Raw genomic sequence first — 144179 nt, forward strand, 5'->3', positions numbered from 1 at the left:
CTTGTAAGCTCACATTTATTACAATAAATGACATACCTGGAATGTTACCACTCTCATTATTACGTCAGATAGGTAATGCGCCTAGTAAGTTCGTCATATCCATGATTTCCTCTTCAAAGTAACATACCATACTTATTATTTAACACAAAATGACATTAAAAATTTAAGTTATTCACTAGCAGCTAGTTCAGAAAATGTATGGACTTCAAATGACACTACGAACCGTCTCGATCTGCATATGGATTCAAATCCAGGTCTTGCAGGCTAAGCAAAGATTTCGTGATGGACGGAAATCGTCATTCCTGACTAGACATACAGAGAGTGATATACCTCGATTTTAGACAGTATCAGTTAGCAAATATCAACTTTAAATTACATAACGTAAGCTTACGAAATGTGGTGCTACAGAAGAATGTTGAAGATTAGATGGGTAGATCACATAACTAATGAGGAGGTATTGAATAGAATTGGGGAGAAGAGGAGTTTGTGGCACAACTTGACTAGAAGAAGGGATCGGTTGGTAGGATATGTTCTAAGGCATCAAGGGATCACCAATTTAGTACTGGAGGGCAGCTTGGAGGGTAAAGATCGTAGAGAGAACCAAGAGATGAGTACACTAAGCAGATTCAGAAGGATGTAGGCTGCAGTAGGTACTGGGAGATGAAGAAGCTTGCACAGGATAGAGTAGCATGGAGAGCGGCATCAAACCACTCTCAGAAATGAAGACCACAACAACAACAACAACAACAACAACAACAACAACGTAAACATTTTTAACGGACGCGAATTCCTACCCAGCATCTATTGTCCCTGTTAACGAACTACGAGAGATGTTAAATATTGCTTCTTCGCAAGTAACTCACTTGAAACAACGTAATTGTTATCGAAGCACAATCAACTGTGACTTATCGGATTTTCTCGGCAGTAGCTACATGTTTTAACTGAAATGACGAGACGAAACATTAATTTCTTCCTTCCCAGAACTCCAACCCGGCACCTATCGATGTTATATTCTAGATAAAACGAACGTTAAATATGGGTTTGTTACACCTACAGCGACATGTGTGCGTGTTTGAACTAGAAATAATATGACGAAGAGTTTAGTGCTGACTGGGAATCGAACCCCACTCATATCGTTGTTGACTACACACAAAGCGACGTCAGCTACCGAATTTTTCTCCTCCAGCAGTTCGAAATAACATCCTTGAACTTACACTGATCTCGCAAATTGTTGTGTATCTCACTGGGAGTCAAAACGTCAGATATCGTTAGTGTTGAGAATGAATGAAAATACATTAAAAATCAAAATTATTGTCCACCAGCAGATAGATGTTCTCATGCTAGAGCTTGATAATACATAATGAAAACTTTAGTGCCGGGCCAGGATTCGAACCCATTCACGTGCAATATGTGGAGATCTTGAGGACTCTGCAGTTTTGAGTAAACAAAAAATTGTAGTCAAGCTGTCTTGTCACGAAAGGATCAAATTCCGCATTATGGGCGGTCTGAGTTGCATTCCCAGTTCAGAACCAATTTTATCGAAATACAGAAGCTCAAATAAAAGATGGAATAAGTGTCCTGTGACCCTACATAGCGTTTGTTTCGTCACTAGAAATAAACAACTAGTATAAGAAAGGTTACTAGTGATTGGGTTTCTACATGTCGCCACTTCTGACTTTATTGTGGTTCAACCTAACGTCTTGGTTCAAATGGCTCTGAGCACTATGGGACTTAACATCTGTGGTCATCAGTCCCCCAGAACTTAGAACTACTTAAACCTAATTAACCTAAGGACATCACACACATCCATGCCCGAGGCAGGATTCGAACCTGCGACCGTAGCGGTCACGCGGTTCCAGACTGAAGCACCTAGAACCGCACGGCCACACCGGCAGCCACCTAACGTCTACTTGGTAGAGAAGGTGTGTCATGTTTGATGTGAATTTCAGACCACAATGCCATTATATCTTCTTCACTTGGCGTAGCCAGAAGAGAATAGAATCTGTCTCTCCCTATCAAAAACCATCAGCAGGAACCCAGACCATAAGTATATGAACCTATCATCAATCCAAAAGGCCGCCAAATCGCCTTCTCTGTGACTCATTTTTCTATCGCAACGCCATTACGCCACACTGGATGAGAATTCTGACACACAGGCTCCCTGTAGCGGTTTGCAGCATGCTCAGTACATTCATTTACTTGGTTGACCGAATCGCCTTGAAATAGCTTCCTCGGCTACAAAGTGTATACATTCGATTATATTTTGTAATCACCGAAATAAAATCACGTAACTGCCACAGAACTGCCAACAGTTAGGATGCAGAAATTTAAATAGGAAGTTTTCCTTTCCACTTGAGCTACTCTATTGCGTTATCTGTTTGTGCAAACGTCGTGCAGTACAAAAGAAAAGCTGTAACTGTCTGTCTCTCAGAAGTCTAGATCCAGCCATATGGATTATCTCGTAGCACTGTGGAATGATGAAAGTCTGGAGCAATTGTTGTTAACTTCTGGAGCTACCGTACGTACGTGTCAGCTAGTAGCGTAGCGGTAAGCGTCGCGAGTTTGAATACATTCACTGCTACATTTTTTTTTAAAACGCAATTCTGCTGTCTGCTGAAGTTATCAATCTAATGGACCTTTGAACATAATTCCCTTCACTTCTTAACATAAAATAGTCGTATGTGGACTAAGGGCTGTCCGCAGCTCGTGGTCGTGCGGTAGCGTTCTCGCTTCCCGCCCCCCGGGTTCCCGGGTTCGATTCCAGGCGGGGTCAGGGATTTTCTCTGACTCGTGATGACAGGGTGTTGTGTGATGTCCCTAGGTTAGTTAGGTTTAAGTAGTTTTAAGTTCTAGGGGACTGATGACCATAGATGTTAAGTCCCATAGTGCTCAGAGCCATTTGAACCATTTTTGAAAAAGGGCTAACTTCTGCGACAGTTTGTTCTTTTCGGGTTTAATAGATGGCCAGGCAGCAAATGCACCTCAAAACTATTGTATTATGTATGGGGAGAGAGCATCGTGACAAAATACGTCAGAAAAGTATTTTTTACATTAGCTGTCGTGTGGTAGTGGCATCGTATTATTCTTTAAACCTTGTTGGACGGCTTTAACTCAGAACAAGTTTTCTACACGCATGTAATCAATAAACTGCATGTGCATTGTCAGATTGTTATAGATAACGTCAGAGAATTCGCATATATCGTTGATGATTAATTTCACTCTAATGTTTACTATTTTTTACAATACTAAAAGAAACCTTACGAAAATTGTGCAATGTATTATAAGAAACGAAATAAAACGACCCACGATAACCTTACGACGAAAGTCTGTTTTAACAAAACTGAGTATCTGTAGACAAGCCTCTGTCGGCACGAATTAGTAAAATACTACTCACTTTGATTTCGATTGGGTCTGTGTTTAATTGGTATGCTGTGTCATACTCAAGAGGTATGCAAATTTGGCATTTCATAAATAAAGTTATGTATTCCTAGAAACCTAAAATTTGCTTGTCAGCAGCGGAAAGAGGCGTTACCTGTTGTGCAGCATTGTAAGTTTTTCACCATTGCACTATGAGCCGAAAGTATTTTCTTGCGATTTCCTAATCGATGTTTGATCTGACTGCTTTTAGATCTTTCACAGTACGGATAAAAGCATTTCAGTCAGCGTGACTTGAACCGCAAACCAAAACAAACACTTTTTACAGGTCAGCACGTTATCACAGAGCTAGCCAAGAATTATATATCTTGGCTTCCTCTTACGAGGCCAATACTAGAAGTACTCGTAAACCGCTATTTAAAGGACAAGATTAGTTGCGATTTTCACGTGCAACCACTTTCCTGGGCTGAAAACCGTAAATTTACAATCTTTTCTTACAACTAAAGCGATAATAACTCAGACTATTCATTGGAAATCACGGGAAAAATCAAGTGAACTTTGAGGCTTAATTCGGTATACACCAGTAAGTAACTCGTCGATCACAGAGATGCCAAACATCCCTGGCCTTGTTGGCAAATCTCAGTTACAGTACAAGCAGGAAGAAGACGAACCTATGTGTTCCAAAGCGGGTTGGGAAGTGACCAAAGCTGGCGTCTCAAAGATGTGGCTGCTACGGCCTGCAATACGTAATGCGTCTGCTTCGCATTTCTGTAACAACGTTTAGGAACTGGAGCGTAGTTTTTAATAATACTTAGAACTGACTGCAAACTAAACACCATAAATCAGTAACTCTCATAGTTGTTTTTATATTTCTTTCGTAAGTGTACTCAAAACTAAGAACCTAATTCACGGACGTTTTCGTTTCTCACCGATAATCGATCAAATTAACAAATAAAAATAAAAAAGTGCTTGTGTGTGTGTGTGTGTGTGTGTGTGTGTGTGTGTGTGTGTGTGCTTGTGTGTGTGTGTGTGTGTGTGTGTGCTTGTGTGTGTGTGTGTGTGTGTGTGAGAGAGAGAGAGAGAGAGAGAGAGAGGGAGAGAGAGAAGTGAGAAAGAGAGAAGAGAGAGGAGAGAAGAGAGGGAGATGAAAATAAAAAAGAGTGAGAGAGAGAGAGTAAAAAATTCTTGTAAGGCAATTCAATCATATTATGTAAAGAAATCTTTCATTAAAGTACATGTTCCACATCATAATGAAATCTCGTATTCATGATCAATGGAACAAGTATTAACCTAATCTAATCTAATCATATCATATTGCTGAATAGCCATGAAAAGTCATGAATTACTGAAATTTTCGCCAATACCAGTAACCAAATCTAAACTTGAAAATAAAAGACGACAGTTTTTGTAATAAACTGGGACTCCTAACAAGACCATTTTGTCCCTGTTAACTAACCACGAAAGATGTCTGATACACCTCCATACATAAGTCGCAAAGTGTGCATGCATTTAAAGATGAAGCACATGATGTGAAGTTCTGTGACGGAGATACGAACCCAACATGTAATCGCATTGTTAACTAAGTCAAATCAAATGATATGTATCGTTTTTTCTAACCAGCTGCTAGGTGTTTGAATCTCAAATAAGGATACAAATTTTTGAGCCTGAACGACAATCGCACCGCACACCTACCGTCCTTCTTTATCATCAACGAATATGGCTTAAGTGTCAATTGCTTACTCACCAACAGTAAGATGTGTGCGTGTTTGACCAGAAATAGCGACACCTATTGCGATTGTTGGCAACACATGAACAGGCATTAAAAATGCACGTTAATTTTCACTAGCACGCCGGTGTGCGCTTGATAGGGCTTAAAATGAAATTATCAATATTTTTGTACTGGATCAGGATGCGGACCCACATACATACTATTGGAGGAGACTTAGAGCAGATTGCAGTCTTGGGAAAAGGAACCAAATGATTGAACTATACTGTCCAGGAGATTCAGATCTTCAAAAATGAAAATGTCGTGTGGCTAGGGCCTCCCGTCGGGTAGACCGTTCGCCTGGTGCAGGTCTTTCGATTTGACGGCACTTCGGCGACCTACTCGTCGATGGAGATGAAATGATTATGATTAGCACAACACAACACCCAGTCCCTGAGCGGAGAAAATCTCCGACCCAGCCGGGAATCGAACCCGGGCCCTTAGGATTGACAGTCTGTCACGCTGACCGCTCAGCTACCGGGGCGGACGAGGAGATACGAATTCGAATCACAGTCCAGCACCAAATTTTTCAACGTCTTTTGTTCAATCAAGTACAAGTAAAATAAGAGCCCTGTTCCATTAAATGGCTATCGGTTAATCAAATAAACTAAAATTTTCTGATGTAAGTATGTTTACTGGCGACAGCATTTCTGTTTACCATGGTTTACGCCTATGTCATTTCCCAACGTAAACTGGCTCTGCCCAGTTGGTAATGAAGGCATGTGGTGTTTCATGCGCGTTCTGGATTATAACGTGTTTCTCTTGAGGTTTCCAGAGGTAAAGTAAATCTTTTTGTGCCTCTTAAAAGTAAATGCCTGAGCCCACGTATTCCTCCTGTGATAGATCGTTACACCAGACGATTGTGGCCACATTTCCCAGTCCCAGGAGTGTGCTGTAGCGGATGATGTGCTTACCTTACAAAATTAGTCATGGTGGAAAAAAATGCGAGTGGTTAAGTAGAAGCAAGCTTCTGACGTGCAGATTATGCTATTCTCATGTCAGCAGGATGTAAAGACTCTTCTAGGCATCACAGCCTCGATGTGAAGCCATTTTGAAATTTTCACTGATTCAGCAAATTTCTGAGCACAACTGTGGAGTGTGAAGTTACCAAATAATTCGATTATTACCGTCATTATTACTATCATTTTCTTCATACCGCTGCTGGAACCCATGTACTCGAAGATCATTTAATGCCTTTTGGTCATTATAGAAGTAGTTGCCCAAGAACAGGTTATTTCCCTGAATCCTTTTCATGTTAATATCAAACATCGGCAATTACTGGTAGAGTACATAAAAACTAAAGTAATTGATGAAGACGTTACTTGATAACAAAAACGCGCTGCCTTTCTTCATTTACTTGCGTCTAGAAATGGCTGACGAATACTGCCAAACCAAAAGCCAAGGCATCTTACTGCCTTCCGATATACGTCTCTGTCAGTTCAGCCATATGTTTTGGTCGACGTGACCTGTTTCAAGGTGTGTTTGACTGAGAATGTTTTAGAAAATCAACTATTCTCCTTTGCAATAAACAGAAAGATTTTCATTCTAAGCTATCCAGGTTCAAAATTTTCACAATATTAGTTCAGATCTAATTATAGCTTCTGTAATGCTGGAAAGTATTTCTCAGTTGAAGAATCCACATTCGACTCTTTGACCTTACACTTAGTCGATGACCATAAATTCTAGCTCAGAGTGAGACCAGTTTAAGCAACCTAATAGAGCGAAGACTGTTTGCCAGTGCTCTTTATCACGGTATAACTGTATATGTGTATGTGTTGGACCACTTATGACGGGATAATTATATATTTTTATTTTTATAATTATATTTTATGATTTTGGTTGGGGGTGTCTTTAAATATTGTGGGCTAGCATGAGACTATTAATTAATTAATATATACCGCGGTAACATTCGTACGGATATCGGCTACCTCAAAGTACGTACGATATGATATGTTTTAATCACAACGAGCGACTCTTCTAATAAATAGTTTGCGTGAACGCTGCTATTTAGAAAAGAAAGTATGCGTATTCTTACGCAAACTGTAATTATTAATATTGGTCTCAGGGACTACTGGTTATTAATTCACCAAATGTCACAAAGATTAACTAAGATATTGCGGAGCTTATTGAATGCAATGATTTTCTTGTTCATTATTTGCAAGGCAAAACTTGAGAGAATCTCTTCTGCCATTAGGCGGCCAAAATGAAACATACTGAACTCACGTGGTGTGAATTTTGGTAATTGAAATCCATCACTACTCTCTTTAACTTTGAAATTAATGAAAGGTCATAATTGCGAAGCCTCTCGCATTTACATTTAATAACATGAATCGTCAGCGTAATGGCCAAGAAAATGCTGCTAGGGAAGAAGAGCTCCCCACACTACGAAGTTCTGTAAAAACTTGGTCAATGAGAATTAATCGTTGGGCCTATGAGAGGTGATGACTAACGCAATAACACACACTTTCTAATAACAATTTCTATTATATATTTCAAAAATACAGATAAATCTTACGTTAATTATCTGACAACACTACAATGGCGGCCTAACGCCAGACGAAACGTAACAGGAGATAGAGTTTTCAATAAAGGCACAGTCTCTGTTCATGTTCATTTTCATTACACAGATAAAAAAATGTTCTTTTTTTATATCTCATCGCTGTTAGTAATTTTTGGTGGTACTATTTAACTTTTTTAATCTATCTTATACATCGCAAGCACGTGCGCTGTCTTGAAATAATTTATAATTCACACGTGACACAAGCAAAAATCAATTATTCCTTTTCTCCAAATGTCCATTTATGTGACGTACCGTCATATCTTTCTCACCGGAAAATACGCAGTTCATTCATTGGGCCCCATAAGTACAGTGTAACAGTAATTTCTGTGTGTTTGCAGTGATTACGGATTGTAGAATTTGGTGGTGCTCTCTCTTCCACTCCCGTATACAATATGCCTGACCTAAACGGGCCCTTTATCATTACAGGCCCTGGGCAGTGCAACATCATACTGACAACAGTAATGTGCTTATACTGACAACCTCACTGTTCTTTTTACATAATTTTCTAATCATTTAAATAAAACGACATGACCTTCCAGTGGAAGACATCTCACCCCCTTTTCCTTCTGTGAAATTTATCAGCAAGCTTTCTGCCTTCCAACCAGCGAAATGCGGCAGAGTACAGCAGGTAAACGATTCACAAACCTCGATTTAGTGCCGTTAGACGATTTCTTTAAACATTGTCGTAGCTGAAGGAATTTAGTTGCTTCTTAAATCGTCTTATGCAGCAACGTTCAGAGTTTGTGTCAGGTTGATCTTTTCGTCTGATAGCACTGCATAAGTATTTTGTCTAAGAGGTATCACAAGTAGTGTTCCTGTAGCTGTGGGAATCATTGGTTGAAAACGAGTTTAACACCAATGGGTACAGTACTGCTAAATATTCAAAATGATTATCAACCTAAGTCTTAGTTCATCCACAAACTGAGGCGTATTTATAATATTGAAGCTAGACTGTGTATCATTGTCTTCCTTGAGTGGCCATTGGGAGGTGGTCACACACACGTATACAATACTATAAATACTTCGAATTCTATAGTTAACGTTGCTCTCATGAACTAATTTTGTTTTTTTTTTTAATTCTTATGGGTCTTCAGCGTGCAATATGCGTTGTAGATACAGTCTTAGACAAAATAATTGACCGCCGAGTCGTTCACGTAAGGTGGAAAATACAGTCATGCTCTCCTCAGAATTCTATGTCCGTCAATATGCTCTATCTGGCAACATTGTAGTCTGTGGCCCTTCCTGGAAGAAGTTTTGACTGCAGTCTGAGTACATCATTGCTGACTACGACCGTAATCTCGAGATAATACGGGAAACTAGCTAATACGACATGTGGCAACCGAAAGCAAACGTCGCCAAAATTTTTATCGCCACTTTCCTCTAATGCTGAAGCTATGAGTGTAATTCAAGCGAATTTACAATATATTTCGCTTTCTGTCACATTGGTAATAACAGTTGGATTCAACAATATTTTAGCGCGAGATTTCTTGGCCGACCGTCTGCCTCTGAACACCACATGCATCTGAGTTCTCTAGGACCTGTTTGCTGCCTACCGACTGGGGCGGAGGAACTTCGGCTGCCTCGCCTTCTGCGGACGATGTCTGTTCCGCTCCTCACTCTCGATGGTGTAAAATGCTTTAATGATGTTGGGTGGTGACCCATAAAATCTCTCTACTAACTGTGTTTCACACTCTATAGCGGCAGAGGCACAAAACTGTTTTTATTTGATGAGTATTTTAGTACACTAGTATGCAATACATCAACTGTAGGTTCTTCTATTAACTGGATAGGTAAGTCAACTCAAAGATCGAAGGAAGCAATGGCATAGCACCTCCAACAGGACTGTGCCTATTAAAAACACTGTGGTGTTCAAACCAGTCTTCTGACTGATGACTGCTTTACTTTACTATGGGTTCCAAAGTTAATGATCTTCGAGTTATTAACATTTTTGTGTTTTCATGCTGTACCTTTGATATCAGTAAACATAAGTAATTGGCTGAGCACTGTCACCATTCGAGTTGTCAAGGTGGTAGATGACAGTTACAAACTTGGTCATGGCTGTGCTTCAGTCGAATACCTCTATGTGCCTTTTTGTGTATTTCGAGATATACTTTTATACAATTGGTACACATCCAAATATCTGATAGAGCTGTATTTAGCAACATGAGTCAGATATGTTTACCGAAACATATATTGGACAACACGTCAGTGCAGCGAGATTACATTTGTGTGTTGCGCATGGTGCAAGAAATATTTGTGTTTTGCTTGCTTCTGTGATAGGTTTCACTCCACAGAATGCGAGCAAGCTCACGAATAGACTGTCAATAATTTTAATTACGCAATAATACACTTAAAAGTTGTATTTTTGCATTATGTATCCCGATGAAAATAACTGTAAATAGATTACATGACTACTTGCTTATTACTCCCGCTTCTCGATGCTTTCCTAAAAAATAAAAATAAAAATAAAAAGAGAGATAGAGAGACAGAGAGAGAAAACAGAAAAGCATTTCAAACATCAGCTCGATGACGCCATGTTCATCTCGTGATGTAAAGCAAGTATAGTTGGTAGGTAATATCTTGTTGTACTATCCATATGTATGGCTACAGGATTCTTTCTTTTCTCTCTACAAATAACCAGAACAGAATTCAGTAACAAAGTGGTAAGAACACCTATGCAGTGCGCCAATTAAACACTAAGTCTTTCTTGGTTATTTTGTTTATCGTTAACAATTATCTTTAATGCAGTAAACATCGTTGATGATCGATTTGTTATTACTACCATTGTTATTGTTATTCGTCATCTCACAACAAGTTTTCTATCACTCATTGCTGTCGATGCATATAACAAATGGATCAGGATGAATGGAATGTGGGATGTTCGTCACGGAGAATATACACATTTATCTCGGCGTCATGTATTCAGAGTAATTTGAAAATCTCAGTAAAAGAGGACGACTATGGGATTCCAGTGATGCAGGCAATAATAGCCAACTATTTCTGTCGACGTAACACCCTGACAACAGACAAATTGGTGTCTCAGTGTATTTTGATTATAATTCGTTAGCATTCTTTCGACCTCCTTCTAATACCTCGTGGGAGCATGCATAATATTTTGCTTTTTGAACACCGAGCAATAACACAAAAAGATAGCAGATGGAAGGATACAAAGAAACAATCAGACTCATGGATGTGGATCTAGTTCATCATTAGAAGACCGAACAAGAGGGAAAGCAATGAATACGCTGGTTAGTATACATTATTTGTATAGATCTGAAGATGGAAAAGTGCAGATCTGCACAGTGCCTGCATCTGCACTTTGGTTTCTGTCTTAATGGGCATAATTTTTAGTTTCCTCCTTCTGAATTTTCAAATGAATTGATTATTACGTGGCACAGAATAGTTAGATAACTGTGTTTCTTACAGCTTCCATTCGTACTAACATTTTTCTACATCATCGTGCAATTCATGAAATTCTACTTGTATGATCACAAGACTGCACATAGATGCAATCGATTTCGAGGTGCAAAGTGTTTGTTATCTTACTTTTCGTGACAGGTGGACAAAGTTGATTTCCAAAGACTTTTTATTCTACTGAAATAATCTTTTGTCACAAATCATTAACGTAAGTGTTTCGTTCATATATATTTGGTGGGAAAGTGTACTCGTGATGGAAGATTATACACCTGAATGTTTGACACAAGTGGTAAGAGAAAACGTTGCATATTAACCAAATCCCGCACCTCCTCTCCGTATCATCCTATGACACCAGCAGTGGATTCTCCTTGCATACTGCTACAGAGCTATTACTAGTGCAGCTAAGAATTGGCAACATCTTCACAAACATTTGGCAACACTGTGACAGTGCAATCACTTCTGTGTATGGTACTGAATTGACTAGCTAAATTCACTTGATATCCCCTTTCCATTTGAATGGCTCATGCTATATAATCCTCATGTAAACTAAGACACTCAGACAGAAAATTCAAATTTATGACTTAAGAAATGCTATTCTTCACGTAAGTGACAACTTTTATTATCTTTCACGATGTGTTATGAGGCTGACCGACCAATACCAAGATGAGAGTGGCATGCTGGCAGCAGTGTGTCCGTATCCCAATGGTACCGCTTGTGTCTCGTGTCGCAGTAATTCAATGATTCATCAGTTCTAACCGTGGTAGGGGCCAGCATGTGTGAGCTTTTTTTCTGATTTATTTTATGGAGCTGCGAATTTACAGAAAAAATTCTGTAACGAAGTCGGAAGAAAACCTTTACACATTAAGTCCTCTTGGTAACTCGAGTCAGTAAGTTGCGTTAATGGTTATAGATCTCGGCTTTCTGACAGCCAAGCCGCTTCACAAAACAAGCGTTTCTGAAGAAATTCGAATCGACCGACAACAGTACGAATTTCAATATTGTTCTTCACTTAAGTCTCTTATGCTAGGGTGATAACCATAAAGGAAACGAACCTTTTGATTACTATAGGGCTTCTATGCTAAATTTCCACAGTAGCAATTAGGAACTCTCTGCAGACATTTGCTAAGAGCGGTTCTAGCAAATTACTTTTTCTCTGGGTAACTTCAAATATGGACAATTTTGTCACCTTAATGCCAATTAAATATTTTAAATATCACTTTGAACAGCATTCACTTCTCTATTAATTAATGTATTGACCTAAAAAAGCAATTTGCCTGAGTAGCTATAGAGCATGTTCTGAAAGGTATTGACACAATGTTTTGCATCCATTTACCATAGGGAATCAGAGAAATAAACACATTACATTGAATTTACTCTCTGTGCCTTAACTAACACATATGAATCCATAACAAAAATAAATTATTTGAAGAATCTCCTGTGAAAGGAAAAAGAATAGGATGTGACACTTTAATTATAGAGCACCGAATCAGAAATAATGAAATTAATTCTGTGCCACATTGATGTATTGCATACTAGTGTAATAAAATACTCATCAAATAAAACCAGTTTTGTGCCTCCGTTGCTATAGAGTGTGAAACACAATTAGTAGAAAGATTTTATGGGTCACTACTCAACAACATTAAAGCATTTTACACCGTCGAGAGTGAGGAGTCTGCAGAAAGGAAGGCAGCACAGTGCCTCAGCCCCTGCCGGCAGGCAGAAACCAGGTCCCAGAGAACTCAGACGTATACGGTGTTCAGAGGCAGATGGTCGACCAAGAAATCTCAAACGAAAATATTGTTGAATCCAACTGTTATTACCAATCTGACAGAAAGCGAAATATATTGTAAATTCGCTTTAATTACACTCATAGCTTCAGCAGCGGCAGGAAAGGGTCAATAAAAATTTTGGAGAGGTGTGCTTTCGGCTGGCACATGTCGTATTAGCTAGTTTCCCGTTTTACCTCGAGACTACGGTCGTAGTCAACAATGATGTACTGAGACTGCAATCAAAACTTCCTCCAGGAAGTGCCGCAGTCTACAATGTTGCCAGAGTGAGCATATTGCCGGACATAGAATTCTGAGGAGAGCATATGCGAACGACTCGACAGTCAATTTTTTTGTCTAAGACTGTATCTACAACACATACTGCACGCTGAAGACCCATAAGAATTTAAAAAAACAAAATTAGTTTATGAGAGCAACGTTAACTATAGCGTTCGAAGTTTTCAAAAAATGGTTCAAATCGCTCTGAGCACTATGGGACTTAACATCTGAGGTCATCGGTCCCATAGAACTTAGACCTCCTTAAACCTAACTAACCAATTACGACACACACATCCATTCCGAGGCAGGATTCGAACCTGCGACCGTAGCGGTCGCGCGGTTCCAGACTGAAGCGCCTAGAACCGCTCGGCCACACTGGCCAGCTTCGAAGTATTCATAGTATTGTATACGTGTGTGTGAACACCTCCCAATGCCCACTCAAGGAGGACAAGAATACACAGTCTAGCTTCAATATTATAAATACGCCTCAGTTTGTGGATGAACTCAGACTCAGGTTGATGATCATTTTGAATATTTAGCAGTACTGTACCCATTGGTGTTAAACTCGTTTTCAATCAATGAGTCCCACAGCTACAGGAACACTACTTGTGATACCTCTTAGACAAAATACTTATGCAGTGGTGTCAGATGAAAAGATCAACCCGACACAAACTGTGGGAAGTTTGTTTTACAACCTTCATACCTGGTTAAAGGGTTTTTCCTATTTGAAATATCTGTGAACATTGTCGTATAAGACGATTTAAGAAGCAACTAAATTCCTTCAGCTACGACAATGTTTAAAGAAATCGTCTAACGGCACTAAATCGAAGTCTGTGAATCGTTTACCTGCTGTATTCTGTCGCATTTCGCTGGTTGGAAGGCAGAAAGCTTACTGATAAATTTCACAGAAGGAAAAGGGGGTGAGATGTCTTCCACTGGATGGTCATGTCGTTTTATTTAAATGATTAGAAAATCATGTGAAAAGAACAGTGAGGTTGTCGGTACAAGCACCTTACTGTTGTCAGTATGATGTTTCACTGCCCAGGGCCTGTAATGATAAAGGGCCCGTTTAGATCAGGCATACTGTGTACGGGAGTGGAAGAGAGAGCACCACCAAATTCTACAATCCGTAATCACTGCAAACACACAGAAATTACTGTTACACTGTACTTATGGGGCCCAATGAGTGAATTGCATATTTTCCGGTGAGAAAGATATGACGGTACGTCACATAAATAGACATTTGGAGAAAAGGAAAAGATGGTTTTTGCTTGTGTCACGTGTGAATTATAAATTATTTCAAGACTGCGCACGTGTGTGCGATGTATAAGAAAGATTAAAAAAGTTAAATAATACCACCAAAAATTACTAACAGCGATGTGATATAAAAAAGAACATTTTTTTATGTGTGTAATAAAAATGAACATGAACAGAGAGACTGTGGCTTTATTGAAAACTCTCTCTCCCGTTACGTTTCGTCTGGCGTTAGGCCACCATTGTATTGCTGTCTGATAATTAACGTAAGATTTATCTGTATACTTGAACAATATAATAGAAATTGTTATTAGAAAGTGTGTATTATTGCGTTAGTTGTCACCTCTCATAGGCCGAACCATTAATTCTAATTAACCCACTTTTTGCAAAACTTCGTAGTGCGGGGAGCTCTTCTTCCCTAGCAGCGTTTGGTCGGCCATTACGCTGACGATTCATGTTATTAAATATAAATCTGAGAGACTTCCCAGTTTTGATCTTTCATTAATTTCAAAGTTAAAGAGAGTAGTGATGGATTTCATTTACCAAAATTCACAGCACTGAATGAGTTCAGTATGTTTCATTTTGGCCGCCTAATGGTAGATGAGATTCTCTCAAGTTTTGCCTTGCAGATAATGAACAAGAAATATTGAAAATCATTCCATTCAATAAGCTCCGCAATATCTTAGTTAATCTTTTTGACATTTGGTACATAAATAACCAGTAGCCCCTGACACCCATATTAATAATTACAGTTTGCGGAAGAATATGCATATTTTCTTTTCTAAATAGCAGCTCTCACGCAAACTATTTATTAAAAGGCGGTGAGTCGCTCGTTGTGTTTAAAACATATTATATCGTACGTACTTTGAGGCAGCCAATGTCCGTACGAGTGTTATCGGGTTATAAGTTAATTAAAAGTCTCATGCTAGTCCACAATATTTAAAGACATCCCCGACCAAAATCTTAAATTATAATTGTAAAAATAGAAATATATAATTATCTCGTGACAAGTGGTCCACACATACATATATACAGTTATATCGTGTCGTAACTGCCGTCTCCTTCACATCTGCTGTGCAGCAGGCTCCGTAAATTTAAGTATTAACTGTGTTTTTCTTACTTGTCACTTCTTTTTCTGTGTGTTTTTGCTTTTAGGAAGCTTTAATTTTCGAGTACTAGTAATAGTGTTCCATAGATTTCGTGTTTGTTTTGAATACAGCCCAGAGACAGGTAGTGCTTATATTCATTGTTTCCAACAAGAAGTGTCTAGTAATCACAGTTTAGTCAGCTATCAGCCGCCTTTAGTGAATTAGCAGTCTAGTTAAAAGTTGATTAACTCTTTACAGTAAATTGTTGATTTCTTAGGACGGATAGGATGTGTGACTGCTGTGTACTCACGCAGGACGTGCTGGCCACTGTTCGCGAACAGCTGAACACGATGATGGCCCCTGTCAGCCGTCTTCAGGCTGCTGCCTCGGAGTATAGCGGCAGTGGGGAGTCTGGTGCGTCGCATGGTACACCCCAGGTGTTACATGCTTCACTCACGATCCCTGCTGTCGAGACATCTTCGCGGGTACAGGGCGTGGTTGGGCCACCCTCTCCCCAAGGGGAGTGGCGGGTTAAACGGCGTTCGCGTCGCACGAGGCGGAGTGTCAATGTGGAGGCTTGCCGGGCGGCATCGCCCGCTCTGCCTGTGAGTGGACATGCGGCCGTTCTTTCAGCAAGGTCCGAGCAGGCACACGTGGGTAGGGGTTTATTAGTAGTTGGGAGCTCGAATGATGGCGGGTGGTGGAGCCCCTTGGGGAAATAGCGGAAAGGTCGCGGAAGAAGGCCACTGTTCACTCTGTCTGCTTGCCAGGGGGTCTCATCCGAGATGTGGAGGAGGCCCTGCCGGCGGCGATAGAGAGCACTGGGTGCACCCAACTGCAAATTGTTGCTCATGTCGGCACCAATGACTCCTACCATCTGGGTTCAGAGGTCATCATCAGTTCATACAGGTTGTTGGCAGAGTTGGTGAAGGCGGAAAGCCTCGTTCGCGGAGTGGAATCTGAGCTAACTATTTGTAGTATCGTTCTCAGAACCGATCGCGGTCCTCTGGTTTGGAGCCGAGTCGGAGGCTTAAACCAGACACAAACGATTCTGCGGAGATCTGGGGTGCAAATTTCTCCACCTCCGCTATCGGGTGGAGAAATGTAGGGTCCCCATGAATGGATTAGGCGTGCACTACACGAAGGAAGCGGCTACAAGGGTAGCGGAGTACGTGTGGAGTGCACATATGGGTTTTTTAGGTTACAGAATTCCCTCCCTAGGCACGACAAGATGCCTCCTGAGACGCGACAAGGTAGTAGTAGGTAAAACGCAACAGCGAATAACAATATTAATAGCCTATAGAAAGGTCCCAGAACTGCTCTCATTAATAAACGGTCACAATGCCCACATAGTACTAGGGACGGAAAGTTGGCTGAAACCAGATGTAAATAGTAATGAAATTCTAAACTCAGATTGGAATGTACACCGCAGAGACAAGCTGAACAGTGAAGGGGGAGGCGTGTTTATAGCGATAAGAAGTGCATTAGTATCGAAGGAAATTGACGGAGATCCGAAATGTGAAATAATTTGGGTGATGGTCACGGTTAAAGCAGGCTCAGACATGGTAATTGGATGTCTCTATAGGCCCCCTGGCTCAGCAGCTGTTGTGGCTGAGCACCTGAAGGATAGTTTGGAAAATATTTCGAATAGATTTCCCCACCATGTTATAGTTCTGGGTGGAGATTTTAATTTGCCGGATATAGACTGGGAGACTCAAACGTTCATAACGGGTGGCAGGGACAAAGAACCCAGTGAAATTTTTTTAAGTGCTTTATCTGAAAACTACCTTGAGCAGTTAAACAGAGAACCGACTCGTGGCGATAACATACTAGACCTTCTGGTGACAAACACACCCGAAATATTTGAAACAGTTAACGCAGAACAGGGAATCAGCGATCATAAAGCGGTTACTGCATCGATGATTTCAGCCGTAAATAGAAATATTAAAAAAGGTAGGAAGATTTTTCTGTTTAGCAAAAGTGACAAAAACCAGATTACGGAGTACCTGACGGCTCAACACAAAAGTTTTGTCTCAAGTACAGATAGTGTTCAGGATCAGTGGACAAAGTTCAAAACCATCGTACAATATGCGTTAGATGAGTATGTGCCAAGCAAGATCGTAAGAGATGGAAAAGATGGTACAACAACCGAGTTAGAAAACTGCAAAGGGAACTTCACAACAAACATAAACATAGCCAAAGCCTTGCAGACAAACAAAAATTACGCGAAGCGAAATGTAGTGTGAGGAGGGCTATGCGAGAGGCGTTCAATGAATTCGAAAGTAAAGTTCTATGTACTGACATGGCAGAAAATCCTAAGAAATTTTGGAGATTCAAACGTTCATAACGGGTGGCAGGGACAAAGAATCCAGTGAAACTTTTTTAAGTGCTTTATCTGAAAACTACCTTGAGTAGTTAAACAGAGAACCGATTCGTGGCGATAACATATTAGACCTTCTGGTGACAAACAGACCCGAACTATTTGAAACAGTTAACGCAGATAAAGAGCACTGGCAAACGGTCTTCGCTACATAAGGTTACTTAAACTAGTGTCACTCTGAGATAGAATTTATGGTCATCGACTTAGTGTAAGGTCAAAGAGTCGGATGTGGACTGTTCAACTGAGAAATACTTTCCTGCATTACAGAAGCTATAATTAGATCTGAACAAATATTGTGAAAATTTTGAACCTGGATAGCTTAGAATGAAAATCTTTCCGTTTATTGCAAAGGAGAACAATTGATTTTCTAAAACATCCTCTGTCGTACACACCTTGAAACAGGTCACGTCGACCAAAACATATGGCAGAACTGACAGAGACGCATATCGGAAGGCAGTAAGATGCCTTGGCTTTTGGTTTGGCAGTATTCGTCAGCCATTTCTAGACGCAAGTAAATGAAGAAAGGCAGCGCGTTTTTGTTATCAAGTAACGTCTTCATCAATTACTTTAGTTTTAATGTAATATACCAGTAATTGCTGATGTTTGATATTAACGTGAAAAGGATTCCGTAGATAGGGAAAGAGCCTGTTCTTCGGCAACTACTTCTATAATGACCAAAAGGCATTAAATGATCTTCGAGTACATGGGTTCCAGCAGCGGTATGAAGAAAATGATAGTAATAATAACGGTAATAATCGAATTATTTGGTAACTTTACACTCCACAGTGGATTTTCTCCAGCTAAGAAATTTGCTGAATTAGTGAAAATTTTAAAATGGCTTCACATCGAGGCTGTGATGCCTAGAAGAGTCTTTGCATCTTGATGACATGAGACTAGCATAATCTCCGCGTCAGAAGCTTGCTTCTACTTAACCATTTAGCAGACTCGCGTTTTTTCCACCATGACTAATTTTGTAAGGTAAGCACATCATCCGCTACAGCACACTCCTGGGACTGGGAAATGTGGCCACAATCGTCTGGTGGAACGATCTGTCACAGGTGGAATACATGGGGTCAGGAATTTACTTTTAAGAGGCACAAACAGATTTATTTTACCTCTGGTAACCTCAAGTGAAAGACGTTATAATCCAGAACGCGCATGAAACACCACATGCCTTCATTACTAACTGGGCAGAGCCAGTTTACGTTGGGAAATGACATAGGGGAAATCATGGTAAACAGAAATACTGTCGCCAGTAAACTTACTTACATCAGAAAATTTTAGTTTATTTGATTAACCGATAGCCATTTAATGGAACAGGGCTCTTATTTTACTTGTACTTGATTGAACAAAAGACGTTGAAAAATTTGGTGCTGGACTGTGATTCGAATTTGTATCTCCTCGTCCGCCCCGGTAGCTGAGCGGTCAGCGTGACAGACTGTCAATCCTAAGGGCCCGGGTTCGATTCCCGGCTGGGTCGGAGATTTTCTCCGCTCAGGGACTGGGTGTTGTGTTGTGCTAATCATAATCATTTCATCCCCATCGACGAGTAGGTCGCCGAAGTGCCGTCAAATCGAAAGACCTGCACCAGGCGAACGGTCTACCCGACGGGAGGCCCTAGCCACACGACATTTTCATTTTTGAAGATCTGAATCTCCTGGACAGTATAGTTCAATCATTTGGTTCCTTTTCCCAAGACTGCAATCTGCTCTAAGTCTCCTCCAATAGTATGTATGTGGGTCCGCATCCTGATCCAGTACAAAAATATTGATAATTTCATTTTAAGCCCTATCAAGCGCACACCGGCGTGCTAGTGAAAATTAACGTGCATTTTTAATGCCTGTTCATGTGTTGCCAACAATCGCAATAGGTGTCGCTATTTCTGGTCAAACACGCACACATCTTACTGTTGGTGAGTAAGCAATTGACACTTAAGCCATATTCGTTGATGATAAAGAAGGACGGTAGGTGTGCGGTGCGATTGTCGTTCAGGCACAAAAATTTGCATCCTTATTTTAGATTCAAACACCTAGCAGCTGGTTAGAAAAACCGATACATAGCATTTGATTTGACTTAGTTAACAATGCGATTACATGTAGGGTTCGTATCTCCGTCACAGAACTTCACATCATGTGCTTCATCTTTAAATGCATGCACACTTTGCGACTTATGTATGGAGATGAATCAGACATCTTTCGTGGTTAGTTAACAGGGACGAAATGGTCTTGTTAGGAGTCCCAGTTTATTACAAAAACTGTCGTCTTTTATTTTCAAGTTTAGATTTGGTTACTGATATTGGCGAAAATTTCGGTAATTCAGCAGTCTTCGTGGCTACTCAGCAATATGATTAGATTAGATTAAAACCTGTGCAATAAACATGAATACGACATTTCGTAATGATGTGGAACGTGTCATTTTAATGAAAGATTTCTTTACATACCATGATTCAATTTCTTTACAACAATTTTTTATACTCTCTCTCTCTCAATCTTTTTATTTCTCTCTCTCTCCCCCCTCTCTCTCTCTCTCTCTCACACACACACACACACATTCTTTTTTATTTTATTTGTTAATTTGATCGATGTCCGTGAATTAGTTGCTTAGTTTTGGGTACACTTGCAAAAGAAATATAAAAACAACTATGATAGTTACTGATTTATGATGATTAGTTTGCAGTCAGTTCTGAATATTATTAGTAACTACGCTCCAGTCCCTAAACCTAGTTACAGAAATGCGAATCAGACGCATTACGTATTCCAGACCGTAGTAACCGCGTCTTTGAGACGTCGGCTATGGGCACTTCCCAGCCCGCTATAGGATCATATTGGTTCCTCTTCTGTAAATGAGATTTCGCAACAAGCCAACGTATGTTCGGCAAGTCGATGATCGACGAGTTACTTCCTGGTGTGCACGGAATTAAGCCTCAAAGTTCAGTTGATTTTTCATGTGATTTCCATTGAATAATCTGAGTTATTATCGCTTGAGGTGTAAAAAAAAATTGTAAATTTACGGTTTTCAACCCAGAAAAGTAGTTGCACGTGGAAATTGCAACTAATCTCGTCCTTTAAATAGCAGTTGACGACTTCTATCCACTATTGGCCTCGTAAGAGGAAGCCAAGAAACGTAACTCTTCGCTAGCTCTGTCATAATGTGCTGAAATGTAAAAACAGTCAGGTCAAACATCGATAAGGAAACCGCAAGAAAATACTTTCGGCTCATAGTGCAATGGTTAAACCTTACAATGCTGCACAACAAGTAACGCCTCTTTCCGCTGCTGACAAGCAAATTTTGGATTTCCAGGAATACATAACTTCATTTATGAAATCCCACATTTGCATACCTCTTGAGCATACCAATTAAACACAGACCCAATCGAAATCTAAGTGAGTAGTATTTTACTAATTCGTGCCGACAGAGACTTGTCTACAGATACTCAGTTTTGTTAAAACAGACTTTCGTCGTAAGGTTATCGTGGGTCGTTTTATTTTATTTCTTATAATACAGTGCACAATTTTCGTAAGGTTTCTTTTAGTGTTATAAAAAATAGTAAACATGAGAGAGAAATTAATCATCAACGATATATGCGAATTATCTGATGTTATCTATAACAGTCTGACAATGCACATGCAGTTTATTGATTACATGCATGTAGAAAACTTGTTCTGAGTTAAAGCTGTCAAACATGGTTTGAAGAAGAATAAAATGCCACTATCACACGACAGCTAATGTTGAAAATACTTTTCTGACGTATTTTGTCACGATGCTCTCTCCCCATACATAATACAATAGTTTTGAGGTGCATTTGCTGCCTGGCCATCTATTAAATCCGAAAAGAAGAAACTGTCGCAGAAGTTAGTCCTTTTTCCACATGCGACTATTTTGGGTTGAGAAGTGAAGGGAATTATGTTCAAAGGTCCATTAGATTGATAACTTCAGCAGACAGCAGAATAGCGTTTTAAAAAAATGTGGCAGTTAATATACTCGAACTCGCGACGCTTACCGTTACGCTTCTAGCTGACACGTAACTACAGCAGCTCCAGAAGTCTAACAACAATTCCTACAGAACTTCTGCATTCCACAGTGATGTTAGATAATGCATATGGCTGGATCTAGACTTCTGAGAGGCAGACAGTTACAGCTTTTTTTATTTATTTATTTATTTTTTTGCACTGCACAAAGTTCTCTAGAAACAGATTGCACAATAGAGTAGCTCAAGTGGAAATAAATACTTCCTATTTAAATTTCTGCATCCTAACTGTTGGCAGTTCTGTGGCAGTTACGTGATTTTATTTCGGTGATTACAAAATAGAATCGAATGTATACACTTTGTAGCCGAGGAAGCTATTTCAAGGCGATTCGGTCAACCAAGTAAATGAATGTACTGAGCATGCTGCAAACCGCTACAGGGAGCCTGTGTGTCAGAATTCTCATCCAGTGTGGCGTAATGGCGTTGCGATAAAAAAATGAGTCACAGAGAAGGCGATTTGGCGGCCTGTTGGATTGATGATAGGTTCATATACTTATGGTCTGGGTTCCTGCTGATGGTTTTTGATAGGGAGAGACAGATTCTATTCTCTTCTGGCTACGCCAAGTGAAGAAGATATAATGGCATTGTGGTCTGAAATTCACATCAAACATGACACACCTTCTCCACCAAGTAGACGTTAGGTGGCTGCCGGTGTGGCCGTGCGGTTCTAGGTGCTTCAGTCTGGAACCGCATGACCGCTACGGTCGCAGGTTCGAATCCTGCCTCGGGCATGGATGTGTGTGATGTCCTTAGGTTAATTAGGTTTAAGTAGTTCTAAGTTCTGGGGGACTGATGTTAAGTCCCATAGTGCTCAGAGCCATTTGAACCAAGACATTAGGTTGAACCACAATAAAGTCAGAAGTGGCGACATGTAGAAACCCAATCACTAGTAACCTTTCTTATACTAGTTGTTTATTTCTAGTGACGAAACAAACGCTATGTAGGGTCACAGGACACTTATTCTATCTTTTATTTGAGCTTCTGTATTCCGATAAAATTGGTTCTGAACTGGGAATGCAACTCAGACCGCCCTTAACGCGGAATTTGATCCCTTCGTGACAATACAGCTTGACTACAATTTGTTGTTTGCTCAAAACTGCAGAGTCCTCAAGGTCTCCACATATTGCACGTGAATGGGTTCGAATCCTGGCCCGGCACTAAAGTTTTCATTATGTATTATCAAGCTCTAGCATGAGGACATCTATCTGCTGGTGGACAATAATTTTGATTTTTAATGTATTTTCATTCGTTCTCAACACTAACGATATCTGACGTTTTGACTCCCAGTGAGACACAGAACTATTTGCGAGATCACTGTACGTTCAAAGATGTTATTTCGAACTGCTGGAGGAGAAAATTCGGTAGCTGACGTCTCTTTGTGTGTAGTCAACAACGATATGAGTGGGGTTCGATTCCCAGTCAGCACTAAACTCTTCGTCATATTATTTCTAGTTCAAACATGCTCACATGTCGCTGTAGGTGTAACAAACCCATATTTAACATTCGTTTTAGCTAGAATATAACATCGATAGGTGACGGGTTGGAGTCCTGGGAAGGAAGAAATTAATGTTTCGTCTCGTCATTTCAGTTAAAACATGTAGCTACTGCCGAGAAAATCCGATGTCACAGTTAATTGTGCTTCGATAACAATCCGATTAAGTTCTGGGTTCGAATCCCTGTCCAACACAAAGCTTTACAAAGTGAGTTACTTGCGAAGAAGCAATATTTAACATCTCTCGTAATTCGTTAACAGGGACAATAGATGCTGGGTAGGAATTCGCGTCAGTTAAAAATGTTTACGTTATGTAATTTAAAGTTGATATTTGCTAACTGATACTGTCTAAAATCGAGGGATATCACTCTCTGTATGCCTAGTCAGGAATACTCTCTGATAAATGTGTTGCAAATAGCCAATACTAAAGACATAATAAATTAAAATGACGTACCTGATGCCGATTTGTAAGATAAAAATTCTTTACATACATTGTAGTGCATGCAGTGTGTGGAAAATTTTTCATAATGACGTTATGAGGGTGCGACCCTCAGGAGTTGCAGATCAAAAGAGATTCGTTTAATAGATGTTAACCATTTTCATAACTCTGGGCTAGTGCAGAAGGAAGAAGGGGATGAATGTATGTGGGTTACCTGTGCGCGATTTTCAACTTTTGAGGCAGTATTGAAAGACAATGATTGTATTGGTTGGGATGTATGCCGAGTTTGTCTTGAAAGGACAATTTGCGTGTTATAGTTAATATTTGATGGCAGTAGTGAGAAGCACTAAGCGCTGAACCAATGTGGATTGTTAGTGTAAAATACACTGGTAGTATGATGCAACAAGCTGCTGTGTAATAACATGCCACCTCAGGTAAAGGTACGTGAGATCAAGAAACTGAAGACGCAAAACTTGTTTCACTATTTTGTATCTACTGTTCACAGGTGACGCAACTGTCATCTGGTGGAAGCCCACCTTTGTGATGTAAAAAGAGTTCTACAGCAATACGAGTACCACCCTTGGATGCAATGGTTTGGCGAGGAACACTATAACGTGAAAAATTGAGGTATATTGAACTCACAAATACAGATGGAAATATTTTGCAGTTGTAATGAATATCATGATAAAGCCTTATGCATTTTTATAGTATCAACGTTCTGCACATGTACCCTCTTGTGTTTCAGAAAACTGGTATGAGATGCCGATTGAAGAGAAAGCTTTTACTCAAAGACAATAAACAAAAGAAAGCATCAGAGAGAGAGGAGGAGAGGGAGAGATAGAGAGAGAGGAAGGCCCAACATGATAAACAGGTAGTATGTAAATGAAAAGTACTACCTCAGTGCTTAGCTGTATGGCGCGCCAGTAATTTATATATCTTGAATGCACAAAATACGTGAACGAAATTCCGTTTAGCATCCGTGGATACCTCAGAAAGCACCCCTAATTTCTCATCTTTCTTCCAGTGAACCTCATCGGTAAGAGTTATAATAGTTTACTTAATATAGAGCCAGTGTTATATTTTGCTCGTTAAATGTTTGCTTTCGTTTTTTAAGAGGTCCAGAAGGTTAAGGCTAGATGTTTCAATTTTAAAGGCCATGAATTCCAGTCACGTTTTGTAAGTAGGCTGTTTATGTTTTTTTATTGGCAACGTTACGTAGCGCTCTATATGAAAATCACTGGCTGTGCTGTGTGCAGTCTGTGGCTAGTTTGCATTGTTGTCTGCCATTGTAGTGTTGGGCAGCGGCAGCTGAATGTGAACAGCGCGTAGCGTTGCGCAGTTAGAGGTGAGCCGCCAGCAGTGGTGGATGTGAGGAGAGAGATGGCGGAGTTTTGTAATTTGTCATGAACTGCTATATATATTATGACTATTAAGGTAAATACATTGTTTGTTCTCTATTAATATCTTTCATTTGCTAACTATCCCTATCAGTAGTTAGTGCCTTCCGTAGTTTGAATCTTTTATTTAGCTGGCAGTAGTGGCGCTCGCTGTATTGCAGTAGTTCGAGTAATGAAGATTTTTGTGAGGTAAGTGATTTGTGAAAGGTATAGTTTAATGTTACTCAGGGCCATTCTTTTGCAGGGATCTTTGATAGTCAGATTGCGTTGCGCTAAATGATATTGTGTGTCAGTTTAAGCACAGTCTTGTGTAATTTGTTCTAAGGGGACGTTTCAGTTTGTAAAGTAAAGGACACTTCATTTTACTTATTTTTGAATATGAGGCCAAAGGGCCGTATTTGATAGTCGCATTAAACAAGATAATTGTATGTAATGGATTTACGTAAATTTTATTTGTCAAATGTTCTCAAGTACTGCTGCTTCAGGATTTTACAAGTAATATGAGGCACACGACCTGCACGCAAACATGAGGCTGATGTTCTGAACAGAGAAACACACACACACGGGGGTTGTGTGTGAGCGCGCACTCGAGACAAGTAAAAAAAGTGATGCGACGTTGACAGACTGACATACCATCGAGGCTGCACCCAGCAGAGCGACTTATGTCCAGTAAACACAGCCGTCCTCACCTCAGCTGCCTGGAGAGAGCTACGTATCAGTCGGCTCATACCTGCTGCTACTTGAGGTAGCAGCTCACACCATTGTGACTGGTTCCTTGCCACGAGTGGCAGCTCACTCCACTCGACTTGAGACCCCATTGCACCAAAGATGCTTTTGGCTTGCTTGGCCCATTTACGACAGCCTCGTGCCAACCATCTGTCAGACAACGAGGTTATGCTTCAGAGGTCGTCCATCCTATGGCTGTGGTTATAACTGAGTGAATGATTTGCTGTTGCTATATGATGGCTGTGAATGGAGTAATTAATTGTAGATGGATTTGAGTATCTGTGGATCGTGACAACAAGCCACCCATGTGTGTGAGGGCATCAATGCACTGCCTTCATTCGTGAGTATTCTCAGAACGTTCAGACTCTGTGTAATATTGTGCGCCTGGTGTTCTTCATCTTATTATATGTATCCTGAAATAAATTTACCGGTGCACCTGTACATAAAAACGAATGTGAGGAGGCTTCTAGACAAGTGGACTGTGTATTTTCTTGTAGTTTACTTTGGAACCGGCTTTACCCTTATAGTGCAAGGCATCATATTCATCAGACGATGAGTACGTGAAACGAAAAGCAAAAATAATACCCATGTCCCAGTTAAAATGTCCATGACGAACTTGTGCGACAGGTGAAGCTCACCACAATTTGTCCGCAGCTCATGGTGCGGTGCTTAGCGTTGCTGCCTCTGGATCACGGGTCCCGGATTCGATTCCCTGCCAGTTGGGGATTTTCTCTGTCTGGGGATGGGTGTTTGTGTTGTCCTCATCATTCCATCGTCACCATCATCATTCGTGACAACGGCTTGCATTGATTGTTTAGAAATTGGACTGTGTAAAAATTGGGACTTTGTAAGGGCGCTGATGACCACGCAGCTGAGCGCCCCACAAACCAAACATCAAAATCATCAGCTCTATCTCATCAGCATCTATTTTCTTCACAAAGCGAGGGTGATGTTACACAGCAGTTTATCCCTAAACTCTTACGAAGTCATATGCACATCTTCATGGTCAATGAATTCGACCCTTTAATGCTCTCTAATAATTGCAGATGATATTTAGTATTGCCGATGACTGCACAGCTAATTTAACTCATCTCTTACATTCCTTTTATAGCAGTTAAGGCAGTCATTTTCTGCAGTAATGGCGACTTTTTTGTAGGTGGCTCGGAATAAGGGAGATTATGTAAAGGATCAAGCAGAGTAATAAATCTGTTCAGTGCTGAAAACTACCCTTGAAAGCAGGTAAAGAGTGCAGAATTCGCTCGGTCCCAACTCCCCTCAACGGGCGACTGCGTAAAAGACAGTCTTGCTCGAGGCACTGGGAGGATTCCTTTCTGGAAAGATTGAAACCTAAGCCAGCTCCAGCTTTCAGAGAAGGTAGACAGGCAGTACAGCAGTCTGTCTCAGCAGACGTGCTAAGCAGGAATGTTAGTTTAAAACACGTGTAACCAATTTTCTTACTGGAGAGCACGTTCTTTCTTGTGTGTACCTACGTGTAAGTCTTTCAGTTCGTCAGCTTCAGAATCCTGTCATGGACTGGGAGAAGTTTTCTGTCTTCCTCCCCACACCTTGGCATTATTGATTAATGATAACAAAATCCGCAGGAGTACGAGTTTGTTTACTTATGTACAAAACCATTACTGAACGGAACTTGTAGCGTCCGCTGCAATTTGCCAGCGATTTTCCTACACTTGTACAAACAGGCAAGTTACAGGTGGTTAAAATGGATCACACTTATTGCTAGCAGAACGAAGAATAAATACTTGTTGACAGGCGACTGGGAAGAAAACACTTGCTGCCAGATAACACTTGCATCCATATGAATGTATCCATTGTAGTTCCGAGTGCAGAGGTCAATCCAGACTCAACTGCTACCACCGCTGCCTATTGCATTCATGCTGTATGATAGTGGTAAGAGCGAGCTTTCAATAAAATCACCAGGTTGATTGTAGTTAACTTCCGTGAGGGCCTAACAGCACAATTTTAACATTCTCAGCCATACAGTTGCTTGTGTCACGAACTTTAATAATTCTGTTGATGTTCGTTCTTATTTTTCGGGTTTCTTGCTTTTAACCACATCCCACTCTTGCAGTATCCAGGACTTATTCTCGTGATTATACATTTACTGTGCTCACTCACCTGACACAAAGATAGATTTCAAGAATACAATCCTTCGTTCTTTCGTTGTAAGTTCACTTGCTTATCTCAGTGAAACATATGGTGATGCTTCATGATAATAAACTTTGAGTCTTACAGTGACTGCTCTGTCCTTTACGGATAGAAATTCCCCTCTCAGAAATATATGCATGTGTAGTGCGGTATGCGGGATTAGCGGAGCGGTCTAAGGCGCTGCAGTCATGGACTGTCCAGCTGGTCCCGGCGGAGGTTCGAGTCCTCCCTCGGGCATGGGTGTGTGTGTTTGTCCTTAGGATAATTTAGGTTAAGTAGTGTGTAAGCTTAGGGACTGATGACCTTAGCAGTTAAGTCTCATAAGATTTCACACACGTTTGAACATTTTTTTTGTGGTGCTGTACCTATAGAAGCACAAAAGTATTCTTGATTAAGTGAAATTTATTTCTATTTGAAAAAGATATAGTATGAAATATGTTATCTGGCTTTAAAATGTAAAATCATAAACATGATACCATTTGAAATGTGGCGGAATAGAGTGAAAAACGACTATCTTTCTCAGATTAATATTCGTGGTTTTACTGACATCCTTCACTTGCCACTTTCCTCTTCATCTTTCCTCCTCATTGTAAATTTATTGGTGCAAATAATTGTCTATTTTACACCAATAATGAGTTTATTTTATTGTTTGTTAACGATAATCTGTCTGTTGTATTGTTAACAATTTAACAAGTGGAAAAGTGGGTGAGTGTTGTATAAACCTCAGGACACGAAGTTAAGTTTTCATATATTTCTGGGGTACTATCTAATGCACAATCCAGTAATATTATTTTATCCGTTTTTTTCAGAAAATAAGGATATTTATTTAGTGTAATTTTATTCATTTGCTCTGAGGGGCAATGGTTAGTTGGTGGGAGTATATATTTCGTTTATCACTCAAAAGTATTTAATAATGTAACCCAATAATACAAAGGAAATCTCTGTCATGTACACATATAACGATAAAGCTGTCATCAACCTGAAAAATGGTCCGAACTCCACAGTAAATTTCTAGCCATGATCAGTTTCTTTCTGAGACCTCTCAACTCATTTATCGAGTCTGTTCTGAGCGGCCCTGCAGTTTAACAGGGAATACGAGTCATAATTCGACTTCGCATTACTAACATTAACAACACTAACATTAACCATAACACAGTAATTCTACTGAGGTTGGGTGAAAATGCGACTAATGATCGACTATTCACATTTTAGATGTTCTCTAGAAAGGGGCCTTACATTAAGCTATTTCCACCTTTTCTTACTTAACTGAATTTGCTTTGGACTTAATAATTTCTGCACACAGTGTTTCAGATGAAAACACATTCTTTTTTTTTTCGTTGGCTTTTCAGGATTACTTCGTTATACTTGTCCGGCGTCTCATTGCAGTTGGAAACCTCTACACATCTATGTACATATTGTCTACATTTAGCAGTTGCATAGCATTTGTTGCAGCAGTCGACGTAGATATTTGCTTGATGCCCTCACACTCACATATTCCTGTTAAGCGATTAGGACTGCTGTGGCAGTGGTGCTGCGTTACATTAGCTGGAAGTGATGGTAAAATTATCGTAACTGCGTCTCGACACCTCTCTCAGCTTATTCTTCTCACCTTGCCAGGCACCGACGGAAGGTCGTATTGGTAGTTGGTTATCCTTGTTCGTAGTATGGCTCAAATAGCTCTGAGCACTATGGGACTTAACACCTGAGGTCATCAGTCCCCTAGAACTTACAACTACTTAAACCTAACTAAACTAAGGACATCACGCATAACCATGCCCGAGGCAGGTTTCGAACCTTCGACCGTAGCGATTCCAGCCTGAAGCGCCTAGAACCGCTCGGCCACACCGACCGGCTATTCGTAGTAGATAGTCAAATGAGTTACTACAAAGAGCGGAAAACTGTCACAACACGACCCACCATTTGAAATGACGAATCTTTCCTAAAAGTACACTCCTGGAACTTGAAATAAGAACACCGTGAATTCATTGTCCCAGGAAGGGGAAACTTTATTGACACATTCCTGGGGTCAGATACATCACATGATCACACTGACAGAACCACAGGCACATAGATACAGGCAACAGAGCATGCACAATGTCGGCACTAGTGCAGTGTATATCCACCTTTCGCAGCAATGCAGGCTGCTATTCTCCCATGGAGACGATCGTAGAGATGCTGGATGTAGTCCTGTGGAACGGCTTGCCATGCCATTTCCACCTGGCGCCTCAGTTGGAACAGCGTTCGTGCTGGACGTGCAGACCGCGTGAGACGACGCTTCATCCAGTCCCAAACATGCTCAATGGGGGACAGATCCGGAGATCTTGCTGGCCAGGGTAGTTGACTTACACCTTCTAGAGCACGTTGGGTGGCACGGGATACATGCGGACGTGCATTGTCCTGTTGGAACAGCAAGTTCCCTTGCCGGTCTATGAATGGTAGAACGATGGGTTCGATGACGGTTTGGATGTACCGTGCACTATTCAGTGTCCCCTCGACGACCACCAGTGGTGTACGGCCAGTGTAGGAGATCGCTCCCCACACCATGATGCCGGGTGTTGGCCCTGTGTGCCTCGGTCGTATGCAGTCCTGATTGTGGCGCTCACCTGCACGGCGCCAAACACGCATACGACCATCATTGGCACCAAGGCAGAAGCGACTCTCATCGCTGAAGACGACACGTCTCCATTCGTCCCTCCATTCACGCCTGTCGCGACACCACTGGAGGCGGGCTGCACGATGTTGGGGCGTGAGCGGAAGACGGCCTAACGGTGTGCGGGACCGTAGCCCAGCTTCATGGAGACGGTTGCGAATGGTCCTCGCCGATACCCCAGGAGCAACAGTGTCCCTAATTTGCTGGGAAGTGGCGGTGCGGTCCCCTACGGCACTGCGTAGGATCCTACGGTCTTGGCGTGCATCCGTGCGTCGCTGCGGTCCGGTCCCAGGTCGACGGGCACGTGCACCTTCCGCCGACCACTGGCGACAACATCGATGTACTGTGGAGACCTCACGCCCCACGTGTTGAGCAATTCGGCGGTACGTCCACCCGGCCTCCCGCATGCCCACTATACGCCCTCGCTCAAAGTCCGTCAACTGCACATACGGTTCACGTCCGCGCTGTCGCGGCATGCTACCAGTGTTAAAGACTGCGATGGAGCTCCGTATGCCACGGCAAACTGGCTGACACTGACGGCGGCGGTGCACAAATGCTCCGCAGCTAGCGCCATTCGACGGCCAACACCGCGGTTCCTGGTGTGTCCGCTGTGCCGTGCGTGTGATCATTGCTTGTACAGCCCTCTCGCAGTGTCCGGAGCAAGTATGGTGGGTCTGACACACCGGTGTCAATGTGTTCTTTTTTCCATTTCCAGGAGTGTATATTTGTTACATCTCTCAGTTTCTGGCGGTTGCTATTGCTATTGGTTGCTATTGGTCGGCCAACACACAGACGGTTAATCCTGGTTGTGGAATGAGGCTGGAATTGTCGCCCGATGACGTCTTATACTGCTCGACTGGAGGCAGATCTGGTGATCGAGCAGGCCAAAGCAACATGTCGACATTTTGTAGAGCACTTTGGGTTACAACAGCGGTATGTGGCAGAGCGTTATCGTGTCGGATAACAAAGGGCGGAATGCTGTTCATGACTGGCATACAGTACTGCAGCCAAGGTTCATGGGATGGCCATAAGAGTGTTCGTGCTCTCATACGAAATCGCACCCCAGACCGCAATATCGCAGAAGGAACATCCAGCTTTTCGTAGCCCTACTACACTGTCTCATTCTTAGTGGTTGTAGAGCTAATACATGTCTCTTGACTAACATCAACTCACCTCCTTCAATCTCAAAGGTAACTATCGCTCTCGAAATTTTCAGTATTTAAAACAAACCTGATTTGCATTCTCATAGTGGCGCTACTAGGTTGTTTCAGATTTTTTCCGTCAGTGTATGCGGAATAAAAGTACCTATTGCTCATGTGACCCGTCTCAGTGACAAATCTTCCATTTTCATGACGGAGAGATTCAGCGAAAGATATAGGAAGTTAATACACTAGAAAATATGTTTGTGGTATTACAAAAACGGACAGAGAAAAATGGTGACTGTTCGCTGTACTGAGAGAATTAGTTTTTGAGCGTGTGGAAACATTTAAACATATTACGTGAATGCGGGATTGAGTACACGAGCGTGCGACGTCGCTTCGAATCGATGCTATAATCTGAAAAGTTGCAACATATATTTAACTTATTCAAAGTTTTATTTCAGTGGTCATTTAACCATTTCTGTCGTCGTTCCTATAAAATTTTGTGCTCCGTTGCCTCTCTATGTTGGTCATAGGGTACGCTAACAACAATGCTGTGTCACCTAAACCGTCGAGGACCATTGCCTAGCAATTACTTCGTATTCTCTCGAGTATTATAAGTGCCTATCCGATTTCGATGTTTGATTTATTGATTGAAAGAAGCTTCAGCTTTGATTCAAATGTTGTAGAGTGAATTTTGTGTTTCGAGAACAACTGTCGAAACATTTTAAAGTTCTTGGGGAGCTTTAGAAGCTTTGAGCGAAGCGAACACCCAGCTTCAGAGCCGAGGAGCATTGTACCTGCAAGAGGTATGAGCTATTCGCTTATCTGTCAATTATTTATTCACCCTTCGGAATCAACTGTAGTTAGAATATCGTAGAAGCTTTTAATTGTCTGTGTACTTAGTGGAGAAATACTAGCAGGTTAAAGCTTGTGGTAGAGGGTGATGTGATTACAGAACCTGATGTTACTAACAGTATATCACGTGAAACACCATTTTGGTTCAACTTTTCATGGAGATTCAAATACTAAGTGCTTGCTTTTTCAGACAGATTTCTATACTTTCTATTTGGTGTAGTTCATGCACTTTCATTTTGTATTCTCAAACTATTTTCTTAGTTCCTCAATGGCATTAGTAAGCGCATTGGCCTTTTCCTTCAGTTTGCTTTGACCGATGACATCCCTTGTGACGTCATGACTTTATGTTGAATTGGATGTAAGCGGACAGTTATTAAAAGTTAGCCTATGATTGTGTTACTTACCAGTGTAATCTGTGATGTCTGTAAACCATGCTGTTATTCCAAATAGGTCGCGACATACGAGGGTTTGGTTTGGGTGAAACGTGAGTCCACAGATTAAACTGCCGTGGAGAAACCAGTAACGATTATATTTTTATTCTGTTTTTTGACAAATACTTATCTGTTTCTTTCAGCATATCGCACGATTTCCTACGGTAAGGGTGGGCAGGACCTTCAGAGCATAAGATAAATTTTTCTGAGTGAAACGATTAGTGATATTGATTATCATTTGATTCTTATAGTTAATTAGGTATCTTTTTAATGTGGGAAGTTCGTCGAGAGTGAGATTAGCCCTAACGAAATTGCATTGCTGGTGGTAATGTTACTGATAATTTTTAATTTACAAATATTCGACTGTTTTTTGAATGTGACTCTTTGAGACGCTGCGCATATAAAATCCACTGTTCCTAAGACGCTCAATTAGTTTTTACAGATCGCTCACTCTCGCGGTGCATAATTTTTTTTTTTTTGTGGTTCGTAGTACTTGTTTCACTGAATTGGATCGAGGTTTTGGTATTTATTGGTCAATTATTTGTTATCGGTTTTTGAGCTGTTTATTTCCGTTTGTAGCGTGATTCCAGTTTTTTGTACTTCTTTTCTTTCGGTTTATTCTAAAGGAATTTGTGTATATAATTTTTCGATTAAGTTGATGTTATGTGGGTGTTGTTTTGTATCTCTGTCCCCGGTTTAGGAATAGAGTTCACACGAATGTCCCCGGTTTAGGAATAGAGTTCACACGAAATATGATAACAACTGTCCATGTGTATGTCTTTTTCTTTTGTTCGCTTTATTCTGGAGAAATTCATGTGTGTTATCCTTGAATAATGAGATTCGTGTGTGTGTGTATTTGTGTTTGTTTGTTTGTTTGTTTGTTTGTTTGTATATACTGCGATACCATTTGTGTATTTTTTTTTATATTTTTAGGTTTATCATGGAAAAGTTCCTATGCGATTTTTTTCGGTTATGTCGTTTTGTGGAGCTGTGTGTGATATCGCTCTCTTCCTTTGAGCTACAGGTCAAGCGAAGAATTCGATTCCAGTTCTGCCATTTTCGCAGATTTTTCTTTTTTTGTTAGAGACATTTGTAGGGGATCTGTTATTGCTGTCTGTTAAAAGCTATTTAGGTACAGCGTACGCTGCGATTACGCTTGTTTTTTTTTTTGTTTTCCATTGCGTCATTCCGGAAGAACGTGTGTATGTGCTATTTTCCAGTTATGTTGTTTTGTGGAGGTGTCTAGTACCACTGTCTTCATTTCATCTGTGTTGGTCAAGCGAATTATTCGCCTCCAATTTTGTGTTTACTATTTATTTTCGTTCGGTTTATTGTAGAGAAGTTCTCAAATATTCTTCGGTTTAGTAACCCTTTTAATATGTCCCCATCCACAACTCTCCCATTCCTGCGAGTGTCCCGATAATTTCATACCATTTGGTGTTCAAATAGTTCCCATGATTTTTTGTTTGTTAAGAAGTGCGTTATACAATACACAACGGTATATTTTAACAGAAACGATCGATTTCGGTCTAGGACCAGACCATCATCGTGTCCAAAAACCGTCTCAGCTATCCGTCTGAGTAAATAAAATTGCAGTTTGAAATGTACATTGATCCATCATTGATACTAGCTGTACATTCATAACATTACGTGCATTTAACCTCGACAACGTTTATTCCAAATTTTCCATATACATAAGTAATATCAATGATGGAGGTTCTTTACAGCTGCTAACTGCTGTTCCAATTAAACAAACGCATAGGAGAGATGGTTTTTGGACCGACTATTTTCTGGTTCTAGACCGAAATCGATCGTCTGTAATGAAATATGCCGTTACAGCTGTGTGCTGCATATGGCAGTTCTTAACATTCATTGAAGCTGTACAGCACCACCTACACCAAATGTTTTAAATTTGTTTTTGATTGTAATGGTCTATATTGCTGTCACCGTCTTGAAGAATGTCATCGGGCTCTTATTAAATGTTGTCTGTGGTTGTCGTAGTATCTCGTGTAAACTATCCACTTTACTCCAAATATGAGTCGTGGGTCAGAGCAGACGGATAGAATTGTAGCATCCTCTATTCCTTTCAGCTGCTGAGATTCACAACGACAACGATGTTAGCGATCTTTCTCGCTTGTCGATTACACATACACAGTGTCTGTAGTCATAACAGGGTCATGCTGCTGGAAATTTCTTCCGTCTGTGAAAACGAACACATTTTGGAAACTGATGCCAACTGTTTTGTGTCATACTGAGCTGACCTTCCACCGTAACAAAGGAGTATTGGTTAAAGAAATTGAATTAAGAGCTTGGAGTATTTTTAACTGGTAAATTTTTTGTGAATTTATTCACCCGTTTTCATTCTTTAGACACTGCTGTGTATGTTACAATAGCAAGGCATGATTATTTCGTCTGACATATATTTAAATTACTAAAAATGTTACTGCAGTGCTTGTTTACCTATTGATATCGACGTTCCTATAAAATAATGTGCTCTGTATTTGCTGGGATTGCTATTAGTGGAATCGCTATTTAATGTTAATCACAGGGTATGCTAACAACAATGCCATGTCTCCTAAACCGTCGAGGACCGTTGCCTAGCAATTACTTCCGTATTCTCCCGAGTACTAGAAGTGCCTGTACGAATTCTTTCAGTGAGTTATTCAGTAAAAGAAGCTTCAGCTTTGATTCAAGTCTTGTAGCGGCGAAGTTTGTGTTTCAAGAACAACTAAGGAAACTTTTTAAAGTTCTTGCGGAGCATCAGAAGCTTTGAAGTAAGCTAACGCCCAGCTTCAGAGGCGAGGTGCATTGTACCCGCAAGAGGTATGAGCCATTCCCTTAAATATAACCTTTTTATTTACTATACAAAGCCATCTGCAGTTAGAATATCGTACAAGCATTTAAATAACTGCGAATTTAGTGGAGAAGCACTGGCAAGTTGAAGTTTTACGACGGACCGTGTTAATATTTCGGAACACGTAATTAGTACAGTGTAACATGTGATGATCACTTTGTCTTAATTTTTCATACAGGTTCATAATTTAGGTGCCTGACTTGTAGAGACTAACCACTTTACTGAGTTTCTGACGAAGTTCACTTACGTTTGTTATACCTTCACAGATTAATCTGTTAGTTTCACATTGAAAAGTGTCACCAACCTCCTTGCTTCTCAGTTGTACATACATGTTGGCTGTGATCATTGTACAGTCGTGCCGCTGGAACTTTCTTCCGTCTTTGAAGAAGAAGACGCTAAGGAAACTGTTGGCAGCTGTGTAGAGTAACATTTGTTGGAGCTGGCTCTGTAACAAAAGAGTTTTCGTCTCCTGTTGCTTCAGGAAATTGAATTAATATCTTGGAATGCAGTTAGCTGTTAAATCCATTGGGAATTAATTAGCTATTCAGGGTTTTCATTAGATACTGCTGGATGCCTCCCAGTCGCAAAATAAAATTATTTTGTGGTACATGCAATGATTTATTTAAAATTTACCCATTCCTATCGACGTTGCTAAACAGTATAGAGCTCTGCAGCTACTGGCGTTGCTGTTTAATGTTGTTCACAGGATATCTAACACCGGTGCTATGTTAGCTAGACCGGAGAGAACCGTTGCCTAGCAGTTACTTGCGTATTCGCCAGAGCACTTGAAATAACGATAAGAATTCGTAATGTGAGTTATTGAATTAAAAAGGCTCCAGTTTTGATTCATATATTGTATTGTTACACTTTGTGTTTCGAGTTCAAATAACGAAACATTTTAAAGTTGTTGAGGACTACTAGAAGCTTTGAACGAAGCGAACGTCCAGCTTACGAAGCGAGGTGGAATGTATCCGGGAGAGGTATGAACTACTGACTTAAGTGTCTTCTGTTTACTTACCGTATAGAATCAGATGCAGTTTCAATATCGTATAAGGTTATAAATGAGTGGATGTCCAGCGGCGAAGTACTGGAACACTGAAACGTTACGACGTAGTGTGATGTAATTTCACGGTATGTAAAATGAGAAAAAAGTTACATTCGCGTTCCAGTACATTGTTTCAATACGTCATGCAGCTACAAAGGTTACGAGAGAACATGACTTATAGGGACAGACCTCTTTGCTGAGGTTTTCACAATTTTAGTTGCTGAAATCGTCAATTCTTTCATTTATTATTTAATTTCACAACGAGAGCGGCGTCACATATCGGTCACCAAATCTGTTATATTCTATCTTCTTTGAAGAAGAAGGCAATACGCAAACAAGTTCCAGCTGCGTGCAGTCATAATGAGTTGACGTGGCACCGTATCAAAAGTATTTTCTTTCTATTACTCTTAGAAACTAAATTAATGTTTTGAACATCGTTAAATGTTAATTCCGTTGGGAGTTTATAAAGTGTACTGGCGTTTTCTTAATTCAAATGTCGCTGGTTAAATTTTAGTCGTAAATATGGTTGTTACGTCGTACGTGTTGTTGAATAGTTCACATAGCGCTGAAGAGTGATTCTAGGTTTAGTGTTGAACTTAGGTTGTTGATGACTCTGCCAAATAGAAGGCGCAGCCCGGTGAGAATACACTGACTCAGACAACGGGTATTTGAAAAAATAGTAATCTCCTCAGAAACTGCGGAGGGATTTGGGATTTAAAGCACCACACTGTCGCGTAGATTATTTACCAGTAACTTCATATCACCAACAAGATGTTCCCTTAAGTACTCACTAATTAAATTACCAATCCTGCCTCACGGTGCCATATTGAACGAACGGACGGTAGTAACCAAATCGTGGCCTAATGTCTGTCCAAATGCGAAGTTTAAATAACTATACTTGGTGTGTATCTGAAAATAGTGTAACGATGCACTGTCTTGCTAAGAGTACTGTCTGTCTGTCTGTCTAATAGCGATAGCCTTAAATAACTGCTATCGAAACAAAATTATTCATTGCAGAATAAATGTACCTCGTAATGAACACACCTTTGGCTATCATCGAATAACTAGCGTTATTTTAATTCATCTTTTCGGAATTAGTAAAATGGGATTAAAATAATGAATTCCTCACCAGTCATAAAATGGATAGTATTTTTCAAGCAAATCAATGATATTTAATCGACCTGAATGTTACAAATACTTTGTAACACTGACAGCTCTTATTATTACAGAAGTTAAATTGAAAGACATGACACCATGGTCTCAAGTTTTTCCTTGTGATACAATTGTGAGACATCAAAATAAGATTTACTCTTGGACACGGTATGGTCGTATCTAACGTGCTGTCCGTTATCGTTGCAGCAATGTTCCGAAGCATCATGGCGTTTTTCACCCGGTGTATGGGAGGGGAGAAAGACGAAGGTCTGCGACTGGGCAAGACCTTGGTCGCTGCTCGAGGTAGCTTTGAGGTGAGCCACGGCAGGTTGCATTACTGATATCATAATAAGCAAAGCACTAAAGTTTTAGAGATACTTCATTGTCGATAGGGTGGTCAAAAGGTGTTACAGACTCTCACGATTTATTGTAAATGAATATGCGGTTCGCTATAAACATCCCATGTGACAATTCATTATGAATAATACATCTAAGACAGGTACATCCATTAGACTATTGACTATGACGATTGTGTTTTGGTTTCCGTGCAAGAAAGCAGTACGTCTATGGGAAGAATTCAATGTTCTAAAACAGTAAAAATTCAACAAAGAATTAAAGCGTAAAAAAAGTCTAAAAACCTTACTTACAAACGCACACACACGCAAGCACGCACGACTACACACACACACACACACACACACACACACACACACACACACACACACACACAGAATTAAAAAAATATATATATATTTAATACCGTTTCGATACCTGATAATAAAAGTGATTGCGTTTCACTAGTTTAGCAGAATGATCTAAAGTAGCAACTAAGAAACTTATTACGTCAGAACGAGCCTCTGAAGGCCCAACGGTACTGAACGACCGTACGTCACACTCACCAGATAGGCTTCACTGGCTGCAGATATCGATGGATCATTGTCCGTTTTCGTGACCGTATCTAAAATACAGCCGCAGATGAACGTTACTGGCGAATGGATGGATTTCTTCATCACTGGAGGGAAACGGAATTTGCTGATTACTCAGAAACACACCAAAGCCTTCAACCTCGTCTCCAGAGATACACATTTTTTTTTAAATTTACCATATCTCGACTTCAAGTAAAATAAATGGTTGGTCTCCTCTTAAATCCACTTCTGCCTTGTGATCAAAAGATAACGTGCACAGAAAATGTGGCGTATAAGAATATTTACGCCACATCCATTACAGATTTAACTGTCTTCTCACCAGACTATGAAGACATTAGTTAGAAATGAGACAGTAGTTAGAAATGTAGCCTATTCAGATAGGAGTCAGGGTAACTTCAGTGTTTGAAAGTGATATATATATGAGGTCGGACTTGTTCTGATGATTGGGCAGTCACGCCTATTCCAACAGTCGTATGTCTTTCTCACCTGCAGGATAATGGCACGTTGTCTCGATGGGTTGGTTGCTCACAGGCCTCCTTGGCTGCATGATATGCTTGCTCTTTTCCCCACATCCCACAGGCTCCTGCTTCTCTCCTCCATGTTACTAGCGTATTATATCCCCACTTCTGGCATTAAATAAGACGAAGTTGATAGTCTAGCCGAAAGCCGATTAAATGATTGCAATAACTCTACCGACGATCATTAAAATCAACACTGACAAACCGGGAAGTTGTGTCTGGCATTAGTCGAGAATGCCTGGATTATGATGCTGATACGGAGGTGCTTGAGAATGGAAAAGACCCTAATAAATTGTAGATAATTATGCTGAAATTTCTTGTAAGAGCAAAGCTTCACATAGTATGCGTCCAAGACAAGTGACTGGCTGAAGACAACATTGCAAACCATTTGGTTACTCTACGAGTTACCTGCTAACTGGGATTAATACCTGATCACCAGAGGAAATGTATTCCTGAATTTCAGACTTCGAAGCCTAACGTTGTTTTCGGAGGAGTCAGAGAATAGAGAAATTGGAACTATCAATAAAAATTGTCTCAGTCCCACTTAATTCCTTTCCAGAGAAAGTACACGCCAGAACAGAGAATAAAAAGGTCAATGGCGATCCTGTGCCTTGAATAATTTCTCTGTAGCCCTCTGTCGTTCCAGCTTAACAGTTCGACCATAACATAATGGCAGCTATCACAGCTAAACAATGTATACTCACTATCGCTATCTACAGGCCCATACATTCTTAATACGTGCTATACTTCGTAAAACCTGTACATATTAAGAAGTATCGCTATATCTGAATTATAAAATTTTTCTTTATGATGAAACTAATATGTTCTTTTCCAACAGGAGCGTCAGTTTACACTTGACGTGTTGTTTCTCGAGCTGCTGCAGAAACGGCTGCAGGAAGAAGTAATCCGTGCTGCTCCGGTGAGTGTAAATTAGATCTGTATATGGAATAACAGCGTTTGGTTTCAAAGTGTATTTTTCGTTTCCTGTTCACATGATCACTCACTCACGAACGTGATACTAGTTAATGCTCTGCTTCCGGGTATTTTGCCGAGTTGTTGTGTGTATTTTGTGCACAATTCTTCAATGATCGTCCCAGGCGTCTTCCTCGGCTGCAGCGAGTTTTGCTGTTACGTGCACTCACTGCCTGTACGCCAACCAGTCCGGAAACGCCACACGACATGAAGAAGGCGGCTCCATCAGTCGTTGTGCACAAAATAGGGATAAAACACAGCAAAATTCCCGGAAGTATATCATTAATCAATCGAGCCTAGGAAACCTTAAATATCACGTTTCCCCGCACTTTCTTTGCTGTTTTTTCGCCTTGATGTTCGTTTCTTCCCTACCTGCGTTTCTCCAGCCTTGTGGTTTTAGGCTGGAGATTTTAGTGTGTTTCAGAGTGGGTGGCCCGTCCTTTTTTATTCTTGCGATCAGCCAGCCCACGCCATCTGCTGTATTTTTTAATACTTTCTACGGCATTTGTTTCATTTAGTGCACCTTTTCTCCCTTTAACTTGCTTCTTCCGTTTTCTCTTTGAGTTATGTTCCCAGTTACTTTTACGACTTTTTTACTTTCCCAGATTCTTTTGCAGAATTGTTTTAATCTTGAGACCCTTTTGAGTAAGGAAATGGGGACTGATGACCTTATAGTTTAGCCTCTTTACAGTCCAAACCAATCAAAAAACCAATAACTGAAGGTTGCGTAATTCGCGATAAATATAAAACTTTGTTACATTCGGACATATTAGTAAATAGCATAAACTGTGTAATTATTACACACATTTTATGGAGTTACTACAGAAACGGCTGCAGGCAGGAAGGGATATCCGTGTTGCTCTGGTGAGTGCAAATTAGTTGAGTATAGGGTAAAATACAGGGAGCGAAAGGCTATTTACAATTTGTACAGAAACCAGATTTCAGTTATAAGAGTCGAGGGATATGAAAGGGAAGCAGTGGTTGGGAAGGGAGTGAGACAGGGTTGTAGTCTCTCCCCGATGTTATTCAATCTGTATATTGAGCAAGCAGTAAAGGAAACAAAAGAAAAATTCGGAGTAGGTATTAAAATCGATGGAGAAGAAATAAAAACTTTGAGGTTCGCTGATGACATTGTAATTCTGTCAGAGACAGCAAAGGACTTGGAAGAGCAGTTGAATGGAATGGACAGTGACTTGAAAGGAGGGTATAAGATGAACATCAACAAAAGCAAAACGAGGATAGTGGAATGTAGTCGAATTAAGTCGGGTGATGCTGCGGGAATTAGATTAGGAAATGAGACACTTAAAGTAGTAAAGGAATTTTGCTATTTGGGGAGCAAAATAACTGATGATGGTCGAAGTAGAGAGGATATAAAATGCAGACTGGCAATGGCAAGGAAAGCGTTTCTGAAGAAGAGAAATTTGTTAACATCGAGTATAGATTTAAGTGTCAGGAAGTCGTTTCTGAAAGTATTTGTATGGAGTGTAGCCATGTATGGAAGTGAAACATGGACGATAAATAGTTTGGACAAGAAGAGAATAGAAGCTTTTGAAATGTGGTGCTACAGAAGAATGCTGAAGATTAGATGGGTAGATCACATAACTAATGAGGACGTATTGAGTAGGATTGGGGAGAAGAGAAGTTTGTGGCACAACTTGACTAGAAGAAGGGATCGGTTGGTAGGACATGCATGTATCAAGGAACCACCAATTTAGTATTCCAGGGCAGCGTGGAGGGTAAAAATCGTAGAGGGAGACCAAGAGATGAATACACTAAGCAGATACAGAAGGATGTAAGGTGCAGTAGCTACTGGGAGATGAAGAAGCTTTCACAGGATAGAGTAGCATGGAGAGATGCATCAAACCAGTCTCAGGACTGAAGACCACAACAACAACAACAAGGGAATAATGGCATTAGGTTTCAACTTGTACTATTCGTTTTATGTTCAGATCAATACTCTCTTATGAAGGTCTTTAGCTTAGGATGTTTTGCCGAGTTGTTAGGATTTGTGCAAAATGCTTCGATGACAGTGACTGGAGTGCAGCGAGCTTTTGCCGTTATGTGCACTCGATCCCTGGACTCCATCTAGTCAGGGAATATAATACGACCTGCAGGACACGGCTCGGTCGGTCGTTGAAATATTCTGCATACAACAGGAACAACAACTCGGCATAACTCCCAGAAGTACTTCAATAACCAATGGCGCAAACAAAAAACTCTTACATCATGGGACATTAGTATTTGTTTAGCATTATTAGTTGGTCAGACATGGACTGAGTAGTGATAATGCTTGAATATTAAAATCGATCATTGTATAAATATTATCAATAAATGTAACCAGCAAAATTATTGATACATGTAACAGTTCGTAACAAGCTGCCATGTTAGAATCTAGCACATGTTCTGTATTACTCCACATGTTGGATATCAGAAACGTAATAAATTATTTTCCAAGAGGAGTGTCAGTTTACGCTTGACGCGTTTTTTGAGGAGCTACTGCAGAGACGTCTGCAGTGAGAAGAGGAAAGCCAGACTGCTACGGTGAGTAAAACTTCGATCTGCAGATTTTAGTTTCTAATTGTATTTCTGGTTTCATGGCCACTTCGTAACTCCCTAACGGCAACCTGCGTTTGCGTTATTTTTCCGACTCAACAACTGCACATTTTTAATATCACCGAAATGCTGTCAGCTTAGGTACAGAGACAAGCCTACAAAATGCAAAATACTATGGTCGAACCGTAAATTCTGTTGTACTGAGCTGTGGGTGGTTATCACGATGCTTGCAATACTATGCTCCTATAACGATTAAATTGTGAGCGGATACACAGCATTTTTCGACAGCCTATTATTTCGCCCTACTATTGCTAGGTTCTACGTAATCTTAAGAATGAATGGTACAATATACTGTATTTCCCTACACTTTCATAGTATCGAGGGAGTTACAGAAAACATACTTATCTCCTCCCGTCCATGAGAGAGTTATCAAGTTTTCAGTATAGTTTCATGTTGCTCAACGTATGCTGGTCTTTTGGTTGTGTTCTATTATACTGCACCATGGTTTACTTTTCTGTCACATAATTATCCATGACACCCTCGGAATTTCAATTCAACAATTTTGGGAACTTGTTTTAAGAAACTCTACGTTTCTGGCATAAGTGCATATACCAACAGTCTCAGTTGCCTTGGTTGCTTTATGCATAGAACGTAGTTCAGTCTAATCGTCAATATAAAGGTAGAAATATTCTCATACTTGTGACAGCCACCTGCCATCATGATACAATTATCACAAGAAACTGTACTCAGGGAACAGGATAGAGGCAAACACTCATTGCTGGTAGTTCTCACATTTAAATTCTTATTTATAATACTTAGCAATTTTGAGTTGATGAGACAGAGACATCCCTTCACTATGCCCATATCTGGGAGGCAAAACAATTTATAAAATTATTGTCATTGCACTATTTTACTAAGCTTGTGCCAATAGTTATAAACTAGTAACTCCATTTCGTAACTATTTAACAGTCTCAACTAAGAGAAGAGTCACCCCAGTGGGCTTTCTGCCAACTCACGGAGGCTCAACCCTCCACACCATGCAGCTCTTCATATCTACCAAATGTCATGCTGCCTGTTGGGGGCGCCGCTGTCAACTAGGCGCCTGGAGAATTGTCACTCCAGTGGCCTACCCACCAACTCACAGAAGCTCAACACTCCATACAATTCAGCTCTTCATAACCACCAAATCTTATGCTGCCTGTTAGGGGCACAGCCGACAACTCGGCGAAGAATCACCCCAGTGGCCCCCCACCATGTCACGGAGGCTCAACACTCCACACCTTGCAGCTATTCATATACACCAAATCTTATGCTGCCTGTTGGGGGGCACCGCCGTCAACTCAGAGAAGAGCCACCCCAGTGGCCTCCCCACCAACTCGAGGAGGCTCAACACTCCACACCATGCAGCTCTTCATACCCAGCACATCTTAAGCTGCCTGTTGGGAGTGCTGCCGTCAACTTGGAGAAAAGTCACCCCAGTTACGTTCCTGCCAACTCATAGAAGCTCAAAACTCCACACCATGGAACTCTTCATAGCCACCAAATCTTAAGCTACTTGTGGGGGTCGCCGCCATCAACTCGGAGAAGTTTCAGCCCAGTAGCCTCACTGCCACTTCATGGAGGCTCAACAGAGCACACTTTGCAGCTCTTCATAGCCACCAGATCTTATGCTGCCTGTTGGGGACGCCGCAGTCAAATAGAGAAGTCACCCCAAGGGCCTCACTGCCAAATCACGGAGGCTCAACATGCCACACCATGCAGCTCTTCATAGCCACCAAATCTTAAGGTGCCTGTTGGGAGTGCCACCATCAACTTGGAGAAGAGTCACCCCAGTTACCTCCCTGCCATCTCACGGAGGCTCAACACTCCACACCCTTCTACTAACACTTCATAGCCACCAAATCTTATGTTGCCTGTTGTGGGCGCTACTGTCAACTCAGCGCTTGGCGAACAGTCACTCCAGTGGCCTCCCCACCAACCCACCGAGCCTCAATACTCCACACCATTCAGCTCTTCATAGCAACCAAATCTTATGCTGCCCGTTGGGGGCGAAGCTGTAACTCGTAGAAGAGTCACCCCAGTGGCCTCCCCACCAAATCACGGGGGCTCAACACTCCACACAACGCAGCCCTTCATATCTACCAAATCTTATGCTGCCTGTTGGGGGCGCCGCCATCAACTCAGAGAAGAGTAACCCCAGTGGCCTCCCCACCAACTCACGGAGGCTCAACAATCCACGTCATGCAGATCTTCATAGTGACCAAATCTGATGCTGCCTGTCGGGATGCCACCGTCAACTCGGAGAAGAGTCACCCCAGTGACTTCACCCTACCAACTCACGGATGGTCAACAGTCCACACTATTCAGCTCTTCATATGCATCAAATCTTAAGCTGCCTGTTGTGGGCGCCACCGTCAACTTGAAGAAGAGTCACGCCAGTGGCCTGCCTGCCAATTCACCATGGCTCAACACTCCACACCATGCAGCTCTTCATAGTGACCAAATCTGATGCTGCCTGTTGGGGCGCCGCCGTCAATTCAGAGAAGAGCCACCCCAGTGGCCTCCTCGACAACTCACGGAGGCTCAACATTCCACACCATGCAGCTCTACATATGCACCAATTCTGATGCTGCCTGTTGAGGCGCTGCCTTAAATTCAGAGAAGTGTCTCCCCATGGCCTCCCTGCCAACTCACAGAGGCTCAACACTCCACTCCATACAACTCATCATAGCCACCAACTCTTATGCTGCATGTTGGGGATGCTGCCGTCAGCTCGGCGCCTGGGAAATAGTCACTCCAGTTGAATCTCGCACCCTGCCAACCTATAGAAGCCAAACACTCCACACCATGCAACTCTTTATAGCCACCAGACCTTATGCTGCATGTTGGGGGCGCCGCTGTCAAATAGAGAAGTCACTCCAGTGGCCTACCTGCCAACTCACAGAGGCTCAATACACCACACTATACAGCTCTTCATATCCAGCAAACCTTATGCTGCCTGATGGGGGCACAGCTGTCAAATCAGAGAAAAGTTACCCCAGTGGCCTCCCCGCACAACATTCCATACCTTTCTACTAACTCTTCATAGCCACCAAATCTTATGTTGCCTGTTGTGGGCGCCACTGTCAACTTAGCGCCTGGAAAATAATCATTCCAGTGGCCTCACCACCAACCCACGGAGGCTCAACACTCCACACCATTCAGCTCTTCATAGCCACCAAATCTTATGCTGCCGCTTGGGGGGCGATGCTGTCAACTCGTAGAAGAGTCACCCCAGTGGCCTCCCTACCAACTCTTGGAGGATCAACACTGCTCACCATGCAGCTCTTCATATCCACTAAATCTTATGCTGCCTGTGTGGGGCACCGCTGTCAACTCAGAGATGTCACCCCAGTGGCGTCCCCGCTAACTCATAAAGGCTCAACACTCCTCGCCATTCCACTAATTCTTCATAGCCACCAAATCTTATGCTGCATGTTGGGGACGCTGCTGTCAAATAGAGGAGTCACTCCAGTGGCTTTCCTGCCAACTCACGGAGGTTTAACACTCCACACCATGCAGCTCTTCATATCCACCAAATCTAATGCTGCCTGTTGGGGCACTGTCTTCAACCCAGTGGCCTCCCCGCCATCTCACCGAGACCTAACACTGCACACCATGCAACTCTTCATACCCACCAAATCTTATGCTGAATGTTGGGGGTGCTGCCATCAGCTCGGCGCCTGGGAAAGAGTCACTCCAGTTGAATCTCGTACCCGCCACCCATAGAGACTCAACACTCCACACGATGCAGCTCTTCTTATCTACCAAATCTTGTGCTGCCTGTTGGGGCTGCCACCATCAACTCGAAGAGTCATCCCAGTGGCCTCCCCACCAACTCATGAAGGCTGAACGTTCCACACCATGCACCTCTTCATATCCAGCATATCTTATGCTGCCTGTTGGGGGCGCCGCCATCAACTCAGAGAAGAGTCACCCCAGTGGCCTGCCCGCCATCTCACGGAGGCTCAACACTCCACACCATGCAACTCTTCATAGCCACCAAATCTTATGATGCCTTTTTTGGGGGTGCCAACGACAACTCGGAGAAGGGTCATCCCAGTGGCCACCCTGTGAACTCATGGAGACTCAATAATCCACACCATGCAGCTCTTCATAGCCACCAAATCTTATGCTGCCTGTTGGGGGGGCCGACGTCAACTCGGAGAAGAGTCACCCCATTGGCCTCCTTGCCAACTCTTGGAGGATCTACACTGCACACCATGCAGCTCTTCATATCCACTAAATCTTATTGCTGCCTGTTTGGGGCACCGCTGTCAACTCAGAGATGTCACCCCAGCAGTCTTCCCGCTAACTCATGGAGGCTCAACACTCCACAGCATTCCACTAACTCTTCATAGCCACCAAATCCTATACTACCTGTTGGGGGCGACGCCGTCAACTTGGAGAAGATTCACCCCAGTGGCCAGCCCGCCAACTCACCATGGCTCAACATGACACACTATGCAGCTCTTCATAGTGACCATATCTGATGCTGCCTGTTGATGCGCCGCCGTCAACTCAGAGTAGAGTCACCCCAGTGGCCTCCTAGACAACACACGGAGGCTCAACATTCCACACCATGCAGCTCTACATAGCCACCAGACCTTATGCTGCATGTTGGGGGCGCCACTGTCAAATAGAGAAGTCACTCCAGTGGCCTCCCAGCCAACACACGGAGGCTCAACACTCCACACCATGCAGCTCTTCATATCCTGCAAACCATATGCTGCCTACTGGGGGCGCCGCTGTCAAATCACAGAAAAGTCACCGCAGTGGCCTCCCTGCCAACTCACAGAGGGACAACATTCCATACCTTTCTACTAACTCTTCATAGCCACCAAATCTTATGTTGCCTGTTGTGGGCGCCACTGTCAACTTAGCGCCTGGAGAATAGTCATTCCAGTGGCCTCTCCACCAACCCACGGAGGCTCAACACTCCACACCATTCAGCTCTTCATAGCCACCAAATCTTATGCTGCCAGTTGGAGGTGAAGCTGTCAACTCTTAGAAGAGTCTCCCCAGTGGCCTCCCTACCAACTCTTGGAGGATCAACACTGCACACCATGCAGCTCTTCATATCCACTAAATCTTATACTGCCCATTTCGGGCACCGCTGTCAACTCAGAGATGTCACCCCAGCGGCCTCCCCGCTAACTCATGGAGGCTCACCACAACATGCCATTCCACTAACTCTTCATAGCCACCAAATCTGATCCTGCATGTTGGGGTGCCGCCGTCAACTTGGAGAAGAGTCACACCAGTGGCCTCCCCGCCAACTCACCATGGCTCAAGACTCCACACCATGCAGCTCTTCATATCCACCATATCTTATACTGCCTGTTGAGGACACTGCCGTCAGCTCAGAGAAGATTCATGCCAGTGGCTTCCCCGCCAACTCACGGAGGATCAACACTCCACACCATGCAGTTCTTCATAGTGACCAAATCTAATGCTGCCTGTTGGGGCGCCACCGGCAACTCAGAGAAGAGTCACCCCAGTGGCCTCCCGCCAACTCACAGAGGCTCTACATTCCACACCATGCAGCTCTTCATATCCACAAAATCCGATGCTGCCTGTTGGGGCGCTGCCTTTAACTCGGAGAAGAGTCACCCGAGTGCCCTCCCTGCCAACTCGCGGATGCTGTACAGTCAACACTATGCAGCTCTTCATAGCCACCGTATCTTATACTGCCTGTTGGGGGCGCCACCGTCAAATAGAGAAGAGTAACCCCAGTGGCCTCTACGCCAACTCACGGAGACTCAACACTCCACACCATGCAACTATTCATAGCCATGAAATCTTAAGCTGCCTGTTGGTGGCGCCACTGTCAACTCGGAGAAGAGTCACCCTAGTGGCCTCCCCACTAACTCACCATTGCTCAACACTTCACGCCATCCAGCTCATCATAGCCCCTAAATCTTATGCTGCCTGTTGGAGGAGCCAATTCAACTAGGAGAAAAGTCACCCCAGTGGTCCCCCTACCAACTCATGGGGGCTCAACAGTCCTCGAAATGCAGTTCTTCATAGCCACCGAATTTTATGCTGCCTGTTGGGGGCGCCGCCGTCAACTCAGAGAAGTGTCACCCCAGTGGCCTGCCACTAACTCACAGAGGCTCAACATTCCACACCATCCAGCTCTTCATATCCACCAAATCTGATGCTGCCTGTTGGGGCACTGCCTTTAATTCGGAGAAGAGTCATCCCAGTGCCCTCCCTGCCAACTCATGTATGCTCAACAGTCCACACTATGCAGCTCTTCACAGCCACAAAATCTCATACTACCTGTTGGGGGCGCCACCATCAAATAGTCACCCCAGTGGCCCCTTCGCCAACTCATGGAGACTCAACACTCCACACCATGCAACTATTCATAGCCATGAAATCTTAAGCAGCCTGTTGGGGGCGCCACTGTCAACTCGGAGAAGAGTCATCACAGTGACCTCCCCACTAACTCACCATGGCTCAACACTCCACACCATCCAGCTCATCATAGCCTGTAAATCTTATGCTTGCTGTTGGACGAGCCAATTCAACTAGGAGAAGAGCCACCCCAGTGGTCCCCCTACCAACTCACGGAGGCTCAACACACCACACCATGCAGCTCTTCATATTCAGCAAATCTTATGCAGCCTGTTGGGGGCGCCGCTATCAACTCGGAGAAGAGTCACCCCAGTGGCTTCCCCGCCATTTCACCATGGCTCAACACTCCATACCATGCAGCTCTTCATATCCACCAAATCTTATGCTGCCTGTTGGGGGCGCTGCCGTCAACTCAGGGAAGATTCACCCCAGTGGCATCCTCGCCAACTCACGGAGGCTCAACACTCCACACTATGCAGCTCGTCATAGCCACCAAATCTTATGCTGCCTGCTGGGGGCGCCGCCGTAAACCCATGAAGATTCACCCCAGTGGCCTCCCCGCCACTCACGGAGGCTCAACACTCCACACTATGCAGCTCTTCATAGCCACCAAATCTTATGCTGCCTGCTGGGGGCGCCGTCGTCGATTCGGCGCGTGGATAAGGCCGTCTGGCTGGTAAACTATTCGACCACGATACCGTGGCCAATACCACCTGAAAGCAAAGTTGCCGATTCAATAAAACTTCAGCTTAATATGATAATATAGTCTCGTTATTTATATTAGTTCTAGTGAGGTGGCATTATGGTAACACACAGGCCTCACATTTGGATTGACAGTGGTAAAAGTCAATAATTCGGCCATCAACAACCATGGTTTCTGTGGTTTCTTTAAGTAGATTAAGAAAACCGCAAGGATGTTTCCCTCATTATTCGACTCGTATGATTTTCTTCACAATACGAGCTCCGTTTGTTATTACCTCTACGTCGATGGACGTTAGGTCGGAATAATTCCTATATCTTTTCTTTATTGAGTAAGAGATTCATTTGAGCAATATATTTTTTTTAAAAAGCTATTGTAGTATTGGTGCACGAATTCAAGCATTTAGATCCCACAGAACTTGCCTTTCAAAATTTACTACGTAAGTTCATCACCAAATTCATTCAAACTAATAACACTTAAAAGAGTAATGCGACTAAAATATCTCTGCATCTAGGAATAACAAGTCAGTGCCTGTCGCCCCGATGATTACTTATTAACTCAGTGCGCCACATGTAATATAAACATAAACTATGCAGAAACTACAGCATAATAAACATTTGACGTCGTCAGTATACATTCTTATCGGCACTCGGTTAGTTTGTTTTCATTAATGACCCCATACTCGTTCCTGGAAAACTATATAGGTGAGAAATAGAAGGTACGTTGACACACTAAGCAACTGGTCATAGAAGTAGTATTTGCAACTAGGAAACGTTAAGTTAAAGCAATCTTAGTGTTATCTAACTGATGCTGCATTGCATCGTACTCCATCGTGCGAACAATAATTGGTTAACAAAGTGATGCAACTACAAACAAGTAAACGAAGCATTTGTGCTACGAACACATGGCTCAGCCGTAAGACCTATACACAGTTCACAGAGCGTGCATGACCATTACCGCTTGTAGCGCGTACGTCGTTTCTTATTATGTACACTTTCCCCTGTGATTTCTAATACTTTACCTTTTACTTCCAGCACTGTAGCAGCGTCAGAGAAGAAACGTATGTAGCAGGAGACTCACTTTTACTTTTTCTTTCCATTTCCCCGAAAGTAATGAGTTGGTGCACGTCTCACAGAAAATTGCAAATATCAAATGAGGTGGGGAAATGAATATGCGATCTATCTGCGCAAGCTCAGTGAATAAGTGGATCAATGTTAATCACAAGGGAGTTGCACGTTCGATATATTAACATTGACCCACGTACCTTTTCCCATATTCTTATTAAAAAAATTTGATCAAAATACTTCATTCCTTGATCCAAAAGAAAAAGAGAAAAGAAACAAAAAGGTTAATCTGCACAGTTCCCCCCAAGGCTTAATTAAAACACATTGATTCACTTACTGAGTGTGCTCATACAGATAGATTGCGTAGCAATAGGAAGCACAGGAATATTTCACTACATTTTCTAGTGTATCATGAGTTGTGACGCTGTCCTTGGTTTGAAGATACTAGCACAGATTCAATAGCTACGACTCAAATAAGGAGCAAATAAATCTATAATCCACTTTTACGGCAATGTTCCGCCCTTTCTTTCGAAAGTATTACTTCGAAACACGTGTCTGCCTGCTGGTCTCTCATTGGCTGTGTAACGTGAACAGCTGACACGCCAACTTTTGCTCTCATAGTACATCATGGCAAGCACTGGCAACATTCCTGCTTGAAACACGGAAGTACGGCACGGGCCCTATTCTAAACTTTTCCTGAAACATCAGTCGACGTATATAACTCAACTGAAAAACTAGCCACCAGTACAAAGAGCTGAATGTCATACCAGTTGTAACATTATGTGATTGCCTTATCATTTTAAATCATTCACTAATCGAGCAGTCGCTCGGCAACAGCTACAGTTAGCAAATAATGTTGCGAGAATGTAAAAGGTGAAAGTCCTGTGACGTAACGCGTTTATTGTCGAAGCGCCGTCAGAGATGCAATGAGTTACTGACTTTGAAAACCGCGGATAGAAGAAGAACACTTTTACACATTCTTTTGATGTACGAGATATTCTCGATGAACAGTTACTCAGTTACTCATTTTTTCTCTTGTCTCTTGAAACTTATGTTGGACGCACATGTTTTGCCGCCGTATTATTATTGTTAAAAATAATATTATTTTAGTGTAAAGTAAAAGTGCAATAAAAAAGTGCAATACTGCACAGCAGTAGATTTATTGTGCGACGTGTATGTGAAAACGTCAAAGGAATTATTTTCATTACGAGAAGTGCCAGTCAAAACGGCATCCATGTTAAATCCTTCATTACAGTGTAAGTTCATCTATTAATTGCCATAAATTCAGATTTAAATGGAACTGGTGTATGGACTATTTTTAGTATATAATCTATGTCTCACTCCTTCAAGAAGTTATTTAATTTTCTTTATGTTTCTGCCAAATAGAGAGTTCACAGTCAGGAATTCTTTCGTCGACATCGGTCGGAAGTTGCATGCGGCGAAATATTGTCTCCGCGCCATATTGTACTGGTAAACGCATGATAAACTACGGTCACTTGGGAAATTCATGTTGAGCTATCCGAAAATAATTATATTTTGAATAGGCGTTTACTCTCCTCTGCAAATGCAACTTCCGACTTATCAAACGATCCAACAAGAAACAGCCGCATACGGTCGGCGTTCGCAAATATATTTCCACCGCTGATTATAGCTATATGTTACGTCTAAGGCAGTCATCAGCAACGTAAGTTCAAATTTCGTTAGCCGTAGCCAAGCTTCCTTAATTTCAGTCGACATTAATCAATATGCGACGATCTTTAGTAGTTGCAGTAAAAATTGGCTTTGAATTCAGTAGATTGCATTTAGTAGATTGGTAATTTCTTCAAGTATTGTTTAAATTCCATTGTTGTGTATTGCATATCACTTGTTTTTAAATGTCCGATGCCTGTTCACGGAGCTTACCAGCCCTAGTTTTCATTTATTTTGACCAGTGTGCAGCCATACTTTCTTTACGGTCCATAATAGTCTCTCGTTCTCGTGACGTGCAACTCCGGACATTTCAATCTTGTGACGTAGCAGTGGCAACCGACTCGCAACGATAAATTACATCTCTGTCGACAGCTGACGGTCGTAGCTCAAACGAACTTCACTGACTTACTGTTTGTAAATAGGTGAGCTATGGCAGACGATAAAATGGCATCACTAGATTCAAATGAACAGAATGAAACGAGTGAAGTGTCGCGTCGCTTACGATCCCGCAGGATAATTAGTAGGGCTGAGACACCAATCGAAGAAATTGTAGAAAGTGAAGTGGGAAATTTTATGGACTTTGGTGCCTCACACCATAATATTACCGGTACTGAACTAGACAATGCCAGCATAGTTTCTGCCACTAGTACTCGTAGCCATATACCGGTTACAAGAGAGGCAGGTGAAAGCAATTCAAGACTAGTGACAGACGATGTATTCAAACAGCTACTGAGTCAAATAAGTCAAATGATGCAGGACGGAAATCGCCAATTGAAAGAGCAAAATATCCAAATGGTGAATTCCATTAAAAATGATTTTAAAGAGGAAAATCGTCAAATGAAAGAGGAAAATAGACAAATGTCAGCTTCGCTTGAAGATAAACTTTCTACAGTAAGCGAAGAAATAAAAAGTGTTAGAGAAAACATAGCCAAAGAAGTAGCAAAGCAAGTTAAGGATGCTGTTTCTCAAATGCGAAGTGGAATAATTTTCGAACTGAATGACACTTTAGCTACCATGCAAAGCGAGACAGCTGACATCCGAAACGCAACCAAGAATCTTGACTCCACTGTAACCACGGTTAATCACAGGTTAGACAAAGTAACTACGCAGGTAGAAAAACTAACCGAGGGAATGTCAAATTTGACTTGGAAACTGAAACGAAAGTAAAGGAGAGGCTAGATAGTCATGAGAGAGAATTTAGAGAAAAGTATGAGAACTGGATTGCTGGAAAGGACAAATTTGTCGAAAATAAAATTAACAAAGTCGTAGCAGAGACTATGAAAGCAACCACTCTTGGTATCTTGTCAGCTCCTGGAAGCTTCGGAGATACCGTAATGTCTGAACTCGGTAGCATTAGGCGTACCCTTCAGCAAGAATGACCAAATTGGAAGCAAGAGGTAACAGAACAACTAAATAACCTGAAGGCACAAGTGAGTTGTAGTTCCCGAATGCAGAGATTTAATTATCCTAACTCTATAGCCTCAGAGGAAGAAGATGAATTATTTCTACAATTCCGAATACCTGTTGTATCTAATGAACAAACTTCACCACCATATATTCCAGTTAGTCACCAAAACCGAGAATCTGACTCAGTAGTACAAATGATGAAGGAAAAAAGGACGATAAAGCATCAAGTTTTTCAAACCTTTAACCCGGAAAAACGAAATATCCACCCAATTGTTTTTCTTCGTGGATTCTCTGGCATTTTTCCAAATTCGTAGACTGATAGACAGCGTACCCCATTTATTACCGGATATATAGGTGGCTATTCGGCAATATGGGGAACCGAAATGGTTGAGAAGTGTCGAACGTATGAGGAGTTTGAGCAGTTTCCTCAGCAAATTTTGGAGCGAAGGTGTTCAGAAGCTTTTTCGTAAAGAAGTCTATAATGCAGAACAATTTGACCCCGAGAATAGTAGCCTGAGAAAGTACTTCGAAAAATATCTTGGCAAAATCAGGTACTGGGACACCCCTATTAATAGTAAAGATGTAATTATGATTTTCAAGTCTAAATTACCCATATGGATTCCTGAAAAGCTGTTAGCCATATCAGATGATGATCCAGATACCTTTCTGTCGATATTAGATTCCCTAGACCTGATCTATGAGGACATGAGAGCTAACAAACCGCGGAATACTCCGCACAATTCTTGGCCACAACATTACGAGAGTAACGGCTATGAAAAGCCAGATAACGGTTACAAAAATAGTAACGGAAATAAAGGCAATGGGTATCCGTACAAAAGGAATAGACATAATCAACACAACCGATTCAATCCCGTGTATAACATGACTGGTAACCAGTACGGCAATCAACTGTACAAGCAGAAGTTTGGAAATGGTTTGCAGTCAAAAAGGTTGGCAACAGCAGAGCGGATCGCAATGGAATGCACCGTACTCGCGCGGCCAACACTCAGATTACGGGCAGCAACAAACAGCTGGTAACGCCCACTCATACCAAAACAACTCCGCGCCTAGTAAAAATCAAGCGCAGGGAATGTACAGAAACACACAGTTTAACGGCAAGCCACAGTGTGAAGGTGGATTTCACCGTAACAATTCCGGAAATTATAATAGCAATGAAAATCATCAGACCTCGCGAAGGCAGTACAATCCCCCTGTATTTTTCGCAAACGCGGAAGACAGTAACACGTATTGGACACCAGAACAAACGCAACAACATTTTGACACAAGGTTTGTGCATAACAGTAATTTTGTTCGTCAATGTTCTCATAATATCAGATTGGTCGAACTTTCTAACCATGAAAGCCAATCAAAACCACACAAACAAGAAAACTAAGTTCAGCATCTGAAAGCTCCCTAAGTGATGCTGTGAGACAGAATGGGGGCGACCACTTCGACGGAGAGACTAACCATGACGTACTTGTACTGAGATACAATGACGGGATTGACATGAGACAAGAATTATTACAAGAGAAAGAGACGACTGACGGTGATGAACCGATAGATGACCAAGTGCAAGCTATGACAAAACATCCTATAGCCGGAATTTTGACGACTGTAATCCTAGATACAGGTGCTTATTAATGCTACGTCCTAACGTTTCTATAAGCAAATTAGTACATTAATTAAAATTCCAACATTACCCGTCCAAGGATGTTCAATAACAGGAGCCATCGGCTCCCAGACACAAAAGGTCAGTATACAAGCTTGGATACCACTGGAGATTCCATCAATACCCAAGAAATGTATTTTCCTCGTTGTCAAGAATATGGCAGTGTCATGTCTCTTGGAAATGGATTTTCTACGACGATATAGAGCCCGAATAGATCTTTATATAGACATTTTAACACTGTTAGTACAGCAGACAAAAGTTGCACTGGAGTTAGTGAAAGAAAGAGTAAAGAACTTTGGCACTTGTAATAGCATTAGATTACAAAGGATACGCGGAAAACCTCCTTGTCGTAATCATTTCAATTTGTTTTATGGTAACTGTGATACATTTAATAATACAATACAGTCAGTGACGTACCCTCTAAGCAGGAAATAACCAATAAGACTGCAGAATCAACAGAGTTATCCGAACCTTAGCGACAGGAATTATTCAATTTGTTGTCACACTATATCAACGTGTTTTCAAAACGACCCGGTATTATAAAAGACTATGAATATACTATGGAAGTGGTGCCGCACCAAACTTTCTGTCGCACGACATATCCCATACCGTATGCAAGGAGGGAGGCAGTTCGTAATGAAATTAAGAAAATGCTGAACTGGAAAGTCATAGAGTATTCTAATTCACCATATAGTAGCCCTTGTTGACGATTTTGAAACAGGATAACACCGTACGACTCGTACTTGAGGCACGAAACATAAATAAAATTGTTGTACCACCACGAACGAGACCTGAAGCGGTTGAAGAACACCTGCAGAGATTTTATGGAATTAAATATTTGAGTAGCATAGATTTGAAAATGTCATTTTGGCAAGCGAGACTAAATCCTAACTCACGAAAGTATATGGCATTTATGTTCACCGGCAGATCCTATCAATTTCAGGCCATGCCTTTTGGATTGAATGTTAGTTCTGGAGTATTCATCTCTGCCCTGGATCATGTTCTTGGTCCAGATCTTATTGATGAAGTCACTCTCTACGTTGATGATCTTTTAATTGCCACTAAAACCTGGGAAGGTCACGTTGAACTAATACAGAAAGTGTTTCAGCGATTCCTGGTATACGGAGGCACTGCCAACTTGCAAAAGTCACACTTTGGCCGAGCCGAAATCAAATTCTTAGGACACGTCATTTCATCTGACGGTATCCGTCATGATCCGGCTAAGCTAATTGCAATTAAAAATTTTCCTATCCCATCTTCAAAACGACAACTTAAAAGTTATCTTCGACTCGCTTCATTCTTCAGAAGATTTTTTACCAAAGCAAGTAATGAACAACCCTGATTTATTGAAATTGTTAAAGAAAAATACTCAGCGGAATTGGACTGACGACTGTCAAAAGGCATTCCTCGATATCAAAGAAGCTTTGTTAAATAGCAACATTCTTTATCATCCAGATATGGAAAAGAAATTTTGTGTGTCATCTGACGCAAGTTTTCAGGGGTTAGACACATGTCACTTCCAGATCCATGAAGCCAATGGAAAACCAGACATCAGAGTAATTTGTTTTGCTAGTACGGTTCTTACAGAAACTGAACGATCCTATTCTGTTGCTGAATTTGAAGCTCTTGCAGTAGTTTGGGCTTTCAAGAGATTCAACTACTACATCAATGGCAAGAAAATCAAAGTCTATTCTGATCATCAGGCTCTTAGTTTTCTTCTGACGTGTAAACTCCTACATCCTCACGTAACGAGGTGGTGTTCTTTTCTTACGGGAATATGACTTAGAAATAATATATATAAAAGGCAAAGATAACATTATTGCGGATGCTCTATCTCGCATGCCTGAAGACTCTTCGGACTGTGCTGAACATTTGGAACAAATGTCAAATTACAGAATTCTTTTGATGAAGGATCCAATACATCGGAAATATGTTCTTGATCTTTGTAACCAGATTGTCCAATTGCAGGGAACTGATCCAAAATGGAGAGGTGTGAAACAGATCCTCGAAACTAATCCTATCCATCGCATGTGCAAACATCACAAATTGCATAATCAAGTTCTTTTCCACCGGACATAATTGTCATAAGAAAATTGGCTAGTATGCATTCCGCAGGAATACGTAGAACACTTACTCTGGTATAAACATATTTCGTGGGGACACTTTGGTCCAGAAAATTGTAAGCGTAAAATAGCAAAGTACTGCTACATCTCTAACCTTCATAGCAGAATTCACAAACTCTTGAAACACTGTATCATTTGTCAAAAGGCAAAACCTTTTAATCTTTCGAATATACTGCCTTTGAATCTTATTATCACAGAGAAACCTAGACAAATCCTAGGCACAGATTTGGCAGGACCCCTCCCACGAGGTCGTGGAGGACTAAGGTACCTTGTAGCTGTCATTGATCTATTTACCAAACATTTGAGATTGTACGCTATGAGATCTGCAAACACTCTTCCTTGCTAGTCATCAAATTAGGCAAATCCTTATCTCCAAGTTTAGACCGCAGTCGAACCCGACTGAGTGGGTGTTCAAGGAGTTTAATCGTTTTATTCGTACGTATATACCAAACCGGCAGACTCGAGGAAATTGTGAATAATCTACCACACCTCTCTACTGGTTTCACTCCGAGTGAGTTGATGTCTTCTGACCAAGAGGAAAATGAATGGGTCAATTCAATTCCTAAGTGTAACAACACAAGCGCTAGTTTAGACGCCAGAATAACATAAGCTCTAACAACGTTGATCACCCAAGCCAATTTACGCAAGAAGGCGTATGACAAACATCTTAATAAGGTGTTAACTTATAAAGTAGGCGAAAAGGTCTTGCCAAAAACACACTTTAAACCATCGTTGCTCTTACGCAAAAATCGAAAATGGCAAAGTCTTTTTGAGGGAACTTACGAGATCCTTCGTATACCGCACACAGGTTGTTATCTGATTTCTGATCCCGCAAATGGAAAATTAAAAGGGTTATACCATCACTCTGATCTTAAAAAGTATCATGCTACAGAATAAGTCAAAAGGAAAGCTTTATAATGGCAGGAGAAGGTTAGCCGCTAGTGACTAAGTGGCAAATGATCTGACTTCGTTAAAAAATGCTTAGAATAAATTACACGACAGTGAGTCTATCTTGCTATAGAGCAGAGAATTTAAAATATGTTATCTTGAGCCATAATTTAAGTAAAGGCAAGCTGATAAAAAAAATTTTTGTTTAACAAAGAAAGTGATCAACTCCAAGAACTCTAGTTTTAAGATTTAGTTTTAAGGAGATAATATTTAAGAGAGAAAAATGAAATATAAAGCGAAGGATGTGCCTAACAAGCCGGCTTCTGCGATATGAAATGGTAAAGAAGTGAAAGTAAAACGCAGTATGTAAATTTTTTTTTTAAGTTCAAGGAGCAATGATGTCGCTTGACAATTATTGGTTCATGATCCCACTAAAAAGGAAAACAAGTATCTAGTTTCTAAGTCAGCTATGTCTAGATTAGGTTCTAGTGTACATAGAAATCTGGAAAAGGTTCATCTCTGCATTAAAATAACGTAATGTTTACGAAGCATGTGAGTTACTTGTAAGCACCAACATGACCACGAAAGCGCTGTCCTTCAGCTAGATAAAATAAATAGCATTAATTGTAATTGAAATTCGCAGGTCAGATTCATTCAAAGCCATAAGTGAAATAAATACCAAGTATAAGAGCGTAAGTGACAAGGACAAAGCGATGATGACTTAAGGTCATATATAGAGGTCAATGCAGTGTAGCGCAAGCAGGCGTCAAAGCGAGAATAAAATGACAATGAAACCGCCGACAAAACAAAGCAGCTAGTTCTTAATTGCAGCGCGTACGCAGACGTACGGCGCAAAGGAAAATTAATTTCTAAGTCATAAGGAACAAGGAGTTGCTTGCTAGATTTCTTCTTCTATGTACTATTATATCTATGCCTTTCTTCTGAATTTGTGTTAATATCCTAACCCGCCTACACCCGTCCTGTAGACTTGACGTCACAGATTGAGAAATGCGGTTGACGTGGAAGGCTTGTTTGGCATACGATTTTCAAAAGCAAACGCGTGAATGAAATCGGGAAAGCTAGTTTTGAAATGTCTTTATTTTTCCTTTTAAAGTCAATCCGAGACACAAACCGAGATCGCGATAAGGAATTTGAATATTTTCTTGAATGATGTTCTGTTCTCATGTGAGAGGGCGATCAAATGTGACTGATTGATCCTCACATCTAGTAAAAAGGAAATTTTTGTTGAAATGACAGTGATAACTTTAATGAATCTAATGAATAGAAAGAACTATTCAAATGAAATAAAAAAATAATAATTGCTAACAGATCGGAGAAACTAATGTATGGTTTCTGTGAACTAAAAGCATAATTAGTCTTAGAGAAAGATGATGAACAATGTAAAGCGAAATGTTAAGATAGTTACCAACAAAGCAACAGAAATTGAAATGGAATAATCGAAGCTCTCAATTAGCAAGCTTCAAAGTGAGACAAACTATTTGATTATAAACTGTAAAAAATTTGTGTACATAGTAGTATATAAGTGAAGGCTTAAAATGCTGTGGAAGTCTGCCACAGACACGAAGCAATGCGTCGTTGTTATAAGTAAGTGATAATTTCATTCACGATGAAGATAAAAAGTGTTAAACGTGCAGATAGGCTGACGGACAGTGATAGTCCGGTTGTGTAACCGAAGGTGGTGATGTCATTAAGTGCAATGCATCGGAAACCAAGTGTCAGCTGCTTTGTAAAGTGCAAGCGCTAACCTACCTTAAAATCTTCAAAATCGGCTGGAAAATTGGAGGCAGGGATGGTTTCAATGGAGTCTCTGCCCCTGGTAGTCCTCGTCCCTCCGCACCAGTTCAGCAAACCACAAAATACCACAACACCATCGACGCAACGTGTTCACTGAACTATGCGCGGAAAAGCTGAAATACCGCGTGGATGCTAGTGAGCGCCTCGAGTTGCGATTCAGCTCTAACAATCAACCTGTGCCAACGTCCCTCGATTCAACAAACGCGTTAAATTTAAAGTGATGTACCAACACAGACTCCCGCTGCAATTCGATAAAACGGACGTTCCATGAAAGCCGCTCCCAAAATAAAAGACTCTTATATCAGTTCACAGCATATCACAAACTATGCTGATGTTATATCCCGTGAATGAAATGGGAACAGCCAAACCACACACGAATAGTGGCAAAGTCAAATTCCTATGAATCCCAAGTCCTAAAATTAGATTTAAGCTTAGTTCTTAGACTAATGAGTGAGTATTTATATTTGTTGTTGCATGTAACGTGTGTACCTAACGTGCGAGCACGACTCGCCGACCAATGCTGATGAAAAGTTTTCTACTCGGAGAAAGCAAAGTAGCGATCCAACTTCTCAAGGGATAAGCTTCACCTGGAGAAGAATCAAATTTTAACCTACCTTTCAAATACACAAATAATGAAAGCGTAAAAATCATGACAACTAGTGAGCAATGGAAAATCGACACGTATGAGAAATTCCATGTGTGAGAGTTATGTGTGTATAAAAAGATGAATGTCTATGTGTTTTCTTTCAGGAGCAAAGAGACTATGAGCTCTAGACAATAACTTGAGGCGACAAAGATGGTCGTTATGAACTCTGTAAAAAAATTAAAAAAATTAAATTAAATTAAAAAAAGGCTGTAAATGAGAATAAAGTATAATCTCCATTGTAAACTTTGTAGATTTACTGTCTTAGTTTTTAAATTTTTTTGTGTATCTTTACCTTAAGAATTGTCTTTGTCTATAAATGAGAGATCACCATATTTGTGTAATCCTAATAATCAAATGACAGGAATACTGCGTTTGATCAATGTACATCTGTAAAGTACTCAATCCCATAATGTTAACGGCGACATGTGAATCTTGGTAATCTCCTTGATTTCCAAGATTCTCATGGAAGGCAATGTAACATTATGTGATTGCCTTATCATTTTAAATCATTCACTAATCGAGCAGTCGCTCGGCACCATCTACAGTTAGCAAATAATGTTGCGAGAATGTAAAAGGTGAACGTCCTGTGACGTAACGTGTGTATTGTCGAAGCGCCGTCAGAGATGCAGTGAGTTACTGGCTTTGAAAATCGCGGCGCGAAAAACGGACAGAAGAAGAACACTTTTACACATTCTTTTGATGTACGAGATATTCTCGATGAACAGTTACTCAGTTACTCATTTTTTCTCTTGTCTCTTGAAACTTGTGTTGGACGCACATGTTTTGCCGCCGTATTATTATTGTTAAAAATAATATTATTTTAGTGTAAAGTAAAAGTGCAATAAAAAAGTGCAATACTGCACAGCAGTAGATTTATTGTGCGACGTGTATGTGAAAACGTCAAAGGAATTATTTTCATTACGAGAAGAGAAGCGCCAGTCAAAACGGCATCCATGTTAAATACTTCATTGCAGTGTAAGTTCATCTATTAATTGCCATAAATTCAGATTTAAATGGAACTGGTGTATGGACTATTTTTTAGTATAGAATCTATGTCTCACTCCTTCAAGAAGTTATTTAATTTTCTTTATGTTTCTGCCAAATAGAGAGTTCACCGTCAGGAATTCTTTCGTCGACATCGGTCGGAAGTTGCATGCGGCGAAATATTGTCTCCGCGCCATATTGTACTGGTAAACGCATGATAAACTACGGTCCCTTGGGAAATTCATGTTGAGCTATCCGAAAATAATTATATTTTGAATAGGCGTTTACTCTCCTCTGCAATGCAACTTCCGACTTATCAGACGATCCAACAAGAAACACCCGCCCGCGGTCGGCGTTCGCAAATATATTTCCACCGCTGATTATAGCTCTATGTTACAGCACAAAAGTAAACATATTGTTATAATTAGCGACTACGAACGGGAACATTTATAAGTGTATGTTTATGTATACACATTAAGTAAACATATCGTTATACAATACCGAAAGCCAAAACTTGATGCCAATACATACGGCCAAAAGTTACTGAAATGCGTCTACGTTGACCTATGCGTTATATATATAAAGCATTTTTTATTTATTATGACAACCACAGATTTAATAGCAGGCCTCTTTCGTATTTCAAGATTACTACCACAAGATAGACCATTATGGTCGCAAACGAAAGTAAGAAAGATGCGAAATATTTCAGTCACTTATTGAAATGAAACTAATGAGACAACCGTGAGAATTAGGGAGTTCTAGGCGGGGCAAACTAAAAATACTACAATAAGACTAACATCACTCCAAGAGAGTCACATAATCGAGAAATAGCCCTCACGAATTCCTCCAGAATAAACCCAACCAAAAAGAATAAGAAACAAAGAATAAGAAACACACACATGGTCGTACCCAGCGGGGGGCAGAGGGGGGGGGCAGCTGTCCCCCCCCAGAAGATATTTGCAGTTTTTCATTAGTTTACTGTTTTATTTAATAAGAAATGCTGCATGTTTTCTCGGATTGTACAAGTGCATTATTGTATTTAAAATGTTTATTAAAGCAGTTTTTCACTTGTTTACTGTTTTATTTAATAATAAGTGCTGTATGTTGTCTCGAGTCCTTGTTTCCTGAGACTAGTATGACCTGCCCCCCCCCCCCCCCCCAGTTCAGATCCTGGGTACGCCCTTGAACACACAACTGGAATAGAATGTATTTCTAGACATATGTAGCTCAAACGAAGACAGTGATACCACCTCCCTCCCCCTCTCCCACCCCACACCAAAGAAGGAAATCCCTCAGGATCAGTACTGGAAATTTCACCTGACATACATACATAGCTGAAACGAAGACAGTGATGCAGACAATGCCCCACCAACAAAGCTAATGAGGATAACGAAATTCACTATATCTATACAGCGCCAATGAAGACATCGGTTCCATAACTCCCCTCCCCCCCTCCCCTAACCCTACTCTCCTCAAATAAAACTAAGCAAACACAAATCTAAGAACCTCAAAAAAGAAGTGTGTGAAATTTTATTGGACTTAACTGCTGAGGTCATCAGTCCCTAAGCTTACACACTACTTAACCTAAGTTATCCTAAGGACAAACACACACACCCATGCCCGAGGGAGGACTCGAACCGCCGCCGGGACCAACCGCACAGTAAGAACCTCATTACAAAGAAATATCCTTTCCATAAACAAACTACGATCTCACACTAAACAAGAAAAAAATCATAAAAACGTTCTTACCAGTCATAGTCCAGTACTTATCTGCATTCACTTGGTATTAGTATGTTTGCTTCTGAACGTCCTGTATCGTATTTTGATATTCCTGACACGTTATAACCATTATTTAAGTAATGAAAAATGTTACGCTGTGGGTTAAACCACTTAAACCCTTATCCGTGAAGATGGTCGATGACTGAAACCAGTCGGGATATATGGGTTTAAAACATAAGCAGCTGATGGTCAAAGATTTTTATACGCTACTTAATGGCCGTTGATTGTCACTTTCCAAAAATGTTTCATCAGAGTGTCCCCAAAACACACACACAAACACAGACCATACTGCAAACATCAAATTATTTAAACACAACTCCAATGAAAAGCTCCACACAAACACACATTTTTCACTCTAGAATACCAAACTGTAAGCTAAAAGCAACAGTTCAAAAAACATAAACAATTAGAGAAGCAGTAACTACTAAAGACTTATTCTCATTGAACTGCACGTTTACTATGAACCGAATGACAAACCTAAACGTCCACCACAAAGACTCAGCAACGACCTACAACACGTCTCTTACAAAAGTAATCCATTTCGAATGTGCCGCGGTGTTCCTAGTTTCGTACCTAACATCTCCATCGACAAACGTGCCAAATTCAAAATACAACTAAATATTTGTGGGAAGCATGGTAAAAAAACATCAGCCGGCCGGGATGGCCGAGCGGTTCTAGGCGCTACAGTCTGGAACCGCTCGACCGCTACGGTCGCAGGTTCGAATCCTGCCTCAAGCATGGATGTGTGTGTTGTCTTTAGGTTAGTTTTTTAAAATAGTTCTAAGTTCTAGAGGACTGATGACCTAAGAAGTTAAGTCCCATAGTGCTCAGAGCCATTTGAACCAAAAAAGATCACAAACCGTTGCTCTCGCAACAATTGAAGCCCTGCCCTTCGTTTTCTGCCTAGCCTTACCCTCGGAACTCGTGCCACATACGGAAAGAAACAGCCAGACATTTGGGGGCGCATGGTTTGATTCCACCAGTCCGCATTGATCAATGACTTCTTCTTTGAAGTAAACAGCATATACAGTTTACACAAGTCACTAAGGCCAAACCGCTCACATCCTTAACGTCACACAGAACGTCACTGGTCAAAGCAATGGACAAAACGCCGGATCGAAAACATGGCTTCACCAACACAGCTCAATTTAAAACAGGAAAATCAATTAGAGGGGAGTTGTACGCCCTAATCTGGACTTGAAAATGGCGAATTACTTTATTCTATCGCTCTTCGCCGTCTTATCAGCTGTCCAACACAGGTAAGTCTGGTACACCCTTATAGATCACTTGCAGTTATTAATATCACGTGTTTTACACTTACGTTAAAATAGCCAATTATTATTTAGAATTAAATTTCTACAGACTTACGCATTTCGTAATCATCGAAGTATCACCTTTCCTTAATGTTCATTAAATAAACTGAGAAGAATAAATTTCGACAGGAAGATGCATTTACAAGTAATTCCAAGTACACATATGTTGTTAATCATTGCTTACTCTCGTTACTAAGATAATAACAATAAGATCAAAGACAATGTTTAAGCTCTGACCGATTGGGAGTGTAAGCCATAGTCTAATATCACAGTCACGACACTCATTGCTGTAAAAGGTGTTGCCGTTTGACAGATGGAGCGAGCGCTCCAAGCGGCAGGTAAGGTGAACGTCAGACGCGTCGTAAGCATAATGTTTGTTTGCATCCATTTACTACGTAAGTTTGTTTGCATCCATTTACTACGTAATTTCCGAATTATTTGAGTTATTTTCTTGCCTCCAAGGGTTTGTGTAGTATCAGAAGGCGTATATGTTTCTAAAAATGATTCTAAAATAAGCGCAAGTACGGACAAAAATCATGAATAGAGTGGCAAGCTACAACACATTCGTGAAGAAACACTTGTGACATTGGACAGAATTGCAGCTTACCTCGTTGATATCAAAAGAATATAAGCACACAGATTCACATGTAAGAAGCACAGACATGTACCTCTACATGCAAAAACGATCGACAGCTCGTTTATCGTTCTGTAGGCCTACTGCGTTTGTCATTGTCGCCTGTTGCCACAAGTACGACCTTCATCTTTATATTATTCTAAGTGGGACAAGCAACTACCAAATAGTGGGAGAAATATGCTGAAAACATTATAATGAGCTGATTACACTACATTTCACGAAAAACCAGATATTTGAATAGTTTTCAAACAATCTGTCAGTGAACAAGGCGCTGACAAAATAATGTCATCACACGAAAGAAGCAAGGAAAATTAAGTGACAAACAACAGAACTGAACGAAATACATACCAAAGAAATCAGCAGCCCAAATGAGCCAACTTCTTCAGTTTCTTATTTACTTTCTTGTTGTTAGAAACTAAGTCTTGATTCCAATATTTGAGCCGGTAAACGAGTCTCACTTTAACAAATATCTTGATTAACAGCAGCTTAGTTTCTTCACAACATCCAGGAGGAAAACTTGGAACAGCCATCAACAAGTTCACATATAATCCACCACAGTTTTTCTTGTGAGAATGTTCATCAAAAACTGAAGCCATCTGATTTTCACAATCCCTCAAAAATAAACAAATATTTTGACTGCAAATAGCCAAGCTTCCAAAATTGTCTTCATAACTTTTGAAATGGCGATAAAATTTGTTATTTGCATCTAAGTCCTGGCTGTTGTCTACAAGTAGATTCCTGCATTTGACACAATTATGTAAAGAAAAACGTTTCTTCAAGATGTAACCAAACACATATCTCATACTGTTTTGTTCTCAAAGGTCTGCTGGAGCTTCCACATTTGGTAGCTTTGTTGCAGAACTTGTATCACTACTGCATAACAACTGTGAGACCTTTAATGTTTGAGCAGATTTCATGTCCAGTATTGCCTGACCCCAGTCAGTTTGCTTAGTGTACAGTTGGTAAATGCAGCACAAAACTGCCTTGGAGATGGGTTGCTGCAAAAACCACCTCTCTGCCTTATAGCTGAAAAAAAGTTTTCCAACGTGTCTTGCTTAATTTTACGTGAGAATAAGTACAATTTTGTTCCAGTCAGTACTTCGGCAGCAAGCATTTCCAAAGCACATATATTGCTTAGAAGCCCCTTTACACATTTTATCCTCAGGGAGTAATCTTTTCCATCACAGCCTACAAATTTCCAAGAGTGAATCCATGGCTTCATCACATGTAGAACATCCAGATGCTCTGAATCACTCCTAATACAGTTCCTTAGATGCACAGACCCTTTCACACTGTATGTATTAAAGATATCAAAAATGTCATTAACTTTCTGACTAAAGTCTGAAGTGCCAATTGCAGATAATGGCATACTACCACAAAATACAAGTGTGTTAATACCAGCTGCCACTGTGTGGCTTAACACACGATCTGCAGTACCCACTTTCATTTTTGAAAAAGCTGGCAGTTCGACAGCTTTTTTAGTCAGCTTGGGAGCTAACTTGTATTTCCTGTGCAAGTCATTTGAATAGAGCTGAGAAATGTCCTTCCAAGAAGCAGTGCCAACCAAACCATCATTTGATGTATGAATTATGTCGTACCTAAATAGGTTGTTTCTGATGCTCTTAAACAAATGTGGGGTGTCATAGAAGAAACAGATCTTGTGCTCCTCATATACCAAACTTGGATTGTCTTGTGTAATTCCCAGTCTCTTTCTCTAGTCCACAAAATTGAACCCTGATCGGTCACACAGGTCTTCACAGCCAAGCCAATTTCCTTAAGTCTTTTGACTACTTCATAAAATATAGCAGTCAAATGCATAGCTCCCACTGTTCCTTTACAAAAACAGTACAGCAATGGTTGTTTGAAACATGAAAAAAATGCCATTAATCATTATCACCAACACACTGTTGGCAATTTTAGCTGTGCATGTAAACCCCAAGTCCTCAAAACCAATAACACTGTCAGAAGTGCTGTCATATGTCAAATTTGCCATTAGAGACATTTCATCCAATGACATATTCACAAGTTTATCATTATCAGAAAAATGTTGCACCTTTTGCTTTAAAAGATGGAAAATATTGTCAATTATCCCACATTTTATTTGTATGCCTTCCACATACCTTTGTAATGTACGCACTGATGGAAGCATAAAACATTCTGACAAAAACCTGTGTGCCTGAGTGCTGTAATATAATAAATTTAGAGCAAACAGCTTATTTTCGTCTTTCCACCTTGCAGCACGTTTCTCTTTCAATGGCATGCTAATCTGGCTTAACAACAAGTCAAGGGCATCTTTATTTAAATATCGGGATCCTATAGTCTTTAACATTCGTTTGTCCTTGTTCACTTGCTCCTTCTGATACAGTTTCTGTCGCTGTCTGTACGCACTTTCCTTGTCCCGTAATAATTTCGAAGTCTAGCGATTTGCACATTCTGACACTTCACACGCTTTTGTAAGACACGAACAGCTGCACTTAATCTAACCACTTCATCGTCAAAGCAGGTCTGTGTTGATGATTCACACGAATCTGGCACTGATACATGAAGAGTTGAACCGGCTGCTTCTGTGTCACAGGACTGTTTTACTGCTTTAGATTGACTGTCGAATCTTTGTGGCAGTTTCCTCTTCATCGTCAGTTGAGGTGGCTTATTTGGAATGTCATACAGTGTGGGTACTGCATTCCATACGAGTTTGTTGTTGTCTGCGTTCATGAACTGGTTTTGTTCGAAATGTAGCGAAGAAAACCTAATGTTATATACAGGTACACTGGGTCTTTCTTCATGAGGTCTTCTCGCCTGCTATTAACAAGCCATTTTCTGATCCTAGAACGAAACATTCATCATTTATACACATATAGTTTGCAAGTGAATCCTGACGATACAGTTTAGTAACATGATGGTATATACCTCTCAGGATCCTTAGGAAACCTAAAAAAAAGACAGCTGTGGTGCAATTTATTGCGCTACAAACGCTCCCGCCAGTAAAAACCATTGTATAAATCAAAATAAACAACCACTGTTCTCTTTCACGATCGCACCGAACTCACAGTGTAACCTACCAGCCGCTTGGGGCGCTGCTGGCAACAAAATCGAGGCGAAGTGTCGCGACTGTTACGTTAGACTGTGGTGTAAGTAGAGTCACAGTCGAATATACACAGTCTCGACACTCCACGTCTTTCCAGTTGCCCACCGCGATTGTAGCGCGCAAAGCAGCTAGGAAGTTATGCTGTAGAGTTCGCCGAGATTTTGTAGAAGCGAAAGTTAATATTAACTGTTTATATTGGTCTGTAGAATGGTTTTTACAAACAGAAGCGTCTGCACCGCAATAAATTGCAGCGACAAGAAGAAGAAAGCAGTATACTTGCCAGTTTTTAGGTTTCTTATCAACCCTAGTAGGTGTGAATCGCTGTGTCACGGAACTGTTTATTTACGACTTTCATCTAACCTAAAGATTTTTACTTGAGAATGTGGTGTTCCTTAAGAACCGAAAAAGTGCTAGTGAACACCAACAGACCTGACCTTTTGTAGACAGGCGTAGTATATTTGCTCAAAAACGTAAGTTTTCTTCGCTACACTTCCAGTCAAATCAGTGAATATGGAACGAAGGAAACCAGTATGGAATAAAATACCTACATTATTTTATGTTGCGGACAAGCTAACACAACTGTAGCTGGAGAAAAAACCCACACGAATGTGACAATAGAAGAAAAATTAGCAATAAAATTATATTCAAACACAGAAGAAATCAATTCCACAATTGTTGCTGCATCTGAGCCACAAATGGCAAAAATCATCAACACATCCGCTTTTGCAACTAAATTAATTATATTTACAAAGATATTTATGTGTTAAAAAGTCGATGAAGTGTAAGTCTGTGCAAAACATTAGGTTCCATAAAAAGTTGTCACGTGTCAAGGAAAGTGTCTGGCATATTACGAACAGACAAAGAAAATATTATTCTCATGCATGAAATGTGTGTTTGTATGGTCATGTTTTCAGTGGAGTAAGCTACAATTACGCACATATTCGAAAGTATTTCTTTATAATTATGTTGTAGCTTATGTCACTGAATCAAGGAGATTCGGCCGTTTTTACAAATATCTCATGATCATAATAATTTAATAATTATTTAGCTAACTAACCAGAAAAATGATTAAAAACGAACTATAATTTTACCGCTGCTTTGTTTCCTCTTGGGGCGCTAGAGTTGCACAAACTTTCAGATCGTAACAATTTTCTCAGCAGTGAGTGACGTGACTGTATATATTAGACTGTGGTAGAGTGAAGAGTAAACTCATTATTTTCTGTTAACTAAACTTGTGGATCCAATAATGTGCCCATACCATAAGAATTTGCAACGCTCTCTATGAACACAATTCAAATTACAAGCATGGCATAAGCTGACACTACTAGCACGCCTAAACAAAACAAACCATCGCTCCGCACACATACGTCATTCGCCACGCCAGTACATCACAGCTCAAATCCGACGGGCGATATCGAAGCCTCAAGCGGAGCCAATTCCTGTGCTGTCGTATTGCCTGCATCCATCTTTTCTACGGCAAATCATTGTAGCAGTCAAGCTAAAGCGAAAATTCTGTAGCTCAGCACCTCAATGACTTTGATGACTGCTGCGTGTCGATGGAAGGTTCTGTCCTGAAACAACCCATATTCTTTTCAGTTCACGCACTTTTTCCTTTCAGACCGCTTTAGACAGATATCTCCCTTGCTTTTGATTGTTTGAAGATAAAGGGAAGCATGTGATGAGAACGACGTGTCCCGGCGAAATTCATAGGGCGGGCCGTACAATTTTGCCATTCCTGTACTTATCGCTTCGATCTACATGTTGCCGAAAGACTCTGTACGAATAATTTTCTTTCTGTATTCAACGTACAGCGCTTAACTCCTTTTTTGCATCATGTTTCTGTTTCTCCAACCATTTCTAGTGTTACCAACTTACGGACAAGTAAAGAATTCGAGAAGCAGTAAACCAATTTAACTTTTCTAGTTTTATATAATCACTCTGTTTCAATATAAACTTCCCCGTTGGATCAATTTCTTACAACCGCGCAGAGAGGTCAGAACTTGCATATCGGAAGGACCCAAGGGATATCTTTACTGCATGCAAATTTTTAATACTTCTAGAACAGAAATCACTCATGGGAACACATTCAGTCGACAAGTTAGGTACAGACGATAGTTCCTCTTCTAACAGCAGCCTATCGCAGATCTCTGGAGCAGTGGGGTACTATTCGACTGAAAAAAGGGCAGGTCAATCTGGTTTTGAAGAAAACAGACATAACTGTAGGTCTGTGTCACTGATGCTATTTCGTCGTAGAATTGTGGGGCATGTTTTACGGTCACGCGTTACGTCCATTGAGCATCAGGAACCCCTTCTACAGAAATCAATATGGATTCCGCAAACATAGATGCGGCGACATGCATCTCGTTATGATAGTCCGTGAGATCCAGAGCGCCGAAGAACGCGGTGCCCAGGTGAACGCCGTGTCCCTCGCCTTTGGTACAGCCCAGCACTGTACTTTAGTGAAGAAAGTGGAGCTTGTCGAGTAGCGGACCAGAAGTCTGGTTGCAGCACGTGAAGCAGATATAGCTCCAGACGTGTAGTTTAAGGTCCAAGGGAGCTCCACGGGGACGTCACTGTTTACAGTATTCAGGGTGCAACGGGTGTAAGTCCCGATGTTTCTATTGGTGACTGTGGACGGTGTGCTGAAAGGCATTACATCAGTACATACATCATTTACAGACTATTAATTATTGTTTATAATAGTAAAAGCCAAGATCGCTCGATGTGAAATAGTTGATTTCATCACCAGACTCTATAATAAGTAGCTGCCATCCTGAGATTCTTAGATCTCCCAGAAATATAATTATACATGATTCAGTCGACGTTCTGAGAACACGCTCAATTACAATAACAGTTCCGCATTTGTTTGAAAAATACATAAAGCAAACCGGTATATGGCTTTATTATTATGTTTGGAGAAATTTCGCAGTATGTCGATGTCACGATTTGTAATTAGGTTTCTGGGAGATCTGAGGATCGGAGGATGACGGATGGGTACTGTCAAAAACTGGTCTTGAAATAAAACTATTTCAAATCAAGCGATCTTAGCTTCCAATATTATAAATTACAATATCAGATCGCCCCATAAAACGTGTGAATTATATAACTATAGAAGGGACATTTAATAAGTAATGCAATACTTTCTTTCTGAAAACAGTTTTTCTATTCTTGATCCCAATACACCATATTATTCTTTTCTCTTTTGGCTACAAAATCATAGTGTTCAACATAATTCCTTTCAGTATGGTGGCCTCATGCCACCTCATTGGAAGGGCCTATATACACGCTTGGTACCACAGCCAACGTCTTCCTTCATCTGTAACCTCGCCATCATCCACATACTGCTTCACGCAGAGTGCCAGAGTGCACTCTACATTGGGCCAAACAGATGGAATTTTGAAGGTGCAAGATCTGCGCTGGAGGGTGGGTGAGAAGAAACAATGAAGGTGTTGTAAGTTCCTCTTGGTTGCGCGGCCATTTTGAGTCCTTGTATTGTTACGGAGAAGGAGAATATCGTTTGCATTGTTGTGGCGATGAACGTCTTGATGTTGTTTCTTCAATTTCCTGATGGTAGCACAATACAGTTCAGAGTTGAACGTTGCAAAATGAGGGAGGACATCAAACAGAATAACCGCTTCAGAGTGCCAGAAGACCGTTGCCATGACTTTACCCACTGTGGGTGCTGCTTTGAACTTTTTCTTCAGAGGAGAGGTGATGTATCGCCCCCCCCCCCCCCTCCATGGATTCCTGGTTTGTTTCTGGATCGAATGGAAGGAGTTCGCCTGTGTTAGTCTCATAACGGTCAAGCAAATCTGCAGAGATGGACTTCATTGATCTTTATGGTTTTCTGTTTGGCAGTGAAGCAATTGGTGGCGCCACACCTTCGAGTATCCCAACTGGTGGATCAGAGTTTCAGCACTACCAACAGAGGCACCCGGTTGTGTATCGAGGTGTTTGACTGTGCTCTGTCAGTCTCCTCGAATGAGAGTATCCACCAATGCAAGAGCCACGGCTGTGTGCTTCTGGCCGGCTAGTGGGAGATCGGACAGGCTTGTGTGACATCGTTGCAATGATGACAGCCGACACGCCCAACGACTCACCACGCTTTTGTTCACTGGTAGGTATCCATAGACATCTGTAAGCAATGCCCTGACATTCCAATAAAAGAAACCCACTGACAGTTTGCTGCTTGAAATGCACCTACGTTATGCCCACTGTTTTGATGGCTGCTTATACCTTTGCAACCTATAGGAAATACACTAAACTATAGGGGCGGGAGTGGTAATATTCCACAATGTTCCACAATACATTCTGCATTTTTTCAAAGGAAACCGGCTGTAAAAAATGTGTTGCATTGCTTACTGAACGCCCCTCGTTCATATTACAAGTTGTTTGTTTCGAGGCTGGTTAGTACCGCCTAATATACACTCCTGGAAATGGAAAAAAGAACACATTGACACCGGTGTGTCAGACCCATCATACTTGCTCCGGACACTGCGAGAGGGCTGTACAAGCAATGATCACACGCACGGCACAGCGGACACACCAGGAGCCGCGGTGTTGGCCGTCGATTGGCGCTAGCTGCGCAGCATTTGTGCACCGCCGCCGTCAGTGTCAGCCAGTTTGCCGTGGCATACGGAGCTCCATCGCAGTCTTTAACACTGGTAGCATGCCGCGACAGCGTGGACGTGAACCGTATGTGCAGTTGACGGACATTGAGCGAGGGCGTATAGTGGGCATGCGGGAGGCCGGGTGGACGTACCGCCGAATTGCTCAACACGTGGGGCGTGAGGTCTCCACAGTACATCGATGTTGTCGCCAGTGGTCGGCGGAAGGTGCACGTGCCCGTCGACCTGGGACCGGACCGCAGCGACGCACGGATGCATGCCAAGACCGTAGGATCCTACGCAGTGCCGTAGGGGACCGCACCGCCACTTCCCAGCAAATTAGGGACACTGTTGCTCCTGGGGTATCGGCGAGGACCATTCGCAACCGTCTCCATGAAGCTGGGCTACGGTCCCGCACACCGTTAGGCCGTCTTCCGCTCACGCCCCAACATCGTGCAGCCCGCCTCCAGTGGTGACGCGACAGGCGTGAATGGAGGGACGAATGGAGACGTGTCGTCTTCAGCGATGAGAGTCGCTTCTGCCTTGGTGCCAATGATGGTCGTATGCGTGTTTGGCGCCGTGCAGGTGAGCGCCACAATCAGGACTGCATACGACCGAGGCACACAGGGCCAACACCCGGCATCATGGTGTGGGGAGCGATGTCCTACACTGGCCGTACACCACTGGTGATCGTCGAGGGGGTTTGGGACTGGATGAAGCGTCGTCTCACGCGGTCTGCACGTCCAGCACGAACGCTGGTCCAACGGAGGCGCCAGGTGGAAATGGCATGGAAAGCCGTTCCACAGGACTACATCCAGCATCTCTACGATCGTCTCCATGGGAGAATAGCAGCCTGCATTGCTGCGAAAGGTGGATATACACTGTACTAGTGCCGACATTGTGCATGCTCTGTTGCCTGTGTCTATGTGCCTGTGGTTCTGTCAGTGTGATCATGTGATGTATCTGACCCCAGGAATGTGTCAATAAAGTTTCCCCTTCCTGGGACAATGAATTCACGGTGTTCTTATTTCAATTTCCAGGAGTGTATTTAGGAAGCACGCGTAATTTTTTGTAGTCTTTTGTCATCATGAGATGATGGTGCTGAGTCGTTAGATACACCCAGTAATCTTCTTTGCTTTTATTTTCTCCCTTCAAGATATAGTGCAGCGTGTGCCCTTTTAGCCAGTTACCAGCATTTCTTTTCGTATTGGGATATGGCACTGCGTCCGGAGTCAGAAAATCTGCGACGGTGAAAACGGTTGGAGATGTTCTGTTAACGGTCGCTAATTTCTGCTTAACTATATGCCATATGTCTCTTACTCTTTCACACACGAATCGGCGTTCTTCAGTGTCAAGAAGGTTGCATGACGCGTGCAAGGGGGAATTTGTGAGATGTATAGCATGCAATTTGGAATTAGTTGATATTTTCCTGTTGACTGCATTGTACCAAGTTGCTTTCACCTTAGAGGGTAAGTTCCGACCGTGGATATTTTTTCAAATTGCACACCAGTCGTTGTTGGGGTATTTTCTTTCAATAATATTTCCTTCCTTAGCGTCCATCAAATATGTATAGATGTCCTTTACTTTCGTCAACTGCTGTTCTGAGAGCCTCGATGAGATATAACTGTATTCAACGAGAAAAGTTTTTAGGTGACAAAAATCAGCTGGTATATGCTGCACATCTATGGTGGCTGCATGCTTGCAGGAGCAATGTCATTCAGCAAGTGGGCCGTTAAGCTGTCGGGCATCTGTTTCCATTGCTTGCACATTCGACACACATATAACGCTCGTGACCTGTAACTGACATCAACGAGGTTTAAACCACCTTTCCGTGTTGGGAGTGTTAATGTATTGAACTTCACCTTGAAAATGTTGCCTTGGCTTACAAAGCTTCCTATCGCGGACAAAATTCTTCTGGCTGTTTCTGATGGCATCGGGAAAGCTTGGACAACATAGTTAAGTTTGGATGTTATACACACATTTACTAGTGTGGTTTTCTGTATCTCGTCCAGTTGCCTCATACTGTTTCCTTGTACAGATGCTCGTATTCTTGCAAGTAGTTTTTTATAATTGACGGCAGTAGTGTGTTGGATGTTGCTCCTAAATTCAATACCCAAACATTTCAATGTGGATACTTCCGTCAGTTGTCCCCGATTTTGCATGCATATTCCTCTACCTAGGTTCATGATGCCTGACTTCCTTTTATTTAGTTTGGCGCCAGAAGCAAGTTCATATGTGTGCACAAACTGAAGAGCTTTCGCCACTTCATCTTCATTTATAACCAGGACGCCCACATCATCTGCGTAGGCGTTGCACACTATTTTCTTGCCGTTTATACACAATCCTTGCAGGTGATGCGTGAGTGTCGCGAGGAGAGGTTCTATTGCTATTGCGAAAAGGGCCATTGACATTGGGCAACTTTGACGTACGGATCCAGTCAATTCAATCTCTCTACTTAGTTGTCCGTTTATCATTATTCGTGCTACACTGTTTTTCAAAATTTGTTGAATAATCCTCACGAATCGTCGTGGGAATCCCATTACTTCCATGATACCAAGGAGACACTTATGATCTACTCTGTCAAACGCCTTCTCTAAGTCTAATGACACTAAAGCACATTTTATTCGGCATACACTTGCGGTTGATATTATATCCCTATATTCGTATAGGTATATTCAGATACATGTTTCTGTCTTTGCCTACACATGTTTGGCACGGGCCAGTTGCAGAGTTAATAACCAATTTTATTCTTCTTGCTAATACGCTGGCCATAATTTTGAAATCACTTTTGAGTAATGTTACTGGGCGAATGTTTTCAATTGCTTTGTTAAGTGAGTTTTTAGGAATTAGAACTATGATCCCTTCAGGAAATTCTTTGGAAGCGTCAACATTTCCATTCATGAGTTCGTTGTACATGCATAACAACTTGCTTTTCATTTGTGGCCAGAACACTTGGTAGAATTTCACGGGTATACCATCAGGTCCTGGTGACTTATTTTTAGAACTCTGTGCTATTGCGTCTTTCAATTCGTCCTCTTCTATTTCATCCGTGAGATTTTCTACTTGCTGTGTACTAATTCGTCCTGATACGTTTCTAACAAGATCTCGCCGCGCCTCGTCGACGGTAGGTTTGGTGGGCATCATATCTGAGATATATTTATGAACAGCGTTTTGAATTGCATTCTGTTTTGTGTGGCTGGTCCCATCAGGTAACTTAACTTCTGTCAGTATTTTTCTGTTTCCTCTCTTATTCTCACGCATTACATGGTACATAGCTGTTTCTTCCCCTTCTTCAATGTTTTGTATTCTCGCTCTGACTTTAAAACCTTCTGACTGTCGCCGCTTCAATGCTAAAAGTTTTGCTTTAACTTTCTGAATCCGGCTAAAGTTCTCCATTAATCGTGTCTCTAAGGCTGCTAAAATAAAATTCAGTAGTCTTTTTAATCCAGAAATTTTTCTGTCGTGAGTAATCGATCAGCATTCTTCTTATTTTAGGCTTAGCACATTGTAACCACCAAGCTATGGCAGAATTGTGTAGCGGGAATCGTTTCTCGAATTCTTTCCAGACATTAGTAAACGCTACGCGACATTCCTCATCTTGTAGATGTGTAATGTTGAGTTTCCATATGCCCCTCGCTCGGTAAGTCTCTTGTTTTTCCAAATTTACTGTGGTGATGTACGCGGCGTGGTCAGAAAAGACATTGGGCCAGACCTCAGACTAGAGTACATGGTTCTTAAGGTTGGACGAGACGTAAATTCTGTCTAGCCTGCTTGCTGAGTGACTGGTAAAATTTGTGAAACCGGGCTGTGCGCCATGGGTATGTTCCCAGGTATCGATTAACTGCATTTGGTGGACTATTCTTTCCAGTTCTAAGGACTTGTTGAAATTCGGTGTCTGGTCTTTCGGGCTAAGCACAGAATTAAAATCGCCGGCTAGGATTATATAATCTTGACGTGTACCGAAGAGATGAACGATTTCACCTTTAAAAAAATCCGCTCTAGCACGTCTGTTATTGTTGCCTGACGCTTCATGAACGTCGATGATGCGGGCGTTATTAACAGTCACTGCAACTCCTCTACTGTTTTCAAGTTTCGCTATTTGTGTGACACGGATGTCTTCTTTCGTGAGAATTGCGGTTCCCAGTTCTGCACCGATACAGGGGTTTATTATGGCGTTGTACCCACGTATCCGTTCTAATTTAATATCTGTTACTTCCTGTAACAGTAGTACATCAACGTCAGCTGCGTATAGAAAGTCTTGCAGATGTTGTAAATGCAGGGAGGAGCGTATGTTATCAATGTTCAACGTGGCGATTTTGTAGGCTTGTGCTGCGTTCATATTGTCCTATTCATTACCGAAGTCAATATTCGTCATATGAGGTGCTGTCGGAGGAAAATCCTTTTTCACATGTATGTTCCGGCAATGATGTATCCAACGTGTTCAGTTGATCTCTTGGGGCAGGAGTCTGTTCCGTTCCTCCAGTTTCATTCAATTCTTCATCTTTATTCATTTCATCCGATTCATCAGCCTAGGTTTTGTGTTGATTAGCTTTCGATGTCTCTTTGTCTGCATTTCTAGTCTCAGGGAAAACCTTGTCTGCATCGAAATTTGCTAGCAGCTTCAATCTCTCGTGTGACTGTAACGCCGGAAATGCATATCCTCCTATTTCCATCTATTGTACTATTATTTTTTTTCCTTGCTTTGTTACCTCAAGATATGACATTTCTGTCTCTTTATATATTGTAATTGTTTTACTGTTGGTATATATATATTTATACATTTATGTCGATGTATAATTGGTTTGTTTCGTAAATATTATTTGTATTTTTGCGCTGGGTCTTGCCTAGGGAAAACTGCTATCGAACGATTACATCGATAGGTCGTGTGAAGAATCAAAGTGTGTAGGATCTTTGGTAGTGTTAACTCTGCCGCGTGGAGCGCGGGCTGAGCAGAAGGAGTCTGGCTAGAGTAGCGAGTGGAGCAGGTGTGTTGTGTGAAGCTCCCGCGAGTCGTGTAACGCCGGAAATGCATATCCTCCTATTTCCATCTATTGTACTATTATTTTTTTCCTTGCTTTGTTACCTCAAGATATGACATTTCTGTCTCTTTATATATTGTAATTGTTTTACTGTTGGTATATATATATTTATACATTTATGTCGATGTATAATTGGTTTGTTTCGTAAATATTATTTGTATTTTTGCGCTGGGTCTTGCCCAGGGAAAACTGCTATCGAACGATTACATCGATAGGTCGTGTGAAGAATCAAAGTGTGTAGGATCTTTGGTAGTGTTAACTCTGCCGCGTGGAGCGCGGGCTGAGCAGAAGGAGTCTGGCTAGAGTAGCGAGTGGAGCAGGTGTGTTGTGTGAAGCTCCCGCGAGTTGCCGCGCTTTCGGGGTTTGGCAGCATGTAATTGCGCTCGACTTGTGATGATAGTTTCTGACATGGTGTCGCGGACGGGACGCATTAGCTGGCGCACATCAAGAACCCGTTTCACCTGGTGACCGTGTCGAGAAGAAGGCGCGCCAACATACAGCTTCTGCAACAGCGACGGCCGACAATGAGTGACTGTCGCCACCTCCTCGATCGACGGCTTCAAACCTTCAATCAACCAACAAGGAAGACTGGAAGCAAGTAAAGTTTTAGAAGTGTATGGCAGACCTCAGCTTTTCAAACTGTACCATTTTCGTCACTATAATTACAGCAACTTAGCATGAACTTTTGTTGCTCATTGTCCCAATTGCATTACCAAACAGAGTCCCTTCCTTTTCCGAAATGAATCCGAGTGTCGTTGAAATTCAAACGCCAGCATTAAAGTAATATAGCTAACTCGTCTTCACTGCTTTAATTTCAAAGTTCAATTATGGCATTAATAGCTGGCTACAATATTCAGATTACACAAGCACGAATTAAGAGTGCGAGCTTTGTTACCGTATTTTAGCTTACCTGTGACTGCAGCTCAGCTTGGTACGTACTAAATTTTACTATTGTTAATTGTTCAGAATCATTTAATTCAAGTTCAAAGTTAAATCTCTTCTTTCTAAATTGCGTAGATTCAATTAGCTTTTGAAATGATTGTTGAGGTAGTCTAAGACTAACTGTATTTTACTGAATTTCGATGTGCTTCAGAAAGAAAGCTCACTATTAACTTCAGTCACTAAATTAACTTTCGATTTTCCGGTTTTATTAATTCTTTTGCTAAATTAAGTCAGGGTGTAGCGAAATTTATTACTTCTGACAAACTTTCAGTTTTCACACTTTCAGTTGCCACGCTTCTAGTGCTAATTATATGTGTAATAACCTTTCTTTTTCAGTTACTATAGTAATTGTCCTTAGGACTGGCGACCGTGATTTCCCCCAAATCTCAAATACCTAATTACCACTAGTTAATTGTTAATGTAACGGCTGCACATTTAATTTCTTTATTAACTTTACCCCTTTTCAAAATTAATTTCCACCAGTTTCATTAGCACATTTCCTTTCATTTAGATGTAACCCTTTCCTCCCTCTTTACCGACAGGTTAACTTCGGTGACGATTGCTTTTCCAAAACTCCCATTAGGTACACGCAGTTTCATTTTTCACTGTCATTAAGGTCGGTAAGTGAGGGGGAGGTTACATGAAGAATGGTCCGTTGACATGGGGCATGGTGTATTTGATTTGGCATGCAAGGGGTCAGGTGCCTGCATACTCAGAACCTGGTTACTATGTTGTTCTTCATGCAGTTTGTTGCTAATCTGCTTTGCTTTTTCTCGCAAGGGCGGTGCCAGTTGTTCAGCGCCCTTGTGAGCTAGTCTCCTCTTTTTATGTTTCCTTGGGGAAGTGACTCTTGGGGAGGTTTAAACGTTTTCCATTGCCTCTTGGGTTTCTTGCGCTCCGTCCTGTTCGCTGGCAAGTGATGGGTTGGTTTCCTTGTGGTTTTCTGGAGACTGCTCATTCTGAAGGACTATAATCGGTTCAGGGGTTTGTTCTATTTGAACAGATATATTTGGTTCTTTTCCTTGACTCTTCGGTTGTGCTGTCACCGTCGAGTCACTAACTTCCATTACCACTTCATTGTCACGAGCTGCATCATCCTGAGTAGCGTCAGGAGCGTCACGCGTATGGAGTTGTCCAGCGGCTGCCGCTACATAAAAGTTAAAGGCAACGATGACAGCCCGCATTTCGTGGTCGTGCGGTAGCGTTCTCGCTTCCCACGCCCGGGTTCCCGGGTTCGATTCCCGGCGGGGTCAGGGATTTTCTCTGCCTCGTGATGGCTGGGTGTTGTGTGCTGTCCTTAGGTTAGTTAGGTTTAAGTAGTTCTAAGTTCTAGGGGACTGATGACCATAGATGTTAAGTCCCATAGTGCTCAGAGCCATTTGAACCATTTTGAGCAACGATGACATGGCTGGAGGTCTCACTGCTTCGCCCACAGGTAGCTGGGCCACCCGGCGTTGTATACACTGCGAGCGGACATGGTCTGTACCGCCGCAAGACACGCAGGTTCTTGGCTGCCAATCATATATTACTATAGCCCGATAACTACAAACATTTATATACGAGGGTATGTGCTTGTGTAAATCAACTCGCAGTTGCCTGATGCCATTCAAGAGGGGGAACTTGTGAGCAGGAGACCACTTTTCTGCAAAATTGCTAATTATTCTCCCATAGGGAGCTATCACCGAATTGATCTGCTCAGCGGTGATTTCAAATGGTAGCTCGAAGATACGGACAGTCCTTAATCCAAAGCCAGCATGAGTAACACGAACTTCACTAATATTGCCATCGTGATGTTTGAGCTTAAATGCTCTGCCACTAAACTCAACAATTTTGTCACAAAATTCCGTGTTTTCAAGCTTGACATACACAATGCTACTCACAATTGAAAGGTGAATACCTATAATATCCTCAAACGAAATTTTCACAACTTCCTCTAACCATGTCTCAATTTCGAATGAATTCGGTCTCTGCCCTTTCTGGTCAAAAACAAATTTCAACGTGTCTCTTCTATTAGGCTGATCCATCTCTCCTTCTAATATGAATCCATCAAGAGACTGAAATAACGCAGCTAACTACTGCAACAGGCGCCTGACTTACCGGTCAGAGCGCAGCAGACCGCAGCGCACAGCACACGCCGGAGGTCCGCACACCACGGCCGCCAAAAGCCGACTGTCACTCAGCTACCGGGGGCGGACAGGAACAACGATAATCTTACTCCATAAAATACACGTGTAAGACAAAAAACAGACGCACAGCTAAGGATCTATCAGAATCGGACAGAAATCGGTAGACGTAATATACATCTACAGACAAATGAATGATTACAATTTCAAACAAATTAGGTGATTTATTCAAGAGAATGAGCTTCACAAACAGATCAAATCAATAACGTGTTGGTCCACCTCTGGCCGTTACGCAAGCAGTTATTCGGCTTGGTATTAATTCATAAAATTGTTGGATGTCCTACAGGCTGACACCGTGGCAAATTCTGTGCAACTGGTTCGCTACATCGTCAAAATCCCAAACTGCTTGGAGGGCATGGCCCATAATACTCCAAACGTTCTCAGTTTGGGAGAGATGCGGCGACCTTGCTTGCCAAGGTAGACACTGATGAGCACCAAGACAAGCAGTAGGAACTGTCGCCGTATGCGGGTGGGCGTTATCTTGCTAAAATATAAGCCCAGAATGGCTAACTACGAAGAGCAACAAAAGGGGCATAGAATATCGTCGATGTACTGTGAATGTGCAGCGGATGACAAACTAAGGAGTTCTACTATGGAATGAAACGGCACCCCAGACCATCACCCCAGGCTGTCGGGCCGTAAGGTGAGCGACAAGCAAATTGCTCTTCGACGGTTGTCTGGGGCATCTCCAGACTCGTATTCGCTGCTCATCGGGACTCAGTACAAAGCGGAACTCATCACTGAAGACATTTCTAATCCAGCACATACGATTCCAGGCTGGATTTTCCGGACACCACTGCAGACGCGGCTTGTTGGTGTACAAAGGTCAATAACAGTAGCCGACGCGAAGGGCGCTGTGAGCGCAGCTCCCCTTACATGGCCGGCCGCGGTGGTCTAGCGGTTCTGGCGCTGCAGTCCGGAACCGCGGGACTGCTACGGTCGCAGGTTCGAATCCTGCCTCGGGCATGGGTGTGTGTGATGTCCTTAGGTTAGTTAGGTTTAAGTAGTTCTAAGTTCTAGGGGACTTATGACCTAAGATGTTGAGTCCCATAGTGCTCAGGGCCATTTGAACCATTTTTCCCCTTACATGATCCTCCTGTTAATGGTCCGTGTGGCCACTGCAACACCAGTTGCACGCTGTATCCATTACAATGATGAATCCAGGACTTTGAGTGCCTCTCTAACGATTGCTCGGACCTCACGTTCTGTCGTTAGGTCGACCACTTCCTTCTTGACACTGTGCTCGACCATGGTAAACCCATTTTGGCCAACATCCTCTCTCATATACTGACATCTTTCCATATTGTTCACGTGCCTGTCTGCGGGACGTAGTTACTGTCAACTAAGTACACGGAACGAAATTCTCAAAGATCTTACCCCTCGGTATCGACACGTCCCCTATTCACTATTCTCGCCAGCAGCACGTCGAAAATAAGCTGCAGCGCGACACTTCATCCATCGGTCGCCTACGTTTACACTTTCGCATTTTCCGACGATACATATATGAACATCAGTTTGTGATCAATTTGCGTAACTCCTCCGTGGTGGATCGTCTTTTTTTCTTTCTTAGAGTATACTTAACATAATTTACTATCAGATATGAAAATAAACTTCCTGTTTACACTACATTCCGCACTGCTCGCGGAGAAGTGAGTCATCAAGATACACTATGTGAACAAAAGTATCCGGACACCACCAAAAACATACGTTTTTCATATTAGGTGCATTGTGCTGCCACCTACTGCCAGGTACTCCATATCAGCGACCCCAGTGGTCATTAGACCTAGTGAGAGAGCAGAACTCACAGACTTCGAACTTGGTCAGGTGATTGGGTGTCACTTGTCTCCTATGTCTGTACGAGAGATTTCCACACGCCTAAACATCCCTAGGTCCACTATTTCCGATGTGATGGTGAAGTCGAAACATGAAATTACACGTACAGTATAAAAGCGTACAGGCCGACCACGTCTGTTGACTGATAGAAACCGCCGACAGTTGAAGAGGGTCGTAATGTGTATCCAGACCATCACACAGGAATTGCACAGTGCATTATGATCCACTGCAAGTACTATGATAGTTAGGCGGGAGGTGAGAAAACTTGGATTTAATGGTCGATCGGCTGCTCATAAGCCACACATTACGCCGGTAAGTGGCAAACGACGCCTCGCTTGCTGTAAGGAGCGTAAAAATTGGACGATTGAACAGTGGAAAAACGTTGTGTGAACTGACGAATCACGGTACACTATGTGGCGATCCGATGGCTGGGCGTGGGTATGGCGAATTCCCGGTAAACGTCATGTGCCAGCGTGTGTAAAATTCGGAGGCAGTGGTGTTATGGTGTGGTCGTGTTTTTCATGGAGGGCTTTCACCGCTTATTGTTTTGTGTGGCACAATCACAGCACAAGCCTATAACATGTTTTAAGCACCTTCTTGCTTCCCACTGTTGAAGAGCAATTCGGGGATGGTGATGGTATCTTTCAAAACGATCGAGCCCCTGTTCATAATGCACGGCCTGTGGCGGAGTGGTTACACGACAATGACATCCCTGTAATGGACTGGCCTGCACAGAGTCCTGATCTGAATCCTATAGAACACCTTTGGGATGTTTTGGAACGCCGAATTCGTGCCAGGCCTCACCGACCGACATCGATACCTCTCCTCAGTACAGCACTCCGTGAAGAATGGGCTGCCATTCCCCAAGAAACCTTCCAGCAGCTGATTGAACGTATGCCTGTGAGAGTGGAAGCTGTCATCGAGGCTAACGGTGCGCTAACACCATATTGAATTCCAGAATTAGCGATGGAGGACGCCACGAACTTATATGTCATTTTCAGATAGGTGTCCGGATACTTCTGATCACATAGTGTAACTGCGTAGACGTTAAACGTGCGTCCTCCCACCTACAACCTGTGTCGTATAGCGGGGTTGGAACTCTCGCGCACAGTGACATTTGCAGGGAGTGACACCAGCAAGGAGACTGGCTCTCGCCTGGCTAAAGGGCTATTCACAGGTACAGACACTCTACGAGGTCTAGCAGTTCAGCACAACTGTCCGTGCGAGCTGTCTGGCGCTCATTCCATAGCAGCGAACAACCATGTTTCATTTCAGGGTGGCTCATTAACGCGTTTCGTGGTAAAATTGTTTTTAAGACTGTTGTATTAATGGGAACTGACGATGAAATTCATCATAATGAGAAGTGACAATGAAATTCGACCTCTTTTGATATCTTGATGTTGCAAAGAACGGGGACAGCTAAGTAAGAGATGTGGTATTTCCTACGACTCTTGCAGTCTTATGACTGCCTTTTTAGAACGAAACTTAAATCGACAAATTTACATTTCGTTACCATTACTTACACTCCTGGAAATTGAAATAAGAACACCGTGAATTCATTGTCCCAGGAAGGGGAAACTTTATTGACACATTCCTGGGGTCAGATACATCACATGATCACACTGACAGAACCACAGGCACATAGACACAGGCAACAGAGCATGCACAATGTCGGCACTAGTACAGTGTATATCCACCTTTCGCAGCAATGCAGGCTGCTATTCTCCCATGGAGACGATCGTAGAGATGCTGGATGTAGTCCTGTGGAACGGCTTGCCATGCCATTTCCACCTGGCGCCTCAGTTGGACCAGCGTTCGTGGTGGACGTGCAGACCGCGTGAGACGACGCTTCATCCAGTCCCAAACATGCTCAATGGGGGACAGATCCGGAGATCTTGCTGGCCAGGGTAGTTGACTTACACCTTCTAGAGCACGTTGGGTGGCACGGGATACATGCGGACGTGCATTGTCCTGTTGGAACAGCAAGTTCCCTTGCCGGTCTAGGAATGGTAGAACGATGGGTTCGATGACGGTTTGGATGTACCGTGCACTATTCAGTGTCCCCTCGACGATCACCAGTGGTGTACGGCCAGTGTAGGAGATCGCTCCCCACACCATGATGCCGGGTGTTGGCCCTGTGTGCCTCGGTCGTATGCAGTCCTGATTGTGGCGCTCACCTGCACGGCGCCAAACACGCATACGACCATCATTGGCACCAAGGCAGAAGCGACTCTCATCGCTGAAGACGACACGTCTCCATTCGTCCCTCCATTCACGCCTGTCGCGACGCCACTGGAGGCGGGCTGCACGATGTTGGGGCGTGAGCGGAAGACGGCCTAACGGTGTGCGGGACCGTAGCCCAGCTTCATGGAGACGGTTGCGAATGGTCCTCGCCGATACCCCAGGAGCAACAGTGTCCCTAATTTGCTGGGAAGTGGCGGTGCGGTCCCCTACGGCACTGCGTAGGATCCTACGGTCTTGGCGTGCATCCGTGCGTCGCTGCGGTCCGGTCCCAGGTCAACGGGCACGTGCATCTTCCGCCGACCACTGGCGACAACATCGATGTACTGTGGAGACCTCACGCCCCACGTGTTGAGCAATTCGGCGGTCCGTCCACCCGGCCTCCCGCATGCCCACTATACGCCCTCGCTCAAAGTCCGTCAACTGCACATACGGTTCACGTCCACGCTGTCGCGGCATGCTACCAGTGTTAAAGACTGCGATGGAGCTCCGTATGCCACGGCAAACTGGCTGACACTGACGGCGGCGGTGCACAAATGCTGCGCAGCTAGCGCCATTCGACGGCCAACACCGCGGTTCCTGGTGTGTCCGCTGTGCCGTGCGTGTGATCATTGCTTGTACAGCCCTCTCGCAGTGTCCGGAGCAAGTATGGTGGGTCTGACACACCGGTGTCAATGTGTTCTTTTTTCCATTTCCAGGAGTGTATTTTGCTATTCACTAACGGATCAGTGTGTTTCACCACTTTTCGAGTAATGCTAACTCGAAGACTAGCTCTTAAGTTGCAGTCTGCCAGTGAGCTTACTTGGCATCAAAATGTAAACAGCCAAAATGGTGAAGGTCTGCGTGGAGTATAAACAACTGTCTAAACTGAAACTTCCTGGCAGGTTAAAACTGTTTGCCGGACCGATACTCGAATTCGAGACCTTTGCCTTTCGCGGGCACGTGCTCTACCATCTGAGCTACCCAAGCACGACTCACGCCCCGTCGTCACAGCTTCACTTCTGCCAGTACCTCGTCTCCTAATTTTCAAACATCACAGAAGCTCTCCTGCAAACCTTGCAGAACTAGCACTCCTGGAAGAAAGGATATTGCGAAGACATGACTTAGACACAGCCTGGGGGATGTTTCCAGAATGAAATGTCTCCGCAATATCCTTTCTTTCAGGAGTGCTAGTTCTGCAAGTTTCGCAGGAGAGCTTCTGTAATGTTTGGAAGGCAGGAGGCGAGGTACTGGCAGAAGTAAAGCTGTGAAGACGGGGCGTGAGTCGTGCTTGGGTAGCTCAGATGGATGCCGGCACGGTAGCTCAGCGTGTTCGGTCAGAGAGCTGGTTGGCCTTTGTAATAAAAAACTGAGTGGAAGGATCAAGCCGTGAACTTGAACAGGATGTCTTGCAACGTCCGCAACGACCAAACACACGATAAATAACGAACAAAATACAAAAAAAAGATGGTAGAGCACTTGACTGCGAAAGGCAAAGGTCCCGAGTTCGAATCTCGGTCCGGCACACTGTTTTAATCTGCCAGGAAGTTTCATATCAGCACACACTCTGCTGCAGAGTGAAAATCTCAAACTGTCTAAACTGCTTGCTCGAACTCTTCAACGTTGCATTCACGAAGAACGATTCGCAGTTTGATAAACATGCGTTTCTCTTTTCACTGGTAAACACCAGTATTCTGTTTCCAACTGCAAGTAACAAATCCCTACCATCATTCATCAGTAAATTATTTTCTTAGAAGTATAATCGTCCGGAACGGGTGGAATCTTGTGTGGTTGCCATATATGTTCGGCTAAAACGATGTACCGAATGTTTCGTACTTCTGTGTGATGGTAACGATGTTACTAAGTCATGCCCTCGACTGAAAAGCTGTCATACTTCTTCAACGAAAACTGATGAATCTGTAGCTTCTGTTTCTTTTTCCCGCTACTTTGCGCTGACAAAATGTTTTCGCACTTTATTTGCTGCTTATTCTGGAATAATCTTCCACTAACACTTAATTATTTTTTGTGAATAGTTTTCCTTTGGATTTATTTACTCTTTTTGAAGTTTACACAAAGCCAGGAAGTCAGTTCTTGTTTGTTTGTGTAGTCCACAGTACATTAACTCCCATTGTAAATCAGTAGCCGGCCGCGGTGGCGCTGCGGTTCTAGGTGCTGTAGTCCGGAACCGCGGGACTGCTACGGTCGCAGGTTCGAATCCTGCCTCGGGCATGGATGTGTGTAATGTTCTTAGGTTGGTTAGGTTTAAGTAGTTCTAACTTCTAGGGGACTGATGACCTAAGATGTTAAGTCCCATAGTGCTCAGAGCCACTTATAAATCAGTGAAGGCTTCCCTTTAGGTGGCCTCAGTGAACTCCATTATCTCACCTCTAAAACATGGAACACTACTTGGCAGTCAGAGGTCAGCTGCAGTACTAAACTCTGGGAGAAAGCAACGCACACTTCAAACTAGTGTTGGGACAAGGAACGTTGTGCAGGAGATGAGCTTTGGCCTTAGAATAGGACGCAGGTAGCAGTGGACATGTCTGTGTGTCCTACTTCTGGAACGCCCTGTTCATTACCTACAGTGTCCTGGGCTCCGTACAAATGTCAGAACTTTCCGTCTCCGTACAAGTGTCGCTCTGTGCAAGTGTCACAAACTCCCGTATAGCTGCTCTGTACCGATCCCGCGCTCACTCAGAACCTCCAAACTCGACCCGTCAGCTCGAATTACCTTATAGTAACGTTATTACAGAAAACTGTTTATGAAAGGAATCTGGATACTGTGTATGGCAGTTTACTACTAAGGACCGCTGCTGAAGTAGCCAATAAATCTGAATTATTTTTTAAAGAAATACACTACTGACCATTAAAATTGCTACACCAAGAAGAAATGCAGATGATAAACGGGTATTCATTGGACAAATATATTATACTAGAATTGACATGTGATTACATTTTCACGCAATTTGAGTGCATCGATCCTGAGAAAGCAGTACCCAGAACAACCACCTCTGGCCGTAATAATGGCCTTGATACGCCTGGGCATTGAGTGAAACAGAGCTTGGATAGCGTGTACAGGTACAGCTACCCATGCAGCTTCAACATGATACTACAGTTCATCAAGAGTAGTGACTGGCGTATTGTGACGAGCCAACTGCTCGGCAACCATCGACCAGACGTTTTCAGTTGGTGAGACATCAGGAGAATGTGCTGGCCTGGGCAGCAGTCGAACATTTTCTGTATCCAGAAAGGCCCGTACACGACCTGCAACATGCGGTCGTGCATTATCCTGCTAAAATGCAGGGTTTCGCAGGGATCGAATGAAGGGTAGAGCCACGGGTCGTAACACATCTGAAATGTAACTTCCACTGTTCAAAGATCCGTCAATGCGAACAAGAGGTGACCGAGATGTGTAATCAATGGCACCCCATACCATCACGCAGGGTGATACGCCAGTATGGCAATGACGAATACACGCTTCCAATGTGCGTTCACCGTGATGTCGCCAAACACGGATGCGACCATCATGATGCTGTAAACGGAAGCTGGATTCATTCGAAAAAATGATGTTTTGCCATTCGTGCACCCACGTTCGTCGTTGATTACACCATCGCAGGCGTTCCTGTCTGTGATGCAGCGTCAAGAGTAACCGCAGCCATAGTCTCTGAGCTGATAGTTCATGCTGCTGCAAACGTCGTCGAACTGTTCGTGCAGCTGGTTTTTGTCTTGCAAACGTCCCCATCTGTTGACTCAGGGATCGAGACGTGGCTGCACGATCCGTTACAGCCATGCGGATAAGATGCCTGTCAACTTGACTGCTAGTGATACGAGGCCATTGGGATCCAGCACGGCGTTCCGTATTACCCCCTGAACCCACCGATTCCATATTCCTGCTAACAGTAATTGGATGTCGACCAACGCGAGCAGCAATGTCGCGATACGATAAACTGCAATCGCGGAAACGTGATGGTACGCATTTCTACTCCTTACACGAGGCATCACAACAACGTTGGCCGGCCGATGTGGCCGTGCGGTTCTAGGCGCTTCAGTCTGGAACCGCGTGACCGCAACGGTCGCAGGTTCGAATCCTGCCTCGGGCATGGATGTGTGTGATGTCCTTAGGTTAGTTAGGTTTAAGTAGTTCTAAGTTCTAGGCGACTGATGACCACAGATGTTAAGTTCCATAGCGCTCAGAGCCATTTGAACCATTTTTGAACAACAACGTTTCGCCAGGCAACGCCGGTCAACTGCTGTTTGTGTATGAGAAATCGGTTGTAAACTTTTCTCATGTCAGCACGTTGTAGTTGTCGCCACCGGCACCAACCTTGTATGAATGCTCTGAAAAGCTAATCATTTGCATATCACAGCATTTTCTTCCTGTCGGTTAAATTTCGAATCTGTAGCACGCCATCTTCGTGCTGTAGCAATTTTAATGGGCAGTAGTTTATTAATAAATGGAAGTATGTCTGAATCTCACTATTTTTCTTACATCATAGATAAGCTAACATTTACTTTCTCTATAACGTGTAAGTAGGCTGTTTATGTTTTCTTATTGGCAACGTTACGTAGCGCTCTATATGAAAATCACTGGCTGTGCTGTGTGCAGTCTGTGGCTAGTTTGCATTGTTGTCTGCCATTGTGGTGTTGGGCAGCGGCAGCTGGAGGTGAACAGTGCGTAGCGTTGCACAGTTAGAGGTGAGCCGCCAGCAGTGTTGGATGTGAGGAGAGAGATGGCGGAGTTTTGATAATTTGTAATACTGGATATTATGAACTACTATATATATTATGACTGTTAAGGTAAATACATTGTTTGTTCTCTATTAATATCTTTCATTTGCTAACCATCCCTATCAGTAGTTAGTGCCTTCTGTAGTTTGAGTCTTTTATTTAGCTGGCAATAGTGGCGCTCGCTGTATTGCAGTAGTTCGAGTAACGAAGATTTTTGTGAGGTAAGTGATTTGTGAAAGGTATAGGTTAAAGTTAGTCAGGGCCATTGTTTTCAAGATTATTGAAAGTCAGATTGCGTTGCGCTAAAAAAATATTGTGTGGCAGTTTAAGCACAGTCATGTATAAATTGTTCTAAGGGGACGTTTCAAACGTACTGAGGCTTGAGAGTGAATCAATGGCTATCAGAGCCAGGAATGTTACATTCTTCTATTTCTTTCATAGATCATGTAGAGGAAATTGAAGATAAATATCACGCGTTCTATGAACTCAGAAAATCTTACATTTAAGCAAAAATACAAATGGTTTATTTTGTCCAGGAGGTAATTCAAAGTTTCTGTCTATCCTTTAGTATGCCTCACACGTGGAAGCATAGAGCTCGTCGTTCTCAATTTTGACGATCTCACTCACAAGTAGATGAAATCTTTCATCGAATCGAGAGACACCATGCTGATCGTACATCGCGCAGATTTTAAATACTAACACGCACTTCGCACAACAGCGAACTCGTCACGAGAGCCTAACAGACGACGTGTAAACATCTCAGTGACACATATGTTTTCATGGCTGACTTTATGCCACATCTCCTGCTTACTCGCGCCTGAAACCAAATCGAAAGCTGCCCTATAGACCGAGTAAATAAATTTCCAGTCTGACTTCCTGCCTCGGACGACACCGAAAAATTCTGACGTTCTCCCTCAGGAATCCCTCAAACACGGAATCCAAAACCCGAATCTTCCAATTTCCAGATATAGGCCACTATAGAGACGACGAGGAGCAGTACAAAGGGCAGAGAGACGGAGAGAGGGAGGAAAGAACAAAAACGCGGGGGCGGTATCTTATTTCCCCATGTAAGTAGGCTGCCTTTTTATGTTGACAAATTCCCTCGGTGTAAAATCGAAGTGCAGAGTTTTAAAATCCTCTCAATTGGAGAGCAATCTTTTTGCCCTTCTTCAAGTTACAAAATTCAATTTCCAGTTTCCTCCGGCGGTGCCGCCCCGACCACGCCGGCGTTGCCAACGGTGATTTGTTTCTACAGCTCGGGGAGTAACTCTTCTCCCATTTACATACAACTCCATTAATTTTACTTTCACCCCGGGCGCAGTCCTTCTCCGGCGCGGCAGAGGAGGAAACTGAAGGAAAGAGAAGGTGGAGGACGAGGGAATGAAAGAAAGGGCAGGAGACAGAATGGATGGAATACTTGCTCCCAAGGCCTGGTGCAGCCAGCGCGTAAACACTGGCACACGTAGCCGCGACAGATACTGCGCGCCTGCATCTTGTTTTATGAAGAAATTCCTTGGCACGGTTTCGATCACAGCTTCGATGGGGACCGGCAGCGTTATTATGCCACAACCCCGTCTGCGTCCTTTCCTAATACCAACCCGCTCCACTTTGACTTCGCAGTGCGTCGTTAGTTATGGATAAAGGCAGTGTGATGAAAGACGTAAGAAGTGACTAGCTGTAGAAATTGACTTTCAGATATACAGCGGAACCTCATTTATCCGACCCTCGTTAATCCTGATCCGCGGTACATCACGATTTATAGAAAGTGTACAGTATTCGATACTCTACAAGTAATACCAACAATCAACAATGACAGTCCTTAAATTCAAATTCATCCAAACGTCATACGTGGCTCCTGTCACAGCGTTATTTAACAATTTGTCACTGAGTTGTATAGTACCATGTTGCGCCATATGTTGCGAGTGTAAAATGACATTGAAGAGAAAGAAGGTCGTAGTATTTATAGCGAAACATTAGAGGCACTGCATAGCAGCGCTAAAGGAGAATTGTTGAAAACAATTGTTGCTGGCTTCGTAGTCAGATTGGAACAATAACTGGAAGAAATTGCAGACATTTGTTCATAATCATGATTCCTTATGAAATTATTGCCTTCTGTTCATGTGCAGACAATTGCGATAATGATGGTGGCCTATCTGACGAAGTTGGAGCTCATTTGGAAGACATTGTGAAACATACAGAAGCAACAACGCAGGTAGGAAAAAAACTCTACATCTACATATACAGTCCCCTACGTAAACGAGTTTTTGAAAGCTGGATTTAGAATTTCGGCCTTTTGTTTGTCATCATCCGTTATATTACCCGTAGTGTCAGCAAGAGGAGGTATTGGGATTTTTAGAATCTACTGATAAAATATTGCTTTCAAATTCGTTAAGAGAATTTATCATTGACCTTTTGAAAGCTGCTTGCATTTCGCATAATTTCTGTTTGTCAGTGGGGCAACAAGTACGTTTAAAACGACTGTGCAATTTAACATGTATGTTTATGGCATTTAATCTAATTCACTCTAATTTTTTTTCTGAATTGCCGGGTTTCCCGGACGTTCCGCTGTAGAAATGAACTTCGGGTTATTTGTAGAGAATAAATTTTTAATTTTATGCGTGCTTAAGAGCCTACTGCGCAGCTTCACTCTGTCGTGTTAAGGAGCGTTTAATGATGTATTACAGCCGCCATCTAGACTGATGTCCAAAATTAAAGCAACAATCCGCTATTTCCACGTCCTGTGTCTAATTCACGAGTTAATCACACGAACTGTGAACCGGATGTCCATAAGAAAGTGTTCTGCACGGAAGAGGGCATTCCGGTCAATTGACAACCATGCCAACGATGACGTCAGGGCACCTATGAAACGAGGTAGTGTTTGCCGGTAACCCCATATTGTAATATTTCTGGCTTAGCCAGCCATCATATTAGGCTCCAAGAAGCTGTTCCCAGAGCAGTGGAGATGCAATAAGTATATAGATGACGAAATGTGGTGTGAGGTAACTGTGACAGATTCGCTACCATTCCCGTGAGAAAGACCGCCTGCATAATGCTACTGCTCTGTGATTGGCTGCTGTGTTCGGAGCAAGGGCGCCAAAACGTTAAAGTATTGTTATTATTATCAGTTAAACTACTTATTGGAATGACTTCACTATTTAATATAAATATCTCTCAACAGCTGACTATCAATGAGTAATTTTAGAATTATTAAAAACAATTTAAATCAAAAACAAAAGACTGACGAAATTGCAGACGAAGCACTTCGGAAGCGTTCGGATCACGCGTTTTCTGGTATGGCGCGCGAAGTGTTTCGGGCTGTTCGTCACTCTCGATTAGGCAATCGAGAAGAACAAACATGTTGTCTGTCGTAGGATGTGTTTCCGATTGTTATTTAAGTTCCTGTTCATCACTCTGGATTAGACAGTCGAGATGTACAGTCATGTTGTCTGTGGCAGGATGTGTTTGCCAGTATTCAGTATTAAAAGATTCACTCCGGTAGTCATGAAGCACAGACTCGTGCCACAGATAGTGTAAAGATACATTTTCGTAAACAATGTGTTTGATCATGTACTTTGCTGTATCAGATAACATCATGTCGTCTTCTCGTGTGTCTATATTAAAATACGCGAGTGGTATCCCAAAGAAGTGATACATTATTTCAGAACAGAACCTCGCTAAAAGCCAGTTTCAGCCTCAAGATACAGAACCTACGACCTGAGTGCTGTTTTCTGCGCTGAGGACATCAGCTTGAAGACAGCAGGTTAGTGAGCTATAACAGTACCTCCGTATTCCACACAGTGCAGTGGAAACAACTAGGCGCCTCACGTGTACTGCATGCACAGAACAAATGTGCTCAGTGACACGTCATCTGCAGTAATGCAGAGGAGGTAAAGGAGGATGATCGTTATTAACACCAACAATCAGTTCATTCTTCCTTCCTTGCCGTAATATCCACAATCACTGTGAACGCTATCACAGACGGTGCAGTATGGACTAGAGTGATGCCTAGCAGACTCTCTGCGGTCGAGGACTATCGGACGAAAGGAAGCAAGACAGTCGCAAATGGCTTAATGTGGCGATAGTTTATAGAGACCGAAACTGTATTCCGAAGACCAGGGCAGAGCCGACCACGTGTGACTTCAGAACAGAGGACCGCCACGTGGCTGTAAGAGCACGACAGTACCGCTTTAGTACTGCACGACAACTGTCATGTGATCTCGCAGCATCAACCGGATGTATTGTATCGAGGCAAACGGTGTCCAGAAGGCTTCGGCCTTAATTATCGGAGACCTGCTGTATGCCTACCTCTGATGCGTCTTCACGGAAGGGGACGTCTAGAATGGAATCATCAACATACCACCAGGTCGCTCGAAGGGTGGGACAATGTTGTTTTCACAGATGAGTCCCGATTTAGTCTCGAGAGTGATTCTCGATGGATTCGCATCTGGAGGGAACGTAGAACACGATTCTGAGACACAAACATTGTGGAAAGCGACCAATATCGAGGAGGATCCCTAATGGTGTGGCCAGGGATTATGTTGACCATTCGAACTCGTCTTCATGAAATTGTACTAGTGAATAGAAAAGCTTGAACTGCTGTCGGGCACCGTGACGAGATTTTGGACCCTCATTCGCGGCTGTTGCAAGGTGGTGTGGGCCAGGACTTCGTACTGATGGACGATACTGCTCGAACTCGTGGAGCACGGGTGGCTGACGTTTTCTTGGAAGATACTGCCCGCATGGCGTGGCCAGCTCCCTCTCCCGATCTGAATCCCACAGAGGATGTCTGGGATGCACTACCAACCATTCTTCAAGATTGCGAGCAGCTCTGCAGGAAGAATGGGCGTTATTGCCTCAACATGAGACTGATGATATCATTGACATCATGTCCCGTCGTTGTCAGGCCTGTATTGCTTCTAGAGGTGGTTACACCCAATCTGAACACATTATCCAGTTCTCGGAATGTGTGTGTAAATCCGTTAAGTCGGAAAAAAGGAGGACGTATTTGTCTATCGCTATGCTTGTTGCAGTTGTTTACGTTTTGAAGTGTTTGCATTGTTTCCACTTCATTATCAGCTGTTTATACTGTTTCGTGGCAAAGTAAACAAAACCTTGCAAAATTTTCGTTTGTTTCTTTAATTTTGGATACCAGTGTCTATGCATTCTAAATTATCCTTAGAAAAATCATCTCTTAGTTATTAGCAGTCACGACAATAAAATTCTGCATTACACTAGTGGCCATTAAAATTGCTACACCAAGAAGAAATGCAGATGATAAACGGGTATTCATTGGACAAATATATAATACTAGAACTGAAATATGATTACATTTTCACCCAATTTGGGTGCACAGATCCTGAGAAATCAGTACCCAGAACAACCACCTCTGGCCGTAATATCGGCCTTGATACGCCTTGGCGTTAAGTCAAACAGAGCTTGGATGGCGTTTACAGGTACAGCTGCCCATGCAGCTTTAACACTATACCACAGTTCATTAAGAGCAGTGACTGGCGTATTGTGACGAGCCAGCTGCTTGGCTACCATTGACCAGACGTTTCCCATTGGTGAGAGATCTGGAGAATGTGCTGGCCACGGCAGCAGTCGAACATTTTCTGTATCCAGAAAGGCCCGTACAGGACCTGCAACATGCAGTCGTGCATTATCCTGTTGAAATGTAGGGTTTCGCAGGGATCGAATGAAGGGTAGAGCCACGGATCGTAACACATCTGAAATGTAACATCCACTGTTCAAAGTGCCATCAATGCGAACAAGAGGTGACCGAGACGTGTAAGCAATGGCACCCCATACCATCACGCCGGGTGATACGCCAGTATGGCGATGACGGAACACGCCTCCAGTGTGCGTTCCCCGCGATGTCGCCAAACACGGATGCGACCATCATGATGCTGTAAACAGAACCTGGATTCATCCGAAAAAATGACGTTTTGCCATTCGTGCACCAAGGTTCGTCGTTGAGTACACCATAGCAGGCGCTCCTGTCTGTGATGCAGCGTCAAGGGTAACCGCAGCCATGGTCTCCGAACTGATAGTGCATGCTGCTGCAAACGTCGTCGAACTGTTCGTGAAGATAGTTGTTGTCTTGCAAACGTCCCCATCTGTCGACTCAGGGATCGAGACGTGGCTGCACGATCCGTTACAGCCATACGGATGAGATGCCTGTCATCTCGACTGCCAGTGATACAAGGCCGTTGGGATCCAGCACGGCGTTCCGTATTACCCTCCTGAACCCACCGATTCCATATTCTGCTAACAGTCATTGGATCTCGACCAACGCGAGCAGCAATGTCGCGATACGATAAACCGCAATCGCGATAGGCTACAATCCGACCTTTATCAAAGTCGGAAACGTGATGGTACGCATTTATCCTCCTTACACGAGGCATCACAACAACGTTTCACCAGGCAACGCTGGTCAACTGCTGTTTGTGTATGAGAAATCGGTTGTAAACTTTCCTCATGTCAGCACGTTGTAGGTTTCGCCACTGACGCCAACCTTGTGTGAATGCTCTGAAAAGCTAATCATTTGCATATCACAGCATCTTCTTCCTGTCGGTTAAATTTCGCGTCTGTAGCACGTCATCTTCGTGTTGTAGCAATTTTAATGGCTAATGAGTGCTCAAGTTGTGGTTCATAGACTTGTTACATTATCCTTGAGACTGCTCAATTGTGATTGTGCACCCGCACAGTTGCAACGGATGGCTGCTAGCCATCTCTACAAGGACTACAGTGGGTCTGCAGATTTGGTGGCCAATTATTACCATAATCTCTACAAGGACTACAGTGGGTCTGCACCTTTGGTGGCCCACTACTACCATAATTTCTACAAGGACTACAGTGGGTCTGCACCTTTGGTAGCTCAATATTACCATAATCTCTACAAGGACTACAGTGGGTCTGCTCTGTGATGACCAACCAATTGTACCAATAATCTTCCAGACTTTGACTGACTCTGCTGAGGGTCTGCTCTGTTGTGGCCCATTACCAATCTTCATGTATTCCTGTCAAGATTCAGCACTGTGTTTCCGTTGGGACCACAACACTAATTTTTCAAGACTTGAGGTCCACTACTTACATCTGCATTTTCTTTTATTGCTCGGACTTTGTGCATAAAACTGTCATAGACTACTCTTCTGATGAATGATTAGGACTGTCTTTAGGGACTGTGAGGACAATTTTTGCTTTATTGATCAACAGTGTGTTACTAATTGTGTGTATATGATCTATTTGATATTGTCAATGTAAAAAAAATTTGACACATTAGTCTTGACCACTGCCCAAAACACTCTGTAAAATTTTTTGATGGGAGCGGGGGGGCTATGTAAGTTGCCTGTTTACATGTTTGTATGTTGGCAGTCCTATGAAGTGCTATGGACTGCATTAATATCTCTGACAGCGCTGTGCGCCCTTGCTAAGAAACTGTGTGGCTGGTCGGATTCGCAGAAGTTAATAGTTAGCAGAGATGGAGCTCAGAAGGGGTGTTAGCGCGAGCATACGGTCTCGACGTTTGTCCGTCATGGGGGTTTAATATTGGTTGGACATGGATTGTAAATTGTGGGTAATGGAATTATTGACGATTATACAATTTTTGGAACTGGGTGTCACGGACGATTATATAACTTTTGGAACTAGATGTCACATGATTGAGGTATAACCTGCTAAATAAGTTGTTTGCTCTGCAACAAAATCTTTCCTTTGCTAACCACACACCTATTAGTAGTTAGAGCCTACAGTAGTTGCAATCTTTTTATTTAGCTGATTGTATACTTGCTGTATTTTCTGTAGTTCGTGTCATGAAGATTTTCTGTGAGGTAAATGACTTATGAAATGTATGGGTATTGTTAGGATTTCTTCTAATTCAGGGCCATTCCTTTGTATTAATCGTATTAATCAGTAGTCAGAATTGCATTGTCCTTGTATATTGGTGGTCATTAACGAATAAAATAAGTTTGAGCTGTATTTGTCAGGAATAATTCTGTAGGTCAGAAATGAAATGATAAAAAAAAATAGCAAAGTCACAGTACGTTCAATTTCACTCAGCAGTTTGAGAAGGTTCACTTGCATTCAATTTCACTCAGCAGTTTCAGAAATAAGTAAAGAAATTTCCTCCTTTAGCATATAACTGCCCCCATCGGATTGTGTACCTGGTGCGGTACCAGTTTCTAACAGCATTTCGCCTGGATGAGGGTGTACCCCGACACAATCATTCACCTTTCAGCCGACCATGCGACCCGTTCCATTTATCCACGCCCAGTCTCGATGATCCCGAGCCCAGGACAAATGCTTCTTACGATGTCAGCATAGCAACATATAGGGGTCGTCGGCTCAGGAGTGCCGTGTTCAACAACGTTCCGTGGGCGGTGTTGCCCGAAACATCTGTGCCTGCGTCAGCATTTCCTCCGATCTATACGTTTTGTAATTCAGCGTGGACGTGCAACACCCTGTATGCTGCTCATTGTTTGAACTGTCTTTCAACCTGTTTCCACAGCTCCTCACGACAATAACAAGCGAAGAGCCTACCAGGTTCCCCGCTGCCCGATCATAATCATCTGTCCTTTGTCAAAGTCGCTAACGACAGTGGATTCTCTGCCCCGTATTGTGTCTAGAAACATGCCCCAGTCATCTCTGCTCCACTTACGTAGTTTTCATACTGCATGAAGTGCCCGCAACGTCACCAGGCGACCTTCAGTCTCGCGGTGGGCAGTGGTTTTAATCATTACGATCATCAGTATATGTTCTTCTTGATCTCCCATTGCATTTTGATTTTGTGCATGTCATACTCGTCATTCGTCTGCCCCTGGCCTCCAGCGACGTTCGATTTAGGGCTGAGAACATTTTATTCCACCTTACACTATGGGAGGTTTTCTCTACAGTTGTTGGGTTGGTGGATAAGTACTTAGCGTTTTTGCTTTGCGTGTGAGTCGCTAAGGATCTATTTACTAACTGTAATTTTTGGTTTTAGTTCGCTGTTGCTGTTTGAGTTTACATGTTGTTGTATTGTCATTTGGAGATGGTGAGTGGATGGTAGAAAATTGACTGCCAAGTGGAGCAATCAGAGCACTGCCGACATACTCTTCTGTTTGAGTTCGATAGAGGGATGACGGCAGCGGCAGAAGCAGACAGAAACATTTGCGCCGTGTTTAGGGATAATATCACTGGATGGACCACAGCAAGAAAATGGTTTTCTTTTGGCATCTGTGACTCTCCACGTTCAGAAAGACCTCCGGGTTTCATCGACGATCGTTTTAACGAGTTAATCAACAATGGTCCTAGTCAGTGTAATCGAGAACTGGTAAAAGTGATGAACTGTGATAATTCCACCATCGTGCGACATTTGCAAGCAGTGGGGAAGGTTCAAAAATCGAGTGTGTAGGTACCGCCTGCTCTAAGCCAAAATCACAAAAATCAGCAGGTGGCCATATGCGCATCTCCGCTCGCTCGTCACCAATTGGCTTGTGAACAACACCGACCATTCCTATCCTGTGTCTTTACTAGTGACGAGAGACTGTGTCTTTATGATACACTCCTGGAAATGGAAAAAAGAACACATTGACACCGGTGTGTCAGACCCACCATACTTGCTCTGGACACTGCGAGAGGGCTGTACAAGCAATGATCACACGCACGGCACAGCGGACACACCAGGAACCGCGGTGTTGGCCGTCGAACGGCGCTAGCTGCGCAGCATTTGTGCACCGCCGCCGTCAGTGTCAGGCAGTTTGCCGTGGCATAAGGAGCTCCATCGCAGTCTTTAACACTGGTAGCATGCCGCGACAGCATGGACGTGAACCGTATGTGCAGCTGACGGACTTTGAGCGAGGGCGTATAGTGGGCATGCGGGAGGCCGGGTGGACGTACCGCCGAATTGCTCAACACGTGGGGCGTGAGGTCTCCACAGTACATCGATGTTGTCGCCAGTGGTCGGCGGAAGGTGCACGTGCCCGTCGACCTGGGACCGGACCACAGCGACGCACGGATGCACGCCAAGACCGTAGGATCCTACGCAGTGCCGTAGGGGACCGCACCGGCACTTCCCAGCAAATTAGGGACACTGTTGCTCCTGGGGTATCGGCGAGGACCATTCGCAACCGTCTCCATGAAGCTGGGCTACGGTCCCGCACACCGTTAGGCCGTCTTCCGCTCACGCCCCAACATCGTGCAGCCCGCCTCCAGTGGTGTCGCGACAGGCGTGAATGGAGGGACGAATGGAGACGTGTCGTCTTCAGCGATGAGAGTCGCTTCTGCCTTGGTGCCAATGATGGTCGTATGCGTGTTTGGCGTCGTGCAGGTGAGCGCCACAATCAGGACTGCATACGACCGAGGCACACAGGGCCAACACCCGGCATCATGGTGTGGGGAGCGATCTCCTACACTGGCCGTACACCACTGGTGATCGTCGAGGGGACACTGAATAGTGCACGGTACATCCAAACCGTCATCGAACCCATCGTTCTACCATTCCTAGACCGGCAAGGGAACTTGCTGTTCCAACAGGACAATGCACGTCCGTATGTATCCCGTGCCACCCAACGTGCTCTAGAATGTGTAAGTCAACTACCCTGGCCAGCAAGATCTCCGGATCTGTCCCCCTTTGAGCATGTTTGGGACTGGATGAAGCGTCGTCTCACGCGGTCTGCACGTCCAGCACGAACGCTGGTCCAACTGAGGCGCCAGGTGGAAATGGCATGGCAAGCCGTTCCACAGGACTACATCCAGCATCTCTACGATCGTCTCCATGGGAGAATAGCAGCCTGCATTGCTGCGAAAGGTGGATATACACTGTACTAGTGCCGACATTGTGCATGCTCTGTTGCCTGTGTCTATGTGCCTGTGGTTCTGTCAGTGTGATCATGTGATGTATCTGACCCCAGGAATGTGTCAATAAAGTTTCCCCTTCCTGGGACAATGAAATCACGGTGTTCTTATTTCAATTTCCAGGAGTGTATGTAGTCTAGGGGTAGCGTCTTTGATCAGTAACGTCTTCGGTCCTGCGTTCGAACGCAGCGACTGCTTACATTTTGAATAAAAATCATCAACATTCGCGGCCGACGTCATCCTCGTTCTGCCAACGGCCTTGTCAAAGAGGGCAAAGGAGCGGACAGAGATTCAGGGCACTCACTTGCCCTTGGGGTGGGTAACTGCCCATAAAAGGTGGAAGAATCAGCAATGATTAGTGGCATGAGGATGCAGAAGCCAATGGTAACCACGGAATCAAAGACAAATAATGTGTACCTACAGGATATGCCGACTGTAATTGAAACTGTGTCATGACGATCTCTCCATTGGCGAAAACGTATGGAGTAGTCCCTCATTTGGACCTCCAGGAAGTGACTGCCAAGTGAGAGGTGACCATGAGAAAAAGATCGAATAACCAACGAAAGGACAACGTTCTATGAGTCTGGCGTTCAGTGTCAGAAGTTTGAACGTGGTAGTGAAGCTAAAATATCTGAAAAGGGAAATGCAAGAACTGTATGTAGATATAGTGGGTGTCAGTGAAGTGAAATGGATAGAAGACAAAGTTGGTCAGATGTGTAAAGCGCAATTTCAACTCCAGCAGATAATGATATAATGGGGGTAACATTCCTTACGAATAGGAAGCTATGGCAGACAGGGTGTTTGTGAACAGTCGGAAAGACTAACTCAGCATATAGAAAGGTCAAAATAACGTACGTTGATATTAAAAGTAAGGGTGGTTCCACTGTTAAATGCAGAGGAGATAGTGGATAGATGGAAAGGGTACAAAATGTCTATTAGTATCAAACATAGGCCTTAATTTGAGGAAGGATTTTCTGAGCCCGTGGGTTTGGAGCACAGCATTATGAAAATGAAACAAGGACTGTAAGAAAACCAGAACAGAAGAGAATCGAAGTATTTGAGATGTGGTGCTACAGACGAATGTTGAAAATTAGGTGGACTGATAAGATAAGGAATGAGGAAGTTTTGCACAGAATCTTAGAGGAAAGGAATATATGAAAAACACTATGATGATAGGACATCTGTCAAGACATCAGGGAATAACTTCCACGGTACTAGAGAGAGCTGTAGATGGCAAAAACTGTACAGAACGACAGAGATTGGAACTCATCCAGCAAATATTTGAGAACGTAGGCTGCAATTGCTACTCTGAGATGAAGACGTTGGCATCGTGGCGGGCCGCGTCAAACCAGTCAGAAGACTCATGACTCAAGGAAAAAAGAGAAAAGGTTGAACCCAAACAAAGTAGCAACTCCACGTACAAAGACGTCTAAGATAATGTGGTGGGTGGATTTGGTGGAGGAGCGATGGTGTGGCGTACTACGAATTGCTCCCACCAGATGTACCCATCATTGCTGACATTTGAGGATCTCGGGCGTAAAACATGCTAACTGACATTTTAGTGGTTTGGAGATATTATAATATTAAATTTCATAAAAATGTAGCAGCACATTTTACTACGTTATATCTTTTCTTCAAGTTTTAACTAAGTATTTGAACATTAAGGAATGCACTGGTAAGGTTACAAAATGGAAATAAATTTTTTTATTGAAAAAGAAGCAATACATAACACATTATTATGATTTATGTGGTAGGTACCATTTTATTCGTGAAGGTAAAATGTAGATACCATGTTGTTCACTGCATTAAAAATGTTCATTTCCCACAGGAAAATTTGACATTATGGAGTTAGTTGATAATAATTTACTCTTATTAACAAACCTTAATCAAAAATACGTTGGAAATTATTTTGTAGATATATTACATTACCTAACAAAGTAAGCTACACGCTTTAAAACATAATATGCACACAAACGTTTGCACAGGAGAATGTCAAGGTACATAACCATCAGCTGTAGGTCTCTGCATTAATCCATAGCATGTATAACGTGATAACTACATCAAACAGCATCTTCATTTCTCCATAGCATATACTACAGTAGATACCATTGTTTACATGCAAAGGCAAATATGAGGGTAGTGACATTATTTTCTTCATTATTACTGCTGACATTACTTTCATAGTCTGTCTCGTAGTAATCTAGATCTTTATCACTGTTATCACACTCAAAATCACTGTTTAATAGCTCTTCTAACATCGCAAAATCGTCCACATTCATTGTGCCTCCAAACTCCAACGTCCTCACAGTAGCCATTTTCTCACAGATAACATGTTATACATGCAGATGTAGCTACTGACCAGGAAAAAAAACTGTATTCTGCTGTCATATGTGGAGATTTTTGGAAACTAACTCGTGTATTTATCTCAGCATGCAAGATACTAGGAGTACATCGTAAGTGCGTTAAGACATTTTTGGCCAAAATTTCAGTTACCCAAGCCCCTTATTTATTGCCAACAACTGAGATATCTTGCAGATGCAGTTCAAGAACGGTGACCACGAAGACTGCGTGAACACCAGGCTGCATTCTTCCTAGACTGACAAAAGATACTAAACAGATGTTGGGTCCGGTAATTATTTCGCACCCAGGTCTTGTGATCTCAGATTTTCACCTTTTCCGCTCTCTATCGAACACTCTTTAGGGAACTTCATTTCCGAATGAAAATGTCTTCCTTACATGCGTCGACGAGTTCTTTGCCTCAAAACCACATACAGTTGCGGAATCGAAAAGCTAACTCAACGTAGGAAGACCATTGTAAATAGTGAAGAGGGATGTCTTATTGATGACTACAGTCTCTGTTTTGTGTATTCGCTATGGAAAAACGATACAAACATATTCACTAGCCAAACACAAAAGGCTAGGGAGCTATCTTTATTTTTCTTTATTGTCTCGTCCCCCCCCCCCCCAAAACTCCATCAAATATCGCTAATCGACACGGTAAAATAAACAATACATTGTACAAAAGTAATTACCCATGGCACACACCTTATTATGTGGAGAACAAAATAGATCTAGCGTGAGTGGACGAAACTGAAACATGTTGACATAACTTTCGGGAATGCAGACGGATGAAGTTGTCGAAAACCGACTACATTTCAGCAAGTGCACACACACACACACACACACACACACACACACACACACACACACACGGTCAAGGCAAAACAACACGTGGCTGCATTCCCGTTAGTTATCTAGACATTGTATACGTCAGGAGAAAGTCTGCTCTAAACTAAAACGCGTTTCACACTTTCGAATCTTGATCTATGCCAAATAACTTTTAATCACTCTACTGGCCATTAAAATTGCTACACCAAGACGAAATGCATATGATAAACGAGTATTCATTGAACAAATATATTATACAACAACTGACATGCGATTACATTTTCACGCAATTCGAGTGCATAGATCCTGAGAAATCAGTACCCAGAACAACCACCTCTGGCCGTATTAACGGCGTTGATACGCCTGGGCATTGAGTCAAACAGAGCTTGGATGGCGTGTACAGGTACAGTTGCCCATGCAGCTTCAACACGATACCACAGTTCATCAAGAGTAATGACTGGCGTATTGTGACGGGCCAGTTGCACGGCCACCATTGACCAGAAGTTTTCAATTGGTGAGAGTTCTGGAGAATGTGCTGGCCAGGGCAGCAGTCGAACATTTTCTGTATCCACAAATGCCCGCACAGGACCTGCAACATGAGGTCGCGCATTATCCTACTGAAACGTACGGTTTCCCAGGGATCGAATGAAGGGTAGAGCCGCGGGTCGTAACACATCTGAAATGTAGCGTCCACTGTTCAAGGTGCCGTCAATGTGAACAAGAGGTGACCGAGACGTGTAAGCAATGGCACCCCATACCATCACGCCGGGTGATACGCCAGTATGGCGATGACGAATACACGCTTCCCATGTGCGTTCACCGCAATGTCGCCAAACACGGATGCGACCATCATGATGCTGTAAACATAACCAGGATTCATCCTAAAAAATGTCGTTTTGCCATTCGTGCACCCAGGTTCGTCGTTGAGTACACCATCGCAGGCGCTCCTGTCTGTGATGCAGCGTCAAGGGCAGCCGCAGCCATGGTGTCCGAGCTGACTGTCCATGCTGCTGCAAACGTCGTCGATCTGTTCGTGCAGATGGTTGTTGTCTTGCAAACGTCCCCATCGGTTGACTCAGGGATCGAGACGTGACTGCACGATCCGTTACAGCCATGGGGATAAGATGCCTGTCATCTCGACTGCTAGTGATACGAGGCCGTTGGGATCCAGCACGGCGTTCCGTATTACCCTCCTGAACCCACCGATTCCATATTCTGCTAACAGTCATTGGATCTCGACCAACGCGAGCAGCAGTGTCGCGATACGATAAACCGCAATCGCGATAGGCTACAATCCGACCTTTATCAAAGTCGGAAACGTGATGGTACGCATTTCTGCTCCTTACACGAGGAATCACAACAACGTTTCACCAGGCAACGCCGGTCAACTGCTGTTTGTGTATGAGAAATCGGTTGTAAACTTTCCTCATGTTAGCACATTGTAGGTGTCGCTACCGGCGCCAACCTTGTGTGAATGCTCTGAAAAGCTAATCATTTGCATATCACAGCATCTTTTTGCTGTCGGTTAAATTTTGTGTCTCTAGCACGTCATCTTCGTGGTGTAGGAATTTTAATGGCCAGTAGTATCAGCATGCCCTCGCAGCTGTTGTCGCTATAGACTTGCGCAAAAACCTTTATGGCAAGCACGTGGAGGTACGTAGCGGAACTGCTTGAGCCAAAGGCCAGTTATATTCCCTAATCATCTGTATTAGGCCTACGTAAGTTAACTCTCAGTCAAAATTAAAGCCATAGCTTGGTCATATTATGATGGCGGAAATTCGATTGGTTGGGTTTCTCGGATGCCACACTTGGCTCTTGAGGTGTGAAAGTGATATACGGACGAATAAAGCCACTACTACTACCACCACCATTACTGTATGACGGCCAACTGATGACTCGGCGCGTGTTCAAGGGTCACTTAAATGTTCTTGCTTATCGTATTGTTTCTTTATAGCCAGTTATGCTCTTTCTCAATATCTTTTCTCATGTCTCTTGCAATCATAATTAATGTGTGAGTTTGTGACGTTGTTATCCTCGGTAATACATACGCAGTTACGCATTGCGTGCCTTCAGAACAAGGCCACACTGCCTGCAGTGCATGTGTTTTATAATGTGTCCTGCAATGTAGTGTTTTATACAATATTCTTTAGGTCTTTCTTTAACCCAGGCCAATAATATTCCTATCTTTCTGCCCGTAGCTCCCAATATTTGTAATTGCACTCGTTTGTGACAGCTGAATTTACTCGTACTTGTGTGTGTCCATTTTTTTTCCGTGATACCAGGAATTTCGTTGCCGTACGAATATTTGAGAACAGGATAGACAGAGGACAGAAAATGTCGGTCACGAATAATCACAGGTCCAACAAGAAAGGTTTTCATTTTCAGGGCATAATTCTGTCGGTGAATTCATGTTAAAATTAAATGTTTACAAGGAATAAGTTCAGTGCATTCAAATAATACCGAGTTCAACTCAGGTTAGGATCTAAATTACAACGATTCTCTAGGATGTTTTGAAACTATTCGTTCAGATTAATATAGGAGGTAGAGAACTTCAAACAAATACATTTTGACAAGTAACATATGGGCTCTGCAGTCAGCTTGTAATGTTAGGAAACCTATCGTTAGTGGTGTTGACGTAAGCTGCTGTGTATGTGTCGCTGATTGGGATGGTGTACTGACGTTCAAAACGAATGGTTGGCTCTGAGGTTTGCTTGGAAACACGCCGATTCATTCTCAAGCATCACCACCTTGTGACAACAACGATAACTTCCATGTAAACATGCTGATTCAATCGCAATTATTACCACCTCGTCACAACAACAGTAAACATGGAGGGGTGTAGGTGTGCTTAACATGGCAGACTTGCGTGTGGGATGTGAGTCTGTGAATGGAAATGGACGAGCTACAGAGAAAGACCGTGAGCAGCACTTTACCAACCGACGAGTTCCACAAAAACAGCCGGCCGGTGTGGCCGAGCGGTTCTAGGCGCTTCAGTCTCGAACCGCGAGACCGCTACGGTCGCAGGTTCGAATCCTGCCTCAGGCATGGATGTGTGTGATGTCCTTAGGTTAGTTAGGTTTAAGTAGTTCTAAGTTCTGAGGGACTGATGACCTCAGATGTTAAGTCCCATAGTGTTCAGAGCCAGATGAACCAGTTGAACCACAACAACAAACATTCGGACGCCTGGATCGTCTACTTCGTAAAACAGGCACTTTCCGTTCAAGAATGCATGACACAGGTCGGAATCGAATAGTGCGAACCCCGTAAATGGACGACGAGATTATCCGACATGTTGAAAACACTCCATCTACGAGTACACGACGTTTTGCACACATCGCTGGCAACAGACATAACCTTACGCGGAATCTGGTATGACCAGCAGCTTCAGCCTTTCCGTCTTCAGCACATGGCAGCATTAGCACCTGAAGATTTTTTCCAAAGCGTGCAGTTCGCTCAGTGGTTCTTACAACACACTGCCCTGCAACCCTTATTTCCGGCAGAGATCCTGTACGCCGATGAGGTTTCTTTATTCGTGAACGCTGTTCTAGTATCCACATTTCGTATGTTTGGGCACACGTGAAGCCAGAGGTACTGAACTGGTGCTCATCAACAGGGATTCGGTGCTAATGTGTGGGACGACATTCTCGGTAATGGGTTGACTGGGCCATGAGTTCTTCCATTCCGCCTCGACGGACGGAGATATCGCGTCTTCGTCAAACATTTGCTGCCAGAACTGCTGCAGGATGTACCTGTTAATGTTGTACAAAGGATGTACTTCCAACACCATGGGACAACAGACCATTTTGGCACTGCTGCTAATAATCGTCTGAGAGCCATCTTCGGGAATAGATGGATCGGCCGAGAAGGACCTGTGGCCCGGCTACCCGGTGCACCTGACCTCACGTATCTGGATTTCTTCCGCTGGGGATATATTGTAACCTCCCCACAAAATTCATTCTCATTTAACCTCCCCACAAAATTCGTTCTCATTTAAGCGTAACCTCAAAACAGAAAAATTCCTAAACCTCTCAGTGTAACGTCCCAACAAAAAAATATTCAGTAACCTGGTAATAATACAATGTAACTAACCTCTCAATTAAATTGTCGCTCACTTATAACTTTTCTATAATTGACTGTGAATTTAACCTGGTAAATTTTGGACGTCAGCAGTGCTGCGTCATGGCCCTGAAAGATCATTCTGAATAAAAAGAGAAAAATTCTTACCTCAATGAAGTCGCCGGATAACGCACATATATCTGCTCTTACAATACATTTTTCTGGCACAGCCCTGTGCAATGCTGGCCGATAGATTTGTCATTTATGAAAGGAAGCAACTGATTTTTCTTTTGCAACAATCGGGATGATCATGGATTGGAGAAATTAGTAAATTCTTTAAATTGAAATGAATGGTTGTTAAAAATTACTTTATATGTGAAAGATTATTATTAGGACATTTTTAAAACATTTACATGGGACTTGAGATAACATTACTACATATGCGCGAGGCTGCTTTTTACCTTATACAATAATACTCAGGCTCCGGTATCGCTGCACCGCGACCGGCCCAGCCAACACGATACACCAGACCAGACCAGAGCAGACTGCAGACTAGCAACAACTTACTCCTACTGCTACACAGTTCCTACTGCAGTCAACACTGCTCTCTGGTCAGCGATTCTCTTATACCTTGCATATCGCAGGCAGCGCATGAACAATACATCGAAATTACATCTGCTCGGACCTCTTACAATATGAAGCAACTGGCGTACGAAACTGTTGCGGAAACAGAAGAAGATTTCGTCGTCAGAACTGCCGTCGCTGCTGGTACCGCTGTGGACATGACAGGAACCTTGGAAAGCATACGACAGTCAGCAGTCCAACGATGTACCGCGTGCAGACAGTTCAACGTCACGCTTCCGAGCAGTTCTTGTAAATTCCGCTTCTGTAAATTGCACGCTAAACTACCTTCTGTGTAAATGTCCTTAGGGTGAGAAACTGCCGTCAGGGACCATACCTTCCATAACTAAATGAGGCACTGATAATCATAAGGAACTAAAGCACACCTCGTCAGTTTTGAGACAGTAGCACGTATGCATCTTCCTGACATCTGTTGATCTTACGGTGAACCAGCATTATCAGTGCTGTACCCCTACGCTGTATATATAAACATTTGCGAAAAGCTGTTTACCGACTTCTCTCATATTCACTTCCATAAGGGCACAATGCACACATTTTCGTTGCTGTAGGAACTCTCACTTGCTACATTGACGTCCGTTTCTTCATAAGAGCTGTATGGTCATGAAGGAGTGTCCGCACTATAGTCTCATGTGCCACTCTTTCAGCATTGCAGAAAGGTGATGTTCTTGGTAGTAAAATACTTTTGAGAAATTTTACAATGATAACGTTTTCAAAAGTTTGGCATCAACTGTTGTTTAAAGTAACATATTCTCCATTGGAATCGAGTAAGGCCATCATGTTCTTCACAATCTGTAGATACCTTGCAAAATATGGTGCCCAAATACGTAGACGGGAGATACATGTCAACGTCGGAACACAAACACTTAACGAAAACACTAGATCAAACTTGAAATATATAGACTAACAAAATTACTAGATTTCATGACTAAAGTGAACAGACAGTTTTACCTGAATCTCAAGCCAGAGATAATGCATAATGAAAATGGTGATAACGAGGACCATGAAGTGCTGGGATAGGTCGTAATTGTATGTGCGGTGCACTTAGTATCCGTTCTTTCTAGTTTCACATTCATTACATACTGCATAACAGTCAAAAATGCACTATTGCCGCTAGCCCATATACGAAAATATTGTGCATTGATATTAATAATGATTAAAATTTGGTATCATAAATTGAGTTTGTTAATTTTGCTACGGGAAGTATAAGATGTTGAGACTTGGTTAAAAAACAAGTCAAATCTATGAGTCTGATGGTTTCCTTACAAATCTGTTTTTCACAAATATTTATTTTCCTCAAAACTTCGTATCTGTCCTTTGGGCCTCTAAGGTCCTCAGCACCTCAGATATATTTGTTATGATGTTCTCTGCCCCCTGTATTCATTCATTTTAGTTTCGGAACATCCCGTGTAAGCCGCGATCAAAAAGTTTTCGTTTGAGTTCGTGGCGTATATGCAACCCAGCGCCGCTCCGATATAGGCAAGGGATTAGTGTGACGTTGGGACGGAAACTTTTTGGACGTCCCTTACGATTTTCCCGGAAGCATCAGATTAATTTCATGATAATACTAGATGCAGGTTTCGTCTGTCCAAATTCATTATTCACATTCAAAATACGCGAGTAGCAAAGCCAAATCTAAATAAAACTTCCAAAGTGAATGAAAGGCCGTTTGCGCTGGAGACCAGCGCGGAGTCTTCCCCAATCGCCCTGTTCCAAAAATGAGTCTGGCGACTTGGGAAAGCGGCGCGAGCAGAATTTATGCAGCGACTGGTGCGGATTTCTTCCCTAAATCAGCGGCTTCCCAAATCCCATTACTGCAACAAGGGGAGCGGCCGGCGATATTTCAGAGTGTATTAAACGCTATCGCTGATTTACAGGGCTGAATTGTAATCCGCGGATTATACATCACGGAGCTGTGATCCTCGCTCAGGGACTTTCCCCTTCTCCTTGGAGTCTCGCAGATAGCGGAAGAGAGAAGAGGTTGTGTGGCGGTAGCGCTGGCCCAGATAACCGCATCCTCTCCTGTGTGCAGAGGTCGTACCGATACTGCCTTGCTTGCCCTACCGTATTATTTTAATTTCAGCTACACTGTAATGTCGACCCCGAAAGAAGTAGATGTGTATTGGATAAAAACGTGGCGAAATAGATATGTAGAACAACTGAGATAACTAAAATATTGGAAACGTTATTCGTCAGCTAATATTTAATCTACTTGAGAACCTCAGCATACAGCAGTTGCAGAATTGCTATGGGCTGATCATGAGGCTCTCCAGCGTTGACGTTGGTCACGACAGTGAAGCGATGTGTTAAGTGCCACACGATTGTGCGTAATCAGCGCAGAAGAACTGGTCCATGTGGAGAAGTGACGTACGAGAGGCGTCCAATAAGTAATGAAAACTTTTTTCTTGAAAGAAAAAAATGCGCTATTTGCTGTGGGACATCGTATAATATTCACGTTTCAGCCCCTATCATTTCGTGAAGTTCCGATTGGTAGCTGTCATTGAGTGTCTTTTGGAGGAAAACCAGAGCATCGCAGACATTCATAGGCACTTGCAGAATGTCTACGGAGGCCTAGTAGTGAACAAAAGCACGGTGGGCCGTTGGGCGAGGTATCTGTCATCATCAAAACAAGATCGCGGAAACCTGACCGATCTCGTGCGTGCTAGTTGACCACACACAGCTGTGGCTTCTGAAATGTTGGAACGTGCGGACACTCTCTTTCGAGGTGTCAGACTGATCACAATCAAACAGTTCGCTGCACAGATGGGCGTCTGTGTTGGTAGTGCTGACACATTCGTCAACCAGTTGGAGTGCTCAAAGGTGTGTGCTTCCCTAACGGAAGACCAAATAAAGCAACGAAGGACGAACTGTGGGAAATTGCTTGTGCGTTATAAGACTGAGCGTGACAATTTGTTGTCGAACATCGTCATAGACGCTGAAAAATGGGTTCATCAGATCGAGCCGGAAACAGTACGGCAATCAATGGAGTGTCGCCACACTACCTCTCCTCCGAAGAAAAAGTTCAAAGCTGCACTAAAGTCATGGAGGCGACCTTCTGGGAGTCTGAAGGGGTTATTTTATGTCCTCTCGTGGTGCAATCATTAATTCTGAAGTGTGTTGTGCTTTTTCAGTACATTGAAGAAATGGCGTCTGCGTGTTCGTTGCCACAAAAATGCAAACGAACTTCTCCTTTGCCGTGACAAGACAAGTCTTCATACAGGTCTGCGCACCCTAGAGGAACTTACAAAACTTCATTGGACTGCTCTTCCTCATTCACCTTACAGCGTGTATCTCGCGCCTTTCGACATACATCTGTCTGGCCCAATTAAAGATGCATTCTGCGCTAAGCACCCCGTGGATAAATGGGAGGTTACTGATGCAGCAAGACGTGGGAGGTTCCTTCATTGTCGTGGGAGTAGTTCGTGTGGAACTACAGCATATGAAATATTTACTATATTACAAAAGTGATAAAAAGATTTACTTCATTGTATTGCCACAGGAAGGAGCTGGATATTTACTACTGTTTTTGATATTAAACTATCACTCGATGCACACGTTTACTAAACTCTTCTCTTCAAGTTCAGAGTGACAGCTTAATCCAAGACATGAGTAACACATGTGTCATAACTAGACGATGTTGTTTGCTTCATCGGCGGCCTTCCTCTGCATAGTTGCACACTGAAGCGCCAAAGAAACTGGTATAAACATGCGTATTCAAATACATAAACACGCAGAATACGGCGCTGCGGTCGGCAACGCCTATGTAAGGGAACAGGAGTCTGGCGCAGTTGTTGGATCGATTGCTGCTGCAACAATAGCTGGTTATCAAAATTTAAGTGAGTTTGAATGTGGTGTTACAGATGGCGCACGAGCGATGGGACATAGCATCTGTGAGGTAGCGATGAAGTGGGGATTTTCCTGTACAACTATTACACGAGTGTACCGCGAATATCAGGAATCCTGTAAAACATCAAATCTCCAATATCGCTGCGGCAGGAAAAAGATACTGCAAGAACTGGACCAACGACGACGGAAGAAAATCGTTCAGCGTGACAGATGTGCAGCCCTTCCGCAAATTGCTGCGGATTTCAATGCTGGGCCATCAATAAGTGTCGGCGTGTGAACCATTCAACGAAACATCATCGATATGGGTTTTCGGAGCCGAAGGCCCACTCGTGTACCCTTGATGAAAGCATAACACAAAGCTTTACGCCTTGCTTGGGCCCGTCAACGTCGACTTCGCACTGTTGATGACTGGAAACATGTTTGCCTAATCGGATGAGTCTCGTTTCAAATTGTATCGAGCGGATGGACGTGTACGGGTACGGAGACAACCTCGTGAATCTTTGGACCCTGCATGTCAGCAGGGACGCTCTGAAATGGTGTGGGGTGTGTGCTGTTGGAGTGATATGAGACCCCTCAAACGTCTGGATACGACTCTGACAGGTGACACGTACGTAAGCATCCTATCTGATCACCTGCATTCATTCATGTCCATTGTGCACTATTACGGATTGGGCAATTCTAGCGGGACAATACGACTCCCCACACGTCCAGCATTGCTACAGAGTGACTCCAGGAACACTCATCTGAGTTTAAACACATCCGCTGGCCACCAAACTTCCCAGACATGAACATTATTGAGCATACCTGGGATGCCTTGCAACGTGTTGTTCAGAAGAGATGTCCCCCCCTCCCCCCCCCCCCCGTACTCTTACGGATTTATGGACAGCCGTGCAGGATTCGTAGTGTCAGTTCCCTCCAGCACTACTTTAGGCATTAGTCGAGCCCATGCCACGTCGTACTGCGGCACTTCTGCGTGCTCGCGGTGGCCCTACACGATATTAGGCAGGTGTACCAGTTTCTTAGGCTCTTCAGTGCATATTGGCCTCTGTGCAGTGGCGCTGCAGAGCTGGGAAAGATGATGTAGCTTCACCAGCGCCACCTATTCTTCGTTGCAGTATACAGCGAGTCGCCGCTATTTTTCTGTGGTCTCAGTGAGAGTTTCCGACTTCGTTATGGCATCGCGATCTTTGGACGACACCACACAATAAACTTGTATAGTCGGGTATCTCGAAAAAGGCAATTGTTCGCAACACCATATAAAGCTTCACATCTTCAGTGAGCCGAGTTGCACAGAAACTTCACAGTAGCTGGCTGTTTCAATAAAAATTGATGTATAGCCAATTAGAAGTATGCGAACTTATTAAATGTTTCTATAATAATTTATTACTTCACGATCGCTTAGATATGCAAAAAATATTGATGGGTGGTTGTTTCTCATTGGCAACATTACGTAGCGCTCTGTATGAAAATCACTGGCTGTGCTGTGTGCAGTCTGTGGCTAGTTTGCATTGTTGTCTGCCATTGTAGTGTTGGGCAGCTGGATGTTAACGGCGCGTAGCGTTGGGCAGTTGGAGGTGAGCCGCCAGCAGTGGTGGATGTGGGGAGAGAGATGGCGGAGTTTTGAAGTTTGTAATACTGGATATCATATATTATGACTATTAAGGTAAATACATTGTTTGTTCTCTATTAAAATCTTTCATTTGCTAACTATCCCTATCAGTAGTTAGTGCCTTCCGTAGTTTGAATCTTTTATTTAGCTGGCAGTAGTGGCGCTCGCTGTATTGCAGTAGTTCGAGTAATGAAGATTTTTGTGAGGTAAGTGATTTGTGAAAGGTATAGGTTAATGTTAGTCAGGGCCATTCTTTTGTAGGGATTTTTGAAAGTCAGATTGCGTTGCGCTAAAAGTATTGTGAGTCAGTTTAAGCACAGTCTTGTATAATTTTACAAAGGGGACGTTTCATATGGCGACCCTTTTTTCTTGTAGTTTGTGTAGTTAGTGTAGATTTTGTTTATTGCTAGCATGTAATTGTAGAGAGAATCTCCTTTGTAGTTGCAGCCTTTCATTGTTGTACAGTAAAACAGTTGAGGCAAGCATGTAGATTTGCACCAAGTATTTCGCAGCTATGCTTGCAATTAACTAGATATTATTTTCAGTGCTATGTTAATGTGTTCCCCTATTTTTGCTCTTCAAATTGTGTTTTACTGTGCTGTCGTGTGAAATATTGTGACAATAATGGCGTGTGAAAAACGTAACACTAGGCTCCAAAGTAAACTGAGAAATGACAGTGAAGACGAAAGCAGTGTGTTAGCGCCACCGAGTAATGAATTAACTAATGTTCAAAGTAGTAATTTGGTAATTGTACATAGGGAAATGGAGCGGGCGGCAAATAATGGTGTAGACAGTGAAACAGGTAGTGAACAGGGAAGCATTATCGATCGATCGGTCGGCAACAGCTCGCCTCAGGAATCCGAAATGACAGAACACAATACTGCAAATACTGTAGACTTAGGTTTTTGGTCCTCACCGTTTTCTCAAATGAGTCAAGACACATTTTCTGCTTGTCAAAATGTGAATGTTGCCGGTGAAAATGCACTGCCAAAAAGCATAGAGAAACAGATTCCAGACACTAATACATTATTATTGCAATTAATGCAACAAATGGAACAAAATCAGAGACAAATGGGACAAAATCTTCAAAAGTTAGACACAATGGAACAACACCAGAGACAAACACAGCAACAGTTAGACACAATGGAACAAAATCTTAAAAAGTTAGACACAGTGGAACAAAATCTTAAAAAGTTAGACACAATGGAACAAAATCTTCAAAAGTTAGACACCACACTTGAAAAACACGTGAAGATTTAACTACTGAGTTACATAACATTGAATCGAAATGTCAGAAAGTCCGTAATGACGTAAAAACACAAATTTGTGAGCATTTTAAACCTATTTTTTCGCGGCATGAAAATGCATTACAGAATCACGAAGCAGCCATAAAAGAACTGCAAACCACTGTTCATGAAAATCATGAGACCTTGTGGGCTAAAATTGACTCAGTTGCAATTACCGATTCGGTTACACAACTTGCAAAAACTCAGGAAAACTTAAAGGACACAGTAGATTCGATTTCAACACAAATGGACACTCTGAAACTTGGTTCAGAAAAATACACTGAGGAAATGTGTTCACTATCAGAGAAAGTAGCCGAACTTTTGGATCAGGTCACTAACTTATCTACAAAGGTAGATGATGATCTGAATGACACAAGACCCGTAGCCTTCACTGACACAGAAGTGTATGAACAAATTAAGAAATTCAAACAAAATCACAATCAAATTAATACGCAACACCAAAGAGAAATCCGGGAAGTACAAGATCAGCTGACACAGGTAATACAAGAATTACGTATTTCAGAGGACACTCGCGCCCCAATACGGGAAGAGGGACATAGAAATACGGAACAGCCACAAAATAATAACACAGGGCAGGAAGTTATGAAAGAAATTGGCAATGTGCACCGAATTTTGAGATGGAACCGCCGACACGACGTAACAATGACCCATATGCTACTCGCCGACACGATGATTTTGACTATAAGCTGTTCATTACTACAAGTAAATTCAAAACGTTTAAGAATTCTGCCAACGACATTCATCCACAAGCGTGGCTCCATCAATTCTCTCATTGTTTTCCTCCCAACTGGTCATTGGAGCACAGGTTAGAATTTATGTGTGGCAACTTGGAGAATGAACCAGCTGTAAGAATGCGATCGGTCATTCACGATTGTCACAGTGAAGGAGAATTTTACCATGCGTTCCTCTCAGCATATTGGTCACAAGCTACACAAGACCGAGTAAAACAGAGCATCATGATGATGAAACACTTTGAACAATCTGAATTTTCCAGTCTTGTCAAATATTTTGAAGACATGTTGCAGAAGAATCAGTACCTGTCAAACCCATACAGCCCCTCAGAGCTCATCCACATTTGCTTAATCAAATTGCCTGAATATTTACGACATATTATTTTGGCAGGACGTTGCAAAGACGACATTGAAGCTTTTCAGGGACTCTTACAAGAATTAGAAATTGACACTGACAATCGCGGAACGCGGAAACAGGAACACAACATTTACAGGTCACATCCGTCGCAATTCTGCGATGAAAGAAATAATAACTGGACACGACAAGGCTATTCTCACAACACAAATTGTGACCAAAACAGACACCACCTGTATGACAACCGTTGGCAGAGTAGTAATAATTACAGGGAAAGATCACCTCTCCGCGTTAATGACAATCACAGAGACAATCAGAGAAACAGACAATATAGGAACCAAAATAAATATTATCAGGGGAGACAGAATAACTTTAGACGCAACGGTCCAGCGCGCAGTTACGATTCGGGGAGAAATTCTCCACCATGTGACCGACAAGAAAGAAACTATGGAATCTACTGACATGACAACAGACGATATGATCGTAACGACAGAGCTGAATTGCATCAGAACTGGCGGGATTCAAACAGAGCAAGGCCCTCACGTCACGGTGAATTTGTAGAAGTTAGGTCTCCAAATCCCAATAACGACGCGCGCCAACAAAGAGACAATAGGCAATGACTCGCACCACAGGCAGCCACCTGCGCCGGCTGGCTCAGAGAAAAATAACATAGACGCTAACCTTGAGAAAAATTCCAGTATTCTTTACCAATGTATACCACATGGTAATTGTGTTAAAGTTGAAACTCTGCGTACTAGGAAGAGCAAAGGGCTACACCACATTTCACATGTAAAACAGTTTATTGAAAGATAATCCGCTTTTTAACTTTGTCTTTGCCATAAAACGTTTCACTTCACATTTCTAGTATGCATTGTCAGACTTAGAAACTGTTACCATGCAACAATGTTTGAAGTTAAATATCCAGTCAAGAACCAAGAGAACTTATTTAAACAGAAATTATGAATGCATTGTTATTGTGAACAGATGACACAGTGTTATTGTGTGTGTGCATTCTTGCTTGTTAGTTGCACGATTATGTAACGACTATAAGGCTCACATACTTAGAACATTTACCAGTACTGCTAATGAGATTTTAATGTAACATTTTGGTTTACTTGAAAATACATTCTGAATTAAAGTACTTTCTGAGAGGTACCAGATGACACAGTGGTTAGTTTATGTGACAGCTACACGATTTTATCACGACGCTACTAATGAGCGACAATTTACAATGCTGCTTTTGCAGTGTATCTGTTTTATATCTGCACAGTTTTTTCTGAATACTTCTGTAAAGTGAGACATGTTTTAGTGGTGACTTTTGTGGTATAGCTACAAGGAGACAGCCTTTTCCGTAGCACAACAATATGTTACAGCACAGTACTTTCATCATCACAACAATAAGCATAATAACTAAGATATCTATACGCAAAGCATTTCACTTTTGTTTATCATGAGGTAAGTACATTGGCTTCTGCAGAACTTAGCTTTTGGAGGAAAATAACTACGACACTTCCACGGAGATTATCTTACAACAAGATGCACATTTAGCGCTACAGGACATGCATTTCAGTGATTAATTTTGTACTTAAAACATTTATTTTTAAAGATTTTTGAATTACAAAGAAAGTTTTCCGTGATACATTTCATTCCATTGCTGTAATCTGTAACACCTGAGGGTATAATTACAATAATCCTCAGGGGGGGTACACACTTACTTTGTGTATCATGTGTGTGGCAAGCACAAGGAGCCCTAGTTAATATGGTATTTGCTTATACATCTTTACACATCGGTACCATATTTCTCTAACACACAAATTAAACAGCTATCTGATCATTTAACTGAGAGACAAACATTTTTTTTACTACATCAGTGACAGATGTTTACGTAATTACACAGTTGGATAACTTCACACTTATGAAAGTGTATTTTGTCTGTACTTCGTGAACTGTTCATATTTTTTTAGAACCATTGTGATATTATGAGAGCTTTGAATGATGTATTTGGTATGAGATCATGATTTTTAAAGTACTTTTTAGGTAGATGACACTACTGAAATGAGCAGAGAATTTTCTTTAGGTTTTGAAATTATTGCAGAAAGCTATGACGTTTTTGAGATTTGACTGAGGTGTTATGATGTTATTATTTCGGCGACGATGTGTATTATGCTGCTGAGGTATGGTTATGATTAATAGGCTGATGCTATATGAGTTTTCTGATTAAGCTACGTATCTCTTATGATGAAATCTTGTAGAAGTGTCGACGTCTATATATATGTGTAATAAGGTAAGGAGTAATGAATAGTGGTTAGGGACTCTGACTTGTGAGAAAGGATGTTGGAAACCAAGAATCGTACTTTAAGAGTTATGAAATGTGTGTAAATGCATGAAAGTATCACAATGCCGGCGAACATTTTTTTGACACTGTTATATTTACAGGATTTTGTTTCTACACATTTGTAAGGCTAATTCTCGACCTGTGAAATTTTTATATGAGACTGCCACTGTAGCAGAAACTGCTGTCGTAAATATTTCAGTAAGAAAGGTAAGTGACCACCTGCACATAATGCGTTTTGGGCGCCCAGCTGAGAGGTAGTCGTCTGACAAAAGAAAGCCATTAGGTGGAGGAAAAAAAGAGGCCATTATCCTCGCCATTGACATTCCTTTAGAGCAAGCATCAGAAATACGACCTGCTCATTATTTGCTCCCTGCCGCCGTTGGATAAGCAGCTGCAGCAGCAAGTCGTATACTCCTAGCTCACTCATTTGTTACATAGTTTAATTCTTAATTTCTTTGCGTGTTTTTGGTACTTGCATTGTTTAATTCATAAATTTCGGGCGTATTATAGTATTTGAGAGTTGTAGCATCACGTTTTAGTACTCGAATAGTGTTAAATCGCGTAGTCTCCTTCCGCCGCCGAGCAGTGTGTCAGCAGTGCACAAGTGGCAGCATTACTGCATTTACTAGGCAATCTTGTATTTTAATAACCGCTTCAATTTTGTGTCGTTTTGTTTGCGCTCTCTGTAGATTAGTTCAGACGTTCTTTGCACAGTTTTTAGCATGGATAGGGACTGCAACTGCTGTGTTCGGATGCAGGCTGAGTTGGCATCCCTTCGCTCCCAGCTTCAGGCAGTGTTGGCTTCGGTCACACAGCTTGAGGCTGTTGCCAATGGGCATCACTGTGGGGGTCCGGATGGGGGTTTGTCGGGGACGGCCAGCTCGTCCCACGCATCCCCCGATCGGACTACGACTGTGGTTGCCCGGGATACTGCCCGCATTGAGGCTGATCCCTCACCTGTGGTAGAGTGGGAGGTCGTCTCAAGGTGTGGCAGGGGGCGAAAGACATTCCGGAGGGCTGAACGGAAGGCCTCTCCAGTTTGTCTGACGAACCGGTTTCAGGCTCTGTCTCAGGCTGATACTGATCTTCAGCCTGACATGGCTGCTTGTCCTGTTCCAGAGGTTGCCCCTCAGTCTGCAAGATCCGGGCAGTCGCAGAGGGTGGGCTTACTGGTAGTTGGGAGCTCCAACGTCAGGCGCGTAATGGGGCCCCTTAGGGATATGGCAGCAAGGGAGGGGAAGAAAACCAAAGTGCACTCCGTGTGCATACCGGGGGGAGTCATTCCAGATGTGGAAAGGGTCCTTCCGGATGCCATGAAGGGTACAGGGTGCACCCATCTGCAGGTGGTCGCTCATGTCGGCACCAATGATGTGTGTCGCTATGGATCGGAGGAAATCCTCTCTGGCTTCCGGCGGCTATCTGATTTGGTGAAGACTGCCAGTCTCGCTAGCGGGATGAAAGCAGAGCTCACCATCTGCAGCATCGTCGACAGGACTGACTGCGGACCTTTGGTACAGAGCCGAGTGGAGGGTCTGAATCAGAGGTTGAGACGGTTCTGCGACCATGTGGGCTGCAGATTCCTCGACTTGCGCCATAGGGTGGTGGGGTTTCGGGTTCCGCTGGATAGGTCAGGAGTCCACTACACGCAACAAGCGGCTACACGGGTAGCAGGGGTTGTGTGGCGTGGGCTGGGCGGTTTTTTAGGTTAGATGGCCTCGGGCAAGTGCAGAAAGGGCAACAGCCTCAACGGGTGCGGGGCAAAGTCAGGACATGCGGGGACCAAGCAGCAATCGGTATTGTAATTGTAAACTGTCGAAGCTGCGTTGGTAAAGTACCGGAACTTCAAGCGCTGATAGAAAGCACCGAAGCTGAAATCGTTATAGGTACAGAAAGCTGGCTGAAGCCAGAGATAAATTCTGCCGAAATTTTTACAAAGGCACAGACGGTGTTTAGAAAGGATAGATTGCATGCAACCGGTGGCGGAGTGTTCGTCGCTGTTAGTAGTAGTTTATCCTGTAGTGAAGTAGAAGTGGATAGTTCCTGTGAATTATTATGGGTGGAGGTTACACTCAACAACCGAGCAAGGTTAATAATTGGCTCCTTTTACCGACCCCCCGACTCAGCAGCATTAGTGGCAGAACAACTGAGAGAAAATTTGGAATACATTTCACATAAATTTTCTCAGCATGTTATGGTCTTAGGTGGAGATTTCAATTTACCAGATATAGACTGGGACACTCAGATGTTTAGGACGGGTGGTAGGGACAGAGCATCGAGTGACATTATACTGAGTGCACTATCCGAAAATTACCTCGAGCAATTAAACAGAGAACCGACTCGTGGAGATAACATCTTGGACCTACTGATAACAAACAGACCCGAACTTTTCGACTCTGTAAGTGCAGAACAGGGAATCAGTGATCATAAGGCCGTTGCAGCATCCCTGAATATGGAAGTTAATAGGAATATAAAAAAAGGGAGGAAGGTTTATCTGTTTAGCAAGAGTAATAGAAGGCAGATTTCAGACTACCTAACAGATCAAAACGAAAATTTCTGTTCCGACACTGACAATGTTGAGTGTTTATGGAAAAAGTTCAAGGCAACCGTTAAATGCGTTTTAGACAGGTACGTGCCGAGCAAAACTGTGAGGGACGGGAAAAACCCACCGTGGTACAACAACAAAGTTAGGAAACTACTGCGAAAGCAAAGAGAGCTTCACTCCAAGTTTAAACGCAGCCAAAACCTCTCAGACAAACAGAAGCTAAACGATGTCAAAGTTAGCGTAAGGAGGGCTATGCGTGAAGCGTTCAGTGAATTCGAAAGTAAAATACTAGGTACCGACTTGACAGAAAATCCTAGGAAGTTCTGGTCTTACGTTAAATCAGTAAGTGGCTCGAAACATCATGTCCAGACACTCTGGGATGATGATGGCATTGAAACAGAGGATGACAAGCGTAAAGCTGAAATACTAAACACCTTTTTCCAAAGCTGTTTCACAGAGGAAGACCGCACTGCAGTTCCTTCTCTAAATCCTCGCACCAACGAAAAAATGGCTGACATTGAAATAAGTGTCCAAGGAATAGAAAAGCAACTGGAATCACTCAACAGAGGAAAGTCCACTGGACCTGACGGGATACCAATTCGATTCTACACAGAGTACGCGAAAGAACTTGCCCCCCTTCTAACAGCCGTGTACCGCAAGTCTCTAGAGGAACAGAAGGTTCCAAATGATTGGAAAAGAGCACAGGTAGTCCCAGTCTTCAAGAAGGGTCGTCGAGCAGATGCGCAAAACTATAGACCTATCTCTCTGACGTCGATCTGTTGTAGAATTTTAGAACATGTCTTTTGCTCGAGTATCATGTCGTTTTTGGAAACTCAGAATCTACTATGTAGGAATCAACATGGATTCCGGAAACAGCGATCGTGTGAAACCCAACTCGCGTTATTTGTTCATGAAACCCAGAAAATATTAGATACAGGCTCCCAGGTAGATGCCATTTTCCTTGACTTCCGGAAGGCGTTCGATACAGTTCCGCACTGTCGTCTGATAAACAAAGTAAGAGCCTACGGAATATCAGACCAGCTGTGTGGCTGGATTGAAGAGTTTTTAGCAAACAGAACACAGCATGTTGTTCTCAATGGAGAGACATCTACAGACGTTAAAGTAACCTCTGGCGTGCCACAGGGGAGTGTTATGGGACCATTGCTTTTCACAATATATATAAATGACCTAGTAGATAGTGTCGGAAGTTCCATGCGGCTTTTCGCGGATGATGCTGTAGTATACAGAGAAGTTGCAGCATTAGAAAATTGTAGCGAAATGCAGGAAGATCTGCAGCGGATAGGCACTTGGTGCAGGGAGTGGCAACTGACCCTTAACACAGACAAATGTAATGTATTGCGAATACATAGAAAGAAGGATCCTTTATTGTATGATTATATGATAGCGGAACAAACACTGGTAGCAGTTACTTCTGTAAAATATCTGGGAGTATGCGTGCGGAACGATTTGAAGTGGAATGATCATATAAAATTAATTGTTGGTAAGGCGGGTACCAGGTTGAGATTCATTGGGAGAGTCCTTAGAAAATGTAGTCCATCAACAAAGGAGGTGGCTTACAAAACACTCGTTCGACCTATACTTGAGTATTGCTCATCAGTGTGGGATCCGTACCAGATCGGGTTGACGGAGGAGATAGAGAAGATCCAAAGAAGAGCGGCGCGTTTCGTCACAGGGTTATTTGGTAACCGTGATAGCGTTACGGAGATGTTTAACAAACTCAAGTGGCAGACTCTGCAAGAGAGGCGCTCTGCATCGCGGTGTAGCTTGCTCGCCAGGTTTCGAGAGGGTGCGTTTCTGGATGAGGTATCGAATATATTGCTTCCCCCTACTTATACCTCCCGAGGAGATCACGAATGTAAAATTAGAGAGATTAGAGCGCGCACAGAGGCTTTCAGACAGTCGTTCTTCCCGCGAACCATACGCGACTGGAACAGGAAAGGGAGATAATGACAGTGGCACGTAAAGTGCCCTCCGCCACACACCGTTGGGTGGCTTGCGGAGTATAAATGTAGATGTAGATGTAGATGTAGACTTACATCTGCACATCTGATTATGACAAGCGTCTTTCTCGAGAATTGAGACAATTTTTACTGCCTTATGAAATGCCATATGGCTAATGAATGATGTTTCATGCCATCCTTTGTACATATTCGCTCATTTTCTTTAATATCGAGTTTCTAGCTGCACTGCAGCATTGGTCAAAATAAAATTTTATGAATGTACTAATATAGATATTTTCTGTCTACAGATCCAGTAAATACTAATTTTGTAATACATTTCCCAAAAATGGGGGAGCACAAAGACATTTCCCTTCACAGGACTTGCATATATAATTTTCTTTTCAACTACTTGGTAATATTTTTCGTAGAATAAGTTGTGGTGCACCACTTTAATTACATAGACATTAAGATGTGAATATACATTTCCCTTATCTGCATTGTTGTTTTTACTGTAATATTTTTCTGCTTGAGCTGTGTCATGTTTAGGTATAAGTTACTGCTGTTTGCCAGGCATAGTGTTACTGAATTTGACTTTGTGTTACTCTTCTAAGCTAGTTTTACTACTGATTTATTTTTCTTGTTTGCTGCACAGTGCCTTATATTAGTTGTAGTCCTGCAATTGCTTTGCCTATTTAAATTTTTTGTCATTGATGTTTGTGTTAATTGTTTTATGCTGCTGCATTGCCTCATCCCTTAGTTTAGCATCTGAGCTCAGTAGATTTAAGTTAGCTTAAGAAGGGGTAGACTATATAAGAGAATGAATTGCAATGAATTTGAAGAAATGCACTGAGAGGTTATACGAGAAAAATACAGAAAGCAGTTTGGATAGGATTTTTTTGGTGGAAGCAAAGGTTGAAATAAGACGAACGATCTATGGAATGAAGTTTTGGGTTGGACTGCAGTACCAAATGTTACACTGAAAACGAACCCTGTCCTTTCTTTTTGTGTTATCCCACTATGTGTATGTGTACCCTTGTGTATTTGTTTTCTTCCTGTCTCTGTGTAGTCTCATAGAATTTTTTCTTCTTTTAATATTAAGCTACATTCACTATGATAAGGAATACTGTTCTCCTCAAATATAATTGGCATTAATAATATGTTATTTACCTTGTAAATATGCTTAGACATTATTTATTCTGTTTTGTTTTAATGCTCATGTGTGAAGTTGATGTTTCAATAATTATTCTGATCTTTTATGTATTTACTTATGTGATAATTCCTGTAACACTGATGTATATGTTTATTTCTATTCTGATGTAAAGCCTGTACTACAAATGTTATCTGTATTGTTATGTTCTTTAATGATGTATTTTGTACCTTTGTAATTGTATTCTTATGTTATAATATTGTAATTGACACCAGTTCATCAAATTAAGTAACTTGTAAGCATTCATTTCACTGCACACATTTCTGTTGGTCATCGTAATGCACAATATGTGAGAAGTTGGGACTGTTCGTGTTTGCACGTGTGTTAATAATTCAGCAAGGGACTGGATAACAGCATTGCTGGTTCTAAGGACAATTCCAAAAACTTCGTGAGTGTACAAGTGGTAGTTTATGGATTTGCTATATTCTCCGCAAGACTCTTCGATGGTGAATGTGCACCTGCACAGTCGTAACAGATGGCTGCTGGCCGTCTCTACATGGACTACAGTGGGTCTGCATCTTTGATGGTCCACCTATACCGTAATCTCTACCAGGACTACAGTGGGTCTACTCTGTGATGACCTACCTACCAATATTCCTCAAAACGTCGAATGACTCTGCTGTGGGTTTGCACTGTTGTGGCCCATTACCTGTCAGCATGTCAAGAGTCAGCACTGTCTTTCCGTTCGAAGGACAACACTACTTCTTCAAGACTGCATGGAAATCCACTACTTCCGTGTGCATTTTCTTTTACTGCTCAGACTTTGAGAAAAAAAACCACTGTAATTTTACTGTGATAAATGATGAGGACTGTCTTTATGGACTGTGAGAAAATTTTAGCCTTTGACCAACATTGTATTAATAAGTGTGTGCATTTATATCTTTCTTACTATAATTATGAAAAATTTTTTCAAATCTGTATTGGCCACTGCCCAAAACAATTTGTAAAATTTTTTTGTGGAGAGCATGGGGGCTATGTAAGTAGGTTGTTTATGTTTTCTCATTGGCAACGTTACGTAGCGCTCTGTATGAAAATCACTGGCTGTGCTGTGTGCAGTCTGTGGCTAGTTTGCATTGTTGTCTGCCATTGTAGTGTTGGGCAGCGGCAGCTGGATGTTAACGGCGCGTAGCGTTGGGCAGTTGGAGGTGAGCCGCCAGCAGTGGTGGATGTGGGGAGAGAGATGGCGGAGTTTTGAAGTTTGTAATACTGGATATCATATATTATGACTATTAAGGTAAATACATTGTTTGTTCTCTATTAAAATCTTTCATTTGCTAACTATCCCTATCAGTAGTTAGTGCCTTCCGTAGTTTGAATCTTTTATTTAGCTGGCAGTAGTGGCGCTCGCTGTATTGCAGTAGTTCGAGTAATGAAGATTTTTGTGAGGTAAGTGGTTTGTGAAAGGTATAGGTTAATGTTAGTCAGGGCCATTCTTTTGCAGGGATTTTTGAAAGTCAGATTGCGTTGCGCTAAAAATATTGTGAGTCAGTTTAAGCACAGTCTTGTATAATTTTGCAAAGGAGACGTTTCATGGTTTGATGCAGTGTGGTCCGATTAGACGCCAGTTTGCTTTTTTTTTTCTCAAGAGACAGAAGGTGCAGAGTGCATCGATGGTCTGGCCGTGGTGGCCAAGCGGTTCTAGGCGCTTCAGTAAGGAACCCCGCGACTGCTATGGTCGCAGGTTCGAATCCTGCCTCGGGCATGGATGTGTGTGATGTCCTTAGGTTAGTTAGGTTTAAGTAGCTCTAAGTTCTAGGGGACTGATGACCTCAGATGTTAAGTCCATAGTGCTCAGAGCCATTTGAACCATTTTTTTTTGCATCGATGGCACAGTGAATTTGATCCACTAAAGTTCTCTAGAGCCTATCGAATCCCTTTCCTTTCCTTGGCGCTGGGAGGGCGGGAACGGGGCATTGAGGCCAGGCCTGGAAGACGACCCGTGCCCTCTTTGCCCTCGACCTTTCTCTCAGGCCCTTATGGGAAAAAAGTGAGTTGTGGGATGTGGAAAGCGTATTTCAGGATAAAAATCTTTATATGAGGTTTTAGCGTGCCTTCCGTTTCATCATTTAGGCCAGCTCACTCAAATTACCTTAAATATGAACCAGGATGTTTACTGGAGGAGCGCTTCCCATCTTCTACACATTCAGAATGAGTATGGTGTCAAGTATGCGCATGAAATGTAGCAATCAACAATCCCGCAATTTGGTAGTTTCATTGGACTTAATTATCAATAAGTGGCCTCAACTGGAAATGGTATACTTGAAGAAGTTTCGGCAAACTGATGCCATCATCATGGATTGAAAAGGGTGTAAGGAAGGGACGTAGGTTTTCACCCCTATTCTTCAGTCTGAACGTCGAAGAAGCAATAACGGAAACAAAAGAAGGTGTCAAAAGTTGGATTAAAATTCAGGGTGGAATGGTATCAATGATGAGATTCGCTGATACGGTACTATCCTCTGTGAAAATGAAGAAGAATTACAGGACGTATTGAATGAAATGAACAGTCTAGTGAGTACAAAATACAGAATCAGATTAAACCGAGGAAAGACACAAGTAGTGAGGAGAAATACAAATGAGTTTCGCTATATATACTGGACATCAAAATTGGTGACAACGGAGTAGACGAAGTTGAATTCTGCTACCCTGGAAGCGAACAAAGAAGAACAGCAAAAGGAGACTAGCACGGGCAAAGTTGGCAGGTCTGGCCAAGAAAAGTCTACAAGTATCAAACAGGGCCTTAATATGAGGAAAAAACTTCTGACTATGTACTTTTGGAGCACAGCATTGCATGGCAGTGAATCGTACACTGCGGGAAAACCGCGAGAGAAGAGAATCGAAAAGATTGAAATGTAGTGCTATACAACGATTTTGAAAATTAAATGGACGCTAAGATAAGGATTGAGTTGATTTTCTGCAAAATCGGCAAAAGGAAGGAACGTACGGGAGACAGTGGGAAGAGTTTCGGACTGATGTGACGCCGCCCGCCTAGAATTTCTCTCCTGTGCTAACCTTCAAGCTTTTCATCTCAGAGTAGCACTTGCCACCTACGTCCTCAATTATTTGTTGAATGTATTCCAATCTCTGCCTTCCTCTACAGCTTTTACACTCTACAGTTCCCTCTACTGTAATGGGAGTTATTCCGTGATGCCTTAACAGACGTCCTATCATCCTTTTCCGTTGTTCTTGTCAGTGCTTTCCACATATTCCTTTTCTCGCTGTTTCTGCGGAGAACCTTCTCTGTGCTTACCTTATGAGTCAATCTAATTTCCAACATTTCAACTACTGCGATTCTCGTTTGTTCTAATTTTCCCACAGTTTGTGTTTCACTATCATGCAATGCTGTGCTGCAGACGTACATTCTCAAAAAATTATTGCTCGAATTAAACCTATGTCTGATACTAGCACACGTGTCTTCTTTTCACCACGAATGCCTTTTTTGCCAGTGCTTTTCTGCTTTTTATGTCCTCCTTGCTTCGTCCGTCATAGATTATTTTGCTGTCAAGGGAGCAGAATTCCTTCGTCTACTCCATGATCCCCAATCCGGATACTAAGTTTCTTACTGTTCTCATTTCTGCTGTTTCTCAGTACTTGAGTCTTTCTTCTACTTATTCTCAACCACCATTTTGTACCCATTAGACTGTTCATTCTGTTCAACAAATCCTGTAATACTTCTTGAGTTTCAATGAGGATAACAACGTCACCAGCGAATCTCGTCATTGATATCCTTCCACCCTGAATTTCAGTCCTGCACTTGAATCTTTCTTTTATTTCCGTCATTTCTTATTCGATGTATATGTTGAACAGCAGGGGTGAAAGACTGCATCCCTGGTTTCCATCCTTTTTAATTCGAGCTTTGGGTTCTTAGCCTCTGACTCTTATTGTCCCCTCTTGGTTCATCTACATATCATACGACACCCGTCTTTCCCTATAACTTACCCCTACTTTTGTCACAATTACAAACTTCTTTGCACCATTTTACACCGTCGAACGCTTTTTACAGGTGGACAAATCCCATGAACGTATCTTGATTTTACTTCAGTCTTGCTTCCATTATCAACCGCAATATCAGAACTGCCTCTCTGTCACCTTTACCTTTCCCAAATACAGGGTGGTCGATTCATAGTGACCAGGCCAAATATCTCACGAAATAAGCATCAAACGAAAAAACTACACAGAACGAAACTCGTCAAGCTTGAAGGGGGGAACCAGATGGCGCTATGGTTGGCCCGCTAGATGGCGCTGCTATAGGTCAAACGGATATCAACTGCGTTTTTAAAAATAGGAACCCCAATTTTTATTACATATTCGTATAGTACGTAAAGAAATGTGAATGTTTTAGTTGGACCACTTTTTTTCGCTTTCTGATAGATGGCGCTGTGATAGTCACAAGCGTATAAGTACGTGGTGTCACGTAACATTCCGCCAGTGCGGACGGTATTTGCTTCGTGATACATTACCCGTGTTAAAATGGACCGTTTACCAATTGCGGAAAAGGTCGATATCGTGTTGATGTATGGCTATTGTGATCAAAATGCCCAACGGGCGTGTGCTATGTATGCTGCTCGGTATCCTGGACGACATCATCCAAGTGTCCGGACCGTTCGCCGGATAGTTACGTTATTTAAGGAAACAAGAAGTGTTCAGCCACATGTGAAACGTCAACCACGACCTGCAACAAATGATGATGCCCAAGTAAGTGTTTTAGCTGCTGTCGCGGCTAATCCGCACATCAGTAGCAGACAAATTGCGCGAGAATCGGGAATCTCGGTGTTGAGAATGCTACATCAACATCGATTGCACCCGTGCCATATTTCTATGCCCCAGGAATTGCATGGCGACGACCTTGAACGTCGTGTACAGTTGTGCCACTGGGCACAAGAGAAATTACGGGACGATGACACATTTTTTGCACGCGTTCTATTTAGCGACGAAGCGTCATTCACCAACAGCGGTAACGTAAACCGGCATAATATGCACTATTGGGCAACGGAAAATCCACGATGGCTGCGACAAGTGGAACATCAGCGGCCTTGGCGGCTTAATGTGTGGTGCAGCATTATGGGAGGAAGGATAATGGCTCCCATTTTATCGATTGGAATCTAAATGGTGTAATGTATGCTGATTTCCTACGTAATGTTCTACCGATGTTACTACAAGATGTGTCACTGCATGACAGAATGGCGATGTACTTCCAACATGATGGATGTCCGGCACATAGCTCGCGTGCGATTGAAGCGGTATTGAATAGCATATTTCATGACAGGTGGATTGGTCGTCGAAGCACCATACCATGGCCCGCTCGTTCACTGGATGTGACGTCCCCGGATTTCTCTCTGTTGGGAAAGCTGAAGGATATTTGCTATCGTGATCCGCCGACAACGCCTGACAACATGCGTCAGCGCATGGTCAGTGCCTGTGCGAACATTACGAAAGGCGAACTACTCGCTGTAGAGAGGAATGTCGTTACATGTATTGCCAAATGCATTGAGGTTGACGGACATCATTTTGAGTATTTATTACATTAATGTGGTATTTACAGATAATCACGCTGTAACAGCATGCGTTCTCAGAAATAAGTTGACAAAGGTACATGTATCACATTGGAATAACCGAAATAAAATGATCAAACGTACCTACGTTCTGTATTTTAGTTTAAAAAACCTACCTGTTAGTAACTGTTCGTCTAAAATTGTGAGCCGTATGTTTGTGACTATTACAGCGCTATCTATCACAAAGCGATAAAAGTGATCCAACTAAAACATTCATATTTCCTTACGTACTACAGGAATATGTAAGAAAAAATGGGGGTTCCTCTTTTTAAAAAAACGCAGTTGATATCCGTTTGACCTATGGCAGCGCCATATAGCGGGCCAACCATAGCGCCATCTGGTTTCCTCCTTCAAGGTGGAAGTAGTTTTTTCGTTTGAGGCTTATTTCAGGAGATATTTGGCCCGGTCACGATCACTGGACCACCCTGTATATAATATTCTTGTCAGCAGCTCGTATGCATGAACTGTTAGCTGATTCTGCGATAATTCTCGCACTTGTCGGCTCTTTATATCTTCGGAATTGTATGGGAGATGTTTTTCCGAAAGTCTGATACTATATCGCCAGTCTCATACATTCTACATACCAACGTGAATAGTCATTAGGGTTGCTACTTTCCCCAATGTTTTTAGAAATTCCGAGGGAACGTTATCTGTCCTTTCTGACTTATTTGATCTTAATCCCTCCAAAACTATAAAATTCTGACTAAATCTGGATCTCTTACCTCTTGTCCGCGCGACGGACTGTCATGTCAAGGGGCACGGGTTCGATTCACGACTGGGTCAGAGTTTTTCTGATCTCAGGGACTGGGTGTTGTGTTGTCTCTATCATCATCGTCGCATCCCCATCGACACGCAAGTCGCCGAAGTGGCGTCAACTCAAAAGACTTGCACCAGGCGGCAGGTCTACCCGATGGGAGGCCCTAGCCATATGACATTTCCATTTCCTATCTCTTCCCTACAGACTACTTTTCTTCTTGTATCACAACTCCTCCCCCTCATATAGGGGCTCTTAGGGTACTCCCGCCATGTAATCGCTCTCTCCTCTGCATTAACAGTGGAACTCCCACTGCACTATTAATGTTACCGCCCTTGCTTTTAATTTCACGGAAAGTTGTTTTGACTTACCTATACGATGAATCATTCCTTCCGATGATCAATTCTTTTTCAATATCTTCACATTTTTCGCGCAGCCGTTTCGCCTTAACTTCCCTGTATTTCCTATTTATTTAATTCCTAAGTGACTTGTGCCCTTTTTTATGTTCCTGACCTTCCCTAACCAATTTTCTACTTGTTTCTTGCGTCGATCAGCTAAAGTATTTATTCTGTTACCATTTTATTGCTTCTGTGACTGGCCTTTTTAGAGAGGGCCATTCCTCTTCAACTAAACCGCCTACTGAGCTATTCCTAATCGGAGTATTTGTAGTCTTAGAGAACTTCAAGCTTACCTCTTCACTACTTAGTACTTCCGTATAGAATTTATCTGCGTATTGATTCTTCCTGACCACTCTCTGCAACTTCGGCTCACCCCATCGAGTCCTCCCTCGGGCAAGGGTGTGTGTGTATGTCCTTAGCGTAAGTTAGTTTAAGTTAGATTAAATTGTGCGTAAGCTTATGGACCGATAACCACGGCAGTTTGGTCCCATAAGGCCTTACCACAAATTTTCAATTTTTCTCTGCAACTTCAACCTTCTCTTCATCTCTACTAAATTGTGATATGAGTCTTATATGCTACTGGGAATGCCTTAATATACAGTATCTGATTTGGGAATCTCTGCCTGATTCTGATGTAACCCGATTGAAATCTTCCCGGATCTCCGGGCTTTTCCCACGTAAACATCTTCCTCTTACGATTCTTGAACAGAGTATTTGCTATTACCAGCTGAAATCAACTGTGGAACTCAATTAGTCATTCATGTCTCTCACTCCTAGTACGAAGCCCACATTCTCTCGTAACACTTTCTTCTGTTCCTTCCCCCACAAAAGCATTCGAGTCCATCTTCCTTTACGTAATGAGTTACGCATTCAATTACCTCATGTACTTTCTACATCGCTTCATCTTCAGCTTGCGACGTCGGCATTTATACCTGAACTATTGCCGTCGGTGTTGGTTTACTGTTGATTCTGACGTGAACAACCCTATCATTGATCTGTTCACAGTAATTCACCCCCTGCCCTACCTTCCTATTCGTAACGAGTCCTATTCCCGTTATATCATTTTCTGCTGCTGTTGATATTGCTCTGTACTTCATCTGACCAGAAATCCTTGTCATTTTTCCATTTCACATCACTGTGCCCAACTATACACTGATCTGCCAGAATGTTATGACCGTCTACCTAATAGCTGGTATGTCCACCTTTGGCACGGATAACAAAGGCGACGTGTCGTGTCATGGAAGTAATGAGGCCTTGGTAGTTCGCTGGATGGAGTTCGACCATACCTGCACGCATGTGTCACATAATTTCCGTAAATTCCGGGGAGGGTGGCAATGAGCTCTGACACCACGTTCCATCACACCCCAAATGGGTAAGATCGGGTTCAGATCCGGCGAGTTGGGGGGCAAAGACATCGACTGTAACTCGACCCTGTGTTCGTCGAAGCACTCCATCACGCTACTGGCCTTGTGACATGGGGCTTTACCTTGCTGAAAAATATCACTGCCCTCGAGCAACATGGTAGCCATGAAGGGATGCACGCGGTGTGCAACCAATGTACGATATTCCTTGGCCGTCATGGTGCCTCGCACGAGCTTCACTGGATCCAAGGATGCCCACATTAATGTTCCCCTGATCGTCAAGGAGCCGCCGCCAGCTTGTCTCCTTCCAGCAGTACAGTTGTGGTGTCAAGGAGCTGTTCCCTGGAAGACGACGGATTCGCACCCTGCCATCGGGATTCACAAGGGACTCACAAGTCCATGCAACGCTTTGCCACTGCACCTGCCTCCACAGCCGATTGTCACGTGCCTTATTTCAGTCGTAGTTGGTGATGTCGTGGTGTTAATATCGGCACATGCATGGCTCGTCGGCTGCGGAGGCCCGTCGTTAGGAGAGTTCGGTGCACTGTGTGTTCTGGCACACTTATGCTCTGCCCAGTATTAAAGTCTGATGTTAGTTTTGGCAAAGTTCACAGTCTGTTCTGTTTTACCAGTCTGCCCTACCTACGACGTCCGACATCTACAGATGAGTGGTGTCTGCCTAATCCTACTACGCCTGGGCGTGGTTTCATGTTGGTTTATCCACGTGTTGAAGACACTCACCACAGCGCTCCTCGAACACCCGACAAGTTGTGCCGAGCCTCCGGGCCATCATAATCTGCCCTCGGTCAAACTCATATAGGTTGCGAGTCTTCCCTATTCTAAACACGATACAACATGCACTGTGCATGTGTCTGGCTGTAATGTTTTGCCTTGTCAGTGTATCCTGTTTGAGCTTTTTCATTTCCCTCTTCAGATTTTCCAAGTTTCCTAACACGTTCAAACTTCTCTCATTCCACGTCACGACCCGTCGAGCGTCATCTTTTCGATGGTTATTCGATCTTTTCCTCATATTCACCTCCCACTTGGTAGTCCCCTTCCGGAGATTCAAATGGAGGACAAGTTCGGAACCTTTTGTCAATGGAGAGATCATATTGGCACTTTTTATATTACAGGCATCGTGTCCTGTGGATACATATTATGTGTCTTTTATACCATGGTTTCCATTGCGTTCTGCATCCTCGTGCCGTTGATCATAGCTGACTCTTCCGCCTTTTGCGGTCAGTTTCGCAGCCCAATTACAAGAGAGGGCCCTGAACCTCCGCTCCTCCGGCCTCTTTGACAAGGTCGTTGGAAGGACTGGAATACATCCGACAAATGCCTGATGACATAGGCTTCAACGAATAATGTACTATGAGATGAAGATGTGTCAAGGGAGGATTTCGTGGCAGGCCACATTCAAACCAATTAGAAGACTGATGACTCAAAAAAAAAAAAGTCTAGAGACAGTGGTACAAAGTCTCACTGTGATATGTCCTGGATGTCGGGGGGTGTACAAGTATTTTTCCTTGTAAACGTCACAATCCAACTCATAGTAGTTACACATTGAATGCTGATATAGTACCGATATTTCCTGACCATTTGCACTAGTCAGTATCCATTACGTTTTACACCTCTCCTCAAACTGAAATCGAATTGATACTTCAGTCTGCGTGGCGTTGCAGAATTCTGTCTCATTTTTTGTTGTGGCGGGGGAGACAGAATACTGGTCCAGTTTTCTTAGCAGAACTTGTTAAATGGCTTTCAGGTTTGCTGTTGCAAGGGAATCGCCACAAAGAAAGATATTTAAGACCTCAAAAATGAATCTCTGGCAGTTTTAATCAAGAAGAAGATATACTGGTAGCATATTCTGTGATCTTGTCAAATCGTTTGATGGAGTTAACCACAAAATTGTACAATACATGGCGAAATAAAATGTCATGACGTGGATGGAGTCTTACCTTCATACCAAGAAGGGGAATGCCATACTGAGGGATTGTGTCACAGGAATGAAATAAACCAGAGAACGGGGGAACATAACACGTGGGGTCTCAAAAGGACTGGTATTAGGTCCACTCTTGTTGTTAGGCTACGTAAACGATCTAGCAGTGACTTTGAACGACGATACAAAAACTGAAATAGTTGCTCTTAACACAGGCGTACGAATGAAAAGTTCATACAACCTTAGAAGATATAGGTCAGTTGATACCTGAACAGCTTGCATTTATCGTAAATCTCTCACCCAGTGAATGCTCCCAAGCGTCTGGAAAAAAGCGCAAGTGACTCCAGTATATAGGGTGAATCGCCTAAAACTGGCACCGCAAGTATTGGGGGAATGGGAAGTGATATTCATATGCGGTTTTCACAGAACGGGTTGACAGCTATGGGCTCGTATTTTTAGGTAATCAGCGTATTGTAATAAGACTTAGCAAATGTATTTTTTGGCAGACATACACTTTTTAAATGGAACAATGCCTATTGACATTAAAAAACTAAAAGTAGGGTAACTTAGAATGTCATTGGTGTTTATTGTAGGAGTCTAGTGAGGGTCGTTTACAAGGCATAGCATTGGGCAATGTTTCCACACTGGCAGTTGTTTGTGCCTTTCAACCTGCGTACTTGCTACGTGCGTTGTTTTCTTACTGAGTAGTTCAGTGTTTGAGTGCATTGCGACTTGCTAGACAGTGAGTGACAAACCAAGCAGCAGGTTGTGAATGGACGATGAGATTTACCAACGCATAAAAGGCCGAAGTGCTGAAAGATGTACGGAGTGTGAAGGAAGAATGCAGTTCATTCTCGCACGGTGAATGTGGCAAGATTTCACAATAGACGTCAATCATCTAGGCAGTTATTTACACTACTGGCCATTAAAATTGCTATATCAAGAAGACATGCAGAAGATACACGGGTATTCATTGGACAAATATATTATACTAGAACTGGCAAGTGATTTCATTTTCACGCAATTTGGGTGCATAGATCCTGAGAAATCAATACCCAGAACAACTACCTCTGGCTGTACGAGGTGCATTCAAGTTCTAAGCCCTCCGGTTTTTTTTCTAATTAACTACTCACCCGAAATCGATGAAACTGGCGTTACTTCTCGACGTAATCGCCCTGCAGACGTACACATTTTTCACAACGCTGACGCCATGATTCCATGGCAGCGGCGAAGGCTTCTTTAGGAGTCTGTTTTGATCACTAGAAAATCGCTGAGGCAATAACAGCACGGCTGGTGAATGTGCGGCCACGGAGAGTGTCTTTCATTGTTGGAAAAAGCCAAAAGTCACTAGGAGCCAGGTCAGGTGAGTAGGGAGCATGAGGAATCACTTCAAAGTTGTTATCACGAAGAAACTGTTGCGTAACGTTAGCTCGATGTGCAGGTGCGTTGTCTTGGCGAAACTGCACACGCGCAGCCCTTCCCAGACGTTTTTGTTGCAGTGCAGGAACGAATTTGTTCTTCAAAACATTTTCGTAGGATGCACCTGTTACCGTAGTGCCCTTTGGAACGCAGTGGGTAAGGATTACGCCCTCGCTGTCCCAGAACATGGACACCATCATTTTTTCAGCACTGGCGGTTACCCGGAATTTTTTTGGTGGCGGTGAATCTGTGTGCTTCCATTGAGCTGACTGGCGCTTTGTTTCTGGATTGAAAAATGGCATCCACGTCTCATCCATTGTCACAACCGACGAAAAGAAAGTCCCATTCATGCTGTCATTGCGCGTCAACATTGCTTGGCAACATGCCACATGTGGCAGCCATGTGGTCGTCCGTCAGCATTCGTGGCACCCACCTGGATGACACTTTTCGCATTTTCAGGTCGTCATGCAAGACTTTGTGCACAGAACCCACAGAAATTCCAACTCTGGAGGCGATCTGATCAACAGTCATTCGGCGATCCCCCAAAACAATTCTCTCCACTTTCTCGATCATGTCGTCAGACCGGCTTGTGCGAGCCTGAGGTTGTTTCGATTTGTTGTCACACGATGTTCTGCCTTGATTAAACTGTCGCACCACGAACGCACTTTCGACACATCCATAACTCCATCACCACATGTCTCCTTCAATTGTTGATGAATTTCAATTGGTTTCACACTACACAAATTCAGAAAACGAATGATTGCACGCTGTTCAAGTAAGGAAAACGTCGCAATTTTAAGTATTTAAAACAGTTCTCATTCTCGCCGCTGGCGGTAAAATTCCATCTGCCGTACGGTGCTGCCATCTCTGGGACGTATTGACAATGAACACGGCCTCATTTTAAAACAATTCGCATGTTTCTATCTCTTTCCAGTCCAGAGACAAAAAATCGGAGGCCTTTGAACTTGAATGTACCTCGTAATAACGGCCTTGATACGCCTGGGCATTGAGTCAAACAGAGCTTGGATGGTGTGTGCATGTACTGCTGCCCATGCAGCTTCAGCACGATACCAAAGTTCATCAAGAGTAGTGCCTGGCGTATTGTGACGAGCCAGTTGGTCGGCCACCATTGACCAGACGTTTTCAGGTGGTGAGAGATCTGGAGAATGTGCTGGCCAGGGCAGCAGTCGAACATTTTCTGTATCCAGAAAGGCCCGTACAGGATCTGCAACATGCGATCGTGCATTATGCTGCTGAAATGTATGGTTTCATAGGGACAGAATGAAGGGTAGAGCCACGGGTCGTAACACATCTGAAATGTAACGTCCACTGTTCAAAGTGCCGTCAATGCGAACAAGAGGTGACCGAGACGCGTAACCAATGGCACCCCATACCATCACGCCAGGTGATACGCCAGTATGGCGATGACGAAAACAGGCTTCCAATGTGCGTTCCCGCGATGTCGCCAAACATGGATGCGACCATCATGATGCTGTAAACAGAACCTGGATTCATCCGAAAAAAAGACGTTTTGCCATTCGTGCAGCCAGGTTCGTCGTTGAGTACACCATCGCAGGCGCTCCTGTCTGTGATGCAGCGTCAAGGGTAGGCCATGGTATCCCCGCTGATAGTCCATGCTGCTGCAAACGTCGTCGAACTGTTCGTGCAGATGGTTGTTGTCTTGCAAACGTCCCCATCTGTTGCCTCAGGGATCGAGACGTGGCTTCACGATCCGTTACAGCCATGCGGATAAGATGGCTGTCATCTCGACTGCTAGTGATACGAGGCCGTTGGGATCCAGCACGGCGTTCCGTATTACCCTCCTGAACCCACCGATTCCATATTCTGCTAACAGTCATTGGGTCTCGACCAACGCGAGCAGCAATGTCGCGATAAGATAAACCGCAATCGCGATAGGCTACAATCCGACACCTTTATCAAAGTCGGAAACGTGATGGTACGCATTTCTCCTCCTTACACGAGGCATCACAACAACGTTTCACCAGGCAACGCCGGTCAACTGCTGTTTGTGTATGAGATATCGGTTGTAAACTTTCCTCATGTCAGCACGTTGTAGGTGTCGCCACCGGCGCCCAACTGGTGTGAATGCTCTGAAAAGCTAATCATTTGCATATCACAGCATCTTCTTCCTGTCGGTTAAATTTCGCGTCTGTAGCACGTCATCTTCGTGGTGTAGCAATTTTAGTGGGCAGTAGTGTATAAACCTCTTTAAACAGTTATGTGAAAGTGGTTGTGTAACACCAACCGCTAATGCCCTTGATCCGCACGTCATGTCTCACACAGTCCACGAGGCAGTGGCATGAGTCAGGCAGTGTCCTATGCATTCTCCATCGACATAGCTTCCATCCCTATCATCCCTCCATCAAGAGATGCATGGAAACGATGATGAGAATCCTGTTAATTCTGTACGTTGGCTCTAAGACAGGATACTCCAGATATATCAAGAATCTCGTTTAGTAATGAAGCCACGTTTATCAGTCATGTCCTGATTAATGGCCGAGACATGTGCCATTGTTCTGTTGAAACTCCCCGTTGGCTTCGTAAGGTGGAGCGTCCGCGTCCATGGAGTGCGACGTGTGATAGTTAGCATTCAGCTTATAGGGCCGTTTTTCATAGACGTAACACTGAAAGTGCACAATTATCGCATCCTCGTAACATCTTCCACTGATGCTAGAAAACGTTCCTTTGCAGACTAGGAGTAATTTGTGGTACCAACATGATGGCTGACCAGCCCATAGTGCATGAAGTGCTACAGAATGTCATCACCAATTGTTCCGAAATCGTTGGACTGGACACAGAGGACCTGTACCTTGGCCGCCCCGTTCCCGAATTTGACACATGTAGAATTTTTTTCTGTGGGGAAAGCTGAAAGACGTCGTCTGCAGGAAGACACCAAGTACACCCAATGATATACAATGCCGCGTTACTGCAGCCTGCTCCTACACCGCTGGAATGCTAGTGCGTGTGCAGCAGTCGTTCCATACCAGACTGGAAGCGAGCATAGCCGCTGTGGTGGCCATTGTGAACACAACCTTTTATGGCTAACTGACTCGTTACAGGTCATAATCCACGTAACAAATATATGCACTTAGTTGTTCTGTAGTGTGTGCCACTTCCTCGGACGAGAAATGAAAATCAAACATTAGCTCCAAAATTGCCTAAGATTTACCCAAAACAAATTCCAAATTCCATGAAAAATGACCAAGCAAACAAATTTCCAGTTAACACTATTGTTGGATATGAAACAGTAATTGAATCAGGAATCTAATACTTAGTGATTTATTAACATACGAAAGAAAGATGAGATTCCAGTAAAATCAAACTCAAAATTCAAAACCATTACAATTAAAATTCGCAAAGTTGAACCAACGTTTCCAAAGAATACTCCGTGTGAGTACTCTTTGAGATTCATGAGTAATTGCTAAGGATAATTCAATCCATTGTCACTACGTTACGAGAGTTAGCCAAAGCAGGTCATACTTTTGAATGCTCGTATATGTAGGGGTAATTAGATTGTTTTCTCAGAATTGATTATTGCGATCTACTACGACGCAGTGAAACGATGCTTTGACTTCAAATATTACGTTATTTAGAATTCAGGTAGAGGACTTGTATATATTAGACAGAAGTGACTTTTAATTAGATAACTTGAAGTTAACACTATTTAGGAAGTGAATCCAGATAGACAATTTCATTCGTAATAACTAATGGACTATGGGACTTGGCGATAGTTACGAAGCATATAATTTATAACTCCCCCCAACACCTGGGAAAGCTTCTTCCTCACGGCTCTGTTAGGAAGCGACTAATATTGTGTAATAAACCAGCATATTACGTCAATTCACGCATTTATCATTCAAATTTTACAATATTATTTATAGAGATAACGCGCTGCGATATTATTTGACTGAAGCGCTCTGCGCTTTTATAGAACTCCTTGACGTTAGGAATTAATAACACTGTTACGAATGATTATAGATTTGAGATTACAACCAGTCCATAAGGAATTTGGTGTCGCTGGAACTAATTTGAAGTTATCATTAATATTTAAATAGCAACTGATAAACCATCGATTATAAACGATTTAATTACGACATTTGGTGAAGTAAATATCTCGCGCAAGTCGCGAGTTCAGTTCATCAATGTTCTTTTTGTAACGTCGATACCGATACATAAGAAGTAACAATCTCATTGCTCTACCGTTGAGTGTTAGCGAAGACCGAAGATCTGAAAGGACGTTACAACATGTGTTGTACAAGTGTCAGTACGGGAAATTTCCAAAATACGATACCTCGTAAGCGACTCGCACTAGAATACTGTAACAAACACCACTGATCCTGTAATTTACCCTACTTTTATTTTGTTAATGTCAATGGGCACTCTTCCATTTAAAAATGTATGTTTGCACAAATAACACACTTTCTAGGTATTATTACAATCTGTTGATTGGCCAACAATACAAGCCCCTGACTACAAATCAATTTTGTGACAACCGCCCTTGAATAGCACTTTCCATTTCCGCAATATTTGCGGTTCATGTTTTTGGTGATTCACCCTGCCATAAGAAGGGTAACGGAAAGGGTCCATAAAGTTACAGACTAGTTTCCTTAACATCAGTTTGCTGCCGAATTCGTGAACATATTCTCGGTTCGAACAGAATAAATTTCCTTGAGACCGAGAAGCTTCTCCCGTGCAAAACGCAGCTTCCTCTTTTGTCACGTGATGCACAGCAAACTATGAACATGATATACAGTGATCTATGGGTGAGTGGTAACAGGCAGATTCCATATTTTTAGATTTCCGAAAATCATTTGACACGGTGCCCCACTGCAGATTGTAACATAACCAGAGATCCAACAGATTCATATCCGGTGAGCGGGCAGGCCATGCTACCTTCAGTGGCGATTTCCCGCTACTAACTGAACCCCGATGACCAGCAAAGACGTTTCTGGAGGCGCCCTAGACAGCGCTAACATACCACTCTGACTGTCCCCGCCATACGGCCTGACAGCTAGGAGCGATGGTCTGGCAAGCAAGACCCCTTCGGTCGTCATCCGCAACACCCTTACACAACAGCGGTGGGTCGACGTAAATCTACGCCCAGTTATGTTGGCCTTCGTGACACGCCATCTCGGGCTTAGGTTTGAGCAATATAACGCCCACCGCACATGGCGAGAGTTTTTACTTGTCAAACCCTACCTCGGCAAGCAACGTCGCCGGATCTCTATTTCTACACGGGAACGTTGGGAACATTATGAGCAGGGCCCTTCAGTCAGTTCGCGATTTTGACGATCTAACCCGCCAGTTGGATAGAACGTGGTACGATATCGCTCAGGAAAGGAATCAATAACTATCAAGCAAAGTCAAACCGATTAACTGCCTGGATCAGAGTAAGAAGATGACCAACGCTATATTGACTTAGAAGATCTTACGCTTGAATAAATTAACCAATGTTTCTAAAATTGTGATCATTTGTCTGTGTGCAGTTGTACACAACAACTGCCGATTTCCGTCGCATTCGGATAAGTTCTTCGTAGCCTGTTCTTTTTTTTTTTGTATTTTTAACGACGTTAGAAGCTATTGAAAAGAAGAGTCCATTGTTATAGTATTCACAATGAAAAACTGAAAGGCATGGTGGCTGCAATCCCCTATTGCAATATACACTGAAGAGTCGAAGAAACTGCTATAGGCATGAGTATTCAAATGCAGAGACGACTGGAAATATGTTGCCTGGTAGGACGAGTCTCGTTTCAAATTGTATCGAGCGGATGGACATTTACGGGTATGGAGACAACCTCATGAATCCATTGACCCTGCATGTCAGCAGGGGACTGTTGAAGCTGGTGGAGGCTCTGTAATGGTGTAGGGCGTGTGCAGTTGGAGTGATATGGGGCCACTGATACGTTTCGCTACTACTCTGACAGGTGACACATACGTAAGCATCCTGTCTGATCACCTGCATCCATTCATGTCCACTGTTCATTCCGACGGACTTGGGCAATTTCAGCAGGACAATGAGACACTCCACAACTTCAGAACTGCTACAGAGTGGCTCCAGGAATACCCTTCTGAGATTAAACACTTCCGCTGGCCACCAAACTCCTCAGACATGAACATTATTGAGAATATCTGAGCTACCTGCAACGTGCTGCTCAGAAGAGATCTCTACCCTGTCGTGCTCTTACGGATTTATGGACAACCCTGCACGATTCATGGTGTCAGTTTCCTCCACCACTTCTTTAGACATTAGCTGCGTTCACGCCACGTCGTGTTGTGTCACTTCTGCGTGCTCACGGGGTCCCTACACGATATTAGACAGATGTACCAGTTTCTTTGGCTCCTCAGTGAGCCGGCCGGGATGGCAGAGCGGTTCTAGGCGCTACAGTCGGAACCGCGCGACCGATACGGTCGCAGGTTCGAATCCTGCCTCGGGCATGGACGTGTGTGATGTACTTAGCTTAGTTAGGTTTAATTAGTTCTAAGTTCTAGGGGACTGATGACCTTAGAAGTTAAGTCCCATAGTGCTCAGAGCCATTTGAACCATTTGGCTCCTCAGTGTAAATATGCAGGGTAATTATAAAGACCCAAAAGCATTTCAAGAAATCGATGTGGGTAAATGGCTGAATATAACGTAACAAATGATACAGTGTGTGAAACATGATCTCTAAGTTCCCACCCCCTCCCATTTTTTTCTTTTTTTAATATGGTGCCAGCTATTTAGTTTGGAAAACAACCCACAATGACGCCACGGTGAGTAGTGAGCCATGGTGCGCCTTTTCTGGCACACCAGTTCTTTGGCACGACTATCGATTACCCGGCTGTACTACGATTTTTGCCCGTGTTGTGATCTGGCGGCGGGTATTTGTGGTCGGTTGAGTTGGTCGTGGGACTCGCTACGAGGCGCTAGGACGTGCTGCACGGGACGAAGGAGCAAAACACGCGGGCTCGGCCAGCAGCGGCGCTGCCGGTCTACCTTGCAGGACGGTCACGAGTTTGTGGTGTACCTGCCTGATGTCAACTCCGGGCTCTGCTCGTCGCCTTGTTTTGGCACCTGTTTTCTCGGACAGACCATTTCCTCGAGACCATCTCGAACAACGCCCTCCATAGGCGGTATAAGTGGTTTTGGTGCCTTCGTTTCGAGGAACCGTTTGCATTGTACCGACTGTCACG

This window comes from Schistocerca cancellata, chromosome 6 (assembly GCF_023864275.1).
Source record: "Schistocerca cancellata isolate TAMUIC-IGC-003103 chromosome 6, iqSchCanc2.1, whole genome shotgun sequence".
Taxonomy (NCBI): Eukaryota; Metazoa; Arthropoda; class Insecta; order Orthoptera; family Acrididae; genus Schistocerca; species Schistocerca cancellata.